This window comes from Setaria viridis, chromosome 3, assembly GCF_005286985.2.
Source record: "Setaria viridis chromosome 3, Setaria_viridis_v4.0, whole genome shotgun sequence".
NCBI classification, from domain to species: domain Eukaryota; kingdom Viridiplantae; phylum Streptophyta; class Magnoliopsida; order Poales; family Poaceae; genus Setaria; species Setaria viridis.
The window spans coordinates 47,490,742-47,624,030 of record NC_048265.2 but is presented as its reverse complement, the minus strand read 5'-3'; the positions used below and the strand labels follow the sequence as shown (position 1 = coordinate 47,624,030).

The following is a 133,289-nucleotide window of genomic DNA, read 5'->3' as shown; positions in this document are numbered from 1 at the left end:
ATTAAAGGTGAATGAACCATCTACATGCTTTTTCTTCATTGTAGCGACAAATTTGTTCCTATCATCACTAGGGACTTTGGGGCAATACTCTGCAATGTGAGTTTGAAAGCTGTTTGTACATGATTTCCTGTTCATAGTCAACTTTATTCCATAATACTTGCAAATTGCTTTTAGGACACCATCTATCTTAATTGCTTTTAGGACACCATCTATCTCGACCAATTTCGGCTCATAATACTCCCAGACTGGTGCCCTTCTATTTGGTGTTTGCGACGAATTGTTGTTGGTGCTCTCACTAGTACCAGAGGCCTCTAACCGATGAGAAGACATTTGTTTCAAAAAGATATAAACGATAATCAGCAGCAATATCATACATATGAAATGCAATAACAGAAGCTAATGGTGATTAAATATATATTCTGATGAAAATAGAGTGCATGCACCAATCTCTAGTTTTTTTCTTTATGTATGCAGGCAACATGTTGTGCAACATGAACTAGGAGGAATAGTGCTTAGCATCGATATTAGCAAGGTCTGATCTGTGTGTTTTGAATACTTTCCACCAGCACATCAAGCATCCACATTCAAATACTTTTCATTCTAAATACTCTTCTAATTGATGTTGTAATGCTACATGAACTAGAGCCGATTGTACGAATAAAAACAATAAGCTTCAGCAGAGGATCTGATTCCAGAGAACACACTATTAAATAAACAAGCTAAGAACAGCTATGCACGCAAGAACGAACAGGAATACGAGATTAGGAAATAGATCGTTAAGGAATCGGAGAGAAAAGCGAAGAGCACCTTGATCTCTCGAAGGGATCCGATGCTGGTGTGGTTCTTGAAACAGGAACTGTTGGCGTGCTAATTGGAGGCGGACGGATCCAGGGTGTCGTCAATAGGAGCACCAGCGGCCGGCGGCGGTAGTGTCACCTTTCTTGGTGGAGCGTGGCACCCTTAGCTCCTTCACGCGGGAGCGGATGCGACGGCGGCGGCCGACGGCATCTCCCCCGCAGATCTGGCAAGAGGAAGAGGAAGGTGAAGATGTGACGCGGAGGAGATTGAGAAGGGGACTAGAAGGGGAGTACCTAAATATGCCATTTTTGTTGGAGGAGAGCGGCGGGGCAGCGGTCGACGGTGGCGGCGCGTCGCCTTTCTTGCAGAAGTGCAGTAACCCGCCTTGCGGGACTGGTGTGCAGAGGCGCACGGCACCCCCATTTTGCGAGGTCAACAAGGACCGGTTCCAAGCCACCCCCGACCTGCGCTTTCACTAGACCCGCCCCGCCCCACCCCGCTAGCCTTTAAAACCCATTCCCACCCATCCTAACGAAACCCGCATAAACACCCACCCCAAAATACCCATTTCGCCCCGCCCCATTAGCAGGCCTACCTCGAGCCCTCTTCAAGGCTGCACCGCCTGCAGCTCCGACCACTGGCTGTCACCACCTCACGTAGATCCAGGGTTGGGGGAGGGAACTGAATAGAACGAGAAGGGGAGGGAACAACTGAGAGGGAGGGAAGGGGTTCGGGGACGGGCGAGAGGGGGTCGGGTATCAGGTTGGGAGGGGTCTCTTTTCCATTAGAGGTTTGGTCTACAAAACATGTTCAACAGTATTTTAATGGAATTGGCTAACAAATGTAACAGGAACCAAAGAAAATTTTGGATGGCAATTATGGAAGACAATATTTTTTATATAGCGCTATATAGGGAATTATCTTATTAATTTCTACTCCATCCGTCCCAAATTACAAGTTGTTTTAGCTTTTTTTTATATTCATAGCAAAAACTATGCACCTAGATATATATACTATATTTAGATATGTAGAAAAATCTATGAACTTAGAAAAGTCAACATGACATACAATTTGTAGGGGGATTAGTTTCTAGTTTATAGGTTGAAATCAGCTTTTTGATAAACTCTCATGACCCAAAAGGTAATATATATATTTGAGTTAGCCTAATTATTAATTACATTAAACGTGGCCGAAATAGAATGTATCACAATTCACAAAATGCTATGCGACGTGCAGGCTGACGGAGGCTCGCCCATACAGGTCGACTAGCACTAAAATGCGAATGAATTACAGCTAATAGATCATAGGAGAATGGATTAGAGCTATCACGTGTGTTGGGTATGATTAGAGAGCATAGCAAGGCATGTGGTTTTGGTTTTGCTGGCGGAGAGAGCCCAAGCAAATTCTCACGGCCTGTACAACTTGTGGCCCATGTTGAAGTCCATCCTACACCTAGCTGAAGCCCCTAAGAAACTGGGTCACAAGTCGAGAGATAATAACGGGCCAGTTTACTCTCCCAAGTGGGTCGACCGAGAGACCAAGCAAATTCTTGCGGCCCGTATCAGTTGGCATCGGCCCTTTGCTTAGGCCCAAATATCTCTTTTCTCTTACACTATCGCGAGTAGACCCATGTAGATCCATGACATGACACACTGGCACCGTACGAAGCTTCGCACCGAATTTGAAAACCCCTGCAAATCCTGCCACACGGAAAAGAATTCGCGCGTATTTTATTCGAATCATGCAGCAGATGACCTGCGCGCGAGCCTCTGCAACCGCAACGTGACATGTTGAGCTGCAGCGATGGTGGCAGGGGACAGGAACAAAACATGAGCGGGTCGTCTCGTCCGAGTGAGCTCCCGAGATGCTCCGATTATTTTTAGATGCTTCTGATTATTTTTCTGTCCCCATGATGCTCCATCATTTTGTCATAACCAATGCGGGCTTTACGATGTACTCCATCTACTCCATGCGTGTGTTTTAACTTTTTACGAGGTGCAGTATTACTGTTACGCTGTGCGCGTGGAATTGAGTGAGAGTTTTAGGCTTTCCTTGTTTGCCCGGATGGGTGCTGGACGGCCCGTAGAGCTCGGGAGCCGTCCCCCTCGCCTTCGCCGCCATCGCCGTTGTTGCCGCCTTCATCTTCGTCGGCCACGGCGGTAAGGTGAGTCTCAATAAAATAAAGCTCTGCTTCCCTTTCTCCCCCTTCTTGCATCACTTTCGGGCGGATCCTTCCACTCGGTGTTCTCCCCTTCCGGTGGATCTATTTTGCTGGTTCCTTGGTGGTCTTGCCGGATCTGCTGTTGTCGTGCTCTGGATCATAGATGAGGTGCAGCTCCATGGGGGCGTCTGGTGGGCGGGTGGCCGAATTTCGAAGTCTGGCGGCCGATGTTCTCGTACCGAGGATCTCTTGCGGTGTACCAATGCTTGGAGTCCGCTTCTTGGTCCGGAGGGAAGTGGAAGATGGAGGATCGATGCTCCGGCGCACGATGACGAAGTTCGGTGACTGTGAGCCACAGGCAGATGGGGAAGAAGAAGAGGGCCCGAGTTCTAATTTCTACTTTCTGTAGGGGCCCTTTTGCAAAAAAGGGACGCACTGTACTTGTTCTTTATCCTTTAATATGATATGTTTTCCCTCTTCGCAAAAAAAAAATTCAAAAAAGGTTTGCCCTTTGCCCCCACACATTTTGAAAACGAGCAACTTGGTAACGGTTGTACAGTACTCCCCGTAAAGAAAAGTTGGCACCCTGGTCCCTGGGATGCGTGCAACCAGATGAAGTTTTAAAATGATCCCAGTAGATATGTTACAAATACCCAAAATCTTGCTTCATTTAGACAAATCCGAGTGGAGACTAGAACTAATGCCCAAACAAAGTTGTTGGTTTCATGAAATGGCTCCTTTTGGACAAATCCTTTTCCTTTTTCGTATCGAATTCGAGTCATCAACAACAAATTTTTTAAACAAGCATGGCGTTGGTACGAAATGCACAAAACAAGCAGACGGCCATCACCTTTACCATGAGCGCTCCGAGCCAGTGGACGACGGATGGATCATGCCATCATGGCAGTGGGAAGCATGCCATAAACATGGCTGGCCCCCACCCACACAGCAATCGCGGCAGGTAAAGTAGTAGCAGGCCGTTGGAGGCGACAACCGCACGGCATGCAGGTCGACTGAGTTTTGTTGTGCTGGCCTGCCGACGGGTGGCAGGTTCCGATGGTACGCGGCACACGTGTCCTCCGTCTAACCTCTGTTCTGAGTATAATTAGGACGTGGATTTGAGTTAACAAAGGTATTCGAATTACACTTGTGAATTATTATGTTTTCTCTTGAATTAGAAGCATGCTTACTTTCAAGCACGGATGCGACAACACCGCTTTTTCAAGCTCGAATGTTAAGAATTTGAAACGGACGGAGTACATGAAGATTACAAATTTTTGAATTATTAAAAAAAGTACGTGTGCGGCGTCTTGTAAAAGAAACGGAGGGGATACTAAGTCCATTGCAGTTTTTAAGTCATCGTTGACTTTGAAAACTTACAGGATTCCATTACTGCTGTTTCTAAAGAAAGTTTTGCAAAATTTGTCGAAGCTCGCTCTTTGCACGCACATTAACCCATTTACGGTCGGAATCTCACCGACTACGCAACAACAACGTACTGGATCCCATCCCATCAGTGTTGAAAAACTGACGACCTGTGTGGGGAGGAACCGTGATGATGAACAACGGCAGCCTTTGACAGGCCCGAAAAGAAAGCTAAGTACGTGATTAAAGTGCTTAACCACTACTGCTTCCCTGCTCACCTTTCCGTTTAATAAAACGAGGTAGCAGGGTGCGTGGGCAACAGACGCCGTTGATTGCTCGGCCATGATCTCCCCGAGATCCTTCCTGCCTGCACCCTAGCCGTAATCAACGAGGCCGGGCCGGTCCTCGATGGCCTCACATGGCCACTAGCGACGTTAGGTCCCTTTCCCTCTCGCTCGCTCGCTCGCCAGCGGGATCGCATCGACGACGACGCGCGCCCGGTAGGAAGATGCCGTTCTCGTACATTTATTTATTTATTTATATGTGTGTGTATAAAAATATTTGCCCACTAACTTTATATATTTCCTCTGGGCTCGCTCGATCGTTGCAATTGCAACCCTGGTGGTCAAACTTGCTTATTAGACTACTTCTGGCCTACGTGCGAACAAATGCTAGATTATTTGTTAATTGGTAGAATACGGGCTCTTAAATCGTCGTCGCAGCATCTAGCTGATGCTGGGGTTTGGAGAAAAAAAAAAACTTGGAGTTTAGTTCATGGACCTGGTAGCACGTGCACGCCACGCCTTTGTTGCGCACAGCTCACAGGGTGGAATCATGGCTGGCAGAAGAATATCAACGAGATATTTGTGCAAGCTCCTGTTAGTAGAAGGGCTTATTATAGAAAACTCAAGCTTAATTAGGGGGAAATTCAATGTGCTGAATCAAAATCAACTCAATTTTGCTACGTAGAGGGAGCTATCGAGTATCACACCGACCAATCATGGATCAAAACCATATACATGCCCATATAAAAAAAGGTAAAAATAAACAAACATATCCATTATGTGTTCGATATATGGTCTTGGCTTATATAAATAATTCTAAATAAATCTGAAACGTCTAAGAGGAGTACACCATCTATTAGTCCTGTATTGCTAATAGAGGAGGATGTCAGGGGTTTTCCTCCCTATAAATACGGACCACCCTCCTCATGGAAAAACGTATCATAGACTACTATACGGGAAGGTCCACAGGTTAGGATATCCCTAGGGTGGTCTATACGAGTTAAGTTTTGCCTCTTCTACACTGCTGCGCCGCCACTGTAGTCTTCTCCATTCTGCTGCGTCATCGTGCACCGACGTACGGGAGAGCAGGTCTCCAGAACCGGTTGTCCTTGTGATCCTGCATCGGGACAGGGTGAATAAGGTTTTTGGGAAACGCTTCGCGCGACTGCTCAAATTTGTCGCCATGGCTCGTCCTCCGTCCAATTTTCGTGTCATGGCATCCCGTCGTCTTCAACGCCGGCTGCTGCGATCCATTCGCAACACCGTCATCGTTTCATCAGCGCCGCTCGTCATCACGACTTCCCGGTACGTGCACCGTGATCTGATCTGATTGTTAATCATATTTTCTGAGATAATGATTATGTTGTTCCTGTTGTCTAGTATGTTAGAGTTTTGCACGCTAGGATTGTCTCTTGTCATGATTTATTTATTTTGGAAATTAATACAACAATTACCTAATTATCCAACAATCCAAAAACCTTATAATAGGCAATTTGCTGATTCTACCATGGCTGGTTTTGCTGAGTCATTGAGGCCAGAAAAGTTTTTCGGTGTAAACTTTAAGAGATGGCAATCATAGGTCCGTCTGTGGCTTAATGCGGTGCACATCTGAGACATGAGAAAAAGCAAACCAGAAGGCGAACTGACTGCTGAGCAGCAGCAAAAGTTCGCGGATGCTAATAATCTTTTCGAGGGATGTATCCTTAGCGTGCTCTCTGACCGTCTAGTCGATATCTAAGTGGACTCGACATATGCGAAAGAGTTGTGGGATGCTTTGGTTACAAAGTATGGTGCAACAGATGCATGCAGTGAACTCTACCTCATGGAGAGCTTCCATGACTACAGGATGGTGAACAACCGTTCTGTGGTACAGCAAGGGCATGAGGTGCAGTGCATTGTGAAGGACCTTGAGCAGCTCAAGTGTGAGATACCCGACAAATTTGTGGCTGGATGCATAATTGCAAAATTTCCTTCCACGTGGAGAAATTTCTCCACAACTCGGAAACATAGAATATAGGAGATATCAGTTGAAAAACTGATAGCGTTTCTTGATGTTGAGGAAAACGCTTGGATGAAAGATGCTACTGATAAAGGAGATCAAGGCCAATCTAACACCAACATGGTGCAGAAGTTCTCACGCAACAAGAATAAAGGGAAAAATAAGGTCATTAAGACTACTATCTTCAAGAAGAAGAAAATGAACAAAGCCGAGCTGTTTTGCTATAATGCGATGAACTGGGACATTTCTCAAAGGATTGTCCAGATCGTAAGGATAAAAGGGCTAATCATGGATCTGGATCCAAGCATGTCAACACAGTGACCATAGGAAACACTGGAGACGAGTATGGTAATTTATTACCTACTGTTGTTTCAATTTTTCAATCTACCGATTGGTGGCTTTGATACGGGTGCCAATGTTCATGTATGTGTTGACATATCTATGTTCTATTCTTACAGTGTCGCTTAGGATTCCTCCGTCCTGATGGGGAATGGGTCACATACTTCTGTTCATGGTGTTGGCACGGTAGATCTAAAGTTTACTTCGGGAAAGATCGTGCAACTGAGGAACATGCAACATGTCCCTATTATCAACAAGAATCTTTTGAGTGGCTCGGTCCTATGCAAGGATGGGTTTAAGGTAGTGTTAGAGTCCAATAAATTAGTCGTATCAAAATATGGATAATTTGTTGGTAAAGGCTATAATTGCGGAGGTTTGCTTTTGCTTTTTCCTTGCATATTTTTTAATAAGTCAGTGAATCATATTTGTGGCAATGTTAGTGATGATGCGATTATTTGGCATTCACGTCTATATCACGTTAATGTTGGTTTGATGTCTCAGCTTTCCAGCATGTGTTTAATTCCGAACTTCACCATTGCCAAAGGTTCTAAGTGTCATAGCTGTGTGCAATCGAAGCAACCTCGGAAGTCTCACAAGGCGGCTGAGGAGAAAAACTTGGCACCTCTAGAACTCATACATTCTGATCTTTGTGAGGTGAATGGTGTGTTGACAAAAGGTGGAAAGAGATACTTCATGACATTGATTGATGCTGCGACTAGATTTTGCTATGTTTATTTGTTGCAAACTAAGGATGAAGTGTTAGACTACTTTAAAATTTATAAGGCAGAAGTTGAGAATCAACTTGAAAGAAAGATCAAGCGTCTAAGGTCAGATCATGGTGGTAAATATTTCCCTAAAATCTTTGATGAATTATGTGGGGAATATGGTATTATTCATGAGAGGACGCCTCCCTATTCACCCGAATCAAACAGGGTTGAGATAGAAAAAAACGCACGCTAACTGATCTGGTTAACACCAAGTTAGACACTATTGGTTTATCTAAGGCATGATGAGCGGAGGCTTTACTGACTTCATGTCATGTTCTGAATAGAGTTCCGAACAAGAATAAAGAGCAAACTCCATACGTGATGTGGGTTGGGAGAAAACCATCACTTTCTTATTTGCGCACTTGGTGGTGCTTAGCGAAAGTCAATGTACCAATCTCTAAGAAGTGCAAGTTGGGACCTAAGACAGTGGATTGTGTCTTTCTAGGATATGCTCAGAGGAGCGTTTCTTATAGATTTTTAGTAGTTAAATCAGAGGTACCTGATATGCATGTTGATACTATTATGGAATCTCGTGATGCAACTTTTTTTGAGGATATTTTTCCTATGAAAGATATGCATAGCACTTCTAGATTTTCCTCTGAGATAATTCCTAAACCTTTTGCATCTATTGAGTCTTCTGAACAATCTGATGAGCATAGGGAGGTCATTTAGAAGGATGACAGTGAAGCTCCTAGAAGGAGTAAGAGACAGAGGATTGCAAAATCTTTTGGCGATGATTTCACTTTATACCTTGTGGATGATACACCCACATCCATTGCCGAGGCATTTGCATCTCCAGATGTAGATGATTGGAAAGAAGAGGTCTATTATGAGATGGACTCGATTATTTCTAATGGAACCTGGGAGCTCACCGAACGACACTATGGCTGCAAACCAGTGGGTTGTAAATGGGTGTTCAAGAAGAAGCTTAGGCCTGATGGTACTATTGAGAAGTAGAAGGCACAGCTTGAGGCCAAAGACTACACACAAAAGGAGGGTGAAGATTTCTTTGATACTTACTCACCCGTCGCTAGATTGACCATAATTCGAGCACTATTTTCTTTGGCTACCTCATATGGTCTTATTGTTCATCAGATGGACGTAAAGACAACTTTCCTAAATGGAGAGTTGGATGAGGAGATCTATATGGATCAGCCTGACGGATTTGTGGTGAAGGGTGAAGAAAGTAAGATGTGTAAGTTATTGAAGTATTTGTATGGTTTGAAACAGGTGCCTAAGCAATGGCATGAGAAGTTTGACAGAACTTTAACTTCTGCAGGCTTTGTCATAAATGAGGCTGATAGATATGTGTATTATCACCATGGTGGGGGTGAAGGAGTCATATTATTCTTGTATGTGGATGTCATACTAAACTTTAGCACAAATATTGATGTGATCAATGAGGTCAAGTGTTTTCTATCAAAGAGTTTGATATGAAAGGTCTAGGAGAAGCTGATGTTATTCTGAACATTAAGTTGATTAAGCATGAGAATGGGATTACTCTTTCGCAATCCCATTATGTGGAGAAGATCTTGAGCCGCTTTTGCTACATGGATATCAAGCCTTCTCCAACTCCTTATGATCCTAGTGTGATACTTCGAAAGAATAAGAAAATTGTGAAAGATCAACTGAGATACTCTCAGATTATTGGTTCACTTATGTACTTATCTAGCACAACGAGACCCGACATATCTTTTGTTGTGAGCAAATAGGGCAGGTTCATGTCAAACGTGGGTATTGATCATTGGCATGCACTTGAAAGGGTTATGCGCTACTTGGTAGGTACTATGAGTTATTGGATTTACTATTCTAGGCACCCTGCTGTGCTTGAGGGATATAGTGACTTGAACCGGATTTCCGATGGTGATGAGTTTTATACCACGAGTGGGTATGTGTTTACCCTTGAAGATGGTGCAATATCATAGAGGTCTTGTAAACAGAGTATTTTGATGAGGTCAACCATGGAGGCAGAACTTAATGCTTTAGATACAACTACTGTTGAGGCAGAGTTGTTGTGTGAGCTCTTGATGGACTTGCCTGTGGTTGAAAAACTAGTGCCGGCCATCCTTATGAACTGTGACAATCAAACTGTGATAGTCAAAGTGAACAGTGCTAAGGATAATACGAAGTCACCAAGACATGTCAAGAGACGACTAAAGTTTGTTAGGAAATTGAGAAACTTCAGAGAAATGAGTGTAAGTTATATTCAAACCGATAAAAACCTGGTGGATCCCTTTACAAAAGGACTATTATGGGATGTGATAGAAAGTGCATCAAGAAAAATAGGTATGAGATCCATTTGAGTTGCCATAGTGGTAAGCCAGCTTATGTGATCGGAGATCCTATGAATTAGGATTTGGGGAAAACAAGCTTTTGGTTAACTGAGGAGAGTAATTATTCAACCCTCGCTAAGTGAAGATTCAATACTCTCAAATGCTGTAAGGTAGGTATGCTGTAAGACAGGTTGGCTATATGCCTTAATGTGGTTTTGTTGACTTTAATAAGCGAAGATGCTGTCTTATAGCATTCTTGAAAGAACACACCTATATGAGTCCGGTTGTTAAACATCACAACCTATGAGACTTGGATGATCTCTAGTAAGCTCATGAAAGAGATCAGGGAGTACAACGTATATGCTCCACCCACGGGGTAGGCTAATAGGAGCCAAAGTACTGGTTATGACTTTGAGTGAAACTTGTCCGCACAAAGCTAGCAATTTAAGGCATCGTCCATTGTCGAGTCGTGGATGAGTGTAGCTTGAAACTCTAGGAAAGAGTTTACTTAACAGTCCTCGCTGAAACACTAGTATATCTTACAGTAGTGAGAAACATGCAAAACACTTAAACGTGTATTTGAGATCTGGTGGAGGATTGTTAGATATATGGGCTTGACCCATATAAATAATTTTGAATAAATCTCAAAGGCCCATTAGCGTAAGAGGGGGTACACCATCTATTAGTCCTGTATTGCTAATAGACGAGGGTGTTGGAGGTTTTCCTCTCTATAAATACAGACCACCCCCTCATGGAAAAAACGTACCATAGACTACTATACGGGAAGGTCCCGGTATCCCTAAGGTGGTCTATACGAGTTAGGTTTTGCCTCTTCTACACTGCTGTGCTGCTACTGTAGTCTTCTCCATTCCGTTGCGTCGGCATGCACCGGCGAACGGGAGAGCAGGTCTCCAGAACTAGTCGTCTATGTGATTTTGCACTGGGAGAGGGCGAATAAGAATTTTAGGAAGCGCTCCGCACGACTGCTCAAGTTTGTCGCCACGGCTTGTCCTCCGTCCAATCTTCGTGCCGCGGCGTACCGTCGTCTCCAACGTCGGCTGCTGCGATCCGTCCGCAACACCGTCGTCGTTCCGTCAGCACCGCTCGTCATCACGGCTTCCCGGTACGTGCGCTGTGATCTGATCTGGTTGTTAATCATGTTTTTTAAGATCATGATTATGTTGTTCATGTTGTCTAGTATGTTAGAGTTGTACATGCTAAAATTGTCTCTTGTCATTATTTATTTATTTCGAAAATTAATACAACAATTGTCTAATTATCCAACATTACGTAAATCATAAGCTAGATTTTTCTTAATCCGTTATTCCTCGAGTTTGCCATGCCGCTGTACTGCAAATGGTGTATCCACGACCTTCCCACCTTCGCAATCTTGGTCCATCTGAATAAAGCCTCCATCAGCCATCAAGTGTTGGTAGGCTTAATTTTGACATTGTGTCAAATGGCTCTAATGGTTGTAACGAAATTCAATTTAACGTTAATGGCTAGCATGGCGATAATGACCTCCTTTCATGGAGTGATTCAATAGTTGAGATGCCGCCAAACTTTAACTCATCATCTACACTTCTCGCCCTTTCTCAAAAACAAAAACTTCTCGCATTGGCTCACTATCTTAGTCCAGCCTTGGATAGTTGTGACCTTTATATCTCTCCTCATTTAAGATAACGATAATACTGGTGTTTTTGTTCTATTGTTTTCCGCGGTAGTAAAAAATTACGTGACGACTAGTAACATCTGCCTATTGCATAATCCATTTTGTCAACTTGATGTGGATGTATCAATAATGCGCCAATTTTTTTTATTAAGTCAGTGCCACTAAATGTTCATGTGTCATGTCAAATCATGGGAACCATGTGTTACGCAGACATTGAGAAGTAGTGAGAATAATGCAACCCTACGTAAAATAGATGTGCACGATTATTGGAAAAAGAATGATGGTAACCTCACCGATAACTTTTTATTTTAAAAATGTTTTGACTCAACGGATTTATATTTATGTGAAACTCATGTTGCAAATTGTAAACATATAGTGGTAAGTATAGGAACCCAAGTTGCACGGCACGGTTGCCAACAACTGAAACAAAAATATAACCTCTTAAGCTAAGCCAAGTTAGCGTGAGCTGTCCACTGTGAGTTGATCCGATAGTATTACCATACCACTCATGATTCATGAAGTCATATGGTGGTGATTAGTTACAAAACCATTTTGTGGCATATGAAACATGGAACCTGATAAGTTTTGACACATAATATTTTAAGCACGGTAATTTACCACTCATTGATAAGGTTATAAATTCGTAAATGATTTGATTTGCTATATAAATATTCTCACTAGACATTTATTTTCTGAAAAATATAAAGATCCAAGTCTGATAGTAAAAAAGATCTAAGTACAGATGAAAAATGCAAAGAAAAAACATCCCTGGATTTTATTGTAAGATTATCATGGGGGAATTCGAACTTAGTTAGATATTTAAATTGTTGTGCATGGAAAAATAGTTGAGTCTGGGGCAGAAACGTTCTCCAACTACAACATTTATTTTCTCATGTTTGTTTGTGTGTTGCATTTTGAGCTTTAGTTTAAGAACGGGATGTGCGCTGCCCCATTTTTGGTATGCCAACTCCTTGATTTGTACATCCATGTCTCCTAAGTTACCAAAGAACACACATAAACATTAGTAGTTTCCTTTTACTACTAGTTGCCAAGACATAATTGGTAGGTTCCAATATTTTTTATTGAAAATACCACTAGTAATCAACGCTATTTTAAAAGAGAAAACAAATAATTATAATCTAAATAGAAAAATACAGTACGCGGCAACTGTGCAAGAGGACTGTATGCACATGCAGCACAAATAATTTCGAAATCATTGGCTCCAGTCTGAATTCTAGAACACTGCACAATGCAAGAAACAGAGAGTGGGTGGAGTGGAGTACAAATTCTCCAAAATTTAAATACCAGCACTGTATCTCATGACCAGATCCTCTAAGAAAAACAATTTGGAAAATAAAAAGGGTACTACTACGAGTCTATGACCAAGCACAGAAGATGAAAAGGACCCCATTGTTAAACTCCTTAATCAAGCCACAAGTTTTGCCGTGCAGGCCGAAAATAAAATCAATAATTTCCTCCTGTCCTGTCCCCCACCGGCTTCTGCTCAATCTGTTCCCCATATGCATCACTGATTAAATATACGTACACACTAAAAAGAATATCTTTACTTTTTAGTTTTGAAAAATAAACGAATAAAATAATGTCCCATGCCTCTTCCCTGCGGGTAAGCTGTCTCTCCTGTGTGGTTTGTGGCGCCCCATCATTTTCGGCCTATTTAAGGCACCCATTCCCCTCCATTCCTCTCCTTCCTCCTCATCCCGCAGCTCCACTCAAAGCTTGAGCTTTCTTTTTTCTTGTTTTGTTTTATTTTCTTGGTAGGAGTAACAATAGTTCCTGGCCTTCCTCATCCTCTCTCTATATCCTAGGAGAGAGAAATCCAGAGGCAAAAGCTTCAGGTAAGCATCTGTCTCGCTTTCCCTTCTGTTCTTGTTCCTGTTCCTGCACCCAGTTCATCTTTGGTAGTAACCTACCTTGCAACTCTCTGGAAAGATGTGTTTTTGTGAGGCTAGTGGCCACGAATCTGTACACGCACTCGTTTCATCTGCAAGGAACACACTTCCCTGCACAAATCTGTTTGAAGATTTGAATTTTATGAGCAAAACTCTCACAAATCCTTCTCAAAGCTTCACCCCACCCTATAGTCCCCCCTCGAAACTCAGATCTGTCGAAATATTTCGACTTTTTGTTAGCTAACGATTACTTGTCATGTTCTTGTTCTTGCAGGATTTGTGTAAATTCTAGATCCACTAACCAGAAAACCAAAAGAAAAAAAAAAGGAAGAGAAGATGAGTCACTTCGCCGCCATGAAGAGCCCCCTTCCCGTCGCCGCGTCCGCCGCCGCCGGCGACGCCAAGAGCCCGCTCTTCTGCCCCAAGCCGCGGCGCCCCGTGGCGCCCCTGCGGTGCCACCAGAGCGGCGGCTACTCGGACGCCGGCGTGGATCTGCTCGACCTCCTCCTCTCAAAGGTGGGATCTTTTTGCCTCCTCACCTTCAGATCCGCGAGTTCTTGCGTGATTTTTGTCACCTACAAGGCGCTGACGGGTTCGTGTCCGGTTCTTGGCAGGGCGAGGAGAGCGGCCTCATGGCGGCGTCCCCGCAGCCGCCGCTGTTCTGCGGCTCGCCGCCGCGGCGAGCTTCGAACCCGGTGGTCCACGACAGCCGGTTCGGCATGGACTACCCGCCCATGCCGGTGCCCCTGCCGGGGCTGCCGGCGGTGGTGGCCGCCCCGGTGGCGGTGGCCCGGCCCAACCCGCGCCCGTCGGTGGCGCCTTCCATGTCGCCGCGCGGCGCGTCGTGCGCCCGCGCCCGGTTCGGGTTCCAGCCAGCCGCGGTCCGCGTCGAGGGTTTTGACTGCCTCGACCGCAGCCGCGGCGGCCGTGGCCATGGCATCACCGCCATGGCCTAGATGTGCATACAACACCAAGTAACCCTGAGAACCCCCCCTCCTCTTCCTCCATGGTGCAAGAAGCTTTCTTTTGCTACCACAAGCTCCTGGAGAGAAAGTGTGAGAGAGGAGGGGGGAAAATCGAGAGGATCAATTTGTCCTAAATTTAACCCCTAAAAATTATATAATCCATCCAATCCACCCACAATTATAATGACTTTAGGTAATTTTACCACAGATCTTTTTGTATGTAAATAAAGTTCAGGTTCAGGTTCCTCATGTAAATTTGGGAGCAACTAGAAATCCGGAGAGAGGAGCAGGGACAAGGGCAAATCAAAAAAAGAAGAGGGCCCTCTTGGATTAATCAAGATTTCCTGATCTGTCCCTGCCATCTCTCTGGGGAGGAGAGGATTTATTAGTCATTGGATTAGGTGGGAGGGAGGTTGGGATTAGTTAGGTAATCTGTCCTAGTTCATCAATGATGCCCTTCTTTTTTATTTTTGGTTTTTGATGGAATTGTTTTTGTCCGTCCGTCCGTCCATGCAACCAAGAAATTCCAAGGCCATGGAGAATCTGTACAAAAGAGTGAGTGGCTACAGTCAGAGAGCAGCAGCAGCAGCAGCAGCAGCTAGGTTAAGTCCCCAGTCAGTCGATGAGCTGAGCGAGAGAGAGGAGAGACAGGCCATGATGAGTATGATGAGTATTGTTTGTGATCTTTTTTCTTTTGGATTTTTGTATATTGTAATATCCTGCTGGATTTATTTCCAACGAAGCAATCTGTATAATATAATATTATTATGATTATCATCACCATCAGCACCACCCTGGATTTCAGAATTTCTGCTGTTTGATTATGGTGGTTGAATGGTCCAATGTCAGTGCCATGACCCATGCGATGAGAGCAACACATGGTTTCCATGTGCTGAAGCCAAACGCGCAAGTGATAACGACGGTGACGTGCCAATGCCTCTTCTTCTCTTAACAATAAACCAGCAGCAGCTGCCCGCTCGCTTTCATGTGTAGCTGCCTCATCTGCAGCTGGGCTGACTCATGGAGATTAGTGGGTGATGGCCACGTTAAGCAGGCGATATTACCATTCTGACCTCTTTCCCGGCGTCGTTTTCTTCTGAATTTTCTTTCCTTGTCTGTTTATGTCGTTTTCTCTTAAGATCTCGAGGCCTCACTGATTTGTTTCCGAGCTGAAAATTTTCTCTTTCTAGGGTTAGTCAATCGGGCAATCAGTGTGCTGTGGTCTGTGGAGAATGGAGATGAGGTCGATGGCTGGTTTGAAAAGAAAGTTGAGAGCTGGGAAATTGCGAGGACAAAAGGACATGGTGTGTGGCTGTCTGCCAGAACGTGTGATCTTTCTTTCTATCTCTTTGGGCGGCCCATGCCTGGAAAGAAAGAGGTCAAAACCTGGAAAAAGGAAGCGGGCATGGAAAGGTGCAAACCGCAGAGGAATACTGCAACGGCTTGCCCATGTACCTTTCGTGCTCGAACGCTAGCGTCACTGAGCTTGAGCAAAAAAAGGATTCAAACATGCCATGCTAGGAGTACCTCAGCACTAGTACTTTTCAGAGTCGTGAGATGGAGTAGAGGAATACTAGTGAGTGACGTAGCCCTGCTTGGAGTGGAGAATTGTCATAAGCAAAGTCTCATGGAAACGCAAATGAATTTAAAAACTCCAACACCTTGCCTCTAGACAAATTCGAAAGGCCAGAACGCGGGAATCCTGTATCTGAGTCTGTATCAGATCCTGCCAAGCAAGCAAAGGACTAAAGGAGAATTCGTACATGTACTGTGTAGCTGTGGCTGTATCCGTATCCTCAGCGAACTCGTCTTCTCCATGGAGCTGGAGCGTGTGGGCAGCTCAGGCTCAGCTCAGCACCCAGCAGCTGGGGGCAAGTGGTGGTTGACACGTACCGGCAGCCGGCTACCCGGGCACCAGCACCTGCACCGGCACGGGGGATCGACGGCGACCCCGGGCGCGGGTGGGGCCCACGCGTGACTGGATCCCATCTCATCCCATGCGGCTGTGGGTGCGTGACTGTGCGTGCAGAATAAATTAAGGTTTCTTGGACGGCTGGGGGCTGCAGGCGCCGTGAATTCAAAACGGCTACGCCCACGCGGCTACTCCGTAAAGATTCTCAGGCCACTACCGAATTTTTCTTTTCCATAGGATCGTTTTTTCTTTACCTTTCAAAAAAAAGGATCGCTTTTTTAACCTTATTACAGTATTAGGTAACTTCTGACTTTCCTTTTATTGGATTGATTTTCTTTTAAAATACAGACGTTGGAGTGCAAGTACACACGCAAGTTTAGTTCTATATTGAACTAAACTAATCTTCCGATAGGCAATCGACCGAGACGAGTCGAAGACTCGAATCAGGGGAGTCCCCTACCCCTCTACACTTTGACCCCTGTCACATCAAATGTTTAGATACTAATTAGAAGTATTAAATATAGACTGTTTACAAACCCATTACACAGATGGAGCTAAACGGCGAGACGAATCTATTAAGTCTAATCAATCTATAATTAGCAAATGGTTACTGTACAAGCACATTGTTAAATCATGGATTAATTAGATTTAATAGATTCGTCTCGCCGTTTAGCCTCCATCTGTGCAATTAGTTTTATAATTAACTCATATTTAATCCTCCTAATTAGCCTTCGAATATTCGATGTGACACGGACTAACTCGAGGAACCAAACACCCCTAGGATGGGCCGTTTCTACCACAAGAAGTAACCAAGCTAGTGTTTGGTATTCGAGTAGGCTGAAGAAGGCTAAATTCAATAGTTCTTCTGGGAGAAATCGTGGGTTTCTGTAGGTTTTTCCCCAAGATTATGAATACATACTCGTGCAATACAGTGCAAACCAAAATTGCCATTCGCATTGCATTTGAATTGGTTTTCCAAGTACCCTGAGTCGAGCATGTCCTTTGCATTGCGGAGCAGTACATCTGTAAGTGCAAGCCACCAGGGCGTGCAGGCTCGTTGACCAGACAACGTGCCAGAGAGAACCGAAGCAACTTGCCTTTTTTAATATCATTTTCCTTGTTATTCTATGTCCTTGGGTTCGTGTGAATAAAGGCTGTCTCCACGGCGTTGAGATCCCAAGGAATTATATTCCAAGTGAAAAAGGAAAAAAAATAAGCAAAGGAAAAAAAAAGGAGCTCCAATCGTGTCGACCGGAGAGTGCACATGATCTATTCCATATATTCTATATAGCAACTGGAGAGACGTCTCATGTTTGCATTTTGCTACTTTCTATAATCTCGCTATTCTGGATAAAAACAGTGTATCATGGAAAAACTAAATACCTTTTTTTTTATAAATCACTGGAAATCATCAACTTAAAAAACGACCCAAAGCGCTATAGTTATCGGTGCTGTGAGTAGAGGAGCTGATCCGAGCAGAATTAAACATGGGAGTTCATCAACAAAGTTACAGAACAAACCTCAACTCAATGCCAAAACAACAAGAATGCTGTTTTTTTCATTGTATCCAAAGGATGCATCTGCCATTTGTACAATCTCAGTCTCTAGGCCACAGCATCCTGACAAACTGTAACGAAAGCAACCTGCCCGTTATTTCTTTCTCCCTCTCCTCAAACTTGATTATTTCTGGGTTTCGAGCTATAGTATAACAGACACTGTACTCCAAAATTGAAGCCAACAATTCATGGAAGTCGGGGCAGGCGCTCGTCGGAAGTCCGGGCGGCGTACTTGCAGAGGAGTGAAGACCAAATTGGTTTAACAGTACTTCTTCAGGCACCTGTCATTATTGACTACTCATGAGCGCTATGGATTCAGCTGCCAAACTTCACTGCCTTGCATGTAACAACTGGGCTTCGGATGTCGTCTTGGCTTTGAATCAACCGGATCTCTAAGCTGCTGGTTGATGGGTCAAAGCCAGCCCTTTTGTAGTCTTCCACAGTTCTTTTTAGGAGTGCCTGCCACAAGGCTTAATGTGTTTAGGACTACGAATAGCTATACATATAATAGTGGCAGTGCCACAAAGAAATAACAGTCCTAGAAAGCAAATTGGTACATTATTATCCCTAAAGGATCCTAAATATCAGGTGCAACAGTTAACTGGTCAACACTGACTTATTGTTTTAAATTTGAAGCCTTTTATACAGAACATGCGTATGGGCACCTAAATATCCAGGTCTAGTGTCTGTCAGAGGAGGAAGAGCACCTGTGGTGCCGGGCTGGTATTAGCAACAGTTAGGAGTTAGAGCGGTCATGCTTTAGGCTGTAAATTTGAAAAGGGTGTGAATGTAACTATCAAAACCAAAACTTTGTAAACTCATTTCTTCTTAATGCAATGACACGCAGTTCTCTTTTGCATGTTCGAGAGAGCACCTGAACTAAACCAGACACTGCAACAATTTAAACCTGGCGTGAGGGATATATAGGATGAAGGGTAGGCCAGAAACATACAACTAGCAGGAGGCTATCGGTAGCTAACCAATGAGAACTTTGCCCTACCTTTGCATTGAGATTCCTGTCTTATCTAGGGAAAATCCATGAAATAAATAAACCAATACCTAATACATCATGCTGCCTAAATTCAGCATACAGAAGGCATAAGAAACAGTGCTAAATGTCTGATCATAGTATGGAGCAGCATGACAGATACCTGCAAACTGGATACTGCCAGTTCTGCCGCTGTCTCCAGGCTATCAGGATATTTCTGTATTCATAAAAAGCAGACAACCATGCATTAGAAAAAAAAACCATGATAAGATAAGGAAAATCCATAAGAACATCAGAAAACTTTCCCCAAGGCTTACATTACTCCACCCTAGTAGAAGAGCAGTCGTTAAATCTCCAGTTCCCTGCAAAGTATTATGAAGCCAGGTGAAAATTTATACAAGTGATGACTACTACTAATGCTAGAAACACCAAACTTGCAGTGCAGAACATGTTGAAAGGTCAACCCACTTCTCTCCTGTAATTAGGAGAAACTTCACAAGCACACAACTCTTTGTGCACTTGACATTTCATCTGAAATATTAGTTCACATGATCATGCGATTGTCTCCCTAGTCTCCACCATCCTTAATGACACCAGCTTTAATGGCAAAACGTACCCTAAGTATCTCATATTTGAAGCTTGTAACCCACTTTGTGTGCTAATATATTTTGTAATTCCCATTTGTGACATACGTCCAACTTCCACATGCCCACTAACATTCTCAGTTTAAATGGACTAATATAGGAAACTCCTACATGAACCGGTCTACACTAAATCAAACAATCATATTCCTTACTCCACACTCCAATCTACAAGTGGACAATAAAAAATAGAGATATATCAATATACCGCGAAATATGCAGGTATCTTCGGTATCTCAATCTTAAATTGTTCTGGCGGTTGTTCCTGAAAAAAAAAGGGTTAAAAGTACATCTCCTGTATACATATGATATTATCATACCAAATAAATCACATTGTAAATTTCGAACCAAATTATACCCATCTGCACAAGTAATCATGAGCTAGACCCAGCTTCCGTGTCAACCTATTATTGTGATAACTACAAGGTAGAACTGGCTTGCATGTCAATCTGAGAACTATTCAATATAGTGCACCTGGCCTAGTTGACCACTATTCGACATGAATATATCACAAGCTATGAGACATCCTATTGCATGGACTGGTCAGTAGTTCATAGCCAACCAAAAAAAAAAAAGAATCCCAGTAGATGACTTGAATAAGTTGTGTGTATGCAAGTTCTGTTGGCTCTTGATTTTCTCCTGTGTACACATATCTGTGCATTCTGCTTAGAAGCCTCATGTGGATGCCTAGGTAAGCTCAATATTTTTTGTATCCTACATACTTTGTTGAATAAACAATTTTTCCATTTGTAACTCAAGTACATTGCTAGTAGCATGTAGATAGATGCCGATTGCATAATTCTGTTGAAAGTTTACCTGTGTTTTTTTATGACTTCCAATAAGGAGCAGCTTGCCTCCAATAAGTGCGCTAGTTATAACCACCTGCAAGATGATAGCAACCAAACACATGCATACACACTACTTCATTACCGACCCTTTGAAAGGGTGAAAAATAGAACAAAAGAAGGGAACCATAGAGGTCATCCTATGTAGCGCATTAAAGACATTTCATGGTTTGTTTATCTATTAGATAAGAGGCACACCTTCCGTGGTCCAGCACTATGGAGGGTATTGCAAGCTGTCAAGCCATCTTGTTCGGAGGTGATCCTGTAAGTATACATTAAATCAAGAAAAAAGGGATGACCACAAGCTAACAATATGAATATATCATAAATATGGCATGGAATCACTCTACTTTTTTTTTCATTTTCAGAAGAAAGCATGGCTACCTCAATCCAGTAAGTAGTTCAACCTCGAATTGGTTAGGTGTAAGCATTGAAGCAACTGGAACAACCTACAGATGGTTTCATGATAGAATGAATAGATTAGGATGGTAAAATATACGGGGCCCTGCAAAGCATTATGAACATTCCGTAAGAATTACCCCACAGAAATAGCACATTTGAAATGAGATGCCCTGGCCTATCGCATAACTTTCACTCCATATCTCAGTAACAATGGGGAAAATAAGCTAACAAGGCTAAGTTCTGGTCTGAATAAAAGGTTAGGCACATAACTGGCTCTAATCAGTTCTACAGGAGATATAGTATAAATACAGTGTTCTGTAATATCAACTGATAGTTTAGTCTATGGAAGGGTCAAAAGGGAAAGTATGGAACCCGAGAGCACCGCATGTTGGCATATAGTGCAAGCATTTCATGACACTAGTATTTGCGATTAATAACATCCTTGACATGCTAAAAGATCTTAAGGACAAGCAACTCCCATAATTTAGTACCATATGATGAGATAATCATAGAAGAATAAAATGGAATAATTTACCTTCTGTTGATAAACAGATATTAGCTCCTGAGGAACGTACAGTTTTCCTTCATCACCTAGAACCGGGTCACAAACTGCAGCATGTTTGCAATTAGCAAACAGGAATTAACCATTTCTAGTCAGTCTCTAGTTATGACAAGAATTTGTCCCTATTAAATTTGTTAAAGAAGAAATAAGCATACAAATAATGAAAGGTGAAAAAGATTACCATATACAAGATCAGGATTGACTGATCGTAATTTATCAACAACTTGTAGCACAGTATCTAAAAAGGAAACTGAGCCTATATAACCTGAGAACCATAAACAGCATGTCATTCTGTGCGTAAGGAAACACATTATTTCCTCAGTCAAAAGATACTGATATTTGCTTGCAATCATGATTAAATCTAATTAATGACCAAGCAAGTAATCAAACTGCTCTATCCTTGGCGTCAAGGATGGGTAAGTCTAGTTAGAAGAAGTCATGACAGCTTCACCTGTTAATAAATGTGTATAATGGAGTAACTGGTTTTCCTCCAGTCCTTCAATAAGGTCCCAGAGCTGTTTGCCATCGAGAACCTGACCTCTAAATGTTGGGTATCCTGAGACAACACATAATGGGAATTATTTAGGTGACCCAAGCAGATTGCACATGCAATGCTAGACGATGTACCTGTACCTGTATGATTAGAAAACTGTACAGAGTTTATTGGATCCACATCAAAGCCAAGGAGTTGCAGGGGAAAGACAGCTGATTTGTTGCCAACATACCCCTGAATCAGTGCAATGAGAGCTTGAGCCGACAGCCGAGCATACATATGAAATCGGAAAGTGAAAAAGCTCAATAATTTCCTACTTTGAAACAAAATCTCATGCAGATTATTCTGTCTAAACAAATCCCCAACGAAAGAATCGGACACAACCAGAAGTCCTGGAGGGGAACCAAACTCGTGGTCGCCCGTCACACAAAAGACGAAGCAGTCATAACCACTGATCCCTCACGCAACAATCGTGCCACCGCTTAGCAGGTGACAGTCACACCAATGACATGAGTGCACACGGCGTGCATTGGGTGCATCATGTATATATATATATGGCATCAGCTCATCAAGGGAATATTGCAAGGGCCCAACCTAAACCTATGCATCCAAAAATCATCCAGTGAGGTGGGGCAATATGTACTCCAGATTCCACAGAACAGTGTTCTTAGCCTAGCCTACATGTAGCAGTCGCGTCCACAAAACCATAGCTTGCCTCCCAAATCCATCCACCATTCATGCCGGCCATATGCACACGAGGCCACAACAATATGCCAACACACGTAGGCATAGACATAGGCGAAGAAGTCCTGAACCCATCAGGTGACTGAGGGGAGCAAGCAGCAAGGCGACCAACATGTGGATGAGGGAGGCAGGGAAGGTGCCGGACCTGGACGGTGTGGGACTGGATGCTGAGCACGCGGCCGGTGTCGGACGGCAGCGCGACGGACAGGATCGGCGGCCGCGCCATCTTCGGCTGCACCGCCGCCCCCCCCCCCCCTCCTCCTCCTCTCCCTCCGCCCCTGCAGCAGCGACGCCCACCCGAACGCCTCCCTGCAGCACACCACAGCAACACGGCCCGAGCACGGATCAATCACCCCCGATCAAAAAACTCAACCACGACGAGTCGGAGAAGAGACGCAACCGAATCCGCAAGGCCTCCCCTTCTAATCCTCCACTGTGACCTCACCTAATCAGGTTTGGTTTGACCAGTGAGCAGCGAGGCGATTGCTTGTCGGATTTTTGCTCTCTGATGAAATTGTTTTATTATTGCTAGTACAGCGGAGCAGCGGGTCTGCCACGCACCTGTGGGAGGGAAGGGAGGAGGGGGAGCGGGGCGCGGGGCCCACCACCCCCACGAGGAGCACGCGGGAGGGGGGAGGAGCGGTGGCGGTAGGCGGCGGGTGGGGCGCGGCGACGGCGGCAGTCATGCGACGGCGCGGGGGGGCGGAGGAGGTGGAGGGATGCGGGGGAGCGTGTGCACCGGTGGATGGCGATCCGATCGTACGGTCCGGACAGCTTGGCGCGATCTGGGCCGTCCGTTACGAAAGGGACGGAGCGGATTCCGTCGGTGGGCCTCCTCGGATTACGACGGAACGGAACGACGGCGGCCTTGACGAGGGAGGTGGGCTGGTCTGGTCCCAAGTTTCCAGTTGGGCCCAACAGGTTGGGGGCCTGCCGTTGGCCCAAAGCCATACTTCTTGTCCCATAGAAAAAGAACCTTGATTCTTCTTCTTCCCTTACAGCCCACCCAAGGGCCGTGTCGGCGAATGAGGTATTGGGCCCACGTGGGACTGTTCAATAATGTCCTCGGCCCAGTAGCATACTGCTCACGTGGCCAGACGTCGCCGACGCTGCTCAGTCGCTGACCCCACTCCTGTAGCCGCAAACATGGTCGTCGCTGACCGTGACGACAGAGGGCGGTCTTGCGTGTGGCAGCGCACTGCACCATGTCCTCTCTTTCTTCTTGAGAATTGAGATCATGGAGCATGCATATCAAAAACCTGTGACTGTGAGACAAACCAAATGTTTTTACCTTTTTCCTTTTTTTAAAAAATGCGGGGTTCAGAAATGTTTTTACCTTTTTTCTTTTTTAAAAAAATGCGGGGTACAGAAATGTGACGGGGTTGTCGCATGAGAACATACAAATAGCGTGTAAAAACACATAAATAACATCAATATGTGCTTTGTTACGCGGGTGTTTTGTTTTTAATGTGTGGTTTAGAAGTGTAAGGTCCTTATTAATGAAAAGATGTAAATAACGCGTCGTTCAAATTTATTTTCTTCAAATGATGGGTGTTTATTCACATATTAGGATATGGACGTCCATAGTTTCTGACTTCATATCTTCACATATCATATGAGAATGGAGATAATTTTTCGTAAATTAAACTTATGATCCTAGATTTCTTTCTTACTAAGAAATCTTGTGCTAGAGGGGCCGCTTATGATTTATCGTCACAATAAATGTCTACTGCAATAATCCTAGATTGAGAATGGAATTTTACTTTTGAAAAATTACATACATAGAAGGTAAAACCATCTTTGCCAACAACACAACTCGTTAAATAAATGATGCTATTAGTGTTCAACCAAGATCAAATTTGTAACTTCACTTGAACAATGCATGGCATTATTCATATAATGTGATAGGAGTTAAACTTGTAACTTCACTTGGAAGCACAAACAAAGGCAATACAAAATAATGCATGACATTATTCATATAATGTGACAGGAGACTGACAGGAGATATGGCTATGTTAGACATTTCATGCGAAAAGAAAAAGGCCAAAGCAAAATAAAATACAACTTTAATAAGGGTATGTTGTTTTGACGCACCGCAGCTATTCACACCGTGCCAGTTTATTACTTAACTTCACGGCTATGGATTGATTCACTGCCACACTTACAGTGCGCCGCGGTTTGACGTGTTTTGCTCGCCGCACCTTTGGCACAACGAATGTAATCGCCGTGAAAACAAGCCCAACCTTCCAAGTTGCTAAATAATGCTACATGTTGCCATATCACATACGCCGACCTTTACTTTAAAATCGTGGTTTTGCCCTATCCTTAGCCATGCGTTACTAGAATCAATAATAGCTGCCAAAAACTCTTGCGGGAGTTAGCGTAGTATGTCTGGCGTTTCATCTAATATATTATTTATCTTTTTAATTTTTTTACCAAGGTTATCTTTTTAGTATACAAGATTAGAGTTGCACAAATATCATGATTTTTATTGCAATCTTTTAACCATCTTTGTAATTTCAACATGGGCATCGAAGAAATATGAAGCAAAAATGTCTTTATGAAAAAGAAGGAAACGAACCACACCAACAACAAAACTACAAGAAAAGAAAAAGTTCATGCAAGATGCGAATGTAGATCCAACAAAACCATCACGTACAAGGAAAAGTTGATGACAACAATACGTAAATCCAAACACGTCGGTTTTATTCTTCACACGAAAAGCAGCACAGAAAAGAAAAAAAAAAGGAAAAGAAGAAGAAGAGCAGCGAATAAAACCACCCTGTTCCTTCATTGCCTTTCGTCCTTCGGCTTCTCGTCCCTCGATAAGCACGTAAATAAATTTCATTTTTTTCCCCTTCATCCTCTCTGCTTCAACTCCCGTCTCCGCCTCCACCTCGGCGTCGTCGTCCTCCCCTTCGATCTCTCCTCCCATTTCCACGCGGAGGAGAGGTGTCGGCGCAATAAAGGCGGCGCCTTTGCTCTTGCCCCTCCCCGGCATGCGGAGCTAGCCTCGCGGCTGTGGCCCACGCCATGCAGACTACCGGGCCCGCATCGCCGGAGCAGCCGCCGGCCGTGGAGCCGGCCAAGGCCGAGGTGAAGGTGGAGGAGGGGGCGGGGGTGAAGGATGAGGAGGTGGTGAAAGCGGATGGCGCGGGTGAGGAGGGGGAGCAGGAGGAGGAGAAGGGAGGGAGGGGAGGCGGGCGGCAGCGGCGCCGGCGCGGCGGCGCGTCGGGTGACGGCGCCGTGGTGATGGTGAAGCGGGAGCTGCTCGCGCGCTGCATGACGTGCCAGCTCTGCCGCCGCCTGCTCCGCGACGCCACCACCATCTCCGAGTGCCTCCACACCTGTGAGTCCTTCCTGCTCCGCCCCCCCGCCGATCCCGGCATCTCTACGACGGTTCCGAGCGTTTCTATGGGAGCTTCCCGCGACGGCGATTCGATTCGACGCACGCCTCGTTCTTGGGGCTGCTCCGGATTTGGCCGCCCGGGGTCCGGGGACGTGGGTTGGTGCCGTCGGCGTCGATTCGTTTCCAGCGATCCGGCAGCGCTGTACGGCCTTCCGAGCGTTCATGCGCGATTGCGATTCTCGATGTGCGTGACTTCCGAGTTGTGCTGCGGTTTCGCCTCTGGATTCTACGTAAATCTAGTTTGAGTTGACCATGTTTGGAAATTGGTAGCTTCCTTGCTTTCCATTCTTACCTTATCAGGCTGAGCTGCTATTCGGTTTATTCAATCTTGATGCAATGTTGCATCAATGCTGGGCCTCAGCATGCTGATTTTACGTAGGCTTTGAATCCTGGGTTGTTGATTGGCCATCTTTGCCCCAATCCGTGGAATGCTTTGGCTCCTGTTGAGATAATGTTCAGGTGATACTGTTCACAACGTCATGCAAGCTTCCAATGCTGTGATTTGAGTTGCCAGTCAGTTTGTCTGAATCATTCACATTAGCCCCCCTCTCTGTGTTCAATGCAAGTTCAACAGATGTAGGCCTGTAATTAGTGGAACTGTATACAAATTTGTTGATGCCACAATGTAGAATCATAGACTGTAAATAGCTGCAAACTATTTGATTACTCTGCATGCATGAGTCGATTGCTGTATCTGTTGATTCTGTGTGTGCTCTTGAAATATTAAGAGCTATGTTTTGATTCTAGCATTTGAGAATTTAAGGTTTACTTTGTGTTTTGACCCTCCGGATCTAGTTCTAAATGGATCTGGGCATTTCATGTTATGTGATCCATGCTAGTGCAAATGCCAATCTCTTTTGTTCATTTGCATGCATCATTTTACTTCTCATGATATGGATATATTGCTGTATGGAACATTCTTGATGTTTTTAATGGAAGGGACTTCTGTGTGGACCGCAAATTCCTTTTTTATGTGAAATGAAGCATTGCATTGTGCCCTGTACAATTTCTCTATATTGTGAAACCTGACCTCTGTGTTCTTTGCATTATGCAGTTTGTAGAAAGTGTATCTATAAGAAGCTAAATGATGAGGATCTAGATCATTGCCCAGTATGCAAAATTGATCTGGGCTGCACTCCAGTTGAGAAGCTGAGGTATTCTTCTTGTGACCTTTCTCTTTAAGAAATTATTGTGAAAAACTATGTTTTTAGTTGTAGACACAAATGGATTGCTTCACTAAATGTTCTTGTACTTTTTCTTCGGAAATACACATTTATCAGCACTACTTTGACTTCACAGCTAAGTTTCTTGGATTTTATACTGATAGCATATGTTTCCATTGGATAGCAAGATGGCACAACAAAACTTAATTACAAAACCATTGTAATAGATAGCTGCTCTGAATTACAAATAGTAACAAACAAAATTAGATTACAAAACTACAAATTCTACAGTTCAAAGCATTCATGTTGCTTTTTTGTGGATAAAGCTTGAACATTACTGTGTTGCTCCTGCGTATAATTTAGAGCTACCTTTAGGAATTGCCGCACTCCAGAGAATAGTATGTGTTCTTCTGCTATTTTGAATCCTCTGAGATTGATGCCAAAAATGCATAGTTTACCATGAAGCTCTTACACAATAATTCCTGTGAGTTCCCTCTAAATATGCATTCTGTGGTTAACCCCTGGCGTTCATTCTCATCCGTCATAATTTTGTTTCTAGTAGTTATCTGATATAATTTTGAGCTTTACTAATACGAAACATAGCTATTATTGCACTGCTGTAGAAGTTAGTATAAGCTTGTATCGGTGAGACTTCACTCTGTGTTATTAGATCAAAGAAATGCTTGTCTTTTGAAACCTGGTTTGGCTATTTGACCCAGAGAACTTCTATTTCTTGATCATGCTGCTTTTCTTAGTTAGGGGGGAAATTTTCAGCGGATGCTACTTTCTTTTTTAGCTTGTATCTTACCCCTCCCCCCTCTCCTTTCTAACTTTTTGGTACAATGATTTCAGACCTGATCACAATATACAAGATGTGAGGTCAAAAGTTTTTCCATTCAAAAGAAAGAAGGTTAATGCCGAAGAAGCTGAATCTCCCATTACGCTACCTGTTAAAAGGAAAGAGAGGTCTATCTCCTCGTTGGTGGTCAATACACCTAGAATAACACCAGCGGGTTCAACTGGGAGGCGAACAAGAGCGGTTACCAGGAAGGCTGCTGCATTACGTGGCCTTGGTCCTATCATTGTGGACCCTTTGAAAAAGGATAAGGATAACTCAAATAAGCAAACTGATAATTCAAGCTTGCTAGATAGTTTGAGCAAAGTGCCCCAAACAAGAAGACAGGTAATAAAATACTCCTATTACTTGTGTATCTTTGGAGCATGTTGCATGAATGTGCACCAAAATGAATCAATGGAAGAATGAAGACAATAGGAAGCAGTGATTTGACGCTAACATTTGCAGGTATTGTCAAATGGGGATACATCAAGTCATCCCTCTGGTAAAGATAAAGCAAGTGATAATAAGGACCTGGATAAGGCAGAGCTCTGGAAACCTTTGAACTGTCTTGTAGAGGCTGCAAGCAAAACAAAGCCTCGAACAAGTGCACAGAGTTCAGCTTTTAAGGGAGATAAGCCCAGTGAATCTCCCAGTACTGAACAATCTAGCAGAGCAAAGGCTAGGGAGCCTCCTCAGAAGTCCAAAGTTGAAGATGACAAGAAGGATGATCCTGAGCCAATAGTCCTGCTTAGAAAGAAAGGGCCTGGCCGGAAGAAGAAACACCCCCTACCTTCAGCAAATGCTGCTTCCAGTGCTGCAGCTATCCAGAAGGGGAAGAAATTCATCCCAATATGGTTTTCATTAATTGCCTCATTTGACCAGTAAGTCGCATCATAGTATCAGTTATCATAACTTTAGTCAAAGCAATATATTAGATACGTTCCATCCCTGATCTTCTGTTATCTTATTGTTTCCAGGAAAGGCGACCCTCCCTTGCCTCAGATACCTGCACATTATTTGAGAATAAAGTGAGCTTACTCTGTTCTGCTACTAATGCACTAATAGTTCTGATCTTATATTAATTACTTTCTAACACGCATCCAAAATTGAAGTTCTTGGCATTGAATCATTATGATATATATTTATAATAGATCAGCATCAAGCAGGGAAAAAGAAAATATAACTTATAATTTCATTGGTCATAGGTGATGATGTCATACATCTTGGCCTAACTGAAGAAAATGCATAATGCTCATAAGCTAAAAATATAACCTGTGTGGTGCATGCGACTACATTCCTTACTCTCAGTTTAGCTATCCAGTTTCATATTGTTGGTCCCTGGAACAAATAGCATGGTTAATCTATTAGTCAGGGGCATTTCCTGTGTAGGCATCTTTTAGTTGCCATAAGCTTCTCAACTGCTATCACTTTAGTCATGCATTATATGCAAATACATTAGTTATCCCAGCTCAGAGTTGTCTTAGTAAGTCTACAAAGATCTCATAGTTTGATCTTGACCATGACATGATCTCCTACTCTGACCATGACATGATCTCCTACTCTTAGTTAGTTTGTCACAGTTGTGTTGGCAGAGCTGTTAATTCAATGGGCAGCTATTTGTTTTATTTAAATGAACTATCTTGAAGTTATGTCAACTGTGGCTAATGCATCGCCAAATGTAGGGATGGAAGCATACCTGCATCATCCATCCAAAAGTACATTATGCAGAAGCTCAGTCTTCCAAGCGAATCTGAGGTAATATTCCTACCAATCTATACTGTTTAGTGACTTTTTTGCTGTGCTTAATTTTTCTTACTGCAGTCTTGAAATATGTAAGCAGTCCGTAGTGTTTGTAGTGAAAATGCTGCTTACATTGCTGTTGGAACAGTACATCTTGGCATGTTCCAGAATAGAGTACACTCATCTTAGAAACCTAGGTGTATGGGGGTGGATATGCTGTCTGTTCTTCTGTTGCAATTAGAAGGCTACATGCTTTTCAGTTTCGATTTCTTAATGTCGCAACTTGCCTCAACAGTCTCAATCCTGCTGTTCCCAGGTTGAAATAAGCTGCTGTGGGCAGTCAGTGAACCCTGCTCAACCTGTGCGCAACTTGGTGGAGCGGTGGCTGAGGGTTGGCCCGGTGCGCCCTCTGCAAACGGTGATAGGCTCCTCTGGGGGAGATTATGTGATGGTGATAAGCTACGGGCGGCCAAAGTCTGCATAATCGTAGATCGTACCGTGGTCGACCTGCTGATCTCCTATAGTTTGAACAAGGTTCTCCTGGGAAGAGGCAACCAAAGATCAAGGGTTTGAGCGTCAACATATATACTCATCAATATCTGCACTCTGCAGACAGCCCTCACTGTTGTATTCATCCTCTCGCTGATGCTGCTAGATGATGTCCTGTTCTTTAAGAATTTGTTTGTTCTTTTGTTGTTATTATTATACAGATGTGATTAAAGTCGTTATGCTTTAGAGTTCGTTATGTAGGCTGTGAGAAATGACTTTTAGGTTGGGTAAACAGAGCTCAGATCGTTAACCTGCACTTGGAAGCTGGGAGCGATGGATGAATGGCTACATGGACTGTAGCTTCTTCAGTTTTCTCTCCTTTTTACTTTTTTTTCCTTAAAACAAAATGTAATGTAGTTTCGTTAGTTGTCCTGATCTGAAACTGCTGTAATACCCAGCTGTGATTTATTAGTGACTGTCGGAACTGCAGCTGTTCTGCTCTATTATGTGCATCCTTTATACCCTCTACAATGACATTTTTGGGCTTGAAGGTTTGTCATCTGATGCAGTAACTTGTAGTACCATCTTGGGCTTGTCCAAATGTGATTGTAACATCCTGTTCATTCATGCCCAATATAAGTTATTTTCAGAAAAAGCCGTAGCAGATCTTTCGAATTGATGACTGCCCGGCGATACGCCACTGCACACGAACCGCCCAGTGAGCCGGAGGGCATTTTTTGTCCAGATTGATTAGTCGCATTTCAAATTGGATCAAACGGTTTGCATTGGTACCCGATTAGAGCATCAGCTTGAAACAAGTTCAAATTGGAATGGTTTGGGAGGGGGAGTCCAACGGCGGGAGGAAAACGAAGCCGGAGGGCGGGCAGGTGGCCGTGTTTATTGCCGGAGGAGGGGCGGCGCCATCGATGGGACGCATCGTCAGGACTGTCAGCGTGGAGCGACGAGACGAACAGCCGCTAAATTTTTTTTTGAAATCCTGGAGCGGAAATTAGGAATAAAATAAGGCCTCGTTCACACGCATCAGGTTGAATCCACGTAAACTTATTCATCTTTTTTAATCGCTAAATTCAAATGCACAGATCAATTTCAGTATCCTTAGCACCGGATTTTCGATTCTCTAGGCGGCCAGACTCTAGCACCGCCTTCATAATTTCATATCTCTGCGCCAGTGCACTCCAAAGTTCATAGCCGTCTTGTCACATCACACCCAAGCAGTAGCAGCAGGGCCATGGGCCAACAACACTAGCAAATAGGGCCACCATTTCTGCATCGGCCCATCCCTGATGCTCAATAATGGACTAGGCCTGGTAGGCTAGCACCATGTAGATATAGGCCTTCAAACAGATCGATATCCAGTCCAGCCCAGCACCTAAGCCTAGTAGAGCCATAAGAAGTCTTTGGCGTGATGTTGTTCCCCATGTAATCCTTTCAAATATGTGTGACAGTTGTAAACTAAATCACGCCATTCTCAATGCAATTATTCAGTTAGGGAATCCTTCTCATTGTTTCTTTCGATGAATACTAACTCGTTTGGCAATATTTTCCCAAATCCTTCCCAAACAGGGCCCAAAATAAGTGTTTGTTTGCTTGCTATAAATCCTACTTAACTGATGTATCTTATTTTGGTAATTGGCTAAAAAACCTCAAACACCCCGTGTTAATTAGAGAGAGAAACACAAAGGCATTTATTTTCAATAGTGGGATGGGTTACATACAAATATTACACTATATCGAGATATGGACTCCTTATGCTTTTAAATATACAATGTCGGGGACAAACTAATTAGTTAAAAATGAATTAACTAGTTGTTCATATAATTAAAAATGGAGGGAGTATCTAAGCAGTGCAGCGAGCAATTTTTATTTTTTTCTAGTTTATAGTAATTTCCGCATGTGGATCAAAATACTACCGGGACACGTACTCCATAAGTAGCACATTTTACGTTATACGATTCTTGGTTTCACAATAAAACTGGTAACTTAATTGAAGACCAAAACTGATGCCATGATATGAGAGACCGTAGCAAAGTTGGGACTGGCAAATGGATAACTAGGCAATCTCTTTCAACTGACATATGCTCATAAGTAATCCACGTTCAAGGCCGCAGCTAATAGGGTTGAGATACAGGGAATATGCTTCGAGATTTCCGTGCCAAAAAATAGCCTACCGCGCAATGGAATTTTTCAGTGAAAACTCCACTGGTGGCTGCGAGGGGGGCATGGCCCCCCTTCTCTCTTGCCCTTGCTCCCACCTTCTATACAATATGGAGGTGCCAGATGGTGCTGGGCCATCAGGAGCTGGCGAGGACTTTTAGAAAATAATAATTGAATTACTATGCAAAATGAGAATTAGCATATTACCGCTACTATATTACAATTAGGAATGGTATGCACATTACTGGTTCGATCCAGTGAAGATCTGCTCAAAGTGGGTGCTGACACTCTTAAACTTAAGCTAACCTCATGTTTTATGTGCGAAAATTGAAGATTAAAAGACTAATACTACATGGATGTGCATGGCCTGCAGATCCGGCCCTGTGTACTGCTCCCACTATGGTTCCTGACTAGACTTGCAGGTAGCAACAAAATTTCATAAAAGAGCAAAACAATTAAAAGCAAGCTACTCTTTGCAGCATTAGGTTTAGCTACCTATGGTATAAGTACCGTGGTGTGTTATAGAGGGTTGTTAATGCTAGATATGCAAAAGGATGCAGTGTGTTCGCCTGCCTCTCCTGATCGTGCGTCTCGTTGCATCTTTCGCCGGTCTTGCATTGACTCTCGAGTCTAGGGCCGGCGACGGGCGAGCGAGAGGCCTTCTTCCCTCCCTTGCTGCCCGCTAGACGCTGGAGCCGGGAGGCGACTGGACGGTGAACATTCTTGGACGGAACGTGCATTATAGCTGGGACAATCAAGTCAGCCACAACCACAACAAGGTAATCTCTTTTATCTTCCATCGATCAATTCTAATTAATCTAATAATCATTCATTCATTCATTCATTCATATGGACTAGTCGTCAGTGATCGAGCTGTTTGCGGTATGATTCGTATCCCTTAACTTTTTTTTCTTCCTTTGTATTTGTGTGCATCATCAATTGGTCAAGACGTTTAGTGTTCCAGGATCGAAGCCATGTCTTCTGCAAATATAGGTATGCAAATAAGATTAAATAGGTATGATTCTTGATATATTTCATCACTATGTAATACTACATTACACTATATATTTCATTACCATGTAGTATATAATTAATAGTTCATTTTTGAGTAAAGCTTGCTGTTTTTTATAAGTCAGAAACTATCCAACATATGTTTTTCGAATGTCATTATGCAAAATTTCTATGACGTTGTCTAAGCAGGGGGACACAAGCACAATAAAATGTTATTGGTAGGAACCACCGTTATATGCTGGGCAATTTTTTTAGGGGGACACATTGGCTTCGGTTCTAGGCTCTGTTGTAGCACATTGACAACCGAAGTGAGCAGCTTGTCGAGGCATGCCAGCTTCTAGAGTCTAGAGCCATGCTGTTTTTCGCATCCCACGATGACTTCATTTTGCGTATTGGTTAATTATGTTAAATACAGTGTAGTTTAAACTCTGAGTGTGCTTGTAATAATTACGGACTGATGAGGGGTTTGAAGTCGGAACATTTTCCGTTATCTAAAAAAATATATATTATTTTATTATCTGTTTCACTCACGTAATAGGCTCCAATTTAGATTTTTTTACGGGCAACATGAAAGAACATACAATGAGCCTCACGGTATTGAATAGAACAGCCGAGATACAGGCCGTGCGGCGGCCGCGGCGTTCGTCGGAAAAATAGCATTTACTGTTCATCGTCTTCTACCTCCATCCGGCGAGAGAGAGAGAGAGAGCGATCCTCGGACTAGAGTTCCAACAATTGCTATCAGAGCTAGTGTTTGTGCACCACCCCGCAGAAGTCCAGCGACGACTTGAAGGCCCGCGGCAGCAACTCGCCATGTTCGGTCATGGTCGAGCGCATCGTCAGGAGTCGAGCTTGTCGCTGGTGTTCCCGATGCTGTCGCGCACGAATTATCATGAGTGGGCGCTTGTGATGCAGGTGAATTTGGGGGCGATAGGGCTCTAGGGCTGCGTGGAGTCGAGCAAGGTCGAGCGCCGCGAGGATCGATTGGCATTGGCAGCCATCCTTCGCGCGGTGCCGGCGGACATGCACTCAGGGCTCGCCAAGAAGAGTGCGAAGGAGGCATGGGAGGCAATGGAGAAGATACGGCTCAGCGTCAAGCGTGTGAAGGAGGCAAACACGCAGAAGCTGATGAAGGAGTTCGAGCTCGTCGCATTCAAGGAGGGCGAATCGATCGACGACTTCGCCAACCACCTGAACACCCTCGTCGCCAAGCTGCGCGACCTGGGGGAGTCGATGGAGGACGTGCGCGTCGTCAAGAAGTTCCTATGCGTTGTGCCGCCGAGGTACCACCAGATCGCATTGTCGATCGAGACACTACTCGATCTCAACACAATGTCGATCGAGGAACTCGTTGGGCGACTCAGTGCGGCGGAGGATCGAGCCAGCATGGAGGAGATCGTGGACCGCGCGGGGCAGCTGCTGCTCACTCAAGAGCAGTGGGAGGCGCGCCGGCGTCAACATCGCGGGAAGGAGCGTGCACGCAATGGCGAGATGCGCCACGGCGACAGCGACAACGACAGGAAGGGAGGCTGTAGCGGCGGCTGTGGTGACGACGACGATGATGATGGAGGGAGCAGCGTCAGTTCGGGCGTAACTAGGCGCCGACGCAGCTCCAGCAAGGGCTGGTGCTACAACTGTGGCGTCCGTGGCCATTTCTCGAAGGAGTGCACCAAGCCAAGGAAGGAGGCGGCGTTGTCCGCAGACACCGACGATGAGCCAGCGCTCCTGTAGGGCAGGACGCGCGACAGTGTCATGGTTTAGGGGAGTTTGTTCGAATAAACCATGCCATGGGGCATGCGTGTGAGCCGGCGCCATGGACGTGAGCGTACGTGTGTCTATGTGTTTGACGGCGCGTGAGTTGTGCTCGCGTTCGAGTCCGTCGGTTCGGTTGATGGCCAAGTCTTTGGCGTGTGGCGATGGAGGCGGGATGCGACATGCAAGCTGGAGACCGAGTCCCGTGGAGAGTAGCGGCTCAGTGAGGAGTTCGGGGGGTGGCGTCCAGAAGAAGCGTTCGTGCGCTAGTGACTGCATGTGCGGGAGAGAGTGGCCGGTCGTGCGTCCGAGATTGGTGGAGCACAGCTCTTGTGTACGTGAGGCTATAAAGCTGGGTGTAATCGTTGTGTTCTGTGTTCCATGCCTTTAAGTTGAATAGAACAGCCGAGATACAACCCGTGCGGTGGCTGCAGCGTTAGTCGGAAAAATTGCATCTACTGTTCATCGTCTTCTACCTCTGTCCGGCGAGAGAGAGAGAGAGAGAGAGAGCGATCCTCGGGCTAGAGTTCCAACAGGGTCAAGTTCCAATGCTTCCTCAAACGCTTCGACTGCTTTTTTGTGGATCTGTGTGGAGCAAGAAATGCCAGTACAGTGAGGTACATACCAGATCATAGGTGCAGAGATAAGAGTAGGTTCATTGTAGGGCTGAATCCGGTGTGATAATAACGGTGAGCTATACCTTGAGCATGCTGAGAGCCGCGCCCTCGCGGTACCATGCCTTAACCCACTAAGGAGCCAATGCAGTGCATCGCCTAGCATCTGACAGAGCTAGCTCCCCTTCTCCCAGCCGCAGCCAGCATAGGCTCCGGTTGGCGAACGAGGTGGTGTCATGCGGGTCGATCTCTATTGCCTTCATTAACAATCAACGAGAACTGAGTATCTCGGGGTTTGATTGAGCAGCAGTAAATCGATTCAACAGGTTCCGTTAGCATTACTTTGATAACTCTGCTATCTCATGTCAAGGCAAAATGAAAGCCCATCTTCCATGTGTTCCTGAGCATGATGTTTCAGAACTACATTGCGTATAATGCCAACAAGTACACGGTATTTTTTGGTTCAAGGAAATACCAGAGTATAAGAATAGACTGCAGCAACATAGTCTACCTTTGCAAACGCTTCCTTTCCTTCTAACTTGGCATCGACTATTTATTCTGCAACTGATACATAAACACAGTAGCACATGTTCAGTTAATTCATGAGGTTCAAACAATACAGTTACCAAAATTTGCTCCTATATTCAAATTCATAGAATCGTAATCATGTAAGTTTTCCTCTATTAACTTAGCTTTGGAAAAGTGTGTAACATACCTGAGGCTCAAGCCATAAATATTTCATAGTTCTAATAATCCCATCAATATTCCAGTCTGGAATAGATGGAATTGGTTTTGTCCAAGGAAGCAGAATATTGACAAGCTCACGTTGCTCATGAGCAGCTGCTAGCATGATTGGTAATTTCCTGCACTGCATTATAATAATAAACATGGAGTGCAGGAAAAAAGGTGACAGTGATATCAACAGTAGAAATTTCTCTCTTAACAAAAAAGAATGAAAATTTGAAAGTTAAGACAGTCGTGAATTCATATAGATGGCATAGATAGCCCCATATATTGTTAAATACATATAGCTGAATTTGAAGGCAAACTAGCAAAATTGCTCTCAGCTTGGGTTTATTTACCACTCACCGGGAATCAGATATGCAAAGGGCAATGGAATTATACATATTATACTATACCATCAAAGTAAACGAACAGCATAGACTAAGAAAGAGTCATTATTACCCCATCATGAATATTAGGGTCAGCTCCAGCCTCTAGCAAAAACTTGACAATGTCAGTTAACCCCTCTTCAACTGCACTGAATAACACAGGTCGGCCAGTTGGACCTTTCAAATTCACATCAGCACCAACCTACAGGATTGAGAATACAAGTAGCTTTAGTGAACATAGCGTGATTTACAAACATCAACATGCCATCAAGAAGTTAAGCCGACAAGTTACTGAACCTCAACCAGTAGCTTCACGCATTTGAAGGAGTGGCCATAGCATGCGTGCGCGAGTGGTGAAAGAATACGACTGGCAACTCTATTGGGCTGCAAAGGAGGTGAATAACAGTTATAAGAGCTAGTCAGATCACTGAATAATGATAAAAATGCAACCATCAAGTATTCTGCTAAAGTTGCTACAACAAACGAGAAATTCATCACTCATCAAGCCAGACAAAAAAAATTTAGCAGGTGCCTTTCTGAGGTGTTACTATGTGCCAAATTGTCAATGCAACAAGGCAAATGTGATACTTGTAACTTACATCAGCACCATCCTCCAGCAGGATATTCACAGCCTGGTCGTGGTCTTTTGCTGGAGCCAAGTGCAGCGGCGTCCCACGACGGTTGATAGGATCCACAGGAACACCCTTACAGCCTCGTGGTGCCCTGGAGGCACAAAAAAAGATATATAGCATGCAGAAACTCTAAATCAAACACAACCAGAGCACCACCACAGAGCATTGATAGTTTGTGTGCATATTAGTGCCCCCTATATATCATTCCAAAGAAATTCATGAGACACAGGGTGAGGAACGCACCGTGCTCCGCGGCGTCGTGCAGCGGCGTGTACCCCTTGTCGTCGGGCACCAGTGGGTCGCTGCCACGGTCAAGGAGTTACCTCAGAACAGGGATGACGTTGTCCGTCCTGTCCTCCATGGCATCGGTGGCAAGAAGGATTGGCGTCTCGCCTGCAAGTGGAGAGCTTAGCTACCTCCCTACTGCCCAATCGATAAGACAGGATTCAGCGACAGGTGGAGTATCAGTCCATCGGATTACCTTCCGCGGAAGTGTAGTTGGAGGAACGCAGTAACTAAGATTAAAGGGGAGGAACGCACCGCTATCCGCCGCAACCTGCAGCGGCATGGTACCCATGGCGTCGGGCATCGCCGGGTCGCCGCCGTGGTCGAGAAGGTACCTCAGGACGCTCACCTCGCCGGCTGCCGCAGCGTGGTTAACCGGAGTAGTCCCTCCAACAAGGGAAGAAAAGAATAGGCAGCAGCACAAAAGTACACGACACTACTGAATAATACTGATGCGCAAGATTCAGTAACGGGGTACCCAAAGCTCACCATCGGCGGTGGTGGAGTTGACATCGAGCCCTGATCCCTCCACCAGGAACCTTCAGACCTCCAGGCGACCCCTGACCGCGGCGAAGTGCAGCGCGTTCCAACCACTACTGGGGTCATTGGCTTCCCGCAGGTCGATCTTGCTCGCCATTTCTAACAAAGATAAAGCAGGGGGATTTTAAGAAGAAACTTGCGTGAGATCGCGAGTAAAAGAATCATGCAGCGGATCATCCGCAACATTGATGAGGAGGAATGGCGGCGACGGTGGTGGGCGCTGCTTACTCTTGAGGAGGCGAAGGTTGCCATCGACGGCGGCCTGGATGGCGACGGCAGAGGAGTTCATGGCCATGGCGTCGGTGTTGCAAGGGGATTCAGTAAGGACAAGGGTTCCGCAAGGCTCGAGAAGGGCCTAGGCTTGTGCGCGGCGTGGTGTTCTGTAGAGGAGGGAGAGGGGAAGCCGAGGGGACGACGGGCTTGGTACGAGCGGAGAGGAGGGGTGGTGCTTTAATTATGGCGACGACGAGAGACGTGAGGAGTCGCGCACTACTCCTACTGCCTCTTCGTCTTCGCGTAACTGTGGCCTGCAGCGTATGATTCTGCAAGTCCACAACTGCACGCTGCTAGGGGAATAATGGAAAATGCAAATCAGTTTTTTTATTTTAATTTTCTCTTAACATTGTGTTGGAGTAAGTAATACCTGCTACGCCATTCTCTATAAGAAATGTACAAGGCTATTTCTAGTGGAGAGTTTCACACTTTACAAGAGTGCCACACTATCTAAAAATATTTGAGTCATATCAATGAAACAAAACCTCCAATGCGCAGTTTTATTTCACGGTTTCATAAGTTAGCCGTAGCATTTAATTATGAGGCACGTGATTGGACATCGTTGGATTAAATAAAACTCTTTAGCACCCAATCGAAGATTTCAACAGTTTTTGTAGTCTTGAAAATAACATAAAACCCGTAGAAATTCCTTCCCTCTTTATAATTATCTTATTATATCATCAAAGATGCTGATTTAATATGCATAAAACTTCTTTAAAATTTGCATTGGAAATGGCTTAAGAACAATATCTACTCTCTTTTAACTAACATAGACACAACTCCCTCCATATTTAGATGGTTTTGGCACATGTTTGAATTTGTAGATTTGTATTTGAACGTGCTTCTATATGACGTCGATTCTATAGTCGTGAACAATACCATGTAAAAAAGTTATTAACGGTCAAAGCCTAGTGAGAGACTAATACTAGATCAAAACGTGTCTTATATTCTTTAAAGAAAGAAAGTAGAATAGAAACACTGTCTCCAACTTGGTGTCTTTCGTTACTCTCTATGGTCACTGTCGAATCTTTGTAATTGCTCCTGTATAATAAGATGAGTGGAACCTGTATAATGCAGGCAGCTTTTGTGTTGCCTCGGTATACCTGTATAATCGGTCTTCCTCGCGACTTCTTGTCTTCCTCGGCTCCTCGCGACTTCCTGGCGGCGTCGCGGCTTCCTGGCGTCGGGCGCAGGGCGGTTGCTTGGCCGGCCGCCAGTGGGGGACGGCCGGATCGCCGGCTCCTCTAGCCCTCCCTCCAGCGGTCCACCTCGATTCGGCCTCCCTTCTTCCCAAATCCCGGCGTCCGACCGACGCGGCGACGCCCTTCTTCCCAAATCCTGACGGCCCTACCTCGATTCGGCCTCCTCCGACCTCTTGCCTTGACGTCCACACCTCCTCTGCGCCCTCCTACTTCAACCTTTCCCTCCACGCCCGTGAATCCAAAGGTATTTCAAACCCTAGTTGGCTAATGCTCTAATATGAAATTGTGTAGATGTGTTCTTGGTTGCTTGCGTTGGTATGCTCTACTAATTAGTGCATTGCTCAATTGCTTATGCCTATGTTAGTTATCGCAGAAATTTATTGTTGATACATTGCATCTTTTTTTAGAATTATTGAATTATGAAGATGGATGGAGACATTGCATCACTTTTTAGGAGACATGCTGCAAAGAAGCTTGCTGCTTTTGCATCGCATTCCTCGGTTCCGGTTCCAATTGTGCAAGAAGTGCAGACTCAAGAGGAAGAGAGTATAATAGAGGAGGTTGTGAATCCTATTCCATTTGGTCCTTCTGAAGTAATTGAAGATGTCTAAGCACAGCCACAACCATTGCCACAGCCAGAGACACCTCCACAGCCAGAGCCGCTGGTTTATGATGTCAATCAGCTTCCACATGATCCAGGTGAAAGGTTGCCCATTGCAAGTTATCATGTTAATGATCAAGATGCAATTAGAAGAACATATACTCTTAGAGGTCCATTCCAACCATTTTCACGTACTTTTCCAAAAAGAAAAATTGCAAACAGAAATCGTTGTTGCACTCCTGTCTGGTTTTATAACTTCAAATGGGTTGAATATAGCATCAAGAAGGATGCATTGTTTTGCTTTCTATGCTACCTGTTCAAGAACAAAAAAATCCAAGGGCAAAGGGACAGATGCATTTATTGTGTATGGCTGGAGAAATTGGAATGTAGGAGACAGAGCGCTTATCGAACATATGAAATCTGGTGCACACAAGGTAGCTGAAGAGAGATATATTATCTTTACGAATCCAAATGCAGCAATTGATGATAAAATTGAGAAGTGGAGTGATGAGGATCGTCGTCTTTATAAAACCAGATTGACTTATTCACTTCGTTGTTTGAAGTTTCTTTTGCACTAGGGATTAGCACTCCGTGGATATGATGAAAGTGAGGAGTCAAGCAATAGAGGGAACTTCATTGAACTTTTGAAATTCTTGCAGCCAATTGTGAAGATGTGAATAAGTGTGTCCTCAACAATGCTCCAGGTAACTCCCGCTTAACCAGCCCAGAGATTCAAAAGCAAATTATTTAATGTTGTGCCATAGAGACTAGAAAGAAAATAATTGAAAAACTTGGTGAGGAGCCCTTTTCAATTCTAGCTGATGAGTCTAGCGACATCACATAAAGAACAACTAGCTCTTTGTTTGCGTTATGTTGATAATTTGGGAAGACCATGTGAGCATTTTTTTGGAGTTGTTCATGTAGATGATACTACCTCTTTGTCACTTAAGAAAGCAATTGAAACATTACTTGTTAGTCATGGCTTGACAATAACTCAAATCCGGGGCTAAGGTTATGGTGGGGCTAGCAATATGAAAGGAGAGATTAAAGGGCTGAAAACATTGATCATGCAAGAGTCACCTTCAGCTTATTATATCCATTGCTTTGCACATCAGCTCCAACTTGTTCTTATTGCTGTTGTTAAGGGAAATGATGATTGTGTGTGGTTTTTTGATCAAGTATATATGTTGCTGAATATTATTGGAAGTTCTTGTAAACGTCATGGCATGCTTCGAGATGCTAGACTTCAAAATATCATGAAAGCAATTGAGTGTGATGAACTAGAAACCGGTCGTGGATTAAACCAAGAATGGGGTTGGCTAAGCCTGGTGACACTCGATGGGGGTCTCATTTCAAAACTGTTTTGAACATTATAGCTATGTATCCCACAATCCATGATGTACTAATCACCCTTAGACAAGATACTACACCAAGGAGTGACTGGTCAAAATTGCATACTATGCTTGGAGCATTTGAGTCATTTGAGTTTGTCTTTAGTGCACACTTAATGCTTGTTATTCTTGGATACACAAATGAATTGTCTCAATGTTTGCAAAGAAGAGAACAAGATATCATGAATGCAATATCTCTTGTTATTCTTGGATAAACAAATGAATTGTCTCAATGTTTGCAAAGAAGAGAACAAGATATCATGAATGCAATGTCTCTTGTTATTCTTGGAATACACAATGAATTGTCTCCGTGGCAGCCATCCTATCACTTTATTAATGTACGGATATATGGGAGAAGAGGTGACTTTTGCTTGGCCGGTGTACAGTCACATGTGGTTGTCTTCATCAAACACGAACTTCAACTTATCTCAATGCTACTGGGACTACATGTATTTCACGCGAAATATATGAATGCGCAGTGTGTAGGATTCGAACCCGCAACCTCTTATCTCACGTGTAGTTTTCTTACCATCTCACCTACACAGCACAGTGATGGAGTTAGATATTCTTTCCTTTTTAAAGTAACATGTGGAGGATCCTTTAATCCCAGTTTGTAACACAAACCATTTAGTTGTTAGTTTAGGTTTTTGTTACGAACCGGAAATAAATGATCCTCCACGGACTACGAAATTTATCTGGAACTAATGCCTCTTTAGTTCCGGGTTCAATTCATTCCAAGATTTTTATTGAGGATCGAAAGTCAATTTTGCACTAGTAAAAATCTCTGACCTTCAATTGTTTATTCATCTTGAATCGATACGCAAGGAGGAATCGTGCATACGGGGGACAAACTATGGTTGAATTTGAGTAATAGTATCACTTCGCCGGTTGAGAGAACAAGCTATGCTTGAATTAAAGCTATGTGTTGCAACTACTAAAATGATGTTAGATGCACCTGGTTTTTATGTAGGGGCGGACTAAAAGTTTCACCTGTCTAAAAAATTCTGAGCAACACAGTAGCATCAGGACCACACCTGAAAATGGGTTTCCCCATCCCTAAAAATCATGCTATTTGCATGGGTGGATGTCGTTGTACGAACCATCCCTATAAATTGATTTCTAGGGGGGAGGAGGGATTCTTAGGGTCTACTGCCACTAAAAGGCGTGCATAAAACCCCTTCTTCTTCCTCAGGTAGAACAACGCAGTGCCAACCCAAAAATAGGAGAATTGTTGCCAAAATTCTAAAAAAAATAAATAAATGGGGAACGTTTTTCTCTTAATTTCCTTAGCGTTGGAGGCTATAGGGGGTAAGTCTATACTAATCTTGTGTCTATTTTAAGTTTGTTCCGTAGATTAAAGCTCAATTAGGATTTGGTTACAATAGCTAGATCCGTGGTGTGGCTTAGGTATTTGGATCTCAATTTTGCCCATCCTTTTAGGTAATGTTTCTTTAATTAGTTGAGTCGGAGCTTAAGATTCTCCCAACATTATGGCTCAATTTCTAGTATTCTACAACCTTCAAAGTCTGTTTACTCTTTTTCTCGAGGGATAGCAAAATTATCCACTAGATGATTAGTAACATCCATCTGAATATTCAGGTGGGTGCTATATAGTTAATTTTTTGAGGTTGATGACATACAAAGTGTGCAAACTTGTTAACTAGATGAATAATAACATCAATCTGAATATTCATCCACTGATCAATCACAATTGGCTAGTTCAATAGAAACTCATATGCCCGCTGTCATCCTGGACAGTGGCTTGGGGTGGCAAATTTTGACATGGCGAAGAATGGGACAAAATAAGTAACAGATCAGACAAGGGCAAAAAAAGGCTGGAAGTAATCCCATTATAGCTTAAAAGAATTGGCAAGCCTGCAAGTGTCATACCCAACCAAATTCGTCAAAGCCAAATTTAGTTTACTAGCAATGCAACTTTACTAGGAATAATGATAAGACCATTACGAAATATATAGTATGATATAAATAGCCCTAGTTCACTATGATTCATCCATATGCTTCCTGTTTAAACTTACAGGCAGCCATAAAACATTTTAAAGCTCATTGCAAAAGAGTAAAACAGTCAAGCATAACTCGGAACAAGTCTTTGCGGCGGTTCATTGTCACTGGATATATTATAAGCCCTACAGTGCTATATAGGATCGTTAATCTGAGGCATACGAACAGATGCAACAGTTCAAGGGTTCTGTTCTTCGGGACGAGCAGTGCACCCCAGAGCCTCAACGGCCTCCCTGCAAGTTTCATGAACAAATGCCTAATAAGAATACCCCAACACATAATATTCTAAATTAGGGAGATAACTGAAAAGTAGCATTAGATGGAAACATTCAAACAAAATCATTGCCTTAATGCTGTCTTGATCTCGTCATTTGCAGGGTCAAGATTCAGCGCTTCCACAAATGCATTAGCTGCTCCTTTGTAGTTCTAGGCATATAGAGAAACAACAAGGGTAAGATACAAATGGAATGATTAGATTAGATTGCGAGGATAAATTTGACACAGCTGCTACACTGCCTAGTATATACGTACTTTCAACAAGCTGAGAGCTGCCCCGTCACGGTACCATGCCTTTCGAGGACGCATCATTTTGCATTTTTGAGCATCTAACAGAGCTAGCTCTCCATCTCTGAAACGCTACCAGCATAGGCTTCAGTTGGAAAACAAGGTAGCATCAAGTGGATCTATGGCCATCGCCTGCATTAACAAACAGCATGACCCAATTTCTCAGGATACGTGGTGCCATTGTAAATCAGCATTAACAAAAAAAAAATAGGTCACTCCAGTTGTAGTGGAGCATAAAGTGCTCTGTGACATAGATGCTAGGGATTACAGAAGTCAAGATACACAGGCAAGAGGAAAACAACTGTCTCCCAGGCATGATACATGTCACAGAACTAACAATTATCCATCACGTAGTTAACATTTTTATTATTTAAAACAAGTATCTGCTTCAGATTGGTTTATACGTTCACCATGCCATAGAAGTAGCTTGCTCCAAGGTAGTCTCCCTTTGCAAAGGTTTCATTTCCTCGTAGCTTTCGCATCAGCTACTACCTGTTCTTTCTCCTCAATCTATAAACATGGAAGAATCATTAAGCAACAGTAAATACAGGTTATCATGAAAGAGAGACCAGTTAAGTGTATACCTTAGCATTGGAAGGCATATGTTTTATAGTAGTAATTATCCCATCAACATTCCAGTTGGGCAGAGATGAGATTGGTTTAGTATGAGGAAAGATAACTTTGACAAGATCACGTCGTCCTTCATGTGCTGCGTGCATGATTGGAATTTCACCAAACTGCATTGTAAAGACAAAAGGTAATAACATCCACAACAACGGTAAAGATGCCCTTGATTACAGACCTACAGGACACTAGTAGAATGCACGTCCAAAGGACCTACATATACTTACCATGTCAGGAGTATTAGGGTTAGCTCCAGCCTCTAGCAGGAACTTGACAATGTCAGTTGAGCCATCGACGACTGCCTTCAATAAAGGGCTTGCTCCACAGGGACTTTTAAAGTTCACATCAGCACCAGCCTATGTATAGAATTGACAACAATGCAAAAATTTAGCTTTAAACAGGTTTTCAACATGTAAACATGCATGGATGACACGTTCAACCAAACTAATAATTGAAGTAACAAACACAAGACAAACACGAAGTTTAAGTGAATAAATAATTCTACCTCAACCAATAGCTTGATGCATTTCAAGGTCGCATCATTTTGCATTGTTGAGCATCTGACAGAGCACTCTTTCCATCTCCCAGACTCAACCAACATAGGCTTCTGCTGGAGAACAAGGTAGCATCAAGTGGATCCATGTGCATTGCCTGCATTAACAATCAGCACAACCCAATTGCTCAGGATCCGTGGTGCCATGGTAAATCAGTATAGCTTATAACATGGCTTTTTTTTGCTTTAATTTGACATCTAGTGTGAATAAACCGCATATTTGTCCTGTAGTCTTTTTTAATGAAAAAAGAGGCCACTTGATGACTTGAAGATAAACTATTGGACATTGGTCCATCATATGTAATGGAGCGTAAGTGCTATATATGCAGCTTATACACGGGATTACAGAAAAGTTAACATACATGTACGGGCAACCGGAAAATAACTGCCTCCCAAACATGATGTTCGGGAACCAATAAACATCCATTACACAACACTTTTATTGTTTCAAAAAGTAAACACTTCAAATTTGGTTGAAGCATTTACCATGATATATAAGTAGCTTGCTCCAAGGTAGTCCCCCTTTGCAAGTGCTTCGTTTCCTCGTTGCTTCGCATCAGCTGGTATATGTTCTTTCATTGAACCTGCATCCTAAAAACATGGAACAATAATTAATTAAGCGCCAGTAATATAGGTTTCACAAGAAGAAGAGACCAACTAATTACTCTCTCTCTCTCTCTCTCTCTCAAATATAAGCATTTCTAGTTTGTCTTAAGTCAAACATTTATTACTTAGACCGTCAATAGCAAAAAAAATCGATAAAGATTACCAATGTAAAATGATGTTACTAGATTCATCATTAAACCAACTATCTTAATATATATGTAACTCTTTCTATTTTAAGTAATTTATTTTTATTGATATTATTGGTTAAAGTAGCATATTGAAGACCACGTTGATGCCCTAAACTTATATTTGTGGACAGAGGGAGTATACACCTTAGGTTGAGCCATCGGCGACTGTGTTCATTAAAAGGCTCGGTCCATAGGGACTTTTAAAGTTGACATCAGCACCAGCCTACATATAGAATTGACAATGCAAAGCTTAGGTAGCTTTAGAAAGGTTTTGAACATGTAAACATTGCTGGCATGTTCAAGCATTCTACCAAACTAACAAAGCTAATTTAGTTATTAGCATGTTCCGAACAAGTTTTCATTTAAAAACCAGTGTACATTCAAGCAAAGAACATGGGTAATAATGGGGGACCTACAACTGGCACCCCATGGGTAATAATGGGGGAATTCAACCTCATCTACAAAGCCAGCGATAAAAATAATGTGAGGCTGGATCATTGACTAATGAGCCTGTTTAGAGGCTCGCTTATCCGATGTGAACTATTGGAGATCCCTCTACGGAACCGTAGATTCACTTGGAGCAATGAACAAGAAAACTCAATGCTTGTGAAGCTGGACCGTGTATTCTGCAATGCGGAAGGCCATGACCTTTTTGCGTCACATGTCTTGCACGCCCTCTCCACGTCCCACTCAGATCACTGTCCACTCCTGCTGTCTAACCAAAGCGGCCCAAGACGTCCATGCACCTTCCGATTCGAGGACTTCTTGACGAAGCTGCCTCGCTTCAAGGAGGCCATAGCCGAAGTATGGAACAAGCCTTGCGATCATCATGAGCCTTTTCATCACCTTTACTGCAAGCTCATGCAAACAGCCTCTGCGTTGAAAGCCTGGAGCCAAAACTTCTACCCGGATGCCAAGATGCAACTTCTTGTGATACTCAGGCTTGACATGGCCCAAGAGCAGAGACCCCTCACCACCGGGGAAATCACACTACGATAGAAACTAAAGCGGCGAATCCTTGGCCTTGCGGTCATCAAGAGGGTAAGGAAGAAACAAGCCTCGCGCATAAAAAACCTAAAACTAGGAGATGCGAACACTAGGTATTTTCATAGGAAAATAAATGGCTGAAGGAAAAAGAATTACATTCAGAAGATTAGACAACACACACGCTGGGCTTTCAACCATGATGACAAAGCAAAATTGATACAAGAACAGTTTAGTAAAATGATGGGCCATCCGGGCCACAGATCACAGGATATCAATTGGGCGTGTCTAAACTTGCCCACATTGGATCTTCACGGCATCGACGACTCCTTCTCCGAGACAGAGATTAAGCGTGCAATCGACGAACTACCTCCCAATAAGGAGCCAGGCCCACATGGGTTCACAGGTGTGTTCTTCAAGGCCTGCTGGGACATAATAAAGGCCGATCTCATTGAGGCAGCTAACGCTTTTCACAATCTGCGCTACACAAGTCTCCCGTTAATCAATACGGCCAATATCGTACCTATACCAAATAAGGAAGGGGCTGAAGTAGTGTCTGACTTTAGGCCTATAAGCCTAATCCACTCATTTGTCAAGATAATTACCAAGGTCTTGGCCATGCGCCTAGCTCCTCGTATGAAAGCCCTCATATCGCATTCACAATCGGCCTTCATCAAAAAAAGAAGCATCCATGACAACTTCTTGACGGTCCGCAATATGGCATGACGCTTCCACTAGCTCAAAATACCAACACTCCTCAAACTAGACATCGCGAAAGCTTTTGACTCGGTGCGATGGGACTATCTGCTCTCCCTCCTGGAGCGCATAGGATTCCCCCCTCTGTGGCGCGATTGGATGGCATCCCTGTTCTACACATCATCGTCAAGGGTCCTCTTGAATGGGATACCAAACAGCCCCATCAAGCACAACCGAGGACTACGACAAGGTGACCCCCTGTCACTGTTCCTGTTTGTCATAGCCATTGAGCCGCTTCGTGCCCTCCTAGAAGTCGCCACAGAGCGAGGCTTACTCACCAAACTTAGAGGGAAATGCTTAAACCTGCGAACTTCCATGTATGCAGGTGACACAACAATTTTCCTAAATCCATCCAATGATGACATCAGAGCGCTTGCTGACTTACTCACCAGGTTTGGAGAGGCGACAGGTTTGAGAACAAACTTTGAAAAATCGAGTGTGGTGCCTATAAGTTGCGAAGGTATCAATTTAGAGGATGTGATTGGGGATCTGCCGGTCACAACGGCAACCTTCCCATTCAGATATTTGGGGCTGCCGCTAATGACGATGAGGCTGGAAAGAGTTCATTTCCAGTATATTGTTGACAAGGCCATCAGCAAGCTTGCCGTGTGGAATGCGAGAAAAATATGTCCATGATGGCACGTCTGACGCTCACCAAATCAGTGCTAACCTCACAGGCGGTGTACCTTCTACCAGCGCTCGACGCCCCAAAACAAGTGCTCAAGGACATTGACCATAGACAGAAGAAAATTTTCAGGTCAGGGGCTGCAGATATAACAGGCGGAAAATGCAAAGTCAATTGGGTGAGATCCGCAAGACCAACCAGGCTTAGGGGTGTGGGGATCCTAAACCTCACAAGGTTTGCAAGAGGATTGAGACTAAGATGGTTATGGCAAGAGTGGAAAAAGGACCATAAACTCTGGGTGGGATCCGAACTTCCATGTAACAACACAGATAGGAAGCTCTTTGCCACATGTACAACTATTGGCATAGGCGATGGATCAAGGACATCCTTTTGGAACAGCGGATGGGCACAGGGACAACGACCAAGAGATGTGGCTCCGCGCATTTACTCTGTATCCAGAAAAAAAGAATAGATGCCTGCGGAAGCGCTACACAATAACAATTGGATTCATGACATCAACCTTCAGCACCGAGACTTCTCTGCACAACACTTCCGGGAGTATGTCCTTTTATGACATATTGTACAGAATGTGCAGCTTCAACCAGGGTCGATGGATGACATCAAATGGAAGTTAAGTGCGGACGGGAACTACTCAGCCAAATCCGCATACAATGCGTAGTTCATCGGCTCTACATACACAAACTTCGATGCTCTAATATGGAAGATATGGGCTCCCAGAAGCTGCAAGATCTTCTCCTGGCTTGCGATCCAAAACATGCTATGGACAGCAGATAGGCTGCAAAAACGGGGGTGGCCAAATCAACTTAACTGCCCACTGTGCCGTAACAACCAAGAATCAGCAATGTACCTATTCACTCAATGCAGGGTGACGCGCAGACTGTGGGACATGGTGGCAAATTGGATATCTTGTATGGCGATTCAGCCGATGCTATGGGAGCATGAGGAGAGTTTAGACCACTGGTGGTCGGCGAGGGCAACAACGCAGTGCTGCTCGAGGAAAGGCATGCGCTCCTTGATCATGCTTGTCTCATGGACTGTATGGAGGGAGAGGAACTCAAGGATTTTTGAGCGGAAGGAATCTACAATCAACATGATGTTCGACAGGATTAGAGATGAGTCTGCCTTGTGGATCGCGACCGGAGCAAAGCACCTTTCCATTTTACTAACCCGGTGTTAATACTTTACTTCCGGGCGTTTGTATAGGTTTTTCAAGCCTTTTTTTCTTTGCTCTTTGCACCGCTTGGTGTTTTTGTACTTGTCCAGTCTGGACCCTCTTCTTTTTAATATAATCGGCAGCTCTTCTGCTTGGTTCGTTTCGGAAAAAAAAGCAAAGAACATAAGAGAATACACGAGGTTTAAGCGAATAGGTAACTGTACCTCAACCAATAGCTTGATGCATTTCAAGGAGCCTGAAGTGCATGCCATCATGAGCGGTGAAAATATATTATGAGCACCTCTGTTGGGCTGCAAAAAATAACAGCTTTGGTACTAATCGGATGCCAGATCACTGAAATCATTTGCATTAAAAGTGCCTGCCATGTATTCTGCAGGATCTCACACAGAGAACTAGCTCGTCTTCAAGTGCAGTGAAATCTTTGACGAATACCTATCCAATTGAGCTACCAATGCAACAAGGTCATAGGGGAAGTGACTACTCACATCAGCACTGTGCTCCAGCAGGACTTTCAGAGCCTGATCATGGCCCTTCCCTGAAGCAATGTTCAGTGGCGTTACACAACGATTGTTGAGGGGATCCACATCAACACCCCTGGACAGCAGCAGTCTTACAGCCTCTTCGTGCCCTGAATCAGAGACACAAAGAGATTGTGAGTCAGATGATAAGTATGTAAGCTAGTGATCATACATCACACAGGAACCATGCAGATCCCCCGAGCAACGCACCGTTCTCCGCCGCAATGTGCAGCGGCGTGCCACCGGCGGCGTCGGGCATCGCCGGGTCGCTGCCGTGGTCGAGGAGGTACCTCAGGACGCCCACCTCTCCGCCTGTGGCGGCGACGGCTACAGGCGTCTCACCTATTCCGCACAGAGGGAAGAAGCATCAGGCTCTCAGTGGAAGCACACCACTCGATCGATGCGCAAGATTCAGCTAGCAACGCGGCACTCACCATCGGGGTTGGTGCAGTTCACATCGAGCCCCGATTCCTCCACCAGCAACCTGCAGATCTCCACGTGACCCCTGGCTGCGGCGAGATGCAGCAAGCTCCCCACATTGGGGTCCTTGGCTTCCCGCAGGTCCATCCTGCTCGCCATTTCTAATGAAAGGGAGATTCAAGAAGAAATTTGCGTTGAAGAAGCACGGAGGGGAGCATCTATCCGCAATCTTGAGGAGTAACAATGGCAGCGACGGCCGTGCGCTTACTCTTGAGGAGGCGGAGCTTGCCGTCGATGGCGGCCTTGATGGCGACGGCGGAGGAGTTGGGGGCCATGGCCATGGCGCCAGCGTTGTAAGGGGCTTCAGGGAGGGCTTCCGCAAGGTTGGTTGGTGTTTGGATACGAGGTGCTAAACTTTAGGAGTGTCACATCGGATGTCCGGATGCTAATTAGATAGACGTTAGAGCAACTCCAAGAGGTTGTTAATCTTACCCCCAATACTTTTTCAGGAAAAAAAGAGAAAAAACGAACTCCAACGGTTCACCCAAACCTTCCTCAATTTTTTAGCAACGCTAAAAAACAGCCTACCACCACGTATATTTTAACGTTGGCATTCCTCACCCAATCCTAATTCCCGCACGCTCGCGCGTCCCTTCCGATGGGCCCAATACGATGACGTGGCCTGTTTTAAAATATTGGGGGCTATTTATTAGCGATGTGTTGTAAATTGATATGTTTTTAGGGGAAATTTTTTTGGAAGAACCTCCAATACATAGTTTTGGGGAAGAATTTTTTGGAGTTATTAGAGTTGCTCTAAACGTGAGCTAATTATAAAACTAATTGCAGAACCCCTATACTAATTCGCGAGACGAATCTATTGAGCCTAATTAATCCATGATTAGCACATGTTTACTGTAGCAGCATATTGTCAAATCAAGGACTAATTAGGCTTAATAGATTCGTCTCGCGAATTAGACTCCATCTGTGCATTGGGTTTTGTAAATAGTCTATGTTTAATACTCATAATTAAAATCCAAATATCCGATGTGGTAAGTAAACTTAGGTATGTCCACACACCCGCTCAAGAACATCCGCGAGGGGTTTGCAGAGGAAGGAAGAAGAGGGCAGACGGGCTCCGTACTGGCGCGCGTGGGCGGTGGAGTCTTTGATGCCGGGAAGTGTGCTCGACGGGACGGGACGGGGCAGGAGGTAGGAGCAGAAGCGTGCGCATTACTCGCGGTTGCTTTCACGCATGGGAGAATGGAAACCGATTTTTCTTAGGGTCTGTGTGTTTAGATTGTCGGCTAAAATTTAATTTTAACCCTTATCACATCAGAACTAATTATAAAACTGATTGCAGAAGCTCTGTGCAATTTGCGAGATGAATCTATTAAATCTAATTAATTCATCATTAGCAAATGGTTACTGTAGCACCATATTGTCAAATCATGGACTAATTAGGCTTAATAGATTCGTCTTACGAATTAGCCTCCATCTGTGAAATTAGTTTTGTAATTAGTTTATATTTAATACTCTTAATTAGTATCCAAATATACAATGTGATAGGGACTAAAGTTTAACCCCTAGTATCCAAACAGGACCTTAAGAAGACTTTCCTCTGTTAGCCCATCAAAATGGAAGAACTAAAATTTAGTCCATCCAAAAATTGCAAAAACATTAGCGGGTAAAGATAGGTTAATAGGTGCTATTTTTTAGAAAATACTAATGTATGCTAATAGCGTGTGAAAAGACCAAAAGAGGGAGAGAGAAAGAAGAGATAAGGAGATAAGGGGTAAAAATGGCACTCGATGAACTTTAGCTCTATCCATTAGTCATATTTCCAAACGGGAGTGCTAATGGGTGGAAGTGCTAAATTTTAGCTAGGCTAAACTTTAACAATAACCCATCCAAACACACTCGTAGTATCTACACTCCCTGTATACATATGTCCAGGAGCAATACCACTTATCACCTATGCTCTTCGACAACAGTACATCACGTAGATACAACTTTCTCATTTATTTTATGTAAGGCGTGCACATGTCTTAAAATTCAAACTTCATGATTTTTAGACCAACCACTAATCCCTTGAGTTTCCAAATATGTCATATCCTCTAATTAATGGTCAAAGCCAAGTAATAGCAACTCTAACCTGCTATTAGAAATGATCTCTTCAACTTCGATTTCTCGCACGTTAAATGCAGCCTTCTTGCTAGCTTTAAACATGCCATGCCACAAGCCAAAAAAACCTTAAGGTGCACCCTCCTTGTTAGGAGTAGCCACTAGTAGCATAGGAGTATCTTTTAGGAAGATGCTGATTGGCACTTTTCTTTGATTTTTTTAAAATTATTTATTTAATTTTTTGTCACCTTGTAAAAAATCCTAGATAGTTCATCAGACAACAGTGCCCACCGCCATGCTGGACGGTGGCTTGTGGTGGCATATTCTGAAATGCTGAAATGGCAGAGAATGGAGACTCGGTAGAAGGAACAAGTAACAAATCAGAGAGAAGGCAAAGTATAGGCTGAAATTAATCACATTAAAGCTTAGATGAATGGGTGGGCCTGCAAGTGTGCTACACAATCGAATTCCAGAGAATGAACATTAGCGTATTAACGCTGAAACTTTACTAGGTAAAATATGGCCATGTAGGTACTAGAAGATGTACAATACTAGTTCAATCCAGTTCATTGATATGCTTCCTATACCTATTACCTAATATACAGGCAGCCACCATATATTTCACAATTCATTGCAAAAGGGCAAATCTATCGAGCATAACTCATAACTAATCTTTGCAGCAGCATGCCATTACTACATATGGTATAAACCATATAATGCTTAGATGGGATCTTTAATCTGAGATATGCGAACCGATGCACCAGGTCAAGGTTTCTGTTCTTCAGAGCTAGTGGTGCTCGCAGTCTCAATGGCCTCCCTGAAAAGATCGTTGAAAAAAATGAATAATCAAAGGCCTAGGAACTGTTGATAGCTAATAAAGTTGTATGGAAAGAGTTTGACTTTATAAGTTCATGCCCCCCATGGTTAATAGGCTCAATTAGGAGATCTGAAAAATAGTAGTCGAAGGAAACTAGAGCATTGCCTTAACGATTTCTTGATTTCATCACTTGCAGGGTCCAACTTCAGCGCTTCCGCAAACGCATGGACTGCTCCTTTGTAGTTCTAAGAAGAGGTGCCACCAGGGTGAGACAAAAGTGACGAGATTATATTAGGTTGGATTGCGAGGCTAAATTTGACACAACTGTTACACTGCCTACTATACCTTCAGCAAGCTGAGAGCTGCACCCTAACGGTACCATGCTTTCGACCAGCGAGGACGGATATTTTTGCACAGTTGAGCATCTAACAGAGCTCTGTTCCCGTCTCTGAGCCGCAGCCAGCAGAGGCTCCGGTTGGCAAACAAGGTAGCATCAAAGGGGTCTCTGCTCATTGCCTACACAAACAAATCAGCAAGGGCTTATTTTCTCAGGATTTGTGGTAAAACTGCAAGCAAGTTTATTGCCATCTGATCTTACAAAAACAAAGAACACTCCATAATACACTCTTGGTCACTCATATGGAATGGGGAACACATAATTGTGCTGCAACTTATGCAAAGGATTATAGAGACATCAACATACACTACAGGCCAGCCTATCTCATGAACCATCATGCAACATGTTTTACTGTTTCAAACAAGTATACACTTCAGATTGGTTCGAGCATGTATTACCACATCATATAAGTAGATTGCTGCACGATAGTCACCCTTTGCAAACGCTTCATTTCCTCGTAGCTTTGCATCAGCTAGTACATATATGCTCTTTCATCAAACCCGCATCCTAGACACAATATCCAAATTTGAAAACATGGAACAATGATTAAGCCTCAGCAATACAGGCTATGATATATACCTTAAAACATTTCATAGCATTAATTATCCCATCAACACTCCAGTCAGGCAGAAACACGATTGGTTTTGTCCAAGGAAAGAGAATTTCAACAACATCACCTAGGCCGCCTTCTGCTGCGTATATGATTGCATTTTTCCCAAGCTGCATTATACAGACAAAAATGGAAGAGGTAATACAACCCGGTGTGAAACATGAACATGTTGTAAACTACCGAGAGTCTTTTTTTTTCTTTTACCAAGCAGAGAAAATGCGCGACAGCCGACAATGAGACATTTCGGAATTCATTTATATGGTAGTAATAGTCCTCGAATTTTTTAACTAAATAAAGCAGGATTTGAAGGTAAGATAACAAATTACTCCCTCTTTAATTCTAGTTAGAACAAGTGCTGGAAATCTTACTAGGTACAGTGTACCTAAACTAACACTTAAACAGTAGAATATCAATGTCTTCTCAGGACTGGTACCATGATTCTGAGATGCAAAACCTCCAAACACACAATAACGAATCTTGGAACATCTTACCAGACCACTGCAGTGAATTCTGAAACAAACCCAAAAAGATGCACCTGAATACGGACCTACTTTATGGTATGTCCTTGATTCACACATGAACAATGACCTTCTGATCTCAACAAAGCTTGGTTTTATATCGCTACTGAGCCATCAGATATACAAGGGGGCAAGCAATTGAACCTCAATGCAATAAAATACAGAAGCAGAAAAAAAGTCATACTTACCTCATCAGAAATGTTAGGGTTAGCACCAGCCTCTAGCAAAAACTTGACAATGCCGGTTAAGCCAGCGGCAGCTGCCTTCGTTAAAGCAGTTGGTACATAGGGATTTCTAAAATTCACATCAGCACCAGCCTGTAGAATTGACATTGCAAAATTTAGGTAACTTTAGAGGGGTTTTCGACACGTAATCATGATATAAATTCAACCAAAGTAACAAGGGCTCTTTAACTATTAGTCAGGGTCTTCCTCCCAACAAGTTTTCCTTCAAAAACAGGGTACATTCATGCATAAAAAAACATAAAGAGATAACAACAGGTTCAAGGTAAATAAGAAACTGTACATCTGTACCTCAACCAATAGCTTCACGCATTCCAAGGAGCACTCACAGCACGCCAACATGGGTGGTGAAAAAACGGAATTGAAAACTCTGTTCGGCTGAGAAGGGAAACGGATTAATATCAATAACTAGTCAGAAAACTGAAAAAACAATTCTGAAATTTTGGTTGCTAAAATTGTGACGGCCAAGCATTCTTCTGAGCCATTCTTATATAACTATCCACATGGTAAAAGGCATTCTGCTGATGCTCATACAGCAAACTACTTCATCGCTACTGGAAATAAAATATATCACATACATATGCCCAACTTATAACTGCAAAGTCACTGTGGAAGTAACGTCTTACATCAGCACAGTGCTCCAAGAGGACCTTCACAACCTGATCATGGGCCTTCCCAGCAGCCAAGTGCAGCGGCGTTCCACGAAAGTCGATTGGATCCACATCAACACCCCTGGACAGCAGCAGTCTTGCAGCCTCGTGGTGCCCTGGAGACACAAAGAGATAGCACACGTTCAATCACAATAAGTCCTCTAATAAGCCTCGTAGTGCCCTGGATCAGACATTCGGACTCCATGACGAACGCATCGTGATCCGCGGCATCGTGCAGCGGCGTGGCGCCCATGGAGTCGGGCATCGCCGGGTCGCCGCCGCGGTCGAGCAGGTACCTCAGGACGTCCACCTTCCCGGCGATGGCGGCGTGGGCGATCGGCGTCTCGCCTGCAAGGGAAGAGGCGTGTCTCGGTGAGCAATAGCACACACCACGACGAGCCGGATCGATTCAGCGACGCGGCGGCGGCGCGCGCGCACCTTGCGCGGTGGTGGAGTTGACGTCGAGCCCGGATTCCTCGACCAGGAAGGCGCAGACGTCGACGCGGCCCTTGGCGGCGGCGAAGTGCAGCACGTTGCCGCCGTTGCGGTCCGAGACCTCCCGCAGGTCCACCTTGCCGGCCATCTCTAACCAAGAGGAAGGGGGGATTTAATTTAACGAGCAATTTGCATGGAGCTAGCGAATCCGGGAGGTCGATCGAGTCGAGAAGGAGCAATGGCGAGCGCTTACTCTTGAGGAGGCGGAGGTTGCCGTCGAAGGCGGCCTGGATGGCGATGCCGCAGGGGTTGAGGGCCATGGCGCCGCCGGCCGACTGGCCGTCCGTGCCCTGGGGCTTTAGGGCTCCGGAAGGTTCTTCGGCGACCGTGGCGCAGGGTTCTTGGAGAGCTGGTAGGGGGAGAAGCGGAGGGGACGGCGTTTTGAGGCAAACAAGTATCGCTACGGCTGTTTGCCTCTTCGCCTTCGATCACGTTTGCAGTTTGCTCGGAACGAAATGCACTGCACGTGCTTATATTAGAACTATTTCATGTAACCGATTTCTATGCCACACCAAAAATATGAGAAACTTCCAATGATTTGAGCCGTACATAGACTGTCGCAAAACAACGAGAGTCCAGACGAGAGCATGCTTTGGCTCAGCCCGGCCAGCCTGATTCTTGCCACTAGTGCTGTCATAATGCGATTGCTAAATGCATCTGAATACTAGAATCAGAAAGACGGAGCCATGGACACTTTCCACAACAATTACCAGGAGCTTGGACAGAATTAAGGGCGCTTCTTTTACTTTCTGAAAATTACACATAAGGCCTCGACAATACCCACATATTACGTTTGTCTCTCCAAGGAAGACAAAAGGAGCAAGCATCTATTTGTAACAGTACTGGCTAAGTCAAATACACTGCTATGCTTTCCTGCCTAACAAGCACACAGACAGGCACAAAACACCTTAAAGTTCGTCACGAAAGAGCCAACACTCAGAGCCACACACCGCTATGTACAGTCTATGCAGTGGCATGGTTGGTGCTATATATTCTACAAAGCCCCAATAAGTGCTCTGGAGGAATATTAACGGTTGCGAGCAGCAGCACTCTTCATAGCATCAATGGCTTCCCTGCGGAAAGAGTGGGATTTAGGTGTTCATGTTCCCGCAGATAATTGGATCGATTTAGGTATTAATCGAAAGTAGAAATAGAAAGGAGCGAGAGCATTTGCCTTAACGCTTTCTTGATCTCATCGCTCGCAGGGTCAAGTTTGAGTGCTTGCACGAACGCATCGACTGCTCCTTTGTAGTCCTGCAGATAAGGGGAACAGATTGTGTTAGGTTGCAATATTAAATTTGATGTGGCAGCTAACGGCCTACTATACCTTCAGCAAGCTGAGAGCGGCACCCTCACGGTACCATGCCTTGGACCAACGAGGCCTCATCATTCTGCACTGTTGAGCATCTAACAGAGCTCGGTCCCCTTCTCCTTGCCGTAGCCAGCACAAGCTCCGATTGGCTAACAAGGTGGCGTCAAATGGGTCTTTCTCCATTGCCTGCATAAACAATCAGAAAGAGTCCTGCTTCTTTGGATTCATTTGGTTTCATACTTCATAGGACAGGTTCCATAGGAGCATAGCCTTCTCCCTTACATCAGTTTTAGAAAAAAAAAAGTTCACTTCTGATACCTGCACTAGTTAGAGTGTGTTTGGTTGAGCTGTGACTTCTGAAAAAGCTGTTGTGAGTTGTGAGCTGTGAAAAAGCTGTTGTGAGTTGTGGGCTGTGGAGAAGCCGAAAGCCGTTTGGTTGGATAACTGTGGCTTTTGAAGAAACTGCTGTTAGTGGGCCCCACATGTCAATCTCACATACATATTTCTCTTTTTTTTTCTGCACACGTCATCATCTTTCTCATGCCAACGGAGGAGAGCCGCCGGGGGCTGGCCGGCTGCCGGTGGGCGGAGGAGCAGGCAGCGAAGGATGGCGAGACGACGAGCGGAGCTCTTGCGTGCCCCGACGAGGCCACGGCAACAAAGCTCGCGCACACTCGCGGGGCCACGACAGCGTAGCTCACGCGCGCCCTGGCGAGGCCGCGGTGGCGGAGCTCGCACTCGCTCGCGGGGCCACCGCGGCGGAGCTTGTGCACACCCCGGCCCCGTTCCTCCTCCCTCGCGCCCGCACCTCCTCAACCTCCCCCCTCCGCCTTTGACCCACCTCTGACAAGCCTCAGCGACCGGACCGCCAGGAATCTTGGTTTCCGCGGCCGCCCGTGCGCCCTGCCGCCTGAAGCTCCGCCCACCAGCATCTTGGAGAAGTCGAACGCTGCCAGCACTTTCAACTCGCCCAGCCGTCGATGATGGAGAGGGGCGCCGGCTGCCAAGGTTGGAGAGGGGCATCGTCGAATGGATCCCCGAAGGAACGTGGTGCCACCTCGAGTTGCGCCGACGCAAGGAAAAATTAGGCGGGGTAACAGCATAGGAGCTGCGGGGAGGGGCGGCTGGCCAGGAGCCGTCGGGAAGGTGCTGCGGCGCAAGGCAGGTGGAGCGCCAGCGGGTGGGGGGGGGGGGGGACGGGGCAGTCGGAAGGGAATGACGGTACACATAACCAGTGGCGGGTGGGTAAATTTCGTGAAAATACGGATCCACAGCCGGCCAAAGCCCTTCCGACGGTGCTGTGAAAAATGAACTTGCGAGAAGCAGCTTTCTTCAAAGCAGTTGAGAGGAAGCCGGTCCCTTTGGTTGGCTTTCAACTTTTTTTGAAGCCAAAGCACTTCAAAAGCCCAACCAAAGGGACCCTTAGATTCCACACGTTCTCTCAAAATTGGTTCAAATGGGGGCCAAAATTGACCGCATGAATTTATTGTAGTTTAATAGTTTCAATTCATCTATTTAAGGGAAAAAACATCAGATCTCCAAAAATTGTAATATTCTTATGTTCCTGTTCTGGCACTTCTCACCCACTTGTTAATTTCTAATCTTTCTAAAAAACATGTTACTTTCCTACTATTCTGTTGCTATTAGAAATTCCAAAGGTAACCAATAGTGGGATGGGCCAAAAAAGTGTTATATTTTTTAAATATTTTCAGGAGTGTTCCAATTTTTCCATAACTTTAAAGTAGTCTCTATTTTTATCAAATTTAAAATGAACCCAGTATACCTTCTAAGCTGGAGTAAATCCATGCTCCCATAGCAAAACTGCCCTCAGGGTACTTTTGGACCTTAATTGAACTAGTACTGAAGTGCAGGCTACTAACCAGATTTATAGTATAGGGGTAAATTGGACAAACTTATAGTACAGGGACCAAAAGTGGAGGTTTCAGTGGTCTAATAAAACATAAAAATAAGCGTAGCATCAGATTTATGCCAACAGTTGGTAATAGTCCAATGCAGTAAAAGTGCTCCACCACCTAATGTCATGGAATATGGAGAAATCAACATCAACTATTGGCCTCCATCATTCAGGACTTGAGGAAACAACTTAAAAGTCTACTCCTATTACATTTTGTATTATTCCAATTTCCAAAAAAAATATAGTTTAGATTGGTTCGAGCATTACTTGGCAATAGAAGTAAATGGCTGCAAGGTACTCCCCTTTTGCGAAAGCTTCCTTTCCTTGTGACTTGGCATCAGCTATCCGTTCTTCCACCAGAGCTGCATCCTAAATACAATAGCATGTGCAGTTACACAAAAGGACATGGCATTCAAGGGGGTCAGATATCATAAATGTTACGGATGACAAATTGGGCTACTGCAAGCTTGACTGAGAAAGCAGTGCCCATAAGAAACTACTTACATACCTGAGCCTCAAAACGCAGATATTTCATACTTCTAATTATCCCATCAACGCTCCAGTCTGGCACAGATGGAATTGATCTTGTCTTAGGTAACAGAATTTCGACAAGCTCACGATGCCCACGAACTGCTGCACACATGATTGGGATTTTCCCATCCTGCATTTTAAAGAAAAAGCAAACGCAGTAATGCAATCTGGCATGAAACATGAAAAAGATATCAACAATACAAGTATTTTTGCCAAAAAGAAAGAAAGAGAAAAATGAGATATTCCCTAATTTATCACAATGCAAGTAGTAGATCTAGATAACGCTAAAATAAGTAAAGCAGACTCTAAATGAAAGCTAGCAAAATTACTCCCTGCAAAATTCTAATTGGTGATCAAGTCCTGCGAATAGTTTTAGGTGTGCCTTGATTAACACTTCAACAATAGAATTTCAGTGGTCTGTTCTAACTTCTAAACAATCTGGTACCATGATTCATAGGTGCAGAACCTGATCTAAATGAACTATGAAGATATTCATAAATGTATGCACAGGTAACTTATCACTAGAGAAACAAATAACAGTATGACCGGACCACTGCAGTCTGAAGCTAAAATGATGGACCAGAATACACAACAAGTGTACCAAAATTGCCTGACATGAACAACTTAAATTATACAATGCACCCCTGGTCTCAAGAAACCTTGATTTTAAATTACCACCAAAAGCCATCTGATGTGCAAATGCCAAGAGATTGTAGTCCTCAAAAGTATGAAACTAAATAAAAAGCAAAGTCAAAACCAGAGTCATAATTACCTCGTCAGCAATGTTAGGATCAGCTCCAGACTCTAGCAAGAACTTGACAATGTCAGTTAAGTCATCGTCAACTGCCTCCATTAAAATGGATGGTCCAGAGGGAGTTATAAAGTTCACATCAGCACCAGCCTATAGAATTGACAATACAAAGTTTAGGTAGCAACAGCAAGAACACCCACATGTAATCATGACAGCAAATTCAATGGAAATAGAAAGGCTATTGAGTTAGGACACATCAAGTTAAGTCAAGAAATAACTAGACCTGAACCAGCAGCTTAATGCATTTCAAGGAATGCCCGCAACATGCCATCATGAGCGGTGAGAAGACATGATTGACAACTTTGTTGGGCTGCAGAATAAAAGGAATCACAGTTTCCATAACTAGTCAAGATCATCAAAAATACTTCAAAAGATAAGGCCACCAAGTATTCTCTATTCTGCGGCCCATCGGAAAAGCAGAACAATTTGACAATAAGGAATGAAGAATTTGTCACGGACGCCTGTCCAATCTAGCCAGTAGAGTAATGAGGCAACAGTAAAACTAACAGCTTACATCAGCACCATGTTCCAGCAGGATCTTGACAACCTGATCCTTGTCCTTAGCGGCGGCCAGGTGCAGCGGCGTCCCACGGTAATTGACCGGATCCACATCAACACCCTTGGACAGCAACAACCTTACAGCCTCGCAGTGCCCTGAGGCACAAAGAGGTATTAGCGCGCAAACTCCAATTCAAGTACAACATGGGCTCCTAGTTAGAGAGCAAAGACAGACAATTTAGGCCCTCCTCAGAGCGGCACCTTGCTCTGCTGCATCGTGCAGCGGGGTGGAGCCCTTGGAGTCAGGCACCCCTGGGTTGCCGCCACGGTCGAGCAGGTATCCCAGGACACTCTCATCCCCTCCGGCCGCGGCGAAGTGGACCGGCATCCCACCTACAGCGGAAGAATGTCAGCGATACTAATAGTAGCACGCTGGGAGTGCTCCAAATGAAGCGAAAGGTTCAGACGCACCTTCTGTGGCTGGGGAGTTGACATCGAGCCCCGATTCCTCCACCAGGAACCTGCAGACCTCCAGGCGGCCCCTGGCCGCGGCGAAGTGGAGCGCGTTCCGGCCGTTGTCATCCTTGGCCTCCCGCAGGTTCACCTTGGCTGCCATCTCTAACCAAGAGAAATTGCAAAAACAACAGTAAACAAAAAGATCGGAACAGAAGACTACAGTAACTCGAAATCGAAAACCGTTGCGATTGATTGAAACCAGGACAAACCCTGGTGAGCCGATTATTTAGTCTCGAGACGGCCAGACGGGCATCCCTGCCTAAACTAGCCAACAAATCGAAAGAAATCGACAACGAATCTTCGAGGAATACTTGGCGCGGCTGTTTAAACTCTAAACCAAATCGAAACGAGAGAGCGGAGAGAGATTGGGGGCGGTTACTCTTGAGGAGGCGGAGGTTGCCGTCGATGGCGGCCTGGAGCGCGACGTCGGAGTCCGAGCGCTTGGAAGACGGTGGGGCCATCACGACTGCGGCGGCGGACGCGGGGGTTCCAGGATTCCGGAAGGTTCCAGCCAGGGCGCGGGGGCGGGGTTGGGTTGGATTGAAGCGGCTTCGCAAGGAAGAGGAAAAGGAGGTGCGTTAATGGCGGGAAACGCGAGGAGCGGACGCGACGGGACGGCGGCGGCCACGTGGCCCTGGGAGGAGCGTACCCGCGATGGGACGGGATGGGTGACGTATGTACACCTGTGCGTCTTGGCGTCGCAAGCTTGTGCAGTCGGAGCACAACTCCGCCAAGCGAATAATTATAAAAAAATTCCTCCAAGCGAATTATTTTTTATCTTTGGTTTTAGGGTTGGAATGGAAACGAATACTCTTTATTAATTGAAAAAGTCAAGCCCTGAGGGTTTCCTTTTACGGTGACTTGGCCTACTTTACATTCTGAAAATACCTTTACTCAATTACTGCATTCTTGGAATATATTGTACATAAAAATTATTTAGGTACACGTGTACAAATTGAACTTCTACACGTGATCACGTTTCTCCCGCCGCATGCCCGCAAGCTCGGAACTTCATCTGGAGGAGTTTGGCCTGTTGATGAATTGAACCGGCGAGGCTTAGGACCTGTTTGAATACCAGGGGCTAAACTTTAACCCTATCATATCAGATATTTTTGATACTGATTAAGAGTAAATATAAGCTAATTACAAAACTAATTGCACAGATAGAGGCTAATTCGCGAGACGAATCTATTAAGCCTAATTAGTCTATGATTTGGCAATGTGGTGCTACAGTAACCATTTGCTAACAATAGATTAATTAGGCCTAATAGATTCATTTTGCGAATTAGCCTAGGGCTTCTGCAATTAGTTTTATAACTAACTCATATTTAGTCTTTCTAATTAGCATCTGAAATTTGATGTGACAAGGACTAAACTTTATACCGAGTATCCGAACATACCCTTAGGTTGAGTTAGCACACCTTCGAGGCTTCATCCTTGCTTCTCCATACAACCCTTCCACGGTTACCCTCGCATGGTCACATCCCTCTTCACACAAGCTGGCGTTTGCCGTTAGGTCCAACCCTTCAAGGGTCAGCACATTATACTTCTTTCAACCTTGCCAACACTCGTAGCCCTCGGAACGCGGAATAGGCCACAAACATACGAGGGTTCGAGGGTCGTCCGTCCGCCGCTATCCTCGGAGCTTTCAAAGACGCGGGGTTAAGGAATGCACTCTGCGAGGGTTATAATCGGGGCTTCGAGCCGACGTTCGAGGGTGCCAATATTTTTGGCGATCCCCAACATGATTATCGCGAAAAAAGTAAAAGGATCTGCCGGATTACTATTTTTTATAAACTTTCCCAATATGCTGAAAATACTATAAATTTGGCTTTCCATTAATTTCTTTAGAAGCTTTGTATTTCCAGGATTAAGCGCTACACTAAGCCAGTCGCGGTCAGCCGACCCGACAATTCTTAACTATTTATAGTTCATAAACTTAAACAATATTGTTTGGTTCTGGCTTCTTAGCACGGTGACCTAGTTTTGCATCTTTCAACTCCTTAATTTAGGCTTTCTTTATATTCCATTCATCTATTTTTTATTAAAGCAAAATGTTTTGACCATGTATCAATGCATCTTGTTACAATCAATTTATATACTCTAAAACTTACCTATTTGTACGTACCTTAAAAATACTTCACTAGCAATCAACATGCATATCTAGTAAATTCATGAGCTGGCAAGTGATGTAGCTGGAGTGAAATGGGAGCATCCTAAAACATGTAAAAGGAGGTTATGGGTGAGCAATATAAGCATTATGCTTCTAGGCGAAACCGTTGAGTGCTGTAGCCTACACTTACAATCAATTATATAATATATAAAACTTATTTGCATATACTTAGAAATACTTCACGTGGAGCTACCCCTCCATTATAAATTGTACATGTTTTTTACTATGTACCTGAATATTATATCTAAATATATACAAAAATATATGCATCTAGAAAAGCCAAAACGATCTACAATTTGGAACGGATACCTGAATATTATATCTAAATATATACAAAAATATATGCATCTAGAAAAGCCAAAACGATCTACAATTTGGAACGGAAGGACTAATTTATTTACTCTTAAATGCTTCACATACAATTTCTTCTAACTAATGTCTTGGATTCTTTACTTTATAAACAAGCAACTACCAAAGTGATTTGAGCCTCTTAGATCTCCTTTGAAACATAGGATTCATAAAGGATTTTTGTAGGATTTGAACCCTATAGGAATTTTTCCTATATAGCCCTTTGGAACAAATGATTAGCTATCTTCCAAACCTTCAAAATTACTATGGACTAGCTCAATCCATATGAAGTTTGGAGGAAATTTAACATGAGATCTAATCTCTTGGAAACTTTACTTTGTGTCTATCTCTCTTCTCATTCCTTTATTTTTCCTATGTTGCACCCAAACACTTTATTACAAACTTTTCTACATTCTTGAATCCTATAGGATTGCAGATGTCATACAACTTTATTTCCATTTTTTTCCTATTCCTACATTTTGAGATTCCTCCCATTCAAAGAGGCTCTTAGTCTCGTGGTTGTAACCTGTACAAAAGTCTATTGTTTCTCCTGTTGGTGGAAAACGATCCCGAAGTGGACTCCGTCACAACAATCAAAGAATCCTTCCTCCGAAGGGGTAGGCTCCCTCCCGGCGGAATAGATAGGCGAGGGGCTAACCTAACCTTCTTCTAACGATTCCAAGTTAAGTCAAACTGAGTGTAATAAATGTGGCGCAATGAACATCAATAAGTGACATTTACTCTCATTTACTTCGGACCAACCGTCCCATCAATTACAGTGACTCCGCTATTTATAGAGAGATCAACCGCCACAAAGTACAATTACAATTACCGTTGCTCAACGGTCGGATTCCAAAAATATTTCAGGCTACAACGGGAAATACGATCTTCATACAGATTTCTCCATCTGACTCCTCGTACGGCTTCTTCGCTCCACATGGCGAACAGCGTGGTCTCTCAACGTTCACCCGGCTTCGGAGGTCGAGGTGCCCTTTGTGGGCCCCCCACTCTTTCCTCCGAAGACGAGCCTGGTATGAACCCGCTAGGGTTGAATCCCGATCTTTCGATGAGAGGCGTGGATAACTCGATTGGTGGATGGAGACGACGTTCACGACCCGACTACAATCTTCCAAGCTGCGCCTTAGCAACCGATACACCACCTCCAATGGCTGCCGCGATCTTGTGGAGCGCGTCACCCGGCCACTAGGGCACTCGTCCTGCAAGCAATCGAAGAACAAGCAAGAACAAGTAGAACAAGCAACTCAATTGCAAATATGGAGATGAAAACAAATCTGAAATCACAAAGTTGGGGTTCCGAATCGAGTAGAACGGATGGTCTAGTTGACACACGCGTCTACAAGGAAGTAGCAATGGCTAAACTTACATCAAAACAAAACCCAATCTGTTCGTGGTGGCTCTAATCCTTATTAATACCTAGGAGGACGACCAGGGGGGTGTTGGGGTCGTGCTCCAACCCTAGGACACGTCCATAATGGACCCAACTTGATACACGGCCCATCGGACCAAAATAGGGCGACGCAGCACCTGTGGATAGAAAACCTCTCGGTAGTATTTCGATGATTGCGTCCGCCTCAGAATAGATATGGACATGAGTCCGGATCCATATGAAAATAGACTTCATAAGGATTCCAAGGAGTACTTGAACGCCCAAAACGGAGTCCGGATGAGGTCGTGGCGGCCATTGCAAGTTGGGGTAGAGTTGCAGTCCGAATCCAGCACCAAAACGTGTTGGATTGGATCTCTTTCTTTCCTTGGGCCAAAAGTGACGTGGTGGCCTGGTGGGGGACGTTGGAAATACTTGGACTTGGCCCCCAATCTACTTCTTTGGTCCTCCATGCCTTCCATGTGTGTTTAACACTATTTTTTATCCATGTATGTATTTCTGAAATTGACAACGAACACACATCATGGTGCAACATCGATTCATCCAATGTATCAAATACAACCATGGTAAAGAATTGTTTCACCTGTGAATCAAAAGTTACTAATGTGGTTGTATCCGAGCAGGTTATGTCCTCATCAGAGCCCTGACGCATTCGAGTCGTCCATGGGCCGGTTTGCCTTCGTTCTGCCTGAGGGGGCCCTCATACATCTAAGAGCTCTTCATCACCGCTTCCTTCTTCCCTACACTCAGAGTTTGCCACAAATCAAACAAGCCATCATCGTTAGTGACGAAAGGACTTCTCCCTCCGAAAGGAATTCGGAAGCTCCTTCACGAAAGGATGGTCCACGTTGAGCACGCAGACCGATTCAGTATGTATGCATCACAAATTCACAATGATCGATTCCATAAATTCGATTCAGTATGTATACACCACAAATTCACAATGATCGATTCCATAAATTCGCACGGTGGCAAAATGACCTGGTGGACACAAACCCTCCAAAAGACAACGCACGAACCCAGCAAAAAGCTTCGCTTCCCTCTGAAAGACGACTAGCGAATGGAACGGCGAGACAAGCAAAACAGTTCGTAGCAGAGGCCATTGGATGGCGTGAATTCAGTGCCATCACAGCTTGGATCCTTTCCAGGGAGGCATCTAGATTATATACAATGGTAGTCCAATCCAGTGCATTTGCATGGTTCCCGCCTAAGGCCTAACCTTACGGCCACAAAACATCGTACAGTTTATCACAGAAGGGACAGTATTCTAGCCACATACTGCTGCATTTAGTCTCGCAGTACGTCGTGGCCACATATTATATGAAGCCCTGCCAATAGAGTGTTGTGGAGAATTGTTTGTGCCAACATGACTGTATAGAAGGTCAAGTGTTTCACTGTTCTGACCGAGCAGTGCTCCTCATAGCCTCCATGGCCTCCCTACAAGTTTCAGGAACCAGAGGCCTAAGGATACCATCCATGGATCATAAAGATGTATGGAACCAGTGAGATTTTGATGTCCATGTCCCCATGGGCAATGGGCACAATTATGTCAATAACTGCATGTGCCAAGTGTTAGGGTACAAGAGCATTTACCTTAACGCTTTCTTGATCTCATCACTCGTAGGGTCAAGTTTCTGTGCTTGCATAAACGCAATGACTGCTCCTTTGTAGTTCTGTGCACATAGAAACACCATGGAGTTGAGCGTATGACAGTAAGTTGCAAAACTGACCGCAGCTGCTAATAACTGCCTAATGTACCATCAGAAAGCTGAGTGCCACGCCCTCACGGTACCATGCTTTCGACCAACCAGGACACATCATCTTGCATTTTCGAGCATCTGCCAGAGCTCGCTCCCCTTCGCTCATCCGCAACCAGCACAGGCTCAGGTTGGCAAACAAGGTAGCATCAAGCGGGTCTTTGTCCAATGCCTGCATTAAGAATCAGAGAGAATTCGGTTTCTTTGGATTTTCTAGGTTTGATATAACTGGTTGTGTGGAGCATAACACTGGCCCCTTACATTAGTTTAAGTGAAAAAAATCACTTTTTTTACTTAAAAGAGTGAGTATAATGTGGTGGACTGGTGGTGGTTGATTGGTTCTACACGGGGATTTCTGTGAACTGAATTATGTATGCATGAGAGTTTATGCAGTATATCCTCTGTGGACAGCAGTACTCATTTGGTTTTTACTTTCTACATGTTTTACTGATCAAGTAGAAAATTGTAAATTTGTGAGCTTTGGCTCTTGGTTTTTATACCTCGATTTTATCATATTGAAGGTCCGTTGCACACATGGCTAGTAAGTTTATCCATACTTTAAAACCATTCATTTCAGTAACAGTTCAAATCTGGTATGAAACTGTCATGAGGTCAGTTTTAGCAACATGGCATAGAGTTATTGCAGCTTAATCTTTCAAAAATTCAGAAGCATTTCATTTTTTTCACACTTTTTAAATGTCATTTATTATTTTTATTAATAGTAAAATGAATTCAGCATTTTACAAAAAAATATTAATCTGGAGTAAATCCATGCCACATTAGCCAAAACTGCCACTGGACCTTATTTGAACTGGTGTTGAAGTATGAAGATAGAAATAACCACTTTTACAGCACATTAAGTAAACCCAACCAAATCAAAAGTACAAGTACCAAAAGTGAATGCAGTGTAAGAGAAGATAGCATATGATTTAGGCACACAGACGTAATCCAGGATAACTTATTCATCAATTGTAAGAATGCAGTGTAATTGCTCCACCATCCGATGTAAAGGACTGTAGGTATGTCAACGTAATCTGCTGGCCTCCATCATTCAGAAAACAACTTCAAGACTGCTCATTCTACACTATTATATTACCCCCCAAACAAGTATAGGTTCAAGCACTTACCAGACCATAGTAGTGAACTGCCGCAAAGTACTCCCCCTTTGCAAAAGCTTCCTTTCCATGTGACTTGGCATCAGCTATCCGTTCTCTCACCAGAGCTGCATCCTAAACACAATAGCATGTGCAGTTACACAAAAGAACATTGCATTAAACATGCATTCAAGGGGTTTCCTAATAAATGTTACAGTTAACAAAATTGAACTGCTGTTCTTTTCTGAGAGTGCAGTGCCCATAAGAAACCACTTACATACCTGAGCCTCCAAATGTAGATATTTCATAGCTCTAAGTATCCCATCAACACTCCAGTCTGGTATAGATGGAATTGGTTTTGTCCAAGGAAATAGAATTTCAACAAGCTCACGATTCCCATGACCTCCAGCCCACATGATTGGGATTTTACCATCCTGCATTGTAAAGAAAAACATAGCAGTAATACAATCCGCTGTGCAGTGACGGATCTAGATATAAAAGATTAGAGGAAGGGCAGCAAAGTTAACTCATGTGTTTGAAGGAAACTGTAATGGTTCCAAATATTATTAAATAAAAAGGATAATTTGAAGGAAAGCTAGGAAAATTACCTCTAGTTAGTGATCATCAATCGAAAGAAATCATAGGTGTGTCTAGACTAATACATCAACAGTGGAATTGACTCTGAGATGCAGAACCTGATCTAAATGAATTATAAAAAATTTCATAATTGCAGAATGCAGACAGAAAATTTATCACTAGAGCTGAATCACTGGATGTTTGACCAAATCACTGCAGTCTGAAGCAAATTCAAACAATAAACTTGAATATGGACCTGCAGTACCGAACTAGTTTGACATATGAACAATCTAAATTCCATAAAATGCACTCAACAAAACCCTAGTTTTATATTAGAACCTCGTCTGATATGAAAGAAGCCATGAGATTCTAACCCTCAAAAGTATGAACTAAATAAACAGCAGAGGCAAGGAGAGCAATAATTACCTCATTGGCAATGTTAGGGTCAGCTCCAGACTCTAACAAGAACTTGACAATTTCAGTTAAGCCATCATCAACTGCCTCCATTAAAATGATTGGTCCCCAGGGACATGTAAAATTCACATCAGCACCAGCCTATAAAATTGGCAATACAAAGTTTTAGGTAGCTCTAGAGAGAGCAGCCAAGTGGAATCATGATGACATTCAATGGAAATAGCAAGGCTATTTAGTTAGCTCGGATTCTACTCTAAACAAATTTCTTTGAACAAAAAGGACAAATCGAATTAGGTTAAGAAATAACTTGACCTCAACCAGTAGCTTTGTGCATTTTAAGGATTGCCCACAGCATGCCGCCATGAAGAGTGGTGAAAAGACATGATTGACAACTCTGTTGGGCTGCAACGAGAAATGGATCACAGTTTTGATAGCTAGTCAGATCATAGAATTAATGTAGAAAAAAATGAGACCACCAATTATTCTGCTGCACCTCCTAAACACAAACAATTTCACAATCAAGCGAAACAAATTTTGCCAAAGATGCAATTCCAATTCATAAGCACCTGCGTAACATGGAACCGATGAAACTAACAACTTACATCAGCACCATGCTCCAGCAGGATCTTCACAGCCAGATCCTGGTCCTTGGAGGCAGCCAAGTGCAGTGGTGTCCCAACATAATTGATTGGGTCCACATCAACACCCTTGGACAGCAGCAGTCTCACAACCTCGCAATGTCCTAGATGCACAACGACACACAACAAGGTACCTCAGGACATACAAGTGATGTTTTCTAAGCCCTCCCTAAAATTGAGGAACGCACCTTCCTCAACCGCATCGTGCAGTGGCACGGAGCGCCTGCAGTCCGGCACCGCTGGGTCACCGCCGTGGTCGAGAAGGTACCTCAGGACACTCTCATTCCCCATGGCAGCAGCAGAGTGGACTGGCAACCGGCCTACAAGGAAAGAATCTCACTGATAGCGCTCTGGCACTTCCTACATGGGAAGAATCTCATTCTCTCTCAGGTAGTCGGACGCACCATGTGGGGTGGTGGAGTTGACATCGAACCCCGATTCCTCCACCAGGAACCTGCAGACCTCCAGATGTCCCTTCGCCGCGGCGAAGTGGAGCGCGTTCCGCCCCTTGGCGTCCTTGGCTTCCTGCAGATTCACCTTGCTCGCCATCTCTACCAAGAGAAATTGAAATCGCAACATTCAAGATCATGTTTTTTAACTCGGAAAACAACAGTAAAAATCGAAAAGCACGATCGATAATCGGTGGGATTAAATGCAGGACAAAACCTAGTGGGCCGATTAGTCTCGAAGCGGGCATATATCTATCTAAACTACTGAACAAATCCAAGGAAAATAATGCCGAATCAAAGCTTGGCGCCGCTGTCCAAACCAAATGGGAGACGCAACGGTTCATCCAGAGAGAGAGAGAGAGAGAGAGAGAGAGAGAGAGAGAGAGAGAGAGAGAGAGAGATGTGGGGGGCGGTTACTCTTAAGGAGGCGGACGTTGCCGTCGATGGCGGCCTGGAGCGCGACGCCGGAGTCCGAGGTCCTGGAGGCCATCGCGACGGCGGCGGCGAGCGGGGGTTAGGGTTCTGGGCTTTCGGGGAATGGATCGAAGCGGATTAAGAAGAGGAAAGCGGGCGGCGGCGTTTAATGGCGGGAAACGCGAGGGGGCGGAGGCGCGTACGGGGAGTACGGGACGCCGGGCCTCCGGCTTGATGGGCCCGGGAGTTCCATGGGCCTCATTACAATGCTCCCACTTCACTGGCATTTTGTACTCAAACGTTCAACGAGCAAATTTGAAGCAAACATGAGTCGAATTTCAAGGGCATAGAAACGGCGTCCAGATTCTATAGCTACGAACCTTCATATCATATGCACAACAGAATGACCCCACACATTACAACAATATATGTGGATCACCAGGACCAAGCAAAGATAAAGTGCCAAAATAACTACCCATATTCAAAAAAAGCTCTTGACCACACATAAGTGCAAATTCGTAATTGTGGTCACTGCTATCCTGCAGACCGAGAGTGGTAACCAATTAAGAAAACACGGATTAGCACCGTACCGCTAATACATTGTAACATTGCAAGGAATAGTAAGTCCAGTTTCCTAACAGGACTAGTTCTATCAATCCAGTGAAAGCTCGCATCCAGCCTAAGCAGGTACTAGCCACGGGACATTTCACAAAAAGGTCAAAGTTCAGTATGTCAAGCATAGATTGAAACTAGTCTCTGCAGGCAAGTCGTGGTTCTGGATACGTGCAGTATCAGCCACATGTAGTGTTATAGACCATGGACACATCCACCCCCTCCCTCGTCCCCGCGGAGGCGACTCCCGTGTCGAAAACCAGCCTACAACCCAAACCCAAATCCAAATCCCGTCTAGATCCACCACCATCAAAGCCAACCTAGCTCCATCCACTGCAGATCCGGAGGCACCGGCGGACGATTTACAAGCTCATCCAGCTATCATCACAAGCGATGCAGGGACGGAGGAGATCGAGCTGGCTTCGGGTATGGCCACAATGGCCACGGCGGAGCTCCTTCCAGCAGCGTGTCAGCACTCGTCAGCACGGCATCACTCGCAGAGGATGGCTCTCGCTCGCGCTCCCCCCTCCAAGGTCCCCACGACCAACCCTCACCGGCTTCCACTCTGGCGCCGGTGACCACCGGACCACAACCCGATAGCCCACGCCCGTCCCCCTTCACCCTCTCTCCCGATCCCATGCCTTTCTACCCAGGTGGCGTGTCGGGGGGAGGCAAACAGGTAAGGTGGCTCAACGACTCGGACTCCGACATTGCATCCATTTACGCTTCGCCTCTGTGCCCGTCCTACCGCGACATCTTGCTGCGGGCTCCTCCTTCGCCGGAGCCTGCTGCGTCCAAAGCTCTTATTTTGCCCCCGGCGGCCACTGCGCCCTGGCTTGCATCTATGCCGGCACATGACCGCCTCGGACTGAGGAAAGGAGACCGCCATGGCCGCCGTCCTGAGAGACGCCGCGGCCAGGCGACCCTGATCACAGTCTCCCCATTTGCTGGCAGGAGCACGTCACCGGGCGCGGCCGGCTTCACTCGGTGGTTGTCCCACCCGCTGCTACCCCGGCTCCGACGGAAGACGGTTGGACCATGGCCGAGGGGCAGCGCACCAGGTCCAGGCGCTACCGCCGGCAGCAGTTGGCATAGCGGCGGCAAACGGCGGAGACGCGTCCTCCTTCGCCGGTCAAGCGCATTCCGCAGGAGCTCTTCGGCCGCTGTCTCAACTGCTTGTCCTACAAGCATCTCATTGCCCAGTGCCATCTGCCGACTAGGTGCTTCCGTTGCTGCGGGTTCTAGCACCTTGCCAGGGATTGCAAGTGGCCGCGGAGTCCAGTGAGCTCCGTCCCGTCCGGCGAAGGTGGAGGACACCGTCTAGTTCGCCCTTGCCATGTATCTCCTCCGACTCCGCGTGGACATGAGGCCCACGGACGAACGCCATCCCCAGCGGCATCTTCCGATGGACACTCCATCCGTGGCCGCTCGTCGACGCGCGGGGAAGAACGCTTCCGTTAGGGGGCCGACAGCCATTCCAGCCGCCCGCGGGGACGCGGGCTGCCACAGACATGCCTGAACCGTGACCTACCACGGCTGCCCTTATGGGAGGGGCTGTCAGGTTCGCAGGAGAACGCCGGTCGGGATTTGCACGCGCACTCCCTCTTGTGCGTCGACGAACAGCAGCTGCTAGTAAGAAGCCACCACGTCGACCGCTCAGTGGACCCAATGCGAATAGAGTCCACGCTCCCACCACTTTCAAACCAGGCTCCCGTTCTGTCGGGCGGCACCGCATCGCCATTAACCGGCATCCGCACTTACCGCCACCGGCCAAGAACCCAGAGAGAACGGGACTACAACACCACAGAGCGTGTGGTTCCAACGGTCATTGAGTCCATTCAGGATGCTTCTGAACACTGGACACCGATAGGCAGGCATAGTTCGGTAGAGGTCGTAGGCAACACTGTGCGACCTCGAGTACTGCAAGACACGCGCGCAGATGACCAGCAGCCACTGGCATTGGCGTCGTTGCCCTCCCCACTAGACACTGCCAGCACTGCTGCGGCCAAAGCCAAGACAGCTGCTTTCCTTAGCAGCGTGCACCTTTCCCTCTAGGTGCCGCTCACTTCCTTGCCACGAGCGAACAGTACAGTGACAGGACCACCTCCAACGCCCAGGCGCAGCGGCAGGATCACTAGCCAACCGCTCAACGCTATCCAGCCATCGAAGAAAGGGGAAATTCTTGCGATGAAGAAGCTAGGGATCATATCCCGCGATGATGAAGCTGAGCAGGTGATGGCGAAGGAATTTGACAAGTTTCTCGTGTCAACGATGCAGCCCCGTCACTTCGCGGCGCTCCACGACATCTTCCCAGCCACGAACGCGCTCTCTGACGCGGAGCTCATGCTGATAACCAACCAGGCAACCGCCGCAACCACGATCTGCTGATGTGGGACGTGTTCCTCTACTGTCGCCAAGCTTCATGGATTCGTGCAATCACAACATTCTTATTTGGAACGTGCGAGGGTTGAATGCGAGAAGTCGTAGGGATACTTTGCATGCGGTGGTCAGCGACGCAAGTGCGTCCACTGTTTGTGTCCAAGAGACCAAGCTCCATGTAATTTCGTCGTTCCTGGAACTCAGCCTCATCGACTGGTGGTTGCTCAAGCGGAGTGGGCTCGATATTCTGAAGAAGAAAGGACTGGACTTGGCGCTTATGCTCATCTCCTGGAATATTTGGAGGAACGGAACGATCGGACGTTCAACAGGGCACCGGTTAAGCACCATGGACAGTTGTTTCGCGAGATCGCCGAGCAAGCTCACTTATGGTGTTGTGCTGGTGCTAAGCACCTGTCCCTCCTAGGCTGGCCAGCGTCGGTAGGACTGCTAGGCATTTAGTTTCCTGTTTATCTCTAGGTACAAACTCTAGATAAGATAATCCGTGCGTATGCCCAGTTAACCCGCGTTGTAATTAACATTCCATCATTTCTTCTTCTTAATATAAAGATTTCTTCTTAATACAAAGATACGCAGCTCTCCTGCGTATTCTAGAAAAAAATAGTGTTATAGACGACTATCAATCTGAGGTATCAGATTTGTGAACAGATGCAGCAGCAGCAGCTGGTGGGTTCGTGGAGTAACCGGCGTTCCTTGTAGACTCCACAGCCTCCCTGCAGGTTTCAGGAACCAAAGGCCTAAGAATACCGTTCACATATCTTAATTCTTAATTCAAGCAGTTTGGGAAGAGCTAGGATATGTGGATTTTCATCTTTTCCCCATGGATAAAGACTCAGTCTGTTATGACAGTAGCTGAAAAATAGCAATAGAAGGAAACAAGAGTAGTGCCTTAATGCTTTCTGGATCTCGTCACTGGCAGGGTCAAGCTTGGAAGCTTCCAAGAATGCATCGACAGCTCCTTTGTAGTCCTGAGATGTAGAATGTCACGAGAGTGAGGATATAGGAGCAAACACTAGATAGGCTAAATTCAATGCATGCCGATACCTTCAGCAAGCTGAGAGCTGCGCCCTCACGGTACCATGCCTTCGCCCAACGTGGGCGCAACGTTTTGCAATGCTGGGCATCTGACAGGGCCTTCTCCCCTTCTCTCAGACGCAACCAGCATAGGCTCCGGTTGGAGAATAGGGTGGCATCAAGTGGGCCTTTCTCTATTGCCTGCAATAACAACCAGAGAGAACTTGGCATCTCAGAATTTGTTTGAGCAGCGGCTACAGTGAAAAATGGATTGAAGACTTCTTGTGCCCTGAGTGTGATATTTCACAACTAGTTACCTATCGTGCAACATTTTGTATTAGATCCCAACAAGTGTACCCCATATTTTGGTTCAAGCATTTACCAGCAGATAAAAGTAGGCTGCATCAAGGTAATCCCCCTTTGCAAATGCTTCCTTTCCTTGTGATTTGAAATAATCTATCTGTTTTATCACCGAGACCTATCCACAGTAGCATGTTCAGTTACATAAGGACATGGCATTCAAGAAGTTCTAATAACATAGACAAATGTAACACTTAGAAAATTAGTGCTCCTGAATTACTTCAATCGTGGCATTCTCTCCCTCGATTAAATTTGCAAGCTTGGCTGGGAAATTGTCCCTATAAGAAACAACTTACATACCTCAGAATTGAGAAGAAGGTATTTCGTAGTTCTAATAATCCCATCCACACTCCAATCTGGCACAAAAGGAATTGGTTTCGTCTTTGGAAATAGAATTTCGACAAGCTCACGATGCTCATGAGCTGCTGCTAACATGATTGGGAAAATTTCATTCTGCAATGTAAAGACAAAAAAACATGGAAGACTCAACCATGAAAGGAGAAGGAGATCAACGAGAATTTTAAGAAAATAGCATATACTGTTACATACATATAGCAAATGTTTCAGGCAAGAAAGCAAAATTAGTCTTAAAATCCAGTTAGTGATAAAGTGCTGCAACCATGGTGATCCTGGTCTAATGTTTTATGGAATTTCAGTGCTGTGCTTTGGACCTATGGCACCACAATTCTAAGATGCAATTTTTTATCTATACAGATTATAAAAATATTCACAATTTTAGGAGCTAGAGAAGCAAACCAGAGAGTATATGACCAGATGGGCGCAAACTGAAACAAACCGATAAAATTGCACTTGAATACAGACCTACTGTACAAAACTTGCTGACATATGAACAATCAATGAATATATGCTCTGGAAGCTTTAAAAAAATGGGCGTGACATCCATTCATAAATAGAATATAAAAAGGTTACGAAATGGCGACACACTTGATCCCAGCCTAAGTAATGAGTGTAAGGAACATGAGGCAAAAGTATGACTAATTGTTGAAAAATTAAATGGACAGCATAAAAGGTCTCGAGAGGGGACTAAACTAGCACAGAGGACCATAAGATTGTAAACGACAAAACATCAATCAAAGTAACTAAAGCAGAGACAAACACAATCATAAATGTGATTACCCTGTCATGAATGTTAGGGTCAGCTCCAACCTCTAGCAATTACTCCCTCCGTACTCACAAAGGAAGTCGTTTTGGACAGCGACACGGTCTCCAAAGTATTACTTTGACTCTTTATTTTTATAAAAATATTTATCAAAAAGTGATATATGTATAGTTTTATAAAAGTATTTTTCAAGACAAATCTATTTATATGGTTTTCACATTTCCAAACTCAACAACTTAAAAGTTATTCATGATTTATATTCCCAATGTTTGACCCAAACCTTGTCCAAAACGACTTCCTTTGTGAGTACGGAGGGAGTACTTGACAATGTCAGCCAGACCTTTATAAACAGCCGTCATTAAAACAGGTTGCCCATGCAGACTCTTAAAGTTCACGTCAGCACCAGCCTATAAAGTGGGAAATACAAATCGGGTAGCATTAGAGAGAATTCCACAAGTAATGACAAAAAAAATGTTAAAGGAAGTAACAAGATTGTTTAGTTAGCCTAGATTCTACTACAAGAAACTTTCTTGATAGATTAAGGCTGAAAAAGAAAGTCAATAAGTAACCATCTCAACCAGCATCTTCATACACTTCAAGGAGCACCCAATGCATGCCAACATGAGTGAAGAAAGAACATGATCGACAACTCTGTTGAGCTGCAAAGGGAAATGTCAGACTTCTGATTAACTATTTGAGGTCATTAATAAAACGATTCAGAAAATGCACCCCATAATGTGTATTCAGCTAAAACTCCTACAGCGAACAACTTCATCAAGTGAAGTCAAAACAAACTTCTAGCCAGTGCCTTTATCTAGTGTGTGAAGTGCCAAACTGCTGATACAACAGGGTAACAACAATACTGAAACTTACATCAGCACCATGCTCCAGCAGGATCTTCAGAGCCTGGTCTTGGTCCTTTCCTACAGCCACGTGCAGCGGCGTCCCACAATGATTGAGAGGATCCACTGGAACACCCTTGGACAGCAGCAGTCTTACAACCTCATCGTGCCCTGTGTGAAACAAATGATTTGCCGTGAACTCAACCCTGCAGGGTTGGTATGTATTTGTATTACATTATCTGGGAATTACATAAAAGAATCAAATGATTACAATCAAGGTGATCACCAATCAATCACCGGTCAATCAGCTATTGACAGGATCTGACTGACATCAAATATGCTACTGATATGCTACACCTATATACTTAACATCCCCCCTCAATGTCAATCAGTTTGCACTAGGTTGAGATTGGATAGTGACTTCTGTAGCATTTGCTTGGTGGCAGGCTTGGTGAAGATGTCTGCTGATGAGATGATCTTCACCTCCAACGTGCCTAGGGCCACCTTTTCTCGAACAAAATGGAAGTCCACCTCTATGTGTTTAGTGCGAGCATGAAACACAGGATTAGTAGTTAAGTAAGTGGCTCCCAAGTTGTCGCACCACAAAATCGGGGCTCTCTGTTGGGGTACCTGCAACTCTTTTAGTAGAGACTGCACCCAAACTGCTTCTGCTGTACCATTTGCTAGATACTTATACTCAGCTTCAGTTGAGGATCTAGACACAGTAGGTTGTTTACGTGCACTCCATGAAATGAGGTTTGGGCCAAAGAACACGGCAAAGCCATCTGTCGAGCGGCGATCATCAACACAACCTGCCCAGTCCGCATCAGTGAAAACATTGAGGAGAGTGGAAACGGATTTCCTAATCCTTAGACCAATGCCCACTGTACCTTTCATATATCGAAGAATTCTCTTGACAGCTTCCCAGTGAACATCAATAGGCTTGGATAGGAACTGGCAGGCCTTGTTCACCGCGAAAGAAATATCAGGTCATGTCAAGGTGAGGTACTGGAGGGCGCCGACTATACTGCGATATGTGAAAGCATCAGCTTCTCCTAGAGCACGGCCTTGCTCACTGGACAACTTCTCTTGTGCATTCATGGGTGTTGAGATAGCCTTGCAATTCTCCATGAGTCCAGCTAAGAATGTCCAAAGCATATTTTTGTTGAGAAAGAGGGAGCCCCTCTGAATTGCGAGCAGCTTCAAGACCCAAAAAATAGTGAAGAGGGCCGAGATCCTTGATAGGAAAGGAAGCTGACAGCTGCTGCAGAAGCTTGCTAGTGGTAGTTCGGGAGGAGCTTGCAATCACAATGTCATCAATGTACACAAGCATATAGATGCTAAGGCCATCATGAGAGAAGATAAACAGAGATGTGTCGGCAGTAGAAGGAACAAAACCAAGTTGCCAGATACGGTCACTAAGACGAGAGTACCAAGCTCGAAGTGACTGTTTGAGATCATATATAGCCTTCTGAAGTTTGCAGACATAGGAAGGACAAGATGGATCCTCAAAACCCGGTGGCTGGTGCATATATGCAGTTTCAGTAAGGTTACCATGAAAAAAGGCATTATTGATGTCAATCTGATGAAGATCCCAGCCTCATGACATTGTGAGGGACAGACAAGCCGCACTGTTGCTGGCTTAACCACCGGGCTAAAAGTCTCTGAATAATCAATGCCATACTATTGAGTGAACCCATGAGCGACAAGGCGAGCTTTGTACTTATCAATGGAACCATCAGGATTTTGCTTAACCTTGAAAACCCACTTGCAACTGATTATGTTCTGATTTGATGGCCGAGGAACCAGAGACCATGTTGCATTTTGTTGTGATGCCTAAAACTCTGAGGTCATAGCAGCCAACCACTAAGGATCAGCGAGAGCAGCCCAATGTGATGCAGGAGCAGCAAAGAAGGCACGACAACTCCGATCATATTTGATTATCCCATCGGTGCGGACAGCCAACTTGACAATGTTATCACGCAGTCGAGTAATCATGTGGTGATTAGGTAGTGCAGTCTCTGGCAAAGAGGGAAGCTCAACAACACCGGTTGGGGATGCAATGGCATCCAGGGAAGGTGCTGATGGTGTCGGTGCAGTTACTGGACATGAAATAGTTAGGGAGGCAGCAGCTGTCATACCAGGTGGTGAAGATGATGTCCCAGGCACCAGCCCTACAATTGGTTGAGCCATTGAGGTACCAGTATCCTCGGTGGACGAGAACGGGGCCTGCCCTGCTGTTGCCTGACAAGGAATAGAGGAAGGCGCACTAGGCGCTGCAGGTGCTGCTGTTGTCACCAATGCAGGATCTGATACAGGGATCAGAACTGATCCTACCACCTCAGAGGAGGGAGCACCGCCATGCTCACAGAACCTGAGAGGTATAGGGCTGCACTGAGCAGGAGGGTCGTAATTCCTCATATTGTCATTATGTAATGCCGGCTCATTGGTAGGAAAAACAAAAGGCATTGGAGTAGAAGGAGGAGATGACTTGGATGTTGTGGCAAAAGGGAAAATGGATTTGGCAAATACAACATCTCGTGATATGTATATACGACCAGTTGAGGGATCTAAACATTTGTACCCCTTGTGCATCAAGCTGTATCCTAAAAACACACATTGCCGAGAGCGGAAGCATAATTTCTTATCATTATATGGATGGAGGTTGGGACAGCAAACACAGCCAAAAGCACGCAAGAATGTGTAGTCAGGAGATTCCTGGAGAAGAATATGTAGTATGGATGAGTGTTGTAGAGATCGTATGAGCATGCGGTTGATAAGGTAGCAAGCTGTGAGAAAAGCTTCATCCCAGAAGCAAACTGGTAGAGATGAATGAGCAAGAAGGGCAATTCCTATTTCTACTAGGTGGCAATGCTTGCATTCGGCAATGCCATTTTGCTAGGAAGTGTGAGGACAAGAAACACGGTGCTGAATGCCTTCACGCTCAAAATACCGTGAAAGTCGACGGTACTCCCCACCCCAATCAGACTGAAAAGCACGTATTTAGTGTTCAGCAAACGCTTGGCATGTTTCTGAAAAAGATAGAAGGTATGTTCAACATCAGACTTTTATTTCAGTAAATAGATCCACGTGTAGCGATTGTAATCATCTAAAAAGCTAACGTAGTATTTGAAACCACCAACAAAGATCACAGCCGGCCCCCAAACATCTGAATGCACAAGTTCAAGAGGCGAAGACATAATATGGGTGGAAGAGCGAAATGGCAATTGATGAACTTTGGCCTGCTGGCAGGCATCACAAATAGAATTCTTACAACAAGGTGCACATGCTAGTTTATTAGATTGAATAACTAAATCGACAATGGTGGAAGATGGGTACCCTAGTCATCGGTGCAACAAATCCGAGGATAGGATGGTGGCAGCAAGACCCTAGCGATGTGGGGTGGGTGATAATGGGGAACAACATGGCACTGTGTAGAGACCATTCCGACATCTACCGTGAAGAAGAACCTTCTTCGTGGCCAGCTCCTTGACACAGAAAAAATCAGGGTGAAACTCGGCATAGGCATGATTATCAAACACAAGTTTATGAACAGACATAAGATGCTTGCTTATATGAGGCACGTGTAGGACAATTTTTAGATGAAGAGGTTTAGATGAGCCAGGAAGCACATAATGACCAATATGTGAAATTGTCAGACCTGAGCCATTAGTGACCTAGACTTGATCCTTCCCAGTGTAGCGCTCGTGCACATGAAGGCGTTCGAGGTCGCTTTTCATGTGATTGGAGGCGCTGGTGTCTGCATACCAATTGGTGTCAATGGTGTAGGAGCTGGTCTGCGCAGCGTTTCCAGTGCGCTCGCGCTGATCATCTGGCTGGTAGGCATGGTTGAAGCGATTGCGATAGCAGAGGGCATCATGCCCATACTTGCCGCAGACCTGGCAAGTAGGTTTGTTGCCGCCGTCGCCGCTGCTGTTGCTGCCAAAGCCTACACGACTGCGCCCTTGGCCACAACCGCGGGCTTAGCCGCCACGACCACTGGTGCGGTGTTCGTCACCCGAACAGGTAGCCGAGTTACCTGACGGGTGGATCTCACCGGCGGAGGAGTTGCGCTCAAGGCAAAGCTCAGCACTGATGAGGTAGGCATAGAAGCTGGTAAGGCTCACCGGCTCATCCCGAGCAATGATGGTGGTGATGAGGGCCTCATACTCGGATCCAAGGCCACCAAGCATGTAGCCGAGGACCTCCTCATCCTAGAGAGGGTTGTTGATCGATGCCATGGTGTCGGCAAGGGACTTCATCTTCTAGAAGTAGGCAGCGACAGTCATGTCCTTTTTCTTAAGATTGGACAGCTGATACCGCACTTGCATGACGCACGCAGATTCTGCGCTGAGAACATGGTGTGCAACGCATCCCAAGCAGCACGAGAGGTTGTGCACTAGGTCAGCTAGCCGAGGATCTCCTCGATCATGGAGGAGAGGAGGGTGCTCAGAATGAGTTGATCCTGAGTGAACCAGCATAGGTAGGCGGGGTTCGGCACCTGGCGCTGATTAGTGCCAGTTCCCTCCCTCGGCGATGAGCTGCGACGACGCTGTAGTCGTGCTGATGACATAGCTAAAGAGCTATTGTGCTTGCAACAATGGTATGGCCTGAGTCTTCCACAGGAAGAAGTTCTCCCCTGTGAGGCCCACTGTGATTGAGTGGCCCATGGACGGCAGGGAGATGGACGGGGAAGTGGTGGTAATAGCACTGGCGGCAGTAGAGGCGGCAGCAGCAGCAGCCAACATGACGATGGCGAAAAAGAAAAGCGGAAGCTGGTCGTGAATGGATCTTGGCTCTGATACCATGTGAAACAAATGATTTGCCATGAACTCAACCCTGTAGGGTTGGTATGTATTTGTATTACATTATCTGGGAATTACATGAAAGAATCAAATGATTACAATCAAGATGATCACCAATCAATCACCGGTCAATCAGCTATTGACAGGATCTGACTAGTGCTCAATCTAATTCCATAAAGTTCATGAGGCAGAGGGAGAATCGAGGAGTAAGGAACCCACCATACTTTGCTGCATTGTGCAGCAGCGTGAATCCCCTAGCATCTGGCAAGGCCAGGTCAACGCTGCGTTCCAGAATGTACCTCAGAATAGGGAGGACATCATGGCCCTTGCCTCAGCGGCAAGGAGAATTGTCTTCTCGCTTGCAAAAGGAGGGGGGCCTTCTCACTGGTAATCTCTGAAGAAGAAGTGATAATCTGATAGCTAAATGCAGCACAAATCGATTCACCCTCCGTGGAGGTGGAGTTGGCATGGAACCCCAATTCATCCACGAGGAACTTGCAAACCTCGAGGTGCCCACCGGCCGCCGCGAAGTGGAGCAGGCCCGCCCCTTGATGCCCTTCACGCCCCACAGTTCCAGGTCGCTCACCAGTCCTAATTGCCAGGAGAAATTGCAGAAATCGATTAGGGAATCCAAGTGAAATCCAAGTGCGGTGCTGTCGGCGGCACTTACCCTTGAGGAGGCGGAGGTTGCTATCAGGGGCGGCCTGGATGGCGACGTTGGTGGGGCTAAGGGCCATGGCTGGCGGCGGCCGTGCCTGGAGGTTCCTTGGTCTCCGGAAGGTTCATTCAAGAAGGCTAGGGCTTTGGAGCGGAGAGTGGGGAATGGGATGGAAGCGGGGTGGGTGGGTGGTGTCTTTTGGCGGGAAAAGGCAAGGGGTGTGTGGGAGACCACGAGACGGCTGCAATGTGGCATGGGGATGGGGGACCCCCACGCATAACCTGGCGGCAACATGCCACGTCTGCAGCGGACCTGACCATTTTTTTGCTTGGAGGTGGAGGAAGTTGGAGGAGACAAAACTGATATTGTAGCTGGATGCTTAACCGAATGTAAAATGGGAACTAGACCTTGCTGTCAATATCAATGGTAACTCCACCGTGCCATCACTGATTATATTTTTTAGTTTGCTAATAAATTCAGATCTTATGACAAACTAATAAAAAAATTCTTATCGAAAAAACATGAAAATCACACTATTTTGTTGGTCAATTTTACAGTCCAGCATATAGCGTGCAATCAGCGTATTATCTATGGATCTCTAGTTTTCTTTTGTGGTGGCGAATTCTGAAATGGCAACAATGAATCTGTGGAGGGAAAAACAAATAGCGGGAAATTCAAAGTAACGACAAATGATCGGCATTTATAATATAGAAGCATATATTTAAAAAAAGCATGAGTTCACTTCAGGCGGCAACAAAATATAATGCAAAAGATCAAGAGTGACAAACAGCTTGAAACTAGTCAGCAGCAGCATGTTGTTTGTTACATATAGTTATAATCCCCACATATGGTTTTTTATAACAAATCCCCATATATGTTATAGAGGATTATCAGGTCAAACGGATGCAGCTGCTTGAGGGTTCTTTTCTCCCGAGCGAGCAGCACTCTTCAAAGACTCTATAGCCTCCCTGCAAATTTCAGGAATCAGAGGCCTAAGAATTACCATTCACAAATCTTAATTAGAGCTGTATAGGGAGAAGTAAGGATTGGAGGTTGCATGATCCCCATCCCATGCACAATTGACTTGGTCAGGGAAATAGCTTATAGCAGCAGTAGAAGGAAAGAAGAGAAGTGCCTCATTGCTTTCTTGATCTCATTGTTTGTAGGGTCAAGCTTCAGCACTCCCTTGAACGCATCGGCTGCTCCTTTGTAGTTCTGTGCATAGAGAAATACCAAGAGAGCGAGGATATATACATGTGGACAGATTACATCAGGTTGTGAGGCTACAAATTGATACAATGTAAGCCATACCTTCAGCAAGCTGAGAGCCACGCCCTCACGGTACCATGCCTTTGCAAAACGTGGGCTCAACATTTTGCAATGCCAAGCATCTAGCAAAGCCATCTCCCCTTCTCTTAACCGCAACCAGCATAGGCTCCGATTGGAGAATGTTGAGACATCGGCGCCCGTAACCTTGACACCGACTCCTTCTATGGAGACTTTCACCTAGCACCAATACGGAAGATCAACTCTCTACAAGGGAACTCAACCTTTATTCACAACTTGATACAACACTCTTACACTATTTATGTGGCTATCCTACCATACTCTACTCATGCCATACTACGATGGCATGTCACTCAACTCTTTATGACGGCTATCTATGCCATCTCCATATGACCTCTACTTGGCATGGCATACCTGAGGGGTGGAGGCCACCTCTATTTATAGGCCTAGGTGATCCATGGACATTTGACAAGTGTCCATGCTCTAGAAATTTCCTAGGTTCTACATTATTCTAAGTTTGCCATGAAAGATGTTCTAGATTCTTGCATGAGAAATATCTAAGCTCTTGTGTTCTCTAAACTCTTCTAGAACCTTCCTACCTTGTCATCATCTTATCCTTATACATGATAAAGTTAGTGTCTTCTACAAACTTCTAGAAGGTTCCAAGTACGCGTTGCATATTCTCAACAGAGAATAAGGTGGCATTAAGTGGGTCTTTCCCCATTGCCTTCAATAACAATCAGCGAGATTTCAGATTTTCTTTTTTCAGCGGTGTCAAGAAAGTTGGTGTTTCATAACTAATTATCTATCCTGCAACATTTTGCATTATCCCAAGTTCTCAATAAGTATACCCTGAATCTTGGTTCAAGCACTTACCAGGTCATAGAAGTAGATTGCGGCAAGGTAGTCCCCTTTTGCAAACGCTTCTTTTCCTTGTGACTTCGAATCAGCTATCTTTTCTTCTACTAACTCCTACACACGGTAGCACCAGTTAGAGAAAAACCTTGGCATTCAAGAGCTTCCCGCAGTTAGATAAATGTAATAGTTAGCAATTTTGTGCTGCTCTATTGAATCCATTTACTCTAATCTGCAAGCTCGGCTGAGAAAAATGTGCCCACAAGGCCACTAACATACCAGAGGCTCCAAGTGCGGATATTTCATGGTTCTAATAATACCATCAACACTCCAGTCGCACATAAATGGAACTGGCTTTGTCCGAGGAAATAAAATTTCAACAAGCTCACGATGTTCATGAGCTGCCGCTAACATGATTAGGAATTTCCCATCCTGCATTGCATAGACAGAAATGGAAGAGATATTATGATCCAGCAAGAGGTGAAGTGGAGATGAACAGTTTCTTTTCTCTCTTAACAAAAAAAGAACTTTAAGAAATAACATACCAGTGACACTAATGGTCCTATATATTGTTAAACGAGTATAGCAGAATTTGAAGAAAGCAACCAGAATTTCTGCCTCTTAATTTCTAGTTAGTGATCGGAGATTGTAGGTGTACCTAGACTAACTTTGAAACAGTGGAATTTCAATCGTCAACGACCCACTGCAGAACACGACGATCTTGCTTGGCTTCGTATATTGGTCCCGTTCCCGTACATGCGGTTGCTTCACAGCATGTAAAATGAAGGAGCAGACCCTCGTCAATCAGATGGATCCAGTTAATGCAAACAGAATGGACAAACAAACGAAGGAAAGACCACAAAAGGCAGCAAAGACCAACAAGATGGGCATTACTCATCCCAGCAGGTATTAACTCCCAGACCAAGCATACACGCCAACGAAGTAAAAACAGCGCCTTCTCAGCTTATTACAGTTCCACAGTGCTTAAACTTGCAGCGTTGCTACCACCAGAGCTAATGTTTCAGACTTCCAGTCCAAACCAACCAAGTTTTGGGGCCACCATCGAACATTTTCGCGGTTCAGTATTTCTACCCTACTATGTATAGCAGTTTACTAGCATATCTCCAGAAGCTTTTTCTTCTTCTTTATTACACCAAGAGAACGTGGACAGGTTCCAGGGAAGATGCAGGATTGTACAAGCTGAGCCCACACCGACACCATTGCAGATTTTCAAGGTCTTCCTACCGAGCCCATTCAGGTCCGCTGATGCGCACGTTGGGCTGCCTCGCTCTGGTGGACCTGCGCAGCGGTAGCCCTCACACTGCATGCAAGTATGAAAAGGAAGTTGCATTAGCATCGTAGTGTCACAGGGCATTCATAGCAATGCAAGTTCAGTAATCAGTGTCGATTGTAATGCAAATAAGCAGATACCCACGGTCCAACAGTCTCCAGATCAGTGACATGCTCTCAAAGAGGCAAACAAGAAGGAAAGAGTACAAACCAGAGGATAGAGGTTATGTACCTCGATGCTTTGTCAGCTGGGTCTTCAGGACCCAAGTTCAAATCAGACATTAGCGATTCTATTCCTCCGCCGTTTTCCTAAGGATGAAAATGTGGACACATATGAGCAGGGAACTTGACACAGTGAACACGAAACCATTTGATGATCTTGCTATTTGCTAGCACAGCTCACCTCCGCCATTGTCAAAGTTGTTCCTTTCCCAGAGGATGATTCTGGTAAATCTGGCAGTGTATCCTTGGTGATATTAGCATCAGAAATAGCATTCTCTTTATCATCCGAATCCAGTGCCTCGAACCATGAAGAGTTTAATAACTGGGTCACTGATGTGGAAATTATTGTATTGAAGGAATCTTAACACTGATTAGGTTACACGGGATGGAGAGCTAACTGGTATCATAATTTACTAGAGTAATAGTGAGATTAAGCAAGGTAACACTTTTCTAGAATTTAGCATATATTGGGAAAGCTACAATGCCATATGCTTGTGCATTTAGATAACTAAATCACACACAACAGAGGGAGCTGAACATAAATTGCATAATCAATAGTGCATGGAAATAGCAATAGGGTCTTTCAAAGGATATACTTTAGCAATCTGCATAGCAGCTACAAACATGAACCCAATTGCCATTCAGTTGAAAAAGGGGGGGAATAATTCCTACTGTGCATCTGAACTCACACTTTTCTCATGCTGAATTATTCCATCAATGCTCCAGTCTGCATACTGAGCCACAGGGGTCGTGACTAGGAAAAGAATCTTAACACATTCCTTCCAACCTTGGCGTGCAGCAATTTGTACTGGTAGTTTACCATTCTGTTAAGAAGACACATTAATGAAAAAATTTAACAAACATGAGGGGGCTTAAGGAATAAAAAAATTAAGTATTCAATCTGGAGCACAGTGAGTACAACAGAATGTGGGAAAGCCATTATAATACTGCAAGCATACCACTAATACCACATATGAGCACTAAGGGTTGTAGGTTTATCATTAATCATATATGCACAGAGCATGTATTACTTATTAACGTGTAGCAGAATAAAACAGTGACAGTACATGTACCCAAACGCCTATTATACCCTCAATTCATATGAAGACAATGAATAGGTGTACATGAATAGACCGGCTCCTTTCAATTCCTTTGCTCTTTTCTTTACTGTGTGCAAGGATCATATCAACTTCAGTATTAGCAAGACGTGGAACATTCATGAGGTAAATGTTGTACTTCAGACCTAAAGATGAGGGACATTTTACCCAAAATTACATCTAGCTAAGAAAGAATTCCATTAATTAACCGAGTTTCATGATACTTCAAGAAAACAATATTTTGGGTCATCTAGCATTAAACATGCTAGCAAGAACTAGGGGTTTGGGAAAACCGTGACAATAAAAACCAACTAGCAACAACTTACATCATTGAAGAAATTTTGCTAATTGACCTAAATTTACTTGTTTGTCAAGTAGTGTTTCTAAGTACCAAAGAAATTTAGAGATCTTAGCATGCTTCAATAAACATTAGTCGCTACAAAATTCATGAAGACCTTTTAGCTGGTATAATAGACAGAAAACCCAGAAGCTAGACAGCAGTGACAACTAACAAGCTAAAAGGCAAGATAAAACTCACTTCATCAGGAATATTTGCATCAGCACCAGCTTTCAGCAAACATTTGACACAGTTGGTTAAGCCTTTCCCAGCAGCTATCACTAACGGAGTTAAAGGACTGCCAGCATTGACTTCAGCACCAGCCTGCAATGTCATACAGAGTGTTGAAGAGTTTTCTAAAGCATGCTGCAACTTGTGCACAGCATAGGAATGGCATAATCAAATTGTATCAGTTCCATGGCAAAAAGTCTCTATAGGGTGAGTAACAGATATAAAGAGACAGGTTACTGCACCTCAATAAGTATCTCCAAGCACTCTAGTGAAGGACCAATGAGGGATGCAGCCAGTGGCGTATTGAATGAACGCGAATGCCTATTGTACTGGAGAAAAGAAAAGGAACACATTATGATACTGGAGTAGAAATTGTTTAACTACGTAACATGCAATTAATTGGAGTACATATCAAAAGGATTGCAAAAGGCAGCACTCAAGCACACTCAATTTCCCCGGCAAAATTAAATAAAAATGAAAATGGGAAGCCACAACTCTGCAATACCGTACCATCCCGTATGGATGCAGTTGGACAAAAAGGTATGCCTGATAAACGATTTGCAGACGGAAATTCAAACTTTCAACAATTGAGCCCCCTCTATTACTGTTTTCTCCATCTAGAATTAGCAAGCACTATAACAATGTAGAAGAAAAACCAAGATAGTTTAAGGCTACAGGATGTTGACCCATTGTCATCCATCCTCAATTGTCCAGACATAAGAGCGTCAGGATGGTCACTGACACACTGCACAGTGCCCAGGTATAGAATGCCAGTAAATAAGCAGTTGTGGGGATAATGCCAGTAAATAAGCAGTTGTGGGGATAAGGTGCAAATAACTGGGGAGCAAATGCAAGTTAAATCACACAAGAGCAGTATACTAGGCTAGACCTTGGTCTGACTACAACTTATTCAGATACTTTTACAAACGAATTATAAATTTTCCATGTGATAAAATCAGGCCCAAAGGCATCAATAAATCAAATATATACACTGATGTTGGCAAAGGAAGAGCCAGATACCAGTTAAAAGTGCCACATAAAAGAAAACAAGAAGTAAAGATCTATTATTAGATTGACTTGTTTAAAAATACATGAGTCCCATGTTGGCACAGTCAAACAAGCAAAATTAGCATTCTACCCACTGTGGCTGGACTAAATCTATTTAGCTTCCAAGGTTAGGAACTGGGAAAGACCCTCAAGGGAAGAAAAAACAAACACTAGAGCATTTATAGGCAGAAATAATGATAGAATACTAAACTCCAGCACACAATATTGACAAAAAGAGCAAACTATAGCTGGGAAGAATGAACTTATTACGTCTGCTTTATGCTGCAACAACAACTTCAACACTTTTGCGTGTCCATTTTCAGCAGACACATGTATTGGCGCTCCACCATTTTCACATATGGGGTCAACCTCAGCTTCCTTGGACAATAACTGCTCTGCTACTTCATAGGAACCTGGATGAAATGCAGGAAACTGATCATGACACAGTAACACCTATGATATTTTTAAAATGTATTTTGTAACTTAAATCTAATCATCACAAATGATTAATATTTTAAAAATCTACATAACATCATTTCTATAAAACTACAACTACAAGGGGTTTTGCAATGCAGTATGAACCAGGAAGATTACAACATTGCGGTGTCCTGTTAACCAATGCTTAAGCCTAGGCAACAAAATTAATTCAAATGGTGATATTCTATCCAGCCTGAGAAAATAGCATTTTTCACACAAGGAATGCAATTAAGTATTAACATCCAGACCTCATTTACTGCACCTGCTCCTACGATGAGTTGCTAGTATCCATGCTACGGTAATGCCAGGTTTAAGTAACCAAGACAGGTTATATACTTCTATACCTGTACATACCTGGTTCAAAAGTAAATACCACAAGTTTATGCAGCTGTTAGTACTATCCAACATGTTGTATGATGAATTAGTACACTGTGAGTATGCACAATTGTTTCAATAAGTTTTGATGGACTGCGCTGCTGGATATTAGCACCAAAAGTGGATCACAGTGGTTAAAGTGTTTACACTACCACATTTAGCCACCCAAAAAGAATCCTAAGTTGTGGAAAACACCCAAAAAGAATCCCAGTGCACTGCTGATCAAATACTGCAAACTGTCTAAAACCAAAAAAAGTAAGACAACACAGATTTGGCCAGATAAATCTAAACAGAGCTCAAAGAACAGCTAGACAAAAAAAAATCCACAGCACATAAATGCAAGGGAAAGAACCTCTTTCTGCAGCAATATGGAGAGGAGTGACCCCAATGCTGTCTGCTTTGTTTGGATCAGCTCCACGGCTGAGTAGGATCTTTAGAGTGGTTGTGGATCCCACACCTTGTACTGCTAAAATTAGCGGCGTCGCACCTAAAACAATCATGAGAAATGGTAAACACTTCATATGCATGTCCAATGATTCCAACTTCTGACTGAATAAATGGTACATAATCAATAAATCTTAGCAGCCTAGCATTACTTCTTCCACCTAACCTTTGATTTCAGTATGATCCAGATAAGGAACAAGCAGCCTGAAAACATAATCGCTACATTGTCCAGAGATAACAACAGAAAGGACAAAAACGAACGAGTAAAATACTTCTAACCCAACCAAAAACTATTTTCTAAGCCCAATTGGGGAATAAATGGGCTCTCGTTTGGGAGCCTCAGCCCCAACTACTAAGCCCGCTAATTGATAGACCATGAACTGAGGCCTTCCCCCTCCACAACAGACTCTAGAACACAACCCAAAAACATCGCAGAGCTGAACGATTGAACAGCACAACGCTCCCGATCCAACACAACGCAGATGAGAATGAACAGTAGCAGTAACGAATTACCATCAGCATCCGCGGCGTCGACGTCGACCTCGCATGACCTGATCAGGAACTTGCACACCTCCACCTTCCCGTTCGCCGCGGCCAGGTGCAGCGGCCCGCGACGCTTGATCCCCGTCACGCCGACAGCCGCGGCCGCCACCGCCTCGTCAACGCTCATCCCCACCTTGCTCATCAGCTGCTTCGCCAGCTCTGCTCCAATACATACAAAACCCCACCCCACAGTCAGATCGAGACCCCAAACCCTAGCGAATCGCGAGCGGGGGACCGATCGAAGGAGCTTACTCTTCGAGCGGGCGAGATCCCCCTCCAGCGCCGCGTCGAGGAGCTCTGCGACCGCCCGATCGTCGTCGTCGTCGGCATCCTCGGGCAGGAGCGCGGGCTTGAGGTCCAGCGGCGGCCGTAAGGAGGAGGACCACCCGGAGCTGGCGGCGTCGGGGGTGGAGCGGGAGGAGGCGGCGCGGGAGGGGGCCATGGCGGGCTCGTGCTCACTCGGCTCTGGATGCTTCGAGGAGGCTAGGGTTTGGAGGGTGGCTGGAGGCGAGGCGGAGAGGAGGCGGCGAGTGGGAGCGGAGGAGGAATGGAAATGAGCGGGAAGGAAGCCTGCCGTACTAAAAAGCGAGGGAGACTGGGAGAGTGGATCAGCACGCCAGGCTGGACGAGCGCTGTCAGACCCAAGTGGGCCGAGTCGACGTGGTTTTTGGGCTGGGCCAACACATAGTTGGGCTTGTCTTTGCCTTCTTGTGTGTGATTGGTCTTCTCAGTTTCGAAAATGGCCGAAGAGACATTCAAACTCACTATTTCACGTTGAATTAGTAAGACAAATGTAAATTTGATGGATTTAGAACTCGACCTTATATCAGTAGCCTATATTACGTCTATCTCATGTCACCTTCACTAATCTCCCTTCATCTTGTGCTTCAAGCACGAGTGAAAGGCCATCAAATCCAAATCCAAACGCGGGTGCCCTTGCAGGCCAGACGCGAAAAACGAAACAATTAAGGCACTGTTCCAATCCACTTAAATTATATAGGTACTATGTACTATGGTAACAATATCACTTTAGACCATTTAGAACCACAAATAATCTAAAATATGCTAACTATGGGTAGCCATGATGATTTTTTACCTTACATAATTCAGCTCATATAATCCATGAGGAAACATGCCTTTAAAACTGGGAAACAAAATTTCAACTAAAGAAGACGGATAACCTTTCGAAAAAAACAGAGAGGATAATGAGAAGTCGGACCTTGTAACATAGCGAGAGCAGTAATCAACTCCCAAACCCTGCATGCCATTTAAGGTTCTGCTTGGCATGGTTCCAACTTTAGGTGGAGCTGCTCCACTTCAAAGGCCCTGTTTGGCACAGCTCCACTCCACAACTCCAGCGACTCTAGCAAAAAAAATAGTCAAACACCCCAACTCCAAAACTCCATGGAGCTGCCAACTCCATGGAGCTGTAGTACAAATAGGGGTGGAGTTTTGGAGCACCTCTTTTGCTGCTCCAAAACCCCCTCTTTTGAACCTCCTCGTGGAGTTGGTGGGTAATTACCCACCACTGCCACTGATTACACAAAAATAACGTTTCATTTTTGCCTCTTTCTTTCCATTCTTCCGTGCACCTCTGTTTCTTTCCTCTCCCGTGACTTCACCCGCCCGCCTAGCCCCGCCGCCAGGCGCCCCTAGGCCCGTCGGCGGCCGCTGCGCCCCGAGGCCGCCCGTCTCGCCCCGCCGCCGAAAGGCCACCGCCGGCCACAGCGCCCCACCGCCGGTTCGCCCCGCCGCTGAAGATCCCTCGCCGCCGAAGCCCGAGCCGGCCGTCTCGCCCGGCCGTCTCACCCCGCCGCCGAAGCCCGACGCCGGCCGGCTCGCCCCGGCGCCGAAGCCCCTGCACCGGCCGCGGCGCCCCGCCAGCGGCCGCAGCGCCCCTGGGCCGATCGCGGCGCCCCTGGATCCTTCGTCGTGGAGATGCTTTGACTCGAGGGCTGTTGGTATTTCCCTGGATGCTATACCTCACCACGCGTGGATTATTCTAAAAAAAGCTCAGACAGGAAGGTATGCAACAAATCTCTTAAACTTTTTGTATCAGCGAGTGGAGATTTGATATGTCATGCATTTGTTTCATAATGCTATATTGCATAGATGTGAAATAGATGAATTTAGGTGATGTGATGTATTCCTTTTTATTTACTAGTTCTCGTTGAAGTATACAAAATGAACAGTTCTAGCTTAGCTCAAAGGCAAATAATACAAAGCAATCCTAATACGTGTCCCTGCAATGCATGAGTCTATGCCTTGTTCTGCACAGTTGAGATAGTATTCCCATCCATTCAAGCAAATCCTTTAATTATAATTTATAAACCATGATTGATAAAGGCAGGCAATAATTTCTAAAATTTAATGACATACAAATTTTAATTAGCTGCACCATGAGTTCGCTTTCCTCACAGAAGCAGCCCATTGTAATCTGTAGAACTATTATTGTGCTTTTAGGGTAGTACTGTTAGATATTAGTACCATGAGTTCAAAAATTCCACAAGCAAATAGTACTGTTAGATATACTACTGTTATTGTGCTTTTGCACAATTCTCAAACTTGATCGATAGAGGTGTTTAGCCAGAGGTAAAAAAACTGTTAGTTTCGTACAGTTTTCCATTTAAAACTAATATACTACTGTCAATAGGACAAACAAGGATCACTTCTTGGATATATGCAAACTGTCGGCTATTATAAGGCATGCAAAGCATGGATATATGCTTCTCATAGCTGTGGATTGAGATGTACCAAATTTGGATGGTTAAATAACAACCATTTGAAGAGTAATTGTAACCAAATAATAAGTTCATGGATATAGACAATACCCTGGACATGGTTATGACTAATAAGAACTTGGAGGAAATTCGCAACAAAATTTATGATATGTTTCTAATCATTGTCAATTATTACAGAGAGCACATATCAAAAACACATCAGGAGGAGATCCCCTGCCGTCCCTGGCATCTCGAGGAGTTCCGCCGGCCACAAGGTATGGCAAAAACTTTTTTTTCAGTAATAATTGATAGCTGCAATCAGTCCAAGTTGGTTCAATGATATACTCGAGTGCTGTGTGTGTATGAAATTGATATACTCTAGTGCTGTGTGTGTATAAAATTGATATACTCGAGGCCTTCTAATATGAAATTTGTGAGTTCGATAGATGCCAGAAATTGATTGGAATTCGGAGAACACTCGAGTGTTGTGTGTGTTGTTTGCCGAACAAGTTGAAAAAGGAAATCGGCCAAACACACACTTGAATGCACTTGGTTATGCTGAGGTTGAGAAGGGGTTCAAGGAAAGGACTGGAATTGTGGCTACCAAGGGTCAGATCAAGAACAAATGGGACAAGTTGAAGGAAGATTTCAAAGCATGGAAGAAACTAATGCTAAGGCAAACAGGGACTGGTTGGGATCCTATAAAGAAGACTATTGCTATGGATGATGAATGGTGGAAAAAAGCTAGAGCTGTAAGTTGGTTAAAAAAAATTTCTATATTTTTTTGCATATGTCAAACGTGTTGATAATACTTATAATAATATTATGTGCTTATTTCAGGATATTCCGGGTTGTGGCAAGTTCAAAAGGAAGGGCCTTGAGAATGAAGATGAATTAGCCAAGTGTTTTGCTGACATTACTACTATTGGTATTGATCATTGGTCTCCTCATGTTGTGAATGTTGAAGCAACCGAAAATGTTGATGTGACACAAGATGAGGCAACCAATTTTGAGCCAGAAGGTGATGATTTCATTCCTGAAACACAAGAGGAGGATATTGGTATTTCTCCTTCACCTGCGAGTGGCAAGAGACTGGCAAGGCCTGTTGACAGGAGTGGTAAAAAAGCGAAGTCTGGAAATGCATTCCTAATTCAAGAAGCAGTAACAAGTATGGCAAGTTCAGCCAATGAATATGTTTCGAAGAGACATGGAAAATATTCTATTGAGGAAGTGATGGAGGTTGTGATTGCTTGTGGGGCCGGCTATGATAGCAATGAACATTACATGGCGTCTGAACTGTTTGTGAAGAAGGAGCAAAGGGAGATGTTCATGACCTTGCCTACTAATGAGATTAGGTTCAATTGGCTTAGGAGGAAGTACAATGATAAATATGAAAAATAGAAATTGGCTTAGTGAGAGTGATGTCATTTGTGTATGCTACTATTTTTTTTCGCATGTGTGGTACATTTTATTTTATTGCATTTTATTTATGTATGACAGTTGTATCTTACATTTCATTTATGTCAATGTTCACAGATGTCTTCAAGTGAGTCTGATGAATCTAGTGATTCTGATGGTGAATATTTTTTTAAAATGGTTGAGAGCTGTGGTAAGCTAGCACAAAGTTATCATGACTCATATATGGATAAGGCACCGCCGAGATTTATGTTTTCACAACAGAGTGGAATGGGATGGCTGATGGAGACGGTAAACACTCTAGGGGAGTGCCATCGAATGCTTCGGATGAATGAGGTTATTTTTCAGGATCTTCATGATGTGTTGGTTGAGAGGTACGGATTAAAACCATCGAAGCACATGAATACTCTTGAAATGTTGGCCATTTTCCTATTCACATGTGGTGGGTGTGAGTCAAATAGAAGAGGACAGAATAAGTTCAAACACTCAGGTGAAATCATTAGTAGAAAATTTCATGAAGTTCTAAATTGTGTGGTTGCCATGGCACAAGATTTCTTGAGACCCACAGATCCTAATTTTCGCAATGTGCACAAGAGGATTAGGAATGACAAGAGAGCATACCCACACTTTAAGGATTGCATTGGTGCACTTGATGGAACCCATATTCGTGTGTATTTATCACCTGAAGAATAAGTGAGATATATTGGTAAGACTGGAATTGCAACTCAAAATGTGCTTGTCGTTTGTGATTTTGATATGCGCTTCACCTATGTGGCTGCGGGTCAACCGGGTTCTTTGCATGACACTAATGTATTGTACCATGCATTGGAAGCAGATGTAAATGTCTTCCCACATCCTCCTCAAGGTAAATATTTTTCCTTATGTTCCTTTTCATATTTGTATGCACAAACTTATTTTATTTTACATATGTGTAGGCAAGTACTATGTTGTAGATGCGGGCTATCCTAATCGTCCGGGGTATCTGGCTCCATACAAGGGTGAAAGGTACCACTTACCCGAGTGGCATCGAGGTATGGAACCAAATACTCCAAAAGAGAAGTTCAACCATATACACTCATCTGTTCGTAATGTTATTGAGCGGTCGTTTGGAGTATTAAAAATGAAATGGCAAATCCTTTACAAGATGCCCGGTTATTCAATGGTCACACAAAAGAAGATTGTTGCTGCTACTATGATTCTACACAATTTCATACGTGAACATGCTAGCGTTGATGTGGACTTTGCTAATTTTGATAGAGATCCTACCTACATGCCTACTATTCCGGAAAGATACAACAAGTATGCTGTGTCTCAACATGCCTCCGATGGATCAACTTCGGAATCAAGCTTTGTGACTATGGACACCTTTCGTGATAGTATGGCTACATCAATTGACCTAACATGGAATTAGTGCAATGATTATTGTAACGACCTTATTTTGGAACTATGAATTTATTTCGAAATTTTAAATTTTTGGAACATGTAATTTATTATTATTTTGGACTTCAATGCATGTAGTTTCATTTTATATTTGTGATAAGTAGTTCAAGTCGAACCAGGGGCAAGAAAGGCAATCTACCCTCAAACTCCTCTTTTCTGGAGCTAGGGACACCCTCCCAGCCAAACACCCTCACCAGACAGCTCCAACTCCACCCAGAGCTGGCTCCACCTGGAGTTCTGGAGTGGAGCAGCTCCACCCAGAGTTGGAGTCATGCCAAACAGGGCCAAAATTTCAGGTGGAGCCAGCTTTGGGTGGAGTTGGAACTGTCTGATGGAGGTGTTTGCTGGGAGGATGTTCCCAGCTCCAGAAAAGAGAAGTTTGAGGGTAGATTGCCATTCTTGCCCATGGTTTGAATAAATACACTGTTCTTTAGACAAAATGAACGACTTGAGCTACTTCTCACAAATATGAAATGAAAATACATGCAATAAAGTTCAAAATAATAATAAATTACATGTCATTTGCCTAGAACCAAAATTACGAAATAAGTTCATAGTTTCAAAATAAGGTTGTTACATAATCATTGCACTAGTTCCGTGCTAGGGCGATGGATGTAGCCATACTATCACGAAAGGTGTCCATAGTCATAAAGCTTGATTCTGAAATTGATCCATTATACACGGCATACTTGTTATATCTTTCCGGAATAGTAGGCATGTAGGTAGTATCTCCATCAAAATTAGCAAAATCCACATCAACACTAGCATGTTCACGTATGAAATGGTGTAGGACCATGGTAGCAGTAACAATCTTCTTTTGTATGACCATTTAATAACCGAGCATCTTGTAAAGAATTTGCCATTTCATTTTTAATACTCCAAATGAGCGCTCAATAACATTACGAACAGATGAGTGTATACGGTTGAACTTCTCTTTTGGAGTATTTGGTTCCATACCTTGATGCCACTCGGGTAAGTGGTATCTTTCACCCTCGTATGAAGCCAGGTACCCCGAATGATTAGAATAGCCCGGATCTACAACATAGTACTTGCCCACACATATGTAAAATAAGATAAATTTGTGCTAGGTAGCCCGAACGATTAGGATGGCAATTAAATCTATGTAGTGCCGCACCTTGGCCGTGCTGCGCGTACCCGGTCCCCTTCCCCCTTGCAGCCCGCGCTGGTCGGCTGCTCGCCACGCACCGACCCGGCGCGGCAGCGCCCTCGCCGCCCACCGCTATGCTTCTACGCGGCGAGCAGCAGCTCTGCTTATCCATGGCTTAGCCCAAGTCTAAATCCAAGCCGGGCCAACTTCTAAGCCCAATTGTGAAACAAATGGGCTCCCGTTTGGCCGACCCGTTTGGGCCCCAATTGCTAATCCTACCCCTTCACCACGAGTCCTGGCTAGCCTACGGTTTCTTCCTCCTCACTGCAACGCCTACGTCTGCCGCCGCCCGGAGCATAACTCCGATGATCGATCAGGGCATCTGCTCCGGTTTACCACCGAAACACCCAATCAAAGTATCAAACGCAAAAAAAACTCACGCACACTCCCACGACTCAAGCAACCAAAACCTCACCGATCAAACCAACACAGATTGAAGGGCAAAGGACAACCCGCCATCAATCCCCATGTCGCAGTGCCCAAAAACTCACAGAAATGCGCGATTAAGCAACTGAAAGCAACGGATCCAAGTCCCAACCAGAGAAACGCAAGGAGAAATCGCGGAAGTGGAATACCATCAACATCGGTCGCATTTGGGTTGCACTTGTAATCCTTGACCAACATCTTGCACATCTCCAGATAGTTGGTCCACACGGCCACGTGGAGCGGCCCGTGGCGCTGGCTCTTGGGGGTTCGCGAAGGCGAGGGTCGCCACCGCCTTGTCCAGGCCAATCCCCTTCTCCTTCAGCTTCTTCGCGTACCCTGCAAGCACCAACGGCAACATAATTAGCTAGTAATCTCGATCGATCAAGTTCACAACAATCCTACACGTATGGGAACCCCCAAAGCGAGAACGAATCTGGGACAATCAGATCACAAGTTCGGAACCAAGCCACCGAGTGGAGTCGAGTCGAGAGGACTTACTCCTCGCATCGGAGATGTGGAGTTTGTTCACCGCAAGGAGGAGCCTTTGGAGCTCCAGATCGTTTGCGCTTGTGTAGATCACGACCTTGGAGTGGGCGGCAGCACGAAGTCCCAGTACTGGAGTGCCTTTCCAAAGTGGAGGGTCCGTCGTCGGAGGAGGAGGAGGACGCCATGGCGGGCGACCTCGAGCGCACGGTCTCTAGAAGGTTTAGGAAGCTTGGGTTGGGAGGGTGGTGGTTTGATTTGGTAATTTGGTTCGAGGTGAGGCGGAGAGGAGAGGAGAGGAGAGGAGCGGGGTGGGAATGGCAACGAGCGGGAAATGTGAGGCGGTGCTGCCCGTACTAATGCCAGGCTGGATCCCCTCCACTGCCGATGACAGAACCAGGTGGGCCGAGCCAATAAAACTTACGGGCCAAGGCAAACGTTGTTGGTTGGGGGGCCGGCCTTGGTTGGTTTGTTTTCAGAGGCCCATCACGTTGCATACCAACTAAAAGGGTTTGCATTTTTTATTGACATTTTCCATGACAGTTTTGATATAGAATTAAGACATTAAATTATGCATGCACATGATTTTCTAATAGACTCCAATAGAACAACTAGTGAACTTTCACTTCTCGCGTTTGTCTGACTGATAACTTTTATGTTCCGAATCGAGCTTCTCTAGAGATTATACACCGGGCCAAAAATTAAGGCAGTGCTAACCAAATTCCTCCTTGTCTAAAAAAAAGGAGGAGGAAAATTCCTCCTTCGGCTTCACTAATGTATGCTCAACAAAGCAAGAGATTGCAGCAAAGGAACTCTGAATTCTTAGGACGCAGAGACAATTTCACGATGTCTGAATTCTTAGGACTGCAGCAAAGAAACTCTGAATTCTTATGCTCAACAAAGCAAGACATTGTCGATCTCAGGTGAAACACACAAAAAGAATTTGTTATACACGTTAATGAAGATGATTCCATATATATTCACCATGTACAGTACATACAAGCCTTGCAATGCAAGATAGGTCAAAAGCTTGCGAAATACTCCCTCCGTTCCAAAATTATAGGTTATTTTAACTTTTTTAGATTCATAGACTTTGTTATATACTTAGATATATCTTATGTCTAGATGCATAATAATATCTATGCATCTAGAAGATCCAAAACGATATAATTTGAGATGGAAGGAGTATAGTACAGATTCATTCATCCTGCAATCGCACTTGGCTGTCTGATCGTGTTCACTGTACTACTGCGTTGGCTTGTTAATTTATAAACTTCTTCGTTCTCGCCATTTTCCAAAGGGGTCTGCTGCTCCTGCTATGGCCATCCACTCCTTTGTCTCCCAAAGGCGATAAAGAAATCCATACATGATCGGTTGCACGATTTGCAGTTGACTCGTTGGTTCTTGGCTGAAGCTTTTTCCCCTTTTGTTTTCAAAAGGTAACGCAGGGATGAACGGCAAGCCAAACAACGATCTCATGATTCAGAAAACATGAACAGATAACTGTGTCTGTGTGGGCGATGCAATGCAACAACAGGAAAGAGTGAATCAGTAGCTGATTACGTTTACTGATCTATTATTACTGACACTCCAGCAACGTTACATGAGACACCAGAAGAACCAGCAGGTGCCACATGCCCGCCCAGCTTAAGCATGGCGCGGGCTGCGCCGGCCGTCTGCCGGGCTACCTAGCTGGAAGGAATGAAGGTCTTGAGCAGCATGGTGGCCATGGTGGAGAGCTGGTCGAACTCGCGGTTGGCCCCGGCCATCGTCCTTCCCGCGGAGCTCCCGAGCGCGGCGTCGCAGTCGCCCCCTGCCTGCCGCGCGAGCATGTACAGCGAGTCCGCGGCGTCCCAGCTCCGCACCGCCGCGTACCCGCGCATGAGCCGCAGCGCCGGCACCGACGCCACGCCGTACAGGAACCCGCACGCCTCCAGCGCGTCCCGCGCCGCCGGGTCGCCGCGCGCCATCCTCGCCGCCGCGCCCCGCGCCGGGTCCCCGCTCGCCGCGGCGAGGTCCGCCGCCATGAGGAGGTGGCCGTGCCGGTCCGCGGAGGCGGCGCCCGGGACGGAACGCAGCCGGGACACGCAGAAGGCCTCGTCCACGTAGTCGCGGATCGCGTGGCATGAGTGGGCGACCGTGTCGGCGGCCGTCGCGCCGCCGAAGCAGAGCGCCACCGCGGCGAGGGCGGCGGCGAGGATGAGAGACGCGCCCCGAAGTGAGGCCCTCATTTTGGTGGGGTTGCTAGCTTGTGTGCTCGCCTTTCTTCGCTTGGGTCTCCTTTTTAGGTAGGGAAGAAAATCGTTAACACGGCCTCGAATATTTGGTCAATTAATTTCTGTGCATGATCCTTTTCGATATCAAATAATCAATGACGTATTCTAGACTGTCTAGAAAAAATCCAATTACAATGCTTCAGCAAATGCACGCAAGTGAAGGAAGGCGAAAAAAAGATTCTTGTGAACAAATCTTGAGCAGAGCCAGTTGTTCTGATATCAATTGTCCTGAATATTACATCCCATATTTATTCCATGAAAATTATTGATGAGATCAAAACAAATCTTGAACAGACTTCGAAACAGAATCATGGTAAGAATCTCCCCAGACCATACATCTTTTCAACAAACATCTGAACTCTAATTGCCATGACATCCCTGTTATATGGAGAGGAAGAAAGATGGATCCTATACCGCTTGGCCAAGAAAAATTAATGGTTGCACACAAAAAGCATTTGTTTCACTTCAAACACATTGCGACCTTGTGATCTTGGGCCAGAATCAAAATCAAGCAAGTATTAATAAGCAAATCTTCTTGGCCGATAAATGTAGATATAGCTTTCACAAAAGAAAAGATATAGTACCTCCGATCCGTTTTATTTGACGTTTCAGACAATAATTTTGACATGCCAGCAGTTCTATTTCTTTGTCGGAATCGGAGGTAGTATATGATATAGAATATTGATAGCATCCCTCACACACAGGGCTAGCAGAGAGGACAGGACACACCAATACACCATGGCTGCTGCCTCAACTACAATGCTCTCCCTCCTCTTCGTTGCCGTCATCTGCGCCGGACGACGTGTGCTAGGGTCCGGGCCCGTACTACGTCACGCCGGAGCTCTGCAAGTCCGCGCTCTGCTACGACCCCTCGTCGCCGTGCCGCGACGCGCGCGACGCGCACGCGGTGGCGGTGCTCGCGGCCAGGCTCGCGGCGGCCAGCACACAGGGCCGCCATCGTTAGTCGTTGTAAGGCCTTGTAACATGCCAACTCCACCATGATGATGCCATGTCAATTGTTCATCACTATTCATAAGCGATTACATTATTGATCCATTACTGAAAATCCCACCCATGTAACAAGGAAAAATTAATAATGCCACTTCAGCACGTTGCTCGTGTATGCATTCATGCAACAGCAGGGCGCCCCGCCGTGGCGGCCGGCCGGCTACCTAGTTGTTGATGAGCGCGGTGGCCATGGAGGAGAGCTGGTTGAACTCGCGGTTGGCCGCCGCCATCCCTCCCGCGGCGGCCGCCGCGGTGCCCGCGATCGCGGCGTCGCACCCGATGCCGGCCTTCCCCGCGAGCAGCAGCAGCGACCGCGCGGCGCCCCAGCTCCGCGCCGCCGCGTACCCGCGCATGAGCCGCAGCGCCGGCACCGACGCCGCGCCGTACAGGAACGCGCACGCCCGCAGCGCGTCCCGCGCGGCCGGGTCCTCGCGCCCGCCGCCCGCCGCAGCCGCGGCGGCCGCGTCCCGGCCGGCCTTGGCCCCGCTCGCCGCGGCCAGGTCCGCGGCCATGAGGAGGTGGCCGTGCCGGTCCGCGGCGGCCGCCCCCGGGACGGCCCGCAGCCGGGCCGCGCAGAAGGACACGTCGACGAAGTCGCGGATCGCGTCGCACGAGTCGGCGACGGCGTCGGCGGCCACGACGTCGAAGCAGAGCGCGACGGCGAGGGCGAGGATGAGAGGCGCGGCGAGAAGTGAGGTCCTCGTCATCTTGGTGGATTTCCTTTTGTTGTGGGTAGATGACCTAAATCGATAGCTCGCCTTCACCCTTGGCGTGGTGTTCTACGACACATCACATAGGCTGCTGGATTAATTAGGTCGATCTCTCTGTTTTAGGTATGGAAGAAAATCGTATCCCAGCCCGGCCTCGAATATTGGCCACGACTATATGCATCGCGTACACGACGATAGTTCATAGTTCGTTTGTCGCCTGAAGCCCAATAATATTTCTCGCAGGCAATGACGCATGATTAGCATGCAGACAAGGACAAAAACGTGCGCAAGGGAGGCGTGTGAGCCATCATGATGCCATGCGTGGCTGCGTGATTTTCAAAGGAGACTATTATGTTTGTTGCATGCATTTAATGCATCTTCAACTCTTCATGCACATTATCTCCCAACTATTGTCCCCGTGCATTAGCCTTGTTTATTTTATTTTTTTCCTTTTAATTCTTTTTATATATTATTTATTTATCTTCCTCTTCTTTCATTCTAAACCTCACGTAGCATTCTTTCTTTGGATGTTTTTTCATAATTCATATCATCTATCTTTATATCTTATATAAAACACATAACTGAATGTTCCCATGGTGAAACTATTTATTCAAATTGAAGAATAATCAATGTGAAACTATAAATTTATTCTTTTATTTAATTTTCCTTTTTTCCTTTTTCTTTTCCTATTTATTTGTATATTATTTCTTTATCTTTTATTTCATTTGGTATATTTATTAAAATTGCTTTTCCTTTTTTTGTTTAATTCATGTTTATTCCATTATTTTCTACTTTAACGGATTATAATCTTTTATGCTATCTATTTACTTTTTTATAGATTATAGTATTTGTTCTATATCGACAATGTATTTATTTTAGGCATACAAGTTTTTTTCCATGAGTTTGTATAATTTGTTTAGTGGATACGGTTATTTTGTTAAGTTCATATAATTTGGTCTGTGTATTTAAATTTTTGTTCTACAAGTTTATATAATTTGTATTAGGGGTATGCATATTTGTTCTATGAGTTCGTATAATTTGTCTGATTGGTACAACTGTTTTGTTTTGCAAGTTCATAGATTTTGTTCTATGTGTATAAATAATTTATTATGTGAGTTTATATAGTTTGTTCGGTGAGTCTATATAATTTGTTCTCGGAATACACCTTTTTGTTCTCGGAATACACCTTTTTGTTCTCATATAAATTGTTCGACATGTACAAATAGTTTGTTCCATGAGTTCATATAATTTGTTCTAGATGTATACATTTTTGTTCCGTGAGTTCACACAATTGTTCGATGTTACAAATATTTTGTTCGTTGAGTTCCTATGTAAATATCTCAGAAACATTTTCCAACTTGATTAAAAAATGATAATAAATAAAATTCATCCAAATATAGTCAAGTGTGGTCTTGTTTTGAAGGTCTAAAAAACACAACTGTGCAATTGAAATTTAATTCGGATACTTCATTTTAGATTTATGGTTTTTTTAGTTTGAAACTTTTTTGCATGTGCGATGATCAGCAACCACATGCAACCAATTCTCTCTCCCTGCACTACCCGCTATTGTTGCAATTGTACCGCAGTTTTTATGGAATTGGCCCCGCAAATAGTCTAACAAATCCTCCACTCCTTTTATGCGCTCTGATGGGCTTGTGCTCGTGTAGTCTCCTGATTAGGCTGCTGCGCGCGGGTGGGCTGACTGGTACTGAGCGCGTGAACCACCTTTCTTGAGGTGACTGGTGTTGATTTGTCGCTTAAGTGATACATAACCGCCTCGAATATTTGGCTCGTCTTTATGCTAAGCTTCCAAATGGAGAGGGCATCAAGATCGTTTCTCATATCAAGTCATCAATGCTATCGATCTAATACTATATCTACTACTATTTCAATGCTTCAACACAAATACATGTAAAGAAAGAACTAACGGCGTGCGTTGCTGCCATGGCCATTCAGATCAATCAACACATGCAGCGGAGTTGGGAGACGAAAATGATTCTCCATGGTTGTTCGTTCTATATCGACGTCCCACACAAGCGCATGCACACGGGCGGCTTGCAAACCGCCGGCAAGCTAGCTGCCTTTGTCGAGCAGTGCTAGTGCGCACGCGGTGGCCGTGGTGGTGTGATCTGGTCGGAGTCGAACCCGGGCGGCGCCACGGAACCCCAGGCCCAGAGCGCGCCGCCTCGCACGGTCGCACCTGCCGTCAGGGTCACCGTCTCGTGTCCTGCGTGCCTGCCGTCAGGGTCACCGTCTCGTGTCCTGTCCACGCAGGGATCCCGGCCGCGCGCCATCGACGCGCCGCGATCTGGCTCTCGACGCGGCATCGCTGCCGTCCAAAGAACGCAATCGAGGACGGCGGTGGCCGGGGCGCGCCCGCCAGTGGCCTATGTTCCTTCCTCTGCAGCTGCAAGCTCAGCTCTATGCCGTTGAACACGCGCATGCCTAGCCCCTGCACGGTGCTCGATCGAGAGACGTGGCAGGGCCGTGGCGCGCCGATCGCGATGTGGCTCTCTGCCAGGTTTCGGGGGAGGGAGGCCACGGTTATACAACACGAGTAAAAGAACGCGTGCGAGATTTGCCAGGGCCCACCACGCTCGTCGACGTTGAGGTTAGGTGAGCTAGCTGCTTGCTAATTAACCAAACCAAAACGCATGAACGAACCATGCATCAGTCACCCATGCAACCGACATAAGCTGAACGACGTTGCGCACCCACCCATGCATCAGTCACCCGATCGTCTCAGCGGTCACCATGCGTGGAGCTAATCTACGGGGTGACGAAGCACGCACGCACGCACTGTCATTTCCGTTGCTTATTAGGAGGAGTGCATGCCCACTCCTATGGTCGAATAGAGTTCGCTGCCTTTTGGGATTAGGGGGTGTTTGTTTCCCAGTTTTAGCCTCTATCAAATCGGATGTTTGATACTAATTAGGAGTATTAAATATAGGCTAATTACAAATTAATTGCACAGATGGAGGCTAATTCGCGAGACGAATCTATTAAGCCTAATTAATTAGGCTTAATAGATTCGTCTCGCGAATTAGCTTAGGACTTTTGCAATTAATTTTATAATTAATTTATGTTTAGTTCTTCTAATTAGCATCCAACATTCGATATGAAAAGTGGTAAAATTTAGCCAAGGATCACAAACAGTCCTTGCTAATGGATAGGGTCGGAGAGTGTTGTGTCGCCTCGTTGCTCGCTTGTTCAGAACTGAGGCATGTTCTGGTATCTGGAGCGATCGAGACGAGACGTCGGTCGATGCAGAGACGCAACCAACCAGCCATGTACGCTTGGATTGGATCACGCTGTCACCATCAAAGGGAAACTGATGGATGCATGGATGGAGTCAGCAGCAAGCAGCAAGCAGTATTTCAAGCACGAGAAGTCGTCCGTGCATAGGTGACGCTCGGACCGGTCTCATGAGCTCAGTCACTGCTGCCTGGCCGATCGGTTTCCTCGGAGCTGAGGTCGTTGGCTGGTGACTTGGTGGTCTACTGCGCTGCGCAGTGGCAGGTCACTCACTGTAGTACCAGTGCGTGCACGCCGGCCAACCGTCCGGCAGTCCATTACTTCCTGCACCGGTGCGAGTCCTACTGCATTCAATGGAGCTCTGATCTGTGTTCTGTGCTCCCTCCCTCCTTGTTTGCGGAGTAGAATGGAGTGCCTTTCAGATCAAGAGATCAGACGGGGGCGGCAACCACTGTCAGCATCAGCCGTTGAAAAGACGCAACGGAACGGGAGAGAGGCGGAGAACGACGTGACCGCTCGGGAAAAAAATTGGATGGACCCTGGGCTCATTGCGTCCACCATGAGCTCCCTCCCTGGATGAAGGACGTGTGGAGACGCGCTGCATCAGACGGTCCTAGAATCGAGCGTGGTCGTCCGTGGAGTTAGCGGCTTGTTCAGCATCGAGGACGTCCCGGCTTGGCTTCTCTTTCCGTCGGCTTGGCTTCTCTTTCCATCGGGGAAGAGTCCGCGTTTGTCCACATCGCGACTCTCTCCTACGATGCCGCCGTCGCCTCGCGTGCGACCTGCGCCGCCGTCCGACCTGGCCGTGCCTCTTCCCCGAGCGCCATGGCCGCCATCTGGATCTAGCCGCACCCGGTGCTGGCTACGCCGTGGTCGCGCCTCTTCCCCGAGCACCCTTGCTGTGTACCGGCAGCCGTGCCCGGTGCCGCCTATGCCGTCGATTCGCCCGCTGCCTATGCCGTCGATTCGCTGCCGCCTGGACCTTATACCCGGGTGCCCTCCGTGACAGTCTGCTGGCCTACGTCGTCGCCGTCCGATGCCGTGCTTTTGCCAGGTACGTGGCATTGGGAATTTAGTCTGAATGTAGATCTGAATTTTTTTCCAGAACTGAAGAAAAATTGGGTCTGAAATTTGTCTTTGATTCATGTTTTGCAGTAACTAGAAGATGAGATGCCGTACTCCTTTGAATATACGATTTGTAGCAACTCTGAATGTGCTGCAGTATGACTGTTATTAGTTTTTTGCTGGAACAATATGATGATGTGTAATGTCCCTGTTTGATTCGGATTTCCCAAATGATTTTTCCATGAATCATGACTGTTTTACAGAATTACAGTGAAGGGAAAATACAGTGAAGGCGTGAAGCATGGCTCCCTTCAAAAATGCTGTAGTATGGCTGCCCAACATCACTACAAGATGTTTCTGGCCTTCTGGGGGAGCATCAGTAGACTACATGGGTTTATGGCTTATTTCGGCAAGAAGCAAGGCATCCGGAAGATAGGATGTTGAACAAGATTTTTTGATAGGAAAGAGTTGAATCCGTGTAAACAATTGTATCAGTTTAGAGTTGATCTTTATTTTGAGACAATAGCAGTTTGACAGGAACTATGAACAATTTGGTACCTTTCATTTATGCTGTTGAAGGATGTATCAGTAAAGAGTTCATTGATACTTGTAAAATGTGATTTTTATCTGAAATATATTTGGATGTTTTGAAATCAGCAGTGGAATGGATGTCTTAAGAATCTCATTGTTTCTCTGAATGCATTGTTCTAAAAAGCTCCTATTCAGAGCAAAAGAGACTTTCTAACAGCAAAGCAACAAAGTTACATAGATTCAAAGGAGACCAAAAGAGACTTTCTAACAGCAAAGCAACAATGTTACATAGATTCATTTTTCTTGCACTCCATCAAAATGTAACTTTCTGACAGCAGTTTGCAGTGTAGCATCTTGATCAACTCCCATTAAGAGATTTGTGTATCCTCCTGGTATGTATGGAGCAACCATTGTAGAAGGATCAACAAGTAAATTGAATTGTGGCATTGTGGAGATAGCGTATCCAGCTTGCACAAAAGGAGCATCCATGGCTGAAGATGGCCCAACATTAAAATCCTATCATAGAATAAGAAAGAGTTCAAAAATCATGTTTGTAAGGGAAATTTTTGGAAAATAGGTAAATGTCTTACAGTTAATTGGTTTGTTTCAGCATGTTCATCTCTTGTTTGGACATCATTATTTCCCTGATCTTCACCTACAATGAATATATATATATGATAATACAATATTTAAAACATTATAGACATAAGCAAAAGGTAGTGGCCAGGTGAGTACCTTTTTTCTGACCACCCTTCTTCTTCTTCTTTCCTGACTTCTTTTCAACAACATTTTTGAAACGTGTATTCTTTGGTCCTTTTATTACTTCAGGAATTCTAAATGATATCACACCATTTAATGGTTGCTGGACACTTTCATTTGGAATTGGAGGAACCTCGTTGGATTTTTCATGCATCTCACTTAGATAAGTATCCGCTTCCAGGTTCAAGTTATGTATGGCTTTCTGCAATTTATCAAGCAGTTCTTGTGATGGCGAACACTTCAGTGCAAGAGATGTGGCCTGTCGAGATATAAGTGCTGCCTGTGTCTTCAAATCTCCTTTCTCAGTTCTTTTTTTCTCAATATAAAATCCAGTTTTCGCGTATTTTGTCCATCTAGGCAATATATATTGCGATGGCAAATTGTATACTCTATTTGTATTGAAGACTCTGAGAGCATGCTTGCACAATAGACCTGTAAGATATAGTTGCCAATTACTACATATATTACATACAGCTTACAGTGTATAAATCTAAATGTAAATAGTACACATACCTATGGATTCAAACATCCGACAAGAGCATGTAATGGTGGAATCTTCAGTGTTCAATACTACCGTTGCTCCACGGTCAGACTCCATATATTTAACAAAGAATGTCAAGTTTGTCCTCACAGCTTCCAACAAATCACAAGTCAATGTAAATTGTCTCTTAAATTCTTCCTCAAACTCCGAATACATTCGCCTTGTATATGATTCAGCTGCAGTATTCAACATTGGTAGATTTGGAATATATGGAACCGGATTCTTTCGGCGTGACTGAAAATCAGCTTCCAACTCATTTGCTCGGAGACTAACTGCAACCTTCTCACATTCTACAAGGAGTTCCGAAAGACCAAGTCTCCTACGAAATCGTTTCTTGAAAACATTATTTATACCTTCACTCCTCTGGGTTGAGTTCATGTCTGCTGTAAAAGAGTCACGATATACTGCAGCCCATTTTGTCCTCAAAGCATATAGGTTTGCCATCCAAGAGTTATTCTCAAGATTGTATTTAGCCAACAGTTCTTGCCATTTCTCTAAGAAATAAGTCTCTGACCTGTTTTCGTAAACACAATTTTTGAAATCTGTTAGTAACTTGTTACCTTTCTTATCCGCCTCATGAATTTCATGACTAAGATGTTTAGCGGCATTTAAGCAAATGTGCCACAAACAAAGACGGTGGCTTGTATTTGGAAATACATAAGCAATTGCTCCTGCCATAGCCGCGTCTTGATCTGTAAAAATTGTGCTGGGGTGCTGTCCTGACATTGCTGTTAGAAAGGTTTCAAAGAGCCAAACAAATGATTCAATAGTTTCATTAAAGAGAAGTGCACACCCAAAAATTATTGTTTGCTTGTGATGGTTGCAGCCAAGAATCGGAGCAAAAGGCATTTCAAACTTATTAGTTTTAAATGTGGTGTCAAATGACACAGCATCGCCAAAGCATTTGTAATCCATGATAGACTGACCATCTGTCCAAAAGAAATTTGCTATGCGACCATCTTCCTTGTCTACCTGAAATGCATAAAAAAATGTAGGATCCTCTAACTGTTTATTTCTCAGATATTCAGATAGTGTTTGTGCATCATTGGCTTCTAAGTACTGCCTGCGCTCGCGACCAATCTCATTATCACAATCCATCTTAGCAAATGGTATGTTCTCTTCTCCTCCATAAAACTGCTTCATGAACTCATAAACTTGGGCTGGCTTCATTCCAGCTTCTCGTATCTGCCCAATTAATTTTCTATCTGCCTCTATAACCTGTCTTTGGGACCTCAACTTGTGTGCCTTATTTGGGCTAGCAAGATAGTGATTGTGCTGTTCTATGACCTTTTGTACCTTCTAAATCCCCTCTTTGCTGATACTAAACTGGACACGAGCATCACAACCTGTCCTTGTTATGTCCTCTTGCGATACCTCATTTTCTCGATGTCCTTGATTACTGCAAACTATAAATTTTTGACATAGACTTCCATCTCGGCGGTGCTTTGTCTTGCTCTTTCTAATACTAAACCCAACCTTGCCGGCATAGGTGTTGTACATCTCATAAGCTTGATCCTCAGATTCAAATGTCATTCCAACTGTAGGAGTGATGAAATTTTGCCCACCTTTACGAACCACCTCCTGTACATATGAATTTTCAATTAAAGGCGTGCCAAAAATAAAACAAAATGTCACATATTCTGTAAGTTTGTTAAATATTTTTTTACCTCAGGTACTTCATTCTCTATGGATCCAGACGTCTGTAAAATGGTGCCGATGTTCTCTACTCCCCTGGTAACCATGTTGTTCTGTCAAATATGGGCAATATATCTCAGATACCAAACAACATAGAAGAAAAAACATTTGTCAAAAAAAAATGCAGAACGATCTAAGCAGATAACTAACCTGTGTTATCTGTTCGTCTTCTCGACCACCATCACCAACGGCATCAAATTCTAGTGCACGTGAATCCTCCAAGAGAGAAGAAAATGTCATCCGATCAACAGTTGTCATTCCATCTTCTTGGCCTCTAATGTCTTCCATGCAGGCCACTGGTTCATCCATGGAAGCAACAATGGAGGAGTGCAATTGGGCTGGTTCATCCATGGAAGCAGCAGTGGAGGCGTGCAATTGGTCTAGGGCTACTGGCGGCGGCAAACTCAGGGAAGATGAAACGAACGAGTTTGACGGTCTGACTCCCCAATGGAAAGAGAAGCCAAGCCGACGGAAAGAGAAGCCAAGCCGGGACGTCCTCGATGCTGAACGAGCCGCTAACTCCACGGACGACCACGTTCGATTTCAGGACCGTCTGATGCAGCGCGTCTCCACGCGTCCTTCATCCAGGGAGGGAGCTCATGGTGGACGCAATGAGCCCAGGGTCCATCCAATTTTTTTCCGCTCGCGGCGGCCGGCCCGTAGGCCTTCTCCATCGGTTACCAAAAAGAGCTAGCTCATAGCATGATGTGGCGTTTCCACGTCACCACAAGAGCTCGTCCACCCATCGGTCTATCGTTTTGCACGCGTCTCGAGTTGCTGTAGGACCCACGTGTAAGCAATTTTTACTCCAATCTACTCCCGCAAGCTGCAACATCTTCGCACGGAGGTGCTCGTCGCCGCCGCTATGCTCGAGCGCCACAAGCTCCAGCCTAGCTCCTCGCGGCGGCCGTGGCGGACAGCCACGAACACGGCGCCGCACGCCGTAGGAGGCAGGACGGCCTCGCCACCACCCAACGGCCGTGGGCGAGCTCGCCTCCGGCATGGGCGCATAGTCATCGAGACAGCCATGTCCATGACCACGGCACCGCGCGCGTGCTTCAGCTCCGGCACCCCCACGCGAGTAGACGTGCTCTCCCTCTCTCTTGGCAGCGGCATGCCGGTATGGCTATGGGCAGGTCGCGAAGGCCGGAGGCCATAGCGGCACCACGCGCATGCCGGAGCTGAGCTCGCCGGCGTCCGCCGTGATGCCGCTCGTGCACCCGAGGTCGACTCCGGTCTTGGCAAGGCCGTCCAGCGGCTCGTCCCAGCGCGCCACCGCCGGTGGCCGGTGGCCGCAGCCGGACGCGCATAGCCGCCGCCTCACGCGCTTGGGCCGGCGCCCCGTCGCCCAGTGCTTCGCCGGCCGCCCTCGGTGCTGCGACCTCGCGCCATGCGGGCCTGTGCGCCGCCGGCCAGCAGCTGCTTCGCCAGAAGCCCGCAACGGCCGTCGCGCCGACCGCCGGCGTGGGCTCTACGCTCCGCCGGCAGGTAGCGAGCAGCCGAGCAGGAGGCCCTCGTCCACTTCTTCAGGCCAGCCATGGGAGAGCGAGAAGGAGCAATGGGGCCCAGGAGCGTCTCGGGGCACGTGAACAAGCTTATCTCCTATTCCCACGCCAGCGTTGAGTTTTTCCTACCTTCTCTCTTCCACGCCAGCGGGAATCCAACGTCAGCCAGCTCTGAGCTAGCTGAAGTGCCCCCGGGAACCAGCGCCGCAACGCATGCTTGCGCACTAAATGCATGGCGGCACGCATCGCCTCCATCCTCCATCTCTCTCCAAAACATCCGGACCCTGTGATCGTGACTGGGCTGTTGGCTACAGCACCAAGCCGAACCAAGAAAACGGATCGGGAGGCGGGAGGCACAGGCCAGAGCAATGGCGTCCGGGTCCTCCTCTCCCATGCTCATCGCGTCCTTCCTCGCGCTGTTCCTCTTCTCAGCCGGCACAGGCGCTCGCGCCGCCCAGCAGGCTCCGACGGCGTCGCCAGCAGCAAAGGCGCCGGCGCTGGACCAGGTGTGCGGGCGGCTGGGCAGCTACTACGTCACGCCGGCCCTCTGCGCCTCCGCGCTCTGCGCCGACCCCTCCGCGCCCTGCCGCGCCGCGCGCGACGCCCCCGCCGTGGCCGCGCTCGCCGCCCGCCTCGCGGCCGACAACGCCACGGCGGCCAGGGACAGCATCGAGGCCGCCCTCCTCTCCTCCCCGTCGCCGTCGCCCGAGGGCCCCGCTGCTGCTCCTGCCGGCGCCAACACCAGCGCCGCGGCGGCCGCGCGGTCGTGCCTGCAGCTGTACGCGGGCGCGGTCCCGGCGCTGCGGTGGGCGGCGCAGGCCGTGGCCGCGGGACGGTACCGCGGCGCCCGCGAGGTGCTGCAGGCGGCGCAGTACGTGGCCGCCGGGTGCGAGGGCATGGCCGGGGACGCCGCCGCGGCGCTGCCACGCGAGAACGGCGGCTTCGGCGACATGGCCTTCGTCGCGCACGCCGTCGTCGCCTCCATGGCCGCCGACTGATCCTATCGATTTCTATCGATCGATCCACGACTGCTCGGCTCTCCTGGCAAAGATGTGAACGGGAGCTTGTTGTAGTTGTAATAATCAATGCGCTGTTTGCAGCAATCCTGCCATGTCGATCAATTAACACGCATTGAATTCTCGATCCCGTTTTAAATTCGATTCGCGCTTGATCTCCTGCTGCACGTACTGAATTCCTCGAATCCAAATTTGAATACAATATACGGAATACCTGTGGAAATGGCTTTACCATGATTCGTGTATAGCTTTATTTTGATTACGGTGCCTAATCAAAAAATAATTATGTACGAAGCCAACACTAGAATTGATCAGACAAGGAAAAGACGATAGCGCATTGATTGCTACTTCGATCTCCAAACGGTGACCGTTAAGACAGGCGAGAACACGAACCCGATGACGCACACAGGCGTCGCGTGCCTCCATTGATTAGCTCACCTACCCACCACCAAGCAGCAGCAAGTGGTGACTGGTGAGTGCTCCGATCCAGCGGCGGCGCAGAGCAGAAAGGCCAAGGGCCCCGCGAAGTAAACCACCCGCCACCAGCAAACACTTGCAGAGCGGGGAGCACGAGAGAACCAGCTAGCAAGCCATGGGCACGGTCCGCCCGCTCCTCGCCGTTGCCGCCGCGCTCCTCTGCTGCTGCTGCTGCTACGGCCGCGCGGCGCCGGACACGGTGGCCGACTCGTGCGACGCGATTCGCGACTTCGTGGACGCCGCCTTCTGCGCGTCGCGGCTGCGGTCGGTGCCGGGCGCCGCGGCGGCGGACCGGCACGGGCACCTGCTCATGGCCGCGGACCTGGCGGCCGCGAGCGGGGCCTCGGCGCGGGACGCTGCGGCGGCGATGGCGCGCGACGCCGAGGGGACCGGTGGCGGCGGCGGCGGCCCGGCCGCGCGGGACGCGCTGGAGGCGTGCGCGATCCTGTACGGCTCTGCGTCGGTGCCGGCGCTGCGGCTCATGCGCGGATACGCGGCGGCGAGGAGCTGGGGCGCCGCGCGCGCGCTGCTGCCGCTCACGGGGCAGGCCGGGATCGGGTGCGACGCCGCGCTCGCGGGAGCGGGCACCGCGGCGGCCGCGGCCAGGATGGCCGGGGCGAACCGCGAGTTCGACCAGCTGTCCACCATGGCCACCGCGCTGCTCAACAAGGTGAGCTAGGTACTGCGGTGACGCGGCGGCTGCTTCTTCCGGTGTGCTGGGCAACTGACGTGGCTAGATTTGGAGGAACGGATCAATAATGTACTCGACCACAAATCCACTGGCATGTTCTCTGAAAAAAAGTCCACTGGCATTTTCTCTGTTGTATTGAGTAGTGTCAGTTTCTCATTTCTAAGATTTTGAAGATTTCAGCTGGCTTTCTCAAAAACTTCTTGATCGCCATTTCGTTGTGCATTGTTCATGATGCCTAACCTATAACCCCCAAAAAAGAAAAGGAAATTGCTAGAGAGCACTGAATGCTATATTATCTTTTCTGTTCTGTCACAACAAAAATGCAGTAACACTCCCAGGCCTGTTCCTGTTCAGTTGCTCTGCAGATTCAGTCACTGTTCAGAAAGACCAATGTCCAATGGCAATAAAATCCTGATTCTAAGAGAAAGGTGATGTTCGCACACTACTGATGATCCCTCTAAATGCCGTCATCGTTCTCTACATTCGATTTGGTTGAACACGTCTCAGATTTTCCCAATGCCCAACCCAACTACTTGATCAGGTTGGTCAGCTAATTCTTCACTTCAGGCAACTAGCAGATTCAGCTTCGAACATGAGCCACCGCAAATAAATGTCGTTCTGAACATTGTAGTGTCCCATATTCCATCAAAATTACAGTATTAGTCTATTAGGAACTAAAGCATCTGGATCTCAACAAATCTTGAACTTGACATGGAAATAGACTGAATCTTAGGAGGAATCTCCCCAACAACAAATCTTTCCAAAAAAAAATCTCTGAACATTAATCTGGCACTTGGAAGCATTAATGGCAATATCCCAGTTATATATGGAGAGGAAGAAAGACGAATCCTATACCAAACTTGGCCAAGAAAAATGGATGGCAAGAAGAAATTAAAAGATCAAACCGAGCCAAATCCACCGAATCACCAATAACATGGCTGCACACCAAAATCATTTATTTAACTCCAAACACATTAGCGACCTTTTGATCGCAGACCAAAACCAGAATCAAGCAAGTATTAACGAGTAATATATCTTCTTGGACGATATATGTAGATAGCATCCATCAAGCAGAGAGACTAATTGTAGAGAGAGAGAGAGAGAGGCCTGCAGGGCAGGTAAGCGAAACAGAGGCCACCACCTACCATGGCTGCCTCGACTCTAATACTCTCCGCCCTCCTCTTCGCGGCCGCCATCGCCTCCGGCGCCGCCGGGCCGAACACGGCGCTGGACGACGTGTGCGCGCTCCTGGGCGGGTACTACGTGACGCCGGAGGCCTGCGCGTCGGCGCTCTGCCACGACCCGTCGTCGTCTCCCTGCGCCGCCGCGCGCGACGCGCACGCGGTGGCGGAGCTGGCGGCGAGGCTCGCGGCGGCGAACGCGACCGCGGCCAGGGATAGCGTCCGGGCCGCCGCCGCGGGCGAGGGGGCGGCGGCGAAGAAGGCGGGCCTTCTGTCGTGCCTGCAGCTGTACACGGGCGCGGCGGCGGCGCTGGAGTGGGCGGCGGGGTCCGTGGCCGCCGGGCGGTACCCCGGCGCACGGGAGGTGCTGCAGGCGGCGCAGTACGTGCCCAGCGGGTGCGACGGCATGGCCGCCGGCGCGGCGATGCCCGCGGAGAACGGCGGGTTCGACACGATGGTCACCGTCGCGCACGCCGTCGTCGCCTCCTTGTCCAAGGGCTACTGACCATCACGTCTTAGTACATCAGGACAAAGTCGTTGTAATAAGGCGCTGTCGCAACAACTCCATGAGCCCATTCATGTTGTTGCCGTGCCAATAGATTAATGGCGCAGCTTGCGTTTTGACAAGCTTTCAGGCTGAGCTCGTATTGTTGTTCATGTCGTGCGCGGTTGCGCGCCATCAAAGTTACCTTGTGTTCGTTGGTTGAAGAAGAGGAAAAGATGGCATAAGCTTGCGTAGTTCCATGTCGATCCAGCATTTAGGTGATGCAATAATTGTTGCTCAAAACTTCTCTATTTGGTTGGAATCTAGGGCCTCTTGGGTCTGGGCGTTTGGGCTGTTTGCTTTCACTAGTACCCATCGGGCCGGATATGTCGACGGCCCAAAGTCTGGCTCTTGGGTCTGGTCTGGTGTTTAGGTCGTTTGCTTTCACGAGTGAGTACCCATCGGACCGGATAGGTTGACGGCCCGAAGTCTGGCTTAATTCGGGTTGTTCTGCCGCCCAACTCAGCAGTAGCCCAATAACTGGCCCACACCCACAATGGTCCAACGAACTATCTTAACATTTTAGATGAACCATCTCATCATTTTTACGCAAAAAGTTGGTGAATGTAAAAAAATATTGAGCCAAATTTTTGTTGAATGTAAAAAAATGTCGAGCCAAAAATTTTTGACGAATGCAAAAAAAATTTGGTACATGTAAAAGGTTGAATGTTGGTGAGTGTAAAAAGTTAAAGAAAAATATTGGTACACGTAAAAATATGTTGGCATAATGTTAAGGAATGTTGGTAACAATTAAGCCAAATTTTTTTATAAAAAAGTTGATGAGTGTCAACATATATTGATGGATATTAAAAAATATGGTACATGAATTTAATATAAGCTTTAAAAATGAGTTGCTTATTATATATCTTTCGGAAGGCACATACTACTTGCATCCAGATGACCGTCACAATAATTTATTACCTTTTTAACTTAAAGTAAACGGCACAATAATTTATTGGCCTTTTTTTTCAAAAAGAATCCACCGGTTCAATCCACGCTGGATCATTGCCACCGGTCTAAGGAGCCTAGGACAATATCTAAAGTCTCACATATACAGCGTACGTGGACCCTAGCTTTGATTGTCAATATCTAAACTGAACTTTACCTTTGATCGTCAATATCTAAAGTCTCACATATACAGACGATCCAAATTATAGATCATTTTGACATTTCTAAGTTCATAACTTTTGCTATTTATCTAGACATTGTGTATATCTAGATGCATAGCAAAAGCTATAAATCTAGAAATGTAAAAACGACCTACAATTTAGAACAGAAGGAGTATATCACAACTCTTTATAATATACTTGGACATTAGTATTGACTGGTGTTACCAACCGGTACAAACTGTCCTTCAAGAATGATGGCTGTTAGAATCGGAGTACCATCTCTAACTTTGGCAGGTACGTATGGATGTTGGAGATGGAGAGCTCCTTTCTGTAATAGTGTGGACTGATGAAAAATCTCTCTCTCCACACACACTAATCGCATACTAATGTTGGATGCTTGATGCTAGGTCTTCGTCCATGGCACCACCGTCTTCCCGCGCGGCTTTCTCCACCACCGTCTACTAATCTCTTCCGGCCTTGCTCTACATCTGACATCTTCTTCTTCAAATTCGGTCGAGGTCTCCCACCACGATGGGCTCCGGCAGTGGCTACCTCTGCGGCTGCCCACGACCGCCATCAATGCTAGCTTGTTAGACTCCTACCTCCGCCACCTCCACTGCTCGGCTCCGGTGGCAATGTCGTGGCATACGCCCTCTCACCGTCTCAATCTACCGCTTCAACCGGCGGCTGCCACGCACCTCAGAGCCCACTCTAGACCTGCAGGCTACAAGTAACCCCAATTCCGAACTCAACCCCAGACTTTAACCTTAACCCATCAGAGTTCTCACCAGAGACGATGGTGATGCTATTGTAGCGTGCAATATGATTGACCAGCGAAGTTTGAGTGTAGAAAAGAGTAAAAAATTGCTCCAACATGATTTAACCTTTTTCCTAATAACTTTAGGATTTACTCCTACCATTTAGCCTTCTACTGGACACACATGGCTCACGCGCATCCGGCCGCGCCGTCGCTCTGTTTATTGATTGGACAGGCGGATCTCTAAGGATGGGCGCCGCGCCGCCGCCGCCGGCATATGCTCGAGCTCGCAGCTGTTGTGAGCAGGGCTGGCTCTCCAGTTTCGTGCCTACACCTGTCGTGGACTCGTGGTCGGCCAGTTATACGCACACATGCACGTTGCCACCTTTCTTGGACCCATGCATGCAGGCCAGTGGATACGCAGCCACATGTACGCAGCAGCAAGAGCAAGGACAAGCTACCGTCAATCCATCTTCCACGCACGGGTGTGATTTTGATCGAGGGATGCATGCGTATGTACGGACAAGATCGTATGTGCGCCAGCCTCGTCGGCTTCTGCATGGTATCTAGGTTTTCCAGGCTGATCATTTAACGTCACTCCATGGATCGAGAATGGACGGCTGTAGTGCTACCACTTTATGCATCATGTGCGTGTGGCCGACATCGAGATATCTGCCATGGCCATGCTCATCCCTGCATATATTCTCACTCACTCTATATCAGTTTGCACGCGGACGCTGCACTGATCGACGTCGTACATGTTAGATTAGGAAGCAGCAAGAGTGTTCTCCTTCTCTCTAGGTTGAGCCTTGCTTGTTAGAAGTAGTTGAGATTTCCTACTTGTAATCCCATGCAAATCTTGTTATGCTCGGATTGGGTTGTTGCTTAGAGATAGAGTAGATTTTATCTTGTAACTTAAGTTGAACAACAACCTGAACCGAGGCTAACAAACTCCTGTAAATCCTATCGGCAATTGCTGCTATATGAACATGTAACTCGTGGGCAGCCAAGCTAGGCAACGACGGTTCCATCATTCTTTACATGGTAATCAGAGTATCCTCTACCCAAAATACATCTACTATCCTTTTCTAGCCACCAATGGCATCCTCATCCGCCTACATGCCGCCAGCTCTCAGTCCCCCGGTCTCAGAAAAATTGACCAAGGACAACTTTTGTCTATGGAGGGCGCAGGTCCACCCGGTGATCCGTGGAGCCCAGCTATTGGGTATCCTTGAGGGCAACTCTCTGGCCCCGCCCAAGACACTTGAGGTGGAAGACGTCGAGAGAAGAAGACTGTCGTCTCCAATCCGGAGTATGACAGATGACTGGCAAAAGATCAGCAGCTCTTAGGCTATCTAATCAACTCAGTCGCCAAAGATGTCCTGGCGCAGGTCGCCTCGTTGGAGACGTCAGCCGAACTCTGGAGCGCACTGGAGAAGATGTTTGCAGCGCACTCCAGGGCGAAGGTGTCTCACCTTCGCATGCAGCTCGCCAACCTCAAGAAGGGATCCATGTCCACGTTAACCTACTTTGCCAAGATGATAGGGATCAAGGACGAGCTTGCAGCTATTGATAAGGGTGTCGAAGATGAAGAGGTGGCTAACCAGATCTTGAATGGTCTTGATTTTGAGTATAATCCTTTTGTGTCTTTTGTTCTTGGACGGGCTGATCCAATCCTGTTTGGTGAGCTTTATGCTCAACTTTTGGCGTATGTTGCACGCTTGGAGATTTACCAGGACTCAAGGTGGAAACCAGTATATGTCTTCAGCCAACTCTGTTGGTCGTGGACGCGGCAACGGTCATGGCTGTGGAGGAAACCGAGGATGTGGGTGTGGTCCAGGAGGACCGTAGCGCAGCAACAACAACTCCAATGGAGGATCCTTCAAGAAAGGTGGCCAAAGCTCCAACTCCAAGCCGGTCTGTATAATCTGCAAGAAGGTTGGGCATAAAGCATCAGCTTGCTAGTACCGGTATGATGAAGATGATGATGATCAACAAAATGGCAAGATGGTAGGCACAGCAGCCACGGGCTATGGAGTGGACACCAACTGGTACGTTGATAGCGGGGTGACGGATCACATCACAAGCGAGCTAGAGAAGATGACCGTCCGTGATCGCTACAATGGTCATGATCAAGTCCACACTGCCAACGGTGCAGGTATGCCCATTAGTAATATTGGTAGTACAACTTTACATACCCCTGTTCATAATCTGCGTCTTGATAATATTCTTCATGTACCCACTGCTCATAAAAATCTTGTCTCTGTTCATCGTCTCACATCCGATAATAACACATTCCTTGAATTCCATCCAAATTTATTTCTTATCAAGGATCAGGTAATGAGGCAAATTCTCCATCAGGGTAGATGCAAAGGTGGCTTTTACCCTCTCATGTCTCAGCCATCATAGGAAGATTCAAGGAGGCAAGTCTATGGAGTCAATAAACCATCTTCGTCAAGGTGGCATAGTCGTTTAGGTCACTTGCTTTTCCCATAGTTGATTGAGTTATTAGAGACAATAAACTTCCTTTCATTAGTGATAAGAGTAATGAGTCTATTTATGATTCTTTTCAAATGGCCAAGAGCCACCAATTACCATATTCTACTTCGCATAATGTGTCAAATAGTCCCCTTGAGTTGATTTTTCCGAATGTGTGGGGGCCGACACCTATTTCTGTTGGCCATCATCTTTATTATGTCAGCTTCATCAATGATCATAGCAAGTATACATGGATCTATCTTCTAAAAAAGAAATTTGATGTTTTCAATGTCTTCCACAACTTTCAAAATCTAGTTGAAAGAAAGTTTAACAAAAAGATTGTCTCTATGCAAACCGACTGGGGGGACGAATATGAAAAATTAAATTTTTTCTTCCAAAATATTGGGATCTCTCATAGAGTATCTTGTCCTCATGCCCACCAACAAAATGGCGCAACATAGAGGAAACATCGACATATTGTTGAAGTAGGCCTTGCTCTCCTTGCTAATGCATCCATGCCCTAGAAATTTTGGGATAAAGCCTTCTTGACAGCCACATATATAATCAACCTTCTTCCAGGCAAGGTTCTTGGATATCAAACTCCAGTTGAATGTCTCTCTCAGGAAAAACCCAACTACAAATCCATGCATGTGTTCGGTTGTGCTGTGTGGCCAAATTTGAGACCCTATAATCCTAGAAACTTGCTTTTCGATCTACTAGATGTGTTTTTCTTGGCTATAGCTCCATGCACAAAGGTTTCAAGTGCCTAGAGCCATCTACAGGTCGAGTTTACATATCTAGGGATGTCGTTTTCGATGAAGCGGTTTTTCCATTCTTTGAACTCCATCCAAATGCAGGAGCTCTCCTCCGTAGAGAAATTCTCCTTCTGCCTCAAAATCTTCTAAATCCAGGGGACATGAGTTGTACTAACCCAATGTCTACAAACTATGGCTTGGACTCTGAGAATATGCAGGAAAATCCAGAAGAAATTTCGCCATCAGGCATGCCTCACAGTAGCTCTGGAGCAGCTGATCCTAGCACCAGGGTTGAGGTGGATACGCCTGCAGCTCCACCTGAGGCAGCAGGCTTGCGATCCGGAGTAGATATGACCACTAATTCCGAGCGTGCGGGAGCCAACCTGACTCCGCCATGTGGGGGGGGGGTAGCTCATGATGAGCCGACCATGTCATCCCCACCTGAGCTCACGACGGCCCATGATGGCTCGCCGCCTGGACGCCTGTCCACCATGGGCGCGATTCCGCCTGGTGCGCCTGGTGCCATGTCTGCCGTGCCCTCTGGATCCTCTACCACACCACCCGGATCCGGTGCGCATGAGCAGATGCCTTCTCCTTCTCCTACTGAACTATAGAATCAGGACCTGTTGATCCGGCATCTCCACATGCACAACGCCCTAGAACAAGGCTACAAAGTGGGATTGCTAAACCCAAGAAGCTGTATGATGGGATGATCAGGTATGGATATATTTGTTCTACAAGAGAACCCGGGAATATAGAAGAAGCTCTAGGAGATCCAAAGTGGAGAAAAGCAATGGAGGAAGAGTACACTACCCTGCTCAAAATCAAACCTGGCATCTTGTATCAAGCATGCTTAGTAGCAAAAGGTTTCAAAAAATGTTATGGAATTGATTATGAAGATACGTTTAGCCCTGTTGTGAAAATTGCTACATCAGACTTGTCTTGTCCATTGCAGTTTCAAAAGGATGGTGTCTAAGACAATTAGATGTACAGAATGCATTTCTTCATGGTGTTCTGGAAGAGGAGGTATACATGAGACAACCTCCAGACTTTGAGAGTGCAGATGCACACATCTTGTGTGTAAGCTTGATAAGGCCATATATGGATTAAAGCAAGCACTAAGGGCCTGGTATTCTAGGTTGAGCTCTAAACTTGTTGATCTTGGTTTTAAAGTATCGAAATAAGATACTTCTCTGTTTATATATCAAAAAGGACAGGTATCAATTTTCATGTTGATTTATGTTGATGATATAACTGTTACCGGCTCCTCTCAAAAGGCAATTGCAGCTTTGCTTCAAGATTTAAAGAAAGAATTTGCTCTAAAGGATCTTGGAGAGCTACACTATTTTTTAGGCATTGAAGTGAGACAAGGGAAAGATGGTATACTCTTGTCACAAGAAAAATATGCAGGAGATATTCTTATTCGTGTTGGGATGACAAATTGCAAAACCGTCCATTACACCTCTTTCTACTACGGAAAAATTATCATGCTATGAAGGAGAAGCTCTCGGTCCTCAGGATAGTACAAGGTATAGGAGCATTGTAGGGGCTCTACAATACCTTACTCTCACAAGACCAGATTTAGCATCTTTAGTAAATAAGGTATGTCAATTTTTGCATGCACCTACTACAAGTCACTGGATTGCTGTCAACAGAATACTCAGGTATGTCAAGCATACAAGTGAATTGGGATTACAGAAGTCTAGATCCTTGATGATAAGTGTTTTTTCTGATGCTGATTGGGCTAGAAGTGTTGATGATAGACGGTCAACAGGTGGTTTTGCTGTATTTCTTGGAGCTAATCTTATCTCTTGGAGTGCCAGGAAGCATGCTACTGTATCTTGGTCACTGAAGCTGAGTACAAATCCATGGCAAATGCAACAGCGAAGGTAATCTGGTTAGAATCCTTGTTCGGAGAACTTGGTATATATCTGCAGGTTCCTCCTTGTTTATGGTGTGACAACCTAGGAGCAACTACCTTTCGGCAAACCAGTGTTTCATGCTAGAGCTAAGCACATAGAGATAGATTTCCATTTTATGAGAGAATGGGTTACAAACAAGCAGTTGCAAATCAGATTGATACCCTTAGGAGATCAGCTTGCAGATGGGTTTACAAAGGCCCTTCCTACTCACAAGTTTGAAGACTTTCGGAACAATCTAAATCTCCAAGGAAAGAAGAGTTTAGATTGAGAGGGGCTGTAGAAGTAGTTGAGATTTCCTACTTGTAATCCCATGCAAATCTTGTTATGCTCGGATTGGGTTGTTGCTTAGACATAGAGTAGATTTTGTCTTGTAACTTAAATTGAACAACAACCTGAACCGAGCCTAACAAACTCCTGTAAATCCTATCAGCAATTGCCGCTATATAAACACGTAACCCGTGGGCCACCAAGCTAGGCAACCACGGTTCCATCATTCTTTACATTGTTGGGTGCTATATAGAATACAGATAGAATCTCTATATGGAGATGATGATGATGAGCAGCCAACACTGCTAGAGAACCCTCCATCAGTACCGGTTCGGAACCCCCTTTTATACCGGTTGCGCAGCCGATATTGCTAGTTCGGTACTAAAGGGAGCCTTTTGTACCGGTTGAAATAACCTAAAGGGGTATTAAAAAATAAAAAAAATAAAATCCTCCCACCGGCCCCGCCCTCCCACCGCCTCCGCCCCGCTATCGGCCCCCGTCGGCCCTGCCCTCCTGCGGCCCCCACCCCCACCGGCCCCGGCCTCCCGCGGCCCCCGCCGCCCCCACCCTCCCGCCTTCTCGCTGCTGCCCCCTTCCTCCCGCCCTCCTGCCGCCGCTCCCGCCGCCCTTCCGCCAACGCTCCCGCCCCCACCCGCCCGCCCTCCCACCGCCACTCCTGCCACCCCCCGCCTGCCCACCGCTCCCGCCCATCCGCCGTCGCCCGCCGCCGCCTCACCTCGCCCTGCGGTATGTGTGCGATATGTTAAGGTTTCTGTGTCCCGAACATTATAAAATGTGCGGATAGTCATAATAGTAGTAGAAACAAAGGATAAATTTTACTGACGTCGATTAATCGCAGCATGCACTAATCATTCATGGTCTGTTGTTCTCTGTAATATACTTTGTCTAACTATTGAATTACAAAATCCGGCCAAAAAACATCTTCTGATATCTGAACTGTGGTGGTTCCTGTATATGAGTAAGCAAAATTCAATTCACTTTCTTTGATGATAATATTGTAGTGTGCTCGGTTACATGACACTGATTGGTTTCAGTACTCCACTGCATGACCAACTAGGAGAATATCTTAATATTGGTTGTGGAACTTATGATATTAATTAAGATAATTAATTTCATCTATTTGACATGCATGCAGTCAAGATATACAGGTAGTGCCGGATAACATGGAGATATTCATCCATTTGACAAGTTAACATGAATATCTATTCGATTCATGGAGTCAAAATATAATTAGGGTTTCAAACTATATCGCCGCTGTTTCTAAAGTGCTTTAACTTCAACTTGTAAACAAATACGAGATACGAAAGACAGAAATTCATGTGCCGAAGGGACTAATTTTTTTTTTGAACGGACGGCAAAAGCTTTGCCGAATTTTTATTAGAAGAGGTAAAACCAAACAAGACAAGAAAATAAAACAAAAAATATCTCTATGTACATGGCTCTCACTGCACCAACTAAATAGCACTCCCTAGGGGGAAAGGAAAAAACAACAACAACTACGAGCTCCACTTCAAAACCCCACTTTAAAAGATGAAAAATGCTGCTAGGTTGGCTCAACCGCGGGGGCTTCATGCGTTTTATTGGCGAACTGGAACTGTTGGATGTCTTCTTTGATAGAGAACGCGACGTCTTCCACCGGTTTGGTTTCGTGATTAAAGACTCATCTGTTGCGCTCTTTCCAAATGTTCCACCAGAAATATATGATGAGGCCGTCAAAGAAAGTTTTGTTCCTTTTGTCGATCATGCTCCTGCATTTCTTCCACCACTTGTGGATCGAAAGTGATGTGTTGCCTGGGGGTAAGTGGTTAAGAGAAAATCATCCCTGCAGCCGGTTCCAGATTGCCGTTGTGTAAGGGCAGTCTTTGCACAGGTGTGTGGGTATCTCCAAGTCCGAATTGCATAGCTTGCACTGAGGGTCATTAGGCCACCCCCACTTTTCCAAGTTGTCTGCCGTTAAGATTTTCCTATGCAGGAGAAGCCACCCTGGGCACACACCCACCTAAGAGAATGGTGAAGAACCTATTTTTGCACCCGGGTGAGACTCAGTTAATTTTGCAGATAATTTATTCCCCAAGTAAACATATGTCTTATTTAGTTATTTTATTGATATTTCCTTGTAATTTGGTCTCGCAGGACAAAGTAAGCAACTGCAGTGAGAGGGGGAAACAAAGAGGAGGTAGGAAGTCTCACTCTCACCACTCAGAAACGGACAACCTCACAGAGAAGGTAGTGCTGGATAACATATCAATTCATGTTGCTTGAATACTTATGCATACTAATGCTGTATAAATTGTACTACCAGTTAATTCCTGAGATTATTGCAACCATGCTTTGCTTTTATGTTGATTGTTAATCGGCTATATAGCTCTTTTCACGCACCATGCATGCATATATTTTTCATTTGCAGAGACGAAGGAGAAAGATAAACGAGAAGTTCAAGACCCTGCAGCACTGGTTCCAGGATGCGACAATAAGGTCAAACAAATACTCTGGGCTTAACATTCACCATGAAAATGGACAATTGACCTTTCAATTGTTTGAGTTCATTTGTTAATTTTCAGCTAATTTGTAACTGAACCATGAGAGCATAGTCGAACAATACTCACATAGCTACAGTTGCAATTACAAGCTATATGTGTAGTTTTATAGATGTAGGTGTGAATGAGAGATAATAAATTTACGTTAAACGAAGATATGATTACCTAGTACTCCTGTGAATAACAAGTATTACAAATAAGCTGCCTCCTAGAGTCAAAAGAAAGGGGAAGGAAACCCTACACATAAACTATCTGGACAAATATGACTGAAGAACAACTAACATATCCACTTGTGTTATGCTAACCGAATTTAAACCATTCAATGCAGCACGTAGTTAAGTTTCTTTGAGCAGAATTTGGTTAGACAAAATCTCTAATATCTGATATGACATGTGACATTTCAGAGCAACCAAACCTCAACTCTGGAACAGACCATCAAGTATATGAAGTCACTGCAGCCCAAATCCAGGTCTAATCACATACAGGCTTTAGCATACGCATGCTGCTAGTTGCTATCTCCCATTACATCAGGGCGATCAGAGTAATTAAACTTCAGAGACTTGCGATTACCAATCATATTCATCGCTAAAAACTGCGCACGTACGTGCAGGCAATGTCCTTCGGCGGCTGCAGAATCAAGCCAGCATCAGCGGCAGCTTACCCCGTCGTGCCGCCGCCGCCGTACTACTACCTGCCGCCGCCACCAGCCGCCGTGGCGGGGTTGCTTGCGCTGCCGCCGGCGGCGGCCTTCGCTCCGGGAGTTCTGGTGAGAGGGCACGTCTGGCCAGGCGTGGTTCTTGGGCCACCGCCTCCGGCGATGTTCGCGGCCACGCTCCCCTTGCTACCACACCACCCTGCAGTCATGGCGCCCTCGGTGGGTGCCCATGGTGCAGGGTCCGCGGGAGCCGTGCAGCAGCAGTAACAGTAACAGACCGCTGTTAGGAGCAATTCCCAAAGAGATTATTGCCGCAGTGAGATCGCCGGGAGCCCGGGACACGGACTATATGCAAAGACAACATGTATCTATGCATATCTGGTACATGATTTTGTGTTTGTTTAATGTAACGGTGTTGCGGACTGGTACTAGGGTTTAGGAGGAACAGAGATTTCAAGACTGAACGGAGGTTTGGCCAGCAAGGATTGGTGCCGTTGTGCTGCATGCCTGCATGGTGCATGCATGGATGTGTTGCATGTATAGATGACCAAACGGGCGGCCCGACCCGACCTGGCACGAGCCCGATTAGGCCCGGCCTGTTTAGGCCCGCACAATAATCGTGCCAGCCGGGCCGGCCCACATGCTGAAGGAGCGGCCCAGGCCCGGCCTGCTGCCTTCTTAGGCAGGCCATGCTGGCCCGCTGGCCTGGTGGGCCTTAATAGGCTCGCCGTGCCCATGCCGACTCGCGGCACGGCTTCGGCTCCTCCTTCCGAGCCGTGGAGGTGGCGGCGGAGGGCCATGGCCCCGTGGGAGGAGGCGGCGGAGGGCCAAGGGAGGAGGCGGTGGAGGGGTGCGGCCGCGCGGGGGAAGCGGCTGGTCGGGCCACCGAGGGTAGGGGGAGGCGGCGGAGGATGCGACAAATGAGGGGCTGACCGGCCGGGGGCACGGGGAGGCGGCGGAAGCCGCAACGAGCGAGGGGTCGGCCGGTCGGGCCACCGAGGGCAGGGGGAGGCGGCGGAGGATGGGACGAGCGAGGGGCTGGCCGGCCGGGTCGCCTGGGGCAGAGGGAGGCGGATGGGCGAGGGCGCCACGAGCCTCCACGACTCTCGAGGGAGCGGGGGAACGAGGGAGGCGGCTGGGAGCCTAGGAAGGGGAAAGGTTTCGACCGGGGGAGGCATAGATGGCCAGGTTATATATGGGTTGGCCTCTTAGCCGGACCAAAATAGGCCTGTTAGGTCAAAACAGGTCGTGCCGCCCGTTGCTGTCCCACGGGCTAGATGGGCCAGGCCGTGCTAGGCTAGCCCATGGGCTGAGGTAGTGGCCCAGGCTCGGCCTGTGGTGTAGGCCGAGCCGACCCGGCCTGCAAGGCTGCCGTGCCTGGATTGGGTCAAAATGCCATGCCGTGGGCCGGCCCATGGGTTGCGGGCCAAATGGCCAACTATAGTTGCATGCGTTTGCATGGTGCATGCATGCACGATGAGCCGGGCAAGCTGCACCTGCACAGGTCAGCAGCTGCACGCAGCGGCCAGCGGGGCAGCAGCACGGTGAGCTGCGGTGCTGCGGTCACCAAGCAGGCCGGCTGTGGCCTGGCGTGCGGCCCAGGACGTGAGGCCCAACAGGCAGATGGAAATGGAATGGAAAAAAGGGAAAAGTCTGTTCAACACCCCTCGACTATCGACATTGTCCGATTATCATCCTTCAACTGAAAAACTGGATATACTTCACCCACCGACTGTTGAAACCGTCCAATTTACATCCCTAAGGTGGTTTTGGTAGTGGTTTTAGCAGACGTGACGCCACGTCAACCGTCCTATGTGTCGCCATGTCAGGTGCGAGGGATATAAATTAGATCGTGTTGGTAGTTCGAGGGGTCAGCTAGAATTTATAAAAAAATAAAATAAAAACATTTTTTTTTCTTAGAAAAATATGCAATTAAAAATTCTAAAACCTGCTGGTTTAGTCTTAGAAAATTCATTATAGCCGAGAAAAACATGAAACCAATCTTATATTTTTTCCCCCTAAAATCATGCTATATCTTACAGTGCCTAGTTAATTGTTTTTTAAAATCTTTTATGATCCTCTTTTGGTGTTTATGTGCTAGTAGTTAGTCTCGTTATCTATTATAATTAGTTGGTAGTAAAGACCCGGACTACGTAGAAGTAACTTTGACTCAAGTGCCAACACCACCTCAGATTTGATCCTATTTAGAAATGTGCGACCCAAAACTCAAGAAAATTTTGGAGTCATTGTGATAAGGCGAGAGAATCCATCATCGGGTCAAACTCTCAATATATCCTCGGCATCACAATTTTTTGTATGACTGAGTAAAACAAATAGACAAATTTCACTACCGGATTCTCTTTATTACACTGAACAAAGAAATTAGTCCTGTCTAAGTTCGGCGAAATTCCTGTGTCCCAAACCTGCATGATTGAGTGAAATGAAACAGACATGCTTAAATTTCGTTACCGGCCGGCCTTAGTTATCATTATTCATAACGATCTTTGGTATTCTTTCAGCTGACCTGGTGGTCAAGTTCAGTGTTTCTGGCGCATGCTCCTGCTACCGCCCTTTCCCTTGCTGCTGCTTGAGCCTTGTCGATGGCTGGCAGCTGCGGCCGGATACTGCGGCGCCGCGGCTGCAGGCATCATCACGGCCGCCGCAGGGTAGTGGGGCAGCAGCTGAACCATGTCCCCGAAGGGAACAACCATCGTCGCAGCCGGAGCGGGGGCGAGGACCATCATCGGAGCTGCTGGCATCGGCACGGCCGCCGGCGCCACCGGAGGCACGTACTGCGGCTGCACGACGGGGTACACCGCCGCCGCCGGACGGGCGGGGCCGTCGTACGACATCGCCTTGACATGCTGCTGCAGTGATCTCATGTACTGGATGGTCTGGTCCAGCGTCGCTGCCTGGTTGGACTGAAAAGGTTGCGCACGGCCGAGGAAACCGATCAGGCCTATGTGTCAAGAACTTCAGAAGACGACACACCACTGAACACAGCACAGCAATCACACACGCCGCATGCATATAGTCTGTCAGTTCAGCTCAGCTATGAAAAGGTTTAATGGTTTGGGACACTGCTGCATGCGCCAGTAGCTAGGAAAAAAAAGATTGCTCCCCCTCCGTTTTTAAATAAATGATGATGCAAAGCTAACTTAGTTCATGGGATCGAGTGTAAACACAGGACGAAGAGATATGCATCGCCTACAGAGGATCAGTATGGTATGCACACAATGCCATGCACGCCATGAGGGGACAAATTCTAGAGTTCAGTAAATTTATCCGAATGGCCAACGGTTGCAAACTCAGTTTCGAAGAACAAAGTATGGCGGGGATATAAATTTGGAGATATTTGTTGTAGTGATCTCATGTACTCACCTTGTCGTCGCATCCTGGGACGAGCTGCTGCAGGGTCCTGAACCCCTCGTTTATCTTGTGCCTTCGTCTCTGCAAGCGGATTATGGCATTAACACTGCAACTAGATAAATGTTACAAGAGCATAATCAAAGACTGACACTGTAATAAGGGCCTTAATATTAATCAAGTACTACTCCCTCTATATTTAAAAGAGTGTATTTCTAGCTTTGTCATTAGTCAGTTTATGAGAAAATATCAATATTTATGATGCCAAATAAGTATTATTAGATTTCTCATGGAATATATTTCCTATAAACTCGGTTAAATTTAAGATAATTTGACTTATATATGACAAAACTAAAAGTACAGAGAGGAAGTGATATGAAAGAGGTTGCGCTTGCGTGCACGCATACATACCTTCTCTGTCAGGTTGTGTGCTTCTCCATGGTGAGACCTCCTTGAAGATCCTCCTCCTGCTGGTGTTTTTCTCATCTCCTATCCCAGGCCGAGGAAAAACAAATAGGTAAGAACTCAACTGAAGTTGCAAGTTATTTCCTCTTTCTCTTTAACCCTCTAGCCCTGGGTTTTCTGGCCTGGGGCGAAACTAAACTCGGAGGCCTCTATTGAACATATATATTAATATAAAGATAATTTTAGTGTATGTATGTATAAAATGATGTTGCTACTAAATACTTATATCCAAAGATGTCATCAGTGAAAACACTGATGTACCAATAAATAAAAACCATAGCATACAAAATATAAGGATTACATTTTCTAGAGATTGTTTTAAGCAATTTCGTGTAACTTTAATTGACGCGAAGCCACTCCAATTATAGCACTTAGGCTTTGGTTTGTAGTAGCCGACTAGACCTTAGGCTTTCCCATGTGTGATGTATCTATCCCTATGGGGATGCATCGTCCTTATTCCTGACGTAGAGATAATGTCTTCCACAAAATCAGGAACCCTGAATCTAGCTACGTATGGCATGGATTGTAGAGATTAACAATGCAATGATTGGAGGAAAGTTATAGAGGCTTGGAAGTTGGAACCAGGGGAGAATAACCAATTTGACGGCGGGGCATGTATGCAGGGCCACGTATACAATTTTCGAGAGCCTGGCCTCTATGTACATAAATTAAATTAAATCCTCACCATTTTCACTATATTTCATATGAAGATTAAAAATGCTATTCTACATGCATGATAGATGTCTTATTTTTGAAGCCTCGGTTTGTCACTGGTGCTCAATGTTCACCTAAATGCTAAACAGTAGTTATTCGGTCACCCCTCGAGTAGCGAGTAGGCGTTGTGTACACGCGCTACATGTTTTGTAATATTACAATAAAATTCATACTTATGCAAATGAAAATTAGAATTTTGATATTTCATCATCCAAATATAAAAAGTTACAAAGCTTAAAAGTCAAACTGACTAAAGATTTACTCATAGGTTGGGTGTTAATTACTAGTTGACGGTTCTCAAATCAAATAACAAATTTCATATTGATTCATAATTAGTTGTTGTTCATACTTTCCTATTGCCTAAATGTTGTTTAAAACGGTCTACTCGTCATGTAAAATTATGTAATTACCATTTCGTATACACCGTTTAAGTCGTGTAGGATCGTTTTTTTACCGTGTAATCACCATTTAGATCTTAAACTGGTAGGCCATCGAGTAACCCGTGTAAACGGCCTACACGGCCGTGTAGGCGAACAGCCAGGCTTGCCATAAGAGGACAACTTTTGAAAACCGCAAGCCTGCGAAGGACTGCTAGTTTTCTGATTTCTTGAGTACCAATATAAATATTATTTGACCACACAACTCGAATAATCAGCAAGAAAAAAATGAACATCAGAACGTAAATGGACTTGTTCGCCGTGATATGTACACGTGTACCTGCTTGGTGCTGCCCATCCCTTCCGTCATTGGAAGCTTTTCTTTCTTGTCCGCCGTCGTCGTCGACGACGTGTCGCTCGGCCTCTCTTTCTCGGGCACATCCCGAGCACCAGCTGTCTGTTGGCGCCCGCCATCACCGTCGTTGATGGCGAGGTCGTCCTCGCCCTCGACAATCGCGCGGAGCCACGCCGCCATCTCGTCCTCCGACGGCGGGTCGAACCGCACATCCGCCGGCAGCGGCGGCCAGACATCCGCCACCGGTAGCATCGTCCCGGAACGGCAGCACGCCAGGTCGTCGCTGTACACATGCGAGTCATTTTTCTATGGAAGCATCATACATGCATCAATCATGGTGGCTTAATCAGCATGCATTTTGGCTAGAACCATATGCGCATTTCCCACTTCTTTGACGACAAAGCGAAGGAGATGAAGAAGATCGATCACGGCCTGACGTACGTGGAGTCGGCGAAGCTGCTGCTGGCGGCGTCGGCAGCCTTGCCGGCGTCGTCGCGGTAGCACCACGGACTTGCCGCAGCATGGCCTGGGTAGTTCATCATCTCACAATGCACTTGCTTCGTTCTCTGTGTGTGACTGGTCGGAAGAGGCCGTGTACAACTGACTGCGTGCACCTCTACATTTATAGTGGCCGGGAGAGGGAGAGAGAAAGATGGTAACAGCAGGTTTGTACAGTAGTGGTCGAGCGGAGCAAGGTAGAAGACGACGAGGCAGCTCACGTGACCCTGCTTTCATACCTTGTTACTGACCGAGCCTGTCCCCTGTCCGCATGCGCCGCACAAGCAAAATTACCCGGTGTGACGGCGCGACACCACCTGCGCCGGCGGTGGCGCTGCATGCCATGGTTTGGTCAACGAGTCAACCTGACTTACGGACCGGTGGTGACTCGATCGTTCGGCTGTCGTTTACCCCCCGCCCGCGCGATCATCCTCCAA

General features: G+C 45.6%; 14 protein-coding genes and 6 pseudogenes across 15 annotated transcripts; 9 read left to right on the top strand and 11 right to left on the bottom strand.

Moving 5' to 3' along the window:
- The first annotated feature begins 13,340 nt into the window (after positions 1-13,340).
- LOC117850031 (uncharacterized) lies at positions 13,341-15,313 on the top strand. The gene is made up of 3 exons (XM_034731810.2): positions 13,341-13,514; positions 13,843-14,084; positions 14,183-15,313. The coding sequence occupies exons 2-3, from the start codon at positions 13,905-13,907 to the stop codon at positions 14,522-14,524; spliced, it is 522 nt and encodes a 173-aa protein (XP_034587701.1). The 5' UTR covers positions 13,341-13,514; positions 13,843-13,904; the 3' UTR covers positions 14,525-15,313.
- Positions 15,314-17,952: 2,639 nt separating this feature from the next.
- LOC117848242 (pyridoxal kinase) lies at positions 17,953-23,353 on the bottom strand. Of its 2 annotated transcripts, none has more exons than XM_034729578.2 (13): positions 23,238-23,353; positions 22,822-22,985; positions 22,073-22,166; positions 21,891-21,995; positions 21,621-21,704; positions 21,413-21,486; positions 20,860-20,924; positions 20,674-20,737; positions 20,447-20,512; positions 19,839-19,895; positions 19,307-19,351; positions 19,153-19,206; positions 17,953-18,460 (listed from the first exon to the last, which is right to left on the bottom strand). In XM_034729578.2, the coding sequence occupies exons 2-13, from the start codon at positions 22,900-22,902 to the stop codon at positions 18,317-18,319; spliced, it is 933 nt and encodes a 310-aa protein (XP_034585469.2). In that variant the 5' UTR covers positions 22,903-22,985; positions 23,238-23,353; the 3' UTR covers positions 17,953-18,316. The 2 variants fall into 2 exon arrangements, with proteins under 2 accessions (XP_034585469.2, XP_034585470.1); XM_034729579.2 differs by having other exon boundaries at positions 23,077-23,334.
- Positions 23,354-25,458: 2,105 nt separating this feature from the next.
- LOC117848240 (E3 ubiquitin protein ligase DRIP2) lies at positions 25,459-30,818 on the top strand. Its single transcript, XM_034729577.2, has 7 exons — positions 25,459-26,025; positions 27,140-27,239; positions 28,101-28,431; positions 28,552-28,967; positions 29,064-29,114; positions 29,769-29,841; positions 30,143-30,818. The coding sequence occupies exons 1-7, from the start codon at positions 25,710-25,712 to the stop codon at positions 30,308-30,310; spliced, it is 1,455 nt and encodes a 484-aa protein (XP_034585468.1). The 5' UTR covers positions 25,459-25,709; the 3' UTR covers positions 30,311-30,818.
- Positions 30,819-34,524: 3,706 nt separating this feature from the next.
- LOC140222306 (uncharacterized) lies at positions 34,525-35,232 on the top strand. The gene has a single exon (XM_072292468.1). It carries the CDS (start codon positions 34,525-34,527, stop codon positions 35,230-35,232), a length of 708 nt encoding a protein of 235 aa, XP_072148569.1.
- A 483-nt stretch (positions 35,233-35,715) lies between these two features.
- LOC117848241 (uncharacterized) lies at positions 35,716-38,976 on the bottom strand (annotated as a pseudogene).
- Positions 38,977-44,100: 5,124 nt separating this feature from the next.
- Positions 44,101-51,290, bottom strand: LOC117849370 (uncharacterized; annotated as a pseudogene).
- A 2,551-nt stretch (positions 51,291-53,841) lies between these two features.
- Positions 53,842-57,281, bottom strand: LOC117849369 (uncharacterized; annotated as a pseudogene).
- A 551-nt stretch (positions 57,282-57,832) lies between these two features.
- LOC117847817 (uncharacterized) lies at positions 57,833-62,532 on the bottom strand. The gene is made up of 10 exons (XM_034729102.2): positions 62,344-62,532; positions 62,134-62,265; positions 61,889-62,028; positions 61,598-61,684; positions 61,336-61,464; positions 60,541-60,693; positions 60,300-60,401; positions 58,133-58,303; positions 57,980-58,059; positions 57,833-57,878 (listed from the first exon to the last, which is right to left on the bottom strand). The coding sequence occupies exons 1-10, from the start codon at positions 62,486-62,488 to the stop codon at positions 57,833-57,835; spliced, it is 1,185 nt and encodes a 394-aa protein (XP_034584993.2). The 5' UTR covers positions 62,489-62,532.
- Positions 62,533-67,705: 5,173 nt separating this feature from the next.
- On the bottom strand, positions 67,706-71,732 carry LOC117848100 (uncharacterized). Its single transcript, XM_034729416.2, has 11 exons — positions 71,660-71,732; positions 71,198-71,344; positions 70,982-71,113; positions 70,758-70,897; positions 70,468-70,557; positions 70,168-70,296; positions 69,447-69,599; positions 69,199-69,300; positions 68,073-68,243; positions 67,908-67,987; positions 67,706-67,751 (listed from the first exon to the last, which is right to left on the bottom strand). The coding sequence occupies exons 1-11, from the start codon at positions 71,730-71,732 to the stop codon at positions 67,706-67,708; spliced, it is 1,263 nt and encodes a 420-aa protein (XP_034585307.1).
- Positions 71,733-75,284: 3,552 nt separating this feature from the next.
- Positions 75,285-83,543, bottom strand: LOC117849368 (uncharacterized). Its single transcript, XM_072292467.1, has 12 exons — positions 83,477-83,543; positions 83,310-83,397; positions 83,026-83,087; positions 78,033-78,172; positions 77,729-77,818; positions 77,542-77,566; positions 77,177-77,208; positions 76,340-76,492; positions 76,062-76,157; positions 75,710-75,880; positions 75,554-75,633; positions 75,285-75,378 (listed from the first exon to the last, which is right to left on the bottom strand). Exons 1-12 carry the CDS (start codon positions 83,541-83,543, stop codon positions 75,285-75,287), a joined length of 1,098 nt encoding a protein of 365 aa, XP_072148568.1.
- Positions 83,544-84,359: 816 nt separating this feature from the next.
- Positions 84,360-92,476, bottom strand: LOC117850488 (uncharacterized). Its single transcript, XM_072292466.1, has 11 exons — positions 91,640-92,476; positions 91,035-91,169; positions 90,101-90,243; positions 89,026-89,112; positions 88,754-88,876; positions 85,886-86,038; positions 85,628-85,723; positions 85,447-85,478; positions 84,776-84,914; positions 84,600-84,679; positions 84,360-84,432 (listed from the first exon to the last, which is right to left on the bottom strand). The coding sequence occupies exons 1-11, from the start codon at positions 92,109-92,111 to the stop codon at positions 84,360-84,362; spliced, it is 1,533 nt and encodes a 510-aa protein (XP_072148567.1). The 5' UTR covers positions 92,112-92,476.
- Positions 92,477-94,709: 2,233 nt separating this feature from the next.
- On the top strand, positions 94,710-95,851 carry LOC117850876 (L10-interacting MYB domain-containing protein-like). The gene is made up of 3 exons (XM_034732761.2): positions 94,710-95,049; positions 95,125-95,141; positions 95,230-95,851. The coding sequence occupies exons 1-3, from the start codon at positions 94,836-94,838 to the stop codon at positions 95,788-95,790; spliced, it is 792 nt and encodes a 263-aa protein (XP_034588652.1). The 5' UTR covers positions 94,710-94,835; the 3' UTR covers positions 95,791-95,851.
- Positions 95,852-95,854: 3 nt separating this feature from the next.
- On the top strand, positions 95,855-97,216 carry LOC140222305 (uncharacterized; annotated as a pseudogene).
- Positions 97,217-100,890: 3,674 nt separating this feature from the next.
- Positions 100,891-101,553, bottom strand: LOC117849367 (uncharacterized). Its single transcript, XM_034730908.2, has one exon. It carries the CDS (start codon positions 101,551-101,553, stop codon positions 101,011-101,013), a length of 543 nt encoding a protein of 180 aa, XP_034586799.1. The 3' UTR covers positions 100,891-101,010.
- A 1,047-nt stretch (positions 101,554-102,600) lies between these two features.
- On the bottom strand, positions 102,601-103,477 carry LOC117846804 (uncharacterized). Its single transcript, XM_034727894.2, has one exon. The coding sequence runs from the start codon at positions 103,311-103,313 to the stop codon at positions 102,771-102,773; it is 543 nt and encodes a 180-aa protein (XP_034583785.1). The 5' UTR covers positions 103,314-103,477; the 3' UTR covers positions 102,601-102,770.
- Positions 103,478-108,461: 4,984 nt separating this feature from the next.
- On the bottom strand, positions 108,462-112,278 carry LOC140222304 (protein FAR1-RELATED SEQUENCE 5-like; annotated as a pseudogene).
- LOC117847189 (uncharacterized) lies at positions 112,019-113,825 on the top strand. The gene has a single exon (XM_034728351.2). The coding sequence runs from the start codon at positions 113,036-113,038 to the stop codon at positions 113,663-113,665; it is 630 nt and encodes a 209-aa protein (XP_034584242.1). The 5' UTR covers positions 112,019-113,035; the 3' UTR covers positions 113,666-113,825.
- A 267-nt stretch (positions 113,826-114,092) lies between these two features.
- On the top strand, positions 114,093-115,141 carry LOC117847192 (uncharacterized). The gene has a single exon (XM_034728353.2). It carries the CDS (start codon positions 114,276-114,278, stop codon positions 114,837-114,839), a length of 564 nt encoding a protein of 187 aa, XP_034584244.1. The 5' UTR covers positions 114,093-114,275; the 3' UTR covers positions 114,840-115,141.
- A 516-nt stretch (positions 115,142-115,657) lies between these two features.
- LOC117847193 (uncharacterized) lies at positions 115,658-116,881 on the top strand. The gene has a single exon (XM_034728354.2). It carries the CDS (start codon positions 115,998-116,000, stop codon positions 116,535-116,537), a length of 540 nt encoding a protein of 179 aa, XP_034584245.1. The 5' UTR covers positions 115,658-115,997; the 3' UTR covers positions 116,538-116,881.
- A 3,138-nt stretch (positions 116,882-120,019) lies between these two features.
- Positions 120,020-120,151, top strand: LOC117851124 (small nucleolar RNA Z247; annotated as a pseudogene).
- The last annotated feature ends 13,138 nt before the right edge of the window (positions 120,152-133,289 follow it).

Coding starts and splice junctions, on each gene's coding strand:
- LOC117849368 (XM_072292467.1), bottom strand. CDS start 83,543: ATGGCCCTTAGCCCCACCAACGTCGCCATCCAGGCCGCCCCTGATAGC. Junction 83,088..83,309: donor CGGCCGGTGGGCACCTCGAG/GTTTGCAAGTTC, acceptor TCTGGAACGCAG/CGTTGACCTGGCCTTGCCAG. Junction 75,881..76,061: donor CAGCCTACTTTTATCTGCTG/GTAAATGCTTGA, acceptor TTGTTATTGCAG/GCAATAGAGAAAGGCCCACT.
- LOC140222306 (XM_072292468.1), top strand. CDS start 34,525: ATGCACTCAGGGCTCGCCAAGAAGAGTGCGAAGGAGGCATGGGAGGCA.
- LOC117848242 (XM_034729578.2), bottom strand. CDS start 22,902: ATGGCGCGGCCGCCGATCCTGTCCGTCGCGCTGCCGTCCGACACCGGC. Junction 22,167..22,821: donor TCCAGTCCCACACCGTCCAG/GTCCGGCACCTT, acceptor GCACTGATTCAG/GGGTATGTTGGCAACAAATC. Junction 21,705..21,890: donor TTATACACATTTATTAACAG/GTGAAGCTGTCA, acceptor TATGGTTCTCAG/GTTATATAGGCTCAGTTTCC.
- LOC117848240 (XM_034729577.2), top strand. CDS start 25,710: ATGCAGACTACCGGGCCCGCATCGCCGGAGCAGCCGCCGGCCGTGGAG. Junction 27,240..28,100: donor ACTCCAGTTGAGAAGCTGAG/GTATTCTTCTTG, acceptor CAATGATTTCAG/ACCTGATCACAATATACAAG. Junction 29,842..30,142: donor GTCTTCCAAGCGAATCTGAG/GTAATATTCCTA, acceptor TGCTGTTCCCAG/GTTGAAATAAGCTGCTGTGG.
- LOC117847192 (XM_034728353.2), top strand. CDS start 114,276: ATGGGCACGGTCCGCCCGCTCCTCGCCGTTGCCGCCGCGCTCCTCTGC.
- LOC117847817 (XM_034729102.2), bottom strand. CDS start 62,488: ATGGCAGCCAAGGTGAACCTGCGGGAGGCCAAGGATGACAACGGCCGG. Junction 60,694..61,335: donor ATCCTAACATTGCTGACGAG/GTAATTATGACT, acceptor TTTAAAATGCAG/GATGGGAAAATCCCAATCAT. Junction 58,060..58,132: donor CCGCTCTCAGCTTGCTGAAG/GTATAGTAGGCC, acceptor CCTTATCTGCAG/GACTACAAAGGAGCAGTCGA.
- LOC117849367 (XM_034730908.2), bottom strand. CDS start 101,553: ATGAGGGCCTCACTTCGGGGCGCGTCTCTCATCCTCGCCGCCGCCCTC.
- LOC117850488 (XM_072292466.1), bottom strand. CDS start 92,111: ATGGCCCCCTCCCGCGCCGCCTCCTCCCGCTCCACCCCCGACGCCGCC. Junction 91,170..91,639: donor CGACGCCGCGGATGCTGATG/GTAATTCGTTAC, acceptor TGATTGTTTTAG/GTGCGACGCCGCTAATTTTA. Junction 85,724..85,885: donor ATCCGCACTTGGAGCCTCTG/GTATGTTAGTGG, acceptor TACCGTGTGTAG/GAGTTAGTAGAAGAAAAGAT.
- LOC117850876 (XM_034732761.2), top strand. CDS start 94,836: ATGCCAGAAATTGATTGGAATTCGGAGAACACTCGAGTGTTGTGTGTG.
- LOC117850031 (XM_034731810.2), top strand. CDS start 13,905: ATGAGTCACTTCGCCGCCATGAAGAGCCCCCTTCCCGTCGCCGCGTCC. Junction 14,085..14,182: donor TCGACCTCCTCCTCTCAAAG/GTGGGATCTTTT, acceptor GGTTCTTGGCAG/GGCGAGGAGAGCGGCCTCAT.
- LOC117847193 (XM_034728354.2), top strand. CDS start 115,998: ATGGCTGCCTCGACTCTAATACTCTCCGCCCTCCTCTTCGCGGCCGCC.
- LOC117848100 (XM_034729416.2), bottom strand. CDS start 71,732: ATGGCCTCCAGGACCTCGGACTCCGGCGTCGCGCTCCAGGCCGCCATC. Junction 69,600..70,167: donor ACCCTAACATTGCCAATGAG/GTAATTATTGCT, acceptor TTTACAATGCAG/GATGGTAAAATCCCAATCAT. Junction 67,988..68,072: donor TGGCACTCAGCTTTCTGATG/GTACATTAGGCA, acceptor CTATGTGCACAG/AACTACAAAGGAGCAGTCAT.
- LOC117846804 (XM_034727894.2), bottom strand. CDS start 103,313: ATGACGAGGACCTCACTTCTCGCCGCGCCTCTCATCCTCGCCCTCGCC.
- LOC117847189 (XM_034728351.2), top strand. CDS start 113,036: ATGGCGTCCGGGTCCTCCTCTCCCATGCTCATCGCGTCCTTCCTCGCG.